Source organism: Eucalyptus grandis, chromosome 9 (genome assembly GCF_016545825.1).
Source record: "Eucalyptus grandis isolate ANBG69807.140 chromosome 9, ASM1654582v1, whole genome shotgun sequence".
Lineage (NCBI taxonomy): Eukaryota > Viridiplantae > Streptophyta > Magnoliopsida > Myrtales > Myrtaceae > Eucalyptus > Eucalyptus grandis.
In genome coordinates, this window is record NC_052620.1 from 24,045,448 (window position 1) to 24,180,350 (window position 134,903).

General features: G+C 38.3%; 8 protein-coding genes across 14 annotated transcripts; 5 read left to right on the forward strand and 3 right to left on the reverse strand.

Moving 5' to 3' along the window:
• The first annotated feature begins 20,612 nt into the window (after positions 1-20,612).
• Positions 20,613-25,437, forward strand: LOC104418642 (serine carboxypeptidase-like 13). The gene is made up of 14 exons (XM_010030036.3): positions 20,613-20,933; positions 21,031-21,176; positions 22,125-22,201; positions 22,300-22,422; positions 22,541-22,643; positions 22,742-22,779; positions 22,900-23,001; positions 23,554-23,640; positions 23,754-23,909; positions 24,006-24,077; positions 24,161-24,288; positions 24,662-24,775; positions 24,863-24,917; positions 25,015-25,437. Exons 1-14 carry the CDS (start codon positions 20,797-20,799, stop codon positions 25,096-25,098), a joined length of 1,422 nt encoding a protein of 473 aa, XP_010028338.2. The 5' UTR covers positions 20,613-20,796; the 3' UTR covers positions 25,099-25,437.
• A 4,155-nt stretch (positions 25,438-29,592) lies between these two features.
• On the forward strand, positions 29,593-52,954 carry LOC104418644 (serine carboxypeptidase-like 18). 5 transcript variants are annotated; one of them, XM_018862682.2, is made up of 14 exons: positions 29,593-29,795; positions 29,934-30,079; positions 33,508-33,584; positions 33,685-33,807; positions 34,692-34,794; positions 34,962-34,999; positions 35,569-35,670; positions 35,854-35,940; positions 50,706-50,858; positions 51,001-51,072; positions 51,149-51,267; positions 51,387-51,500; positions 52,438-52,495; positions 52,635-52,954. In XM_018862682.2, exons 1-14 carry the CDS (start codon positions 29,677-29,679, stop codon positions 52,716-52,718), a joined length of 1,395 nt encoding a protein of 464 aa, XP_018718227.2. In that variant the 5' UTR covers positions 29,593-29,676; the 3' UTR covers positions 52,719-52,954. The 5 variants fall into 5 exon arrangements, with proteins under 5 accessions (XP_018718227.2, XP_010028343.1, XP_010028341.1 ...); XM_010030039.3 differs by lacking the exons at positions 50,706-50,858; positions 51,001-51,072; positions 51,149-51,267; ... (1 more) ...; positions 52,438-52,495; positions 52,635-52,954 and adding exons at positions 36,036-36,188; positions 36,332-36,403; positions 36,481-36,599; ... (1 more) ...; positions 38,085-38,142; positions 38,262-38,509 and having other exon boundaries at positions 29,594-29,795; XM_010030037.3 differs by lacking the exons at positions 29,593-29,795; positions 29,934-30,079; positions 33,508-33,584; ... (3 more) ...; positions 35,569-35,670; positions 35,854-35,940 and adding exons at positions 47,489-47,730; positions 47,886-48,031; positions 49,388-49,464; ... (3 more) ...; positions 50,287-50,388; positions 50,508-50,594.
• A 1,201-nt stretch (positions 52,955-54,155) lies between these two features.
• Positions 54,156-56,701, forward strand: LOC104420477 (glycine-rich protein 1-like). The gene is made up of 2 exons (XM_010032317.2): positions 54,156-54,159; positions 55,914-56,701. The coding sequence occupies exons 1-2, from the start codon at positions 54,156-54,158 to the stop codon at positions 56,699-56,701; spliced, it is 792 nt and encodes a 263-aa protein (XP_010030619.2).
• A 14,212-nt stretch (positions 56,702-70,913) lies between these two features.
• LOC104418645 (serine carboxypeptidase-like 8) lies at positions 70,914-81,275 on the forward strand. The gene is made up of 15 exons (XM_039302457.1): positions 70,914-71,099; positions 71,205-71,350; positions 74,617-74,693; positions 74,775-74,884; positions 77,821-77,954; positions 78,519-78,876; positions 79,444-79,480; positions 79,610-79,712; positions 79,842-79,879; positions 80,059-80,160; positions 80,308-80,394; positions 80,486-80,638; positions 80,787-80,858; positions 80,936-81,054; positions 81,158-81,275. Exons 1-15 carry the CDS (start codon positions 70,981-70,983, stop codon positions 81,273-81,275), a joined length of 1,773 nt encoding a protein of 590 aa, XP_039158391.1. The 5' UTR covers positions 70,914-70,980.
• Positions 76,171-79,315, reverse strand: LOC104457206 (glutathione S-transferase TCHQD). 3 transcript variants are annotated; one of them, XM_018875925.2, is made up of 2 exons: positions 78,469-78,890; positions 76,171-77,085 (listed from the first exon to the last, which is right to left on the reverse strand). In XM_018875925.2, exons 1-2 carry the CDS (start codon positions 78,799-78,801, stop codon positions 77,053-77,055), a joined length of 366 nt encoding a protein of 121 aa, XP_018731470.2. In that variant the 5' UTR covers positions 78,802-78,890; the 3' UTR covers positions 76,171-77,052. The 3 variants fall into 3 exon arrangements, with proteins under 3 accessions (XP_018731470.2, XP_039157873.1, XP_018731480.2); XM_039301939.1 differs by having other exon boundaries at positions 78,469-78,867; XM_018875935.2 differs by lacking the exon at positions 76,171-77,085 and adding an exon at positions 77,195-78,369 and having other exon boundaries at positions 78,469-79,315.
• Positions 81,276-84,729: 3,454 nt separating the features above from the next.
• LOC104418647 (serine carboxypeptidase-like 18) lies at positions 84,730-89,171 on the reverse strand. The gene is made up of 14 exons (XM_010030044.3): positions 88,991-89,171; positions 88,691-88,836; positions 88,121-88,197; positions 87,918-88,040; positions 87,700-87,802; positions 87,560-87,597; positions 87,337-87,438; positions 87,123-87,209; positions 86,866-87,018; positions 86,640-86,711; positions 86,444-86,562; positions 86,199-86,312; positions 85,018-85,075; positions 84,730-84,892 (listed from the first exon to the last, which is right to left on the reverse strand). Exons 1-14 carry the CDS (start codon positions 89,107-89,109, stop codon positions 84,809-84,811), a joined length of 1,395 nt encoding a protein of 464 aa, XP_010028346.2. The 5' UTR covers positions 89,110-89,171; the 3' UTR covers positions 84,730-84,808.
• Positions 89,172-102,468: 13,297 nt separating this feature from the next.
• Positions 102,469-107,141, reverse strand: LOC104429758 (serine carboxypeptidase-like 18). Its single transcript, XM_039301323.1, has 14 exons — positions 106,733-107,141; positions 106,464-106,609; positions 105,942-106,018; positions 105,739-105,861; positions 105,521-105,623; positions 105,381-105,418; positions 105,158-105,259; positions 104,959-105,045; positions 104,701-104,853; positions 104,474-104,545; positions 104,278-104,396; positions 104,032-104,145; positions 102,866-102,923; positions 102,469-102,740 (listed from the first exon to the last, which is right to left on the reverse strand). Exons 1-14 carry the CDS (start codon positions 106,849-106,851, stop codon positions 102,657-102,659), a joined length of 1,395 nt encoding a protein of 464 aa, XP_039157257.1. The 5' UTR covers positions 106,852-107,141; the 3' UTR covers positions 102,469-102,656.
• Positions 107,142-123,161: 16,020 nt separating this feature from the next.
• Positions 123,162-124,095, forward strand: LOC120288330 (serine carboxypeptidase-like 1). Its single transcript, XM_039302256.1, has 2 exons — positions 123,162-123,447; positions 123,537-124,095. The coding sequence occupies exons 1-2, from the start codon at positions 123,323-123,325 to the stop codon at positions 123,793-123,795; spliced, it is 384 nt and encodes a 127-aa protein (XP_039158190.1). The 5' UTR covers positions 123,162-123,322; the 3' UTR covers positions 123,796-124,095.
• The last annotated feature ends 10,808 nt before the right edge of the window (positions 124,096-134,903 follow it).

The window sequence follows — 134,903 nt, forward strand, 5'->3', positions numbered from 1 at the left end:
AGGTTGTTTTCGAATTATTCTTTGCTCGCACTCTTTCCTTCCATCCAATTCCACTCATCTTCCTCTAGAAAAACAACATCTCTGCTACTTTGTCACCTTCTTTGTCATAGGGTGAAAAATTCTGTAAGCTTTTGATTGGAGACTGTACCCAATGAAGATTCCAAGCTCTGCTTTTTTATCCAGCTTGTCCCTCTTGACCTCAGGAACATGAGTGTAACACAAACACCCAAAAACCTTCAAATTTTTCACATAAGGTTTAACACCATACTAGACTTCAAAAGGTGTTGACCTCTCTAAGGCCTTTGTGGGCAATCTGTTCAACAAGAACACTGCAGTATTAGCTGCTTCAGCCCAGAACTTCTTAGGCAACATCTTCTCCTGCATCATACATTTGGCCATCTCCATAATACTTCTGTTTTTCCTCTCATTGACCCCATTCTGTTGAGGTGAATAGGGAGCAGTGAACTGCTGCACAATTCTTGCTTGCTCACAATTCAACTTAAACTTGTGAGCAGTATACTCGAGAACAATTATCAGACCGAGCATTTTAATTTTCTTCCCACTCGATTCTCAACTAAGGCTTTAAACTTCACAAACACATCACCAACTTCAGACTTGGTTCGCAGAAAATAAATCCAACTCATCCTAGTCATATCATTAGTGAATGTAATGAAATACCTGCTACCATTGAGAGAAGACTCAGACATAGGTCCACATAGATCTGTGTGGACTAATTGCAGCTTCTCACATGCTCTCCAGCCTCCTCATTTGAAAGGAAATCTGGCTTGCTTGCCAAGAAGACAAGTTTTGCACCTTTGTGGAAATTCCTCCTCCAAACTTGGCAAGTCATCTCGCAAGCTATTTCTCGCATAAACGACATGCTCTTCCGTGAACATGCCCAAGTCTTTTATGCCATAACTCTGCATTTTCTTCTTTGCACTTTAAATCCATTTGTTGCATCTCGTGTGGCTTGAACATGAAACTCTTGTCCCTCATTGGGATTCTTAGCACTTCTTTGCTATCTGGATTATTATTAAGACATTCCTTCCCTTCGAACTTCACTTTATAGCCCTTCTCAACTAATTGACCAACACTTAACAGATTATGGTCAATATTTGGCACAAAAAGAACATCACCGATCAGCTTCACCTCGATTTCCTTCAATAGCCACTTTGTACCCTTCCCTTGCACTTCGATATCTTGTCAATTGCCAATTCGACTGACTGGACTCGACCTGTCTAGAATCCTAAATGACTTTGAATTGCCAGTCATATGATTGGTACAGCCACTATCCACCAGCCATGCATCATTCCCAACAGAAGATTGAAAAAGAAGCTACAAACAAGTGCTCTTCCTCGTTTCATTCACTTTGCTACCCGGGCTTCTCCGCTTGCTGGTAATTTTCTCTTTGCAGATGGCTTCCATGTGACCCAACTTGTGACATCTTCTGCACCTAACATCAGGCTTTCTCCAACATCTAAAAAACCGATGATTAGTTCCACCACAGTATTGACAAGGCTTTTTGTTCTTCTTCCATTTGCTAGACCCACCAGAATTTCCTTCTTTTGCTACAAACTTGGAGTCACCAGCATTTTCTCTAGACTTAATCCACTTCTTCCCTTTGTCTCCATCATTTGATTTCACTCTAGCTTGCAGCGCACCCTCTACAAACTCTTCTCTTCTCATCAGTCTTCTATGCTCCCGTGCCTGCAAAGCATTTAACAATTCTGCAAGCTTTATATCAGGTAAGTCTCTTGTATTTTCTAGAGACGCTATGGTGGCTTCGAACTTCTCCGGAAGAGACACTAGGATCTTATGAACAAGCCTTTCATCCTTCAAGTCAGTCCCTAAAACTCTGATTTTATCAGCTATCCCCACTAGCCTATTAGAGTATTCCTTCACTGACTCAGACTCTTTCATCTGCTGTCTCTCAAATTCTCTCAAGAGATTCAGCACCTTCATACCTCTTATCTTCTCATATCCTTCATATTCTTCCTTCAAGAAGTCCCATATGGCCTTTGTAGAGTCACACTTCATAATTCTGGTAAAGATGGTAGGCGAGACAGCAGCATACAGGCAAGATTTTGCCTTGGCTTTTCTTGTGGTTCTTTCTTTATGAAGTTTGATTTGATTCATGGTCAGATTATCTGGAAGTGGAGCAACTTCATAATCATCCTCCACAGCTTCCCACAGATCATGACCCTCCAAAAATGCTGTCATCTTAACAGCCCATGCTTGATAATTCTCTCCAGTAAATACTGAAGAAGCCATCGCAGAGAAACCACTCGACCCTGTCTCCATCACCCTTTAACTTCTTTACACTTCGATACTTGCTTCACTTCACAATCCCTCAAGATCATACACGCTTTGATACCACTGTTGTTACTGATCAAAACAGAAAACTAGAAACAGAAAACCAGAAGCTATAGTTTTTGAATGAGGAAGAGAAGCACAGAGAAAACAGAGCACAAACTTGCGTACGTCGGTTTTCTAAAGAAACTGTCAAGTACAGCCACTAAACACAAAACAAAAACTGCTCACGTACGTGAAACACATAACTGCACACAAACATGCTATTAACTTCCTAGAAAATAACAAAAACACTAAATGCATAACTAAATGAACTTGGCTGTTTTTTAATAAAATAAAAAACAGAGTAAAACAGAGGAAAATATTACAGAAAACAGCAGCTGAACAATTCCAACAAAGCCCTTCGTCGTGAGTAAACAGGCTTCCTTGCAGGTTAGCAATCCAGTTGCCCCGATGGTTGCAAATAAAAGCGATATAAACTAGACAGTTGGCTGAAATGTGAAAAGATTGTTAGCATCAGAAATTTCTCACCGTGTAATCTCACTGCATGCATACTAAATGAACATTGAGCGCCTTCTGCAGCCACCCCAGCACTGCTTTACGAAATTTTCACTGCAGTTTTTACAGCTCCATGGGTTTGGTTCAACACTGTCAATGGAAGAGTTTAAAACCCTTGTTTTGAGCTAAAATTTTCTCCTCTCTTGCTTTCGTGCACTGACAAGCTCTTAGGTGGCCAAAACCGAAGGCCTTTAACCAGACAAACGCTTCAAGCAGCGAATACAAGTCGATTCCAACAGATAGCTCCACGAATATTTCCACTGTGTATAATATCCAGGGACATCCGGTTGCAAAATGCACGATGCCAAAGCAATAGTCATATACAGTGTTTGATTTGCCGAGCAATTGGTGGTTTTATTGCTTGGACACTAATAACTAAATGATTTGGCGCACTATGATCGGATTAAAGCTACTGTTGGATACAATATTGGTGTTGGAAGTTCTTAATTATGATGCCTTAGTGCTCCTCAACAGAACCAAGAGAGGCATGCTCCTTGGTCTGTAAATTGGGTCATTGGCATATTTTCTGCATTTTGTCCGAACTGACATGAAAACCACAAACCAAGAAGGCCACAAATTGCTCGCAATTTATAACCATCCAGATCCGTGACTGTACCAAGTATTCAGTCTAATGTCAAAAGGCGGATTCTCTTCTTTTCTTTGTTCGTAGATTCTCTTCTTTTCTTTGTTTGTGAACTCCAAAAGCAAATTAAATACTTAACCTTGAAGTTCATTGTTCAGAAATCAATTTTGCATCCCCAATTCATTTACTTGGAAAAACGAACTATAATTCAGTTCGTTGTACATAATAGCATCATTACTGCTATGTTAGTACGATGAATGATATATTGATTTCCTTGGGTTCAAATGTTTGTCTCACATGTAACACCGCAAAACCATTTTCTAATCTTCATTGTTCTCATTTAGTGGACTTACATAGCGTAAAATTCATTTATTGATTTCATTGATATTAATGATTTGGACAAGTTAACGCATGTGAATTCATAGTATAAATATCCATAAAAAGCAAAAAAGAAAAAAAGAAAAACTCAAATGTTATCCTGACAGGATATATTAAAGATGTCAATATTAGGATTTTCATTTTTTTATTTGTTAAAGTTATTTAATGTGATAAGTACATCAAAGGTATAGATTCTTTTTTTTCTTTTTTTTTAAATCCTCATGCGCCATTCATGACGCGTTTCATATTTTACCTGTATACTATAATGACGATGCATCGAGAACTGGAGATTCGGAAAGCTGTCATTGAGTAATGCTAAATATATGATCATGGGGAAGTTCCAGCATTCTGATAACCCAAAAAGTCAAAGAGTCTTCAAGCTGAATGATACCTGTTAAAGCATATAAGCCAAAGTCGAAAACAAGTGCTGGAGATCAAGAGCCGAGCTTGAATGGAAACAAGGAAGATGAAGTAAAGAAGTTCAAATTAAAGTCAAAGATAGATACTGATGTACGGGAGTTAAGTTCTGGTGCAAACAGGGGAAGTAAGACAAGGCAGACTGCTGGCTTGGGAAGTGCAGTAACAAATGCTGGTGCTAATGATTCGATCAAGGATGGAAACGATAAACTCAACTCTACTTGCGAGGATAAAGAAAAGAAGAACAAAGAAAGCATGAGTTACATCAACAACACGTGCTCATTGAATAATAGATATTCAGTTTTAAGTCAAAACTGAATATTTTCCGTTTCTGTTATTTTCCCTCCTTCTGTTTTCATTTATGTTAAAACAGTTGTACAAGTTTTGTTTCTCGCATATAAATACGGAATGTACAAAGAACGAATACATGAAGCACTTTATAAAAAGTTTACTCTCTCGCTCTCTCTCTCTTTTTCTGAAGAGCAAGAGAACCTAATACATAAGCTCAAGATCATTTCCTTTTTCTGTTGAGTCTTCATCTTTGTCAAGCTTGTTTCTTCATCTTCTCTGTTTCTCCTTCCTGTTCGTGTATTCTTCACATGGTATCAGAACTGTATATCCTGGAGAAATCACCTCGATGCTGCATCAGTATGATTGAATCTACAGCAACTTGAAGTCGGGATTCAAAGCTTCATAGATCGTGAGTAAATGATTCTGATTCTCATCCGGATCTACATCATAAATAGGTGTACTACAACGATACTCCTAAACTAGCAAAACTCTGAGTTTATAAACAGAACTGTTTGAAGATCTGGAAACAGAGAATGGCAGCAAGAAGCTTGAAATATCCATTCCCTATTCATGTCAATATCTCGAATTTCGTTACCATCAAGCTAAGCGAGGAAAATTTCCTTCTATGGCAAGATCGGTTTCATAGATTCTTAAGGAGTCAAGACTTGTTTGGGTTTGTTAATGGAGAAGTTCTATCACCCGCTAAAACACTGCAGTCGAAGAAGGAAATCAAACAATTGAGATCCCTAATCCGATTATAATGATTGGATCAAGACAGATCAGTTAGTGTCCTCCTGGATTAGTGGTGCTGTCTCCGAAAACATACTCAGTCTAATAATTGGCCTAAATACAGCATATGAACTATGGCAGACCTTGCTCAATCGGTTTACTCAAAAATCTGTGGCAAAGGAGTTTGAGTTAAGGGAAAATTACAAGCACTGTCGAAACGTGATAGATCTTTATCAACATATCTCGGAGAGTTTAAGTCTCGTATGTGATCGAGTTGAATGCAATAGGGAAACCAAAGTGGATGAGCTAACAAAACTGTTCGGTATTTTGGAAGGTCTAGGGTGCAGTATGAAAGCTTTAAAACAACAATCTATTGTTTAAAGCCACAACCTAAATATGATGAAGTAATTTCACATTTGGAAAGATTTGAAACAAGGCTACAAAACTACTCCTCGAGTCGAGTCAATCCAAATTTAGCATACTATGGCCAAAGGAAGAATGAAGCTATACACAAAGAGGAGGTTAACAGAGATTTTGTACAGCAAAATAGTAGTCTTGGAAGTACAAGAGGATATAGTCGAGGAGGAAGAAGTTTTGGAAGAGGAAGGTCATTCAATAACAGATATAGAAACTATGGTTATCCGGAAGAAGTATGAATTACGAAACAATACTTCGAACTATGAACAAGGGTCAACGGTTTAACCAGCTTAATACCTCCTCTACTTTGGGGTGCGGTCGGGGTTTTAGACCATATAATGGCTCAGCTCAAAGGTATACGAGATACCAAGACCTATCCTTCCTCAAACTTCACTCTCCATAAAAATGCTCGAGATGGAGAAACCAAAAGAAAACACTCGGCGGAGTGTCAAATCTGCGAAGACCAGGTCATGATGCACTTCACCTTTGGTATCGTTTCGATAATTCATACCAAGCGAGAGGAAGTTCCAACAGCCTTAGCAGCCCTACACATCGAAGATTCAAGTGGAAATGAGTGGTATCCAGACACGGGTGGAACAGCTCATATTACAGCCAACTCGGTATTCTTCATAATCCTTCTAGATACCATGGAACGATACGGTGATGATTGGAAACGGATCATGCTTGCCTATCATTTATCGGTGATACATTGTTGCATACTAAAGTGGATTCATTACCTCGAATGATGTGTTAATTGTTCGATATAAAGAAGAATCTTCTATCTGTATCGAAACTAACGGATGATTATCCATGTTCCTTCGTTTTTGATAAAACTGGTGTATACATTAAGGACAATTACACCAACACAACTCAGCTGCTTGGAAGGAAGGTTAAAGGATTGTACCGAGTTGATTCTCACACCACATAAGCATTTCTAACTCAGAGACACAGAGCTCTAGGAGAAGATCTATGGCATCAACGTTTAGCTCACACCAATCTGAAAACACTGCAGTACCTGCAAAATCAACAACACATTTACTGTAACACTCGAATACAGAATATATGTCGAAGTTGTCAAATTGCAAAACATACTGCTCTACCATTTCCATTGTCTGAATCTGTAACATCTACACCTTTAGAAAAGGTGCACTGCGATATCTGGGGACCTTCACCAGTCATTTCATTTCAAAACTTCAAGTATTATGTCATTCTTGTAGATGATTTTTCTCGGTTCAGCTGGATTTACCCGATGAGAGCAAAAGCAAACTTCTATGACATCTTTATTCTGTTTCAGAAACAGGTCGAAAATCAACTTGACTGCAAAATCAAGACCTTCCAATGTGATGGTGGAGGTGAATTTGTTAGTCACAAGTTTCAGACACATTTACATAGCCATGGCATTAAACAACAAGTGTCTGTCCTCATACACCGAACGAATGGTGTTTCGAAAGAAAGCATCGCCATGTTGTTGAGTTAGGTCTAGCTATGCTCTATCATGCTGAAGTTCCTTTAAAATATTGGGTTGATGCTTTCCTAACAGCCATTTATATCATCAATATGCTTCCTACACCAAAGCTACGAGATGCAATCACCATATAGTAGACTCTATCGAAAGAACCGAGCTATGATCATCTCGAGTCTTCGGGCTGTGCTTGTTTTCCTTGTCTCGGACCCTATGCTCAACACAAGCTAGATCCACGGTCTCTTACCTGTATATTCATTGGGTATAGCGAACGTCACAAAGGATACGAGATGTCTTGTTCCTACTACGGTCGAATATACATCGGTAGGCATGTTATCTTTGATGAAAGGTTCTTTCCTTTCACTAAGACCCGTGTGACGAGAGAACACATCCTATACAACACTATATCGACTATGGACGAGAAGAGGTAAAGTTTATGGATCCAAGAGGCCGAAATGATATCTCTTCATCAACACAAGATTCTATACAACAACTGCATAATAATGGCATCAATCATTCTACTTCATCCTATTTGCCTCCTGAAGAACAGGACAACCTTACTTCCCTTACAACAACACAGGCTGAAGTTCCTACTCATCAGGATCATTGCTGTTCACAAGATCAGGAAATATCTAGCACTATAACTCATCCTGCAGCTGTTCACTTCGGTGGAAACAATAGCAACCATGCTCCTACTACTTCTACTTCACACGGTACACCTACATCTCACCATATGCAGACTCGGTCAAAATCTGGAATTATCAAAACTAATCCTAAATATGCTTGTCTTGCTGAATACAAAGTCCCTGCTGAACCTAGATCAGTTAAGTCAGCTTTAGCTAATCAAGGATGGTACACAGCTATGAAAGAAGAGATGGATGCTTTACATCAGAATCATACCTGGATTTTAATTCCTCGAACAACTGAGATGAATGTGATAGGCTGCAAATGGGTGTTTAAAACCAAATTGGCATCGATGGAAGTCTTGATAGGTTAAAAGCTCGTCTTGTAGCTAAAGGGTTTCACCACGAAGAAGGTGTAGATTTTACTGAAACTTTCAGCCCAGTTGTCAAACATGCTACAATTCGGTTAGTTCTATCTGTAGCCATGATGAATCAATGGCCTATTCATCAACTTGATGTCAAGAACGCATTCCTACATGGCACATTGATCAAACAGATTTACATGGAGCAGCCCCCTGGTTTCATACGAGTCACAAACACCTAATCATGTGTGCCTTCTCAAGAAATCTCTTTATGGTCTTCGACAAGCTCCTCGTGCATGGTTTGATAAGTTTAGTACCTTCTTACTTGAAAATGGTTTTGTCTCGCAGCTCCACCGATCCCTCTCTGTTTATTCTTCGTAATGGACAAGACACTGTACTTCTCTTACTGTATGTGGATGATATTGTCTTAACTGGGAGCTCACCCTCATTACTTTCGAGTTTAATTCATTCTCTAAGCCTTCAGTTTCACATGAAAGATCTAGGATATCTTCACTACTTCCTTGGCATTGAAGCTAAACGTAACTCTACTGATCTGTTTCTCTGTCAAACCAAATATGCAATCGATCTTCTTACTCGAGCTCAAATGATTGATTGTAAACCAATCTCTACTCCACTATCTCAGAGACCATATATCCTGCAATCTGATTCCATTCCCTTATCTAATCCTCTTGAATATCGAAGTCTTGTTGGTGGTCTTCAATATCTAACATTGACTCGTCCTGATATTGCCTATGCTACAAACATGTTATGCCAGAAAATGCAGCAACCAACTATTGCAGACTTTAATAACCTAAAGAGGGTTCTGCGGTATGTTAAAGGAACTATCAGCTGTGGTATTTTCTCCACTCTCGAAGTTCCAAACAACTCTATGGTTTTCAGATGCAGATGGGCTGGTTGCACGAGACTAGAAGATCCACAACGGCTTCGTACATTTCTCGGCTCTAATCTCATTTCTTGGACAGCAAAGAAACAGCCTACTGTAAGTCGATCTTCTACTGAAGCAGAATATCGTGCCCTTGCCTCGCACTGCGAGCTGACATGGGTCAGCTTTGTTCTTCGTGATATTGGTCTGTCACTTTCTTCACCAACTCGTTTATTCTGTGATAATCAGTCTGCTATTGCTCTTACTGCTAATCCCATTTTACATGCCCGCACCAAACACATCGAAGTTGACTTTCATTTTGTACGAGAGAAGGTTGCTTCTGGCTCTCTCAATGTGTGTTATATTCCAAGCGCTCACCAGCTTGCTGATATTTTCACAAAACCTATCTCACGGTTCGCTCATTTTGACATTCGTACCAAATTGGGAATTGGTACTTTACCCCTTCCCAATTTGCGGGGGGATGTTAAAGCATATAAGCCAAAGTCGAAAACAAGTGCTGGAGATCAAGAGCCGAGCTTGAATGGAAACAAGGAAGATGAAGTAAAGAAGTTCAAATTAAAGTCAAAGATAGATGCGATGTACGGGAGTTAAGTTCTGGTGCAAACGGGGAAGTAAGACAAGGCAGACTGCTGGCTTGGGAAGTGCAGTAACAAATGCTGGTGCTAATGATTCGATCAAGGATGGAAACGATAAACTCAACTCTACTTGCGAGGATAAAGAAAAGAAGAACAAAGAAAGCATGAGTTACATCAACAACACGTGCTCATTGAATAATAGATATTCAGTTTTAAGTCAAAACTGAATATTTTCCGTTCTGTTATTTTCCCTCCTTCTGTTTTCATTTCTGTTAAAACAGTTGTACAAGTTTTGTTTCTCGCATATAAATACGGAATGTACAAAGAACGAATACATGAAGCACTTTATAAAAAGTTTACTCTCTCGCTCTCTCTCTTTTTCTGAAGAGCAAGAGAACCTAATACAGAAGCTCAAGATCATTTCCTTTTTCTGTTGAGTCTTCATCTTTGTCAAGCTTGTTTCTTCATCTTCTCTGTTTCTCCTTCCTGTTCGTGTATTCTTCACAATACCAAACATGGCAAAAAACTTTCTTCAGTCAAAATCATTTCTCCTAGGAAATCATTATCGTGGGTGTTCTTGCATTTGCTTTTGATCCTGCTGTCCTCGGCAAGTTCGGTCCTTTCTGGTTCCACTGTGAAGTATCTTCCTGAGTATGATGGAGAGCTCCCTTTCAAGCTCGAAACTGGGTAAATTCTTGGAATCTTTATGCTTCCTTCCTTAGTGTTTCTTGCTCACTTCCTGAATATAGGACTTGTGCAGGCTCATTGCATTTCTTGATGTTCTAGTTGATTTGTATGACGTGTAAGGTTTTATGTCGTTATGATCATCAGGTACATAACGTTTGATAGTTCAGAAATTTTCTATTACTTCATTTTTGCGAGGATCCTATTTTCTTGTGGCTCACTGAGAAGCCCTGGTTGTTCTTCCCTGATTGGACTCATCTATGAGATAGGTATGTCAAGAATGCATTATTTGTCGCATGATGCAAGAAATTATACGAGAGGAGTGAAAAAATGAACACCTCTGCATTGAGCTTTCAGAGTCCTCTGTTTTACAGGAAATGAGTAACGTATGGAGCTAGTTTCCTTTGATGTTGGGTTATTTGTACACTTCCTACTCACTGGAAATACCCTAGATTAGATTATTTGCTAATGCAGGTCCATTGGAGTTTGATGTTGACAATTATTTGGGAGGATTCCCGCAATTATGACCATATGAGTACGCATGCACAAAGGTCTCATCATTTGCTGAACTTTTCATTTGTTCTTTGCTTTCCATCTTCGTGAACAATGTGAAATATCTAGTATTCTTGATCTTCAGACAGCTAGCATCATATTTTTAGATCGAACAGTTGGCTCTGGTTTTTCTTATGCGACGACTGCTGAAGGTTGGTATTGTTCAGACTCTAAGTTCAGTGGAGCAAGAGGAGCAAGCATATAGGTTTCTCAGAAAGGTTCGTAATCAAGTGCTTTAGATTTGCTTCTTTTGGGCCAAATACTGCTTTAATTGTATACTTGCTTGACAAAACCATCGTTTCGGATATACGAAGTGGATGATAGAGCACCCGCAGTATCTCTCCATTCAACTACTTATCGGCGTTGATTCTTACTCTTCTAACATGATTTCTCCGCTTGTCACCAAACATGTAGTGGATGGTACCGAAATGCTTCACCTGAAATGAATTTTCCTCACTCAAAATTCAGTCTTTAATCTAGTTGGCTTTTGTCTATGAAATTTTAGGTAACAAAAATGGGCTCAAGCCACGCCTGAATCTCAAGTTATATCATCTCGCCACGTTAAGACACCTGGAGTGCCATAACTTGGCACGGAATGACACTTAAGTGTCATAACTTTAAAATAGTACACTTAAGTGCCAATATCGGAGTAAAATGGGACACTTAAGTGCCACTCCGGCGAAAATCCAGCCAAATGGCTGACGTGGCAATTTTCCGGCGAGTTTGGTCCAAAACGGCGTCGTTTTGCACGGCGACGTGGCGAAGAAAACACAAAACGACGCCGTTTCGTGTCTACGTGTAAATAATAATATATAAATTAATTAAATTAGATTTAAAATATTCAAAAAAATTTAAAAAAATTAAGAAAAATTAAAAAAATTAAGAAATTTTTAAAAAATTAAGAAAAATTAAGAAAAATTTAAAAATAATAAAAAATTAAGAAAATTCTAAAAATTAAGAAACTAAAAATTAAAAATTTTAAAAAAAAGGGGGAGGTCGAACGGGCGGCTCCCTCACCGCCTCCCGCCGTCGCCGGGAAGGGCGACGACGAGAGGGGAGGGTCGGCGGGGTCGCCGGCCCCGGCCAATCGACGGCGAGGGCTCGCCGGCCCTCGCCGGTCGACCGGCCTTGCCGGCCCCGGCCGGGCCCGGCGACCCGGCTAACCCTCCCCACTCCGTCACCGGCCCTTCCCGACGGCGGCGAGGAGGCGGCGAGGGCCCGTGAGCCCTCGCCGGATGCGGGCGAGGGCCGCGACCCTCGCCCTAGATCTAGGCGCGGGCCGCGACCCTCGCCCGCATCCGGCGAGGGGTCATGGGCCCTCGCCGCCTCCCCGCCGCCGCCGGAAGAGCCGGCGACGGAGTAGGGAGGGTCGGCCGAGGTCGCCGGGCCCTAGCCGGCGGCGAGGGCCCGCGAGCCCTCACCCAAATCTAGGGCGAGGGTCGCGGCCCTCGCCGCGATCCGGCGAGGGCTCGTAGCCCTCGCCGTCGGTTGGCCGGGGCGCGACCCGGCCGACCCTCCCCCTCCGTCGCCGGCCCTTCCCGGCGACGGCGGAGGCAAGCGGCGACGGGAGCCGCCCGTTCGACCTCCCCCTTTTTTTTTTTAATTTTTTAAATTTTAAATTTTTCTTAATTTTAATTTTTTAAAAAATTTTCTTAATTTTTAAATTTTTTAAATTTTTTTAAATTTTTCTTAATTTTTTAAATTTTTCTTAATTTTTTAAAATTTTAAAATTTTTCTTATTTTTTAAATTTTTTTGAATATTTTAAATTTAATTTAATTAATTTTTATATTATTATTTACATGTAGACACGAAACGGCGTCGTTTTGCATTTTCTCCGCCACGTCGGCGTGCAAAATGACGCCGTTTTGTACCAAGCTCACCGGAAAGTCGCCACGTAAGCCATTTGGCCGGATTTTCGCCGGAGTGGCATTTAAGTGTCCCATTTAACTTCAAAACTGGCACTCAAGTGTACCATTTTAAAGTTATGGCATTTAAAGTGTCCCTCGGTGCCAAGTTATAGCACTTGCGCTGTACTTCTGCCGATAATATGCCTTCATTATGTTAGTGGGTTTATACGTTTTAAGCTGTTAATTGATGGAGATTCTCAGGGGTATTTAGTTGGCAGTCCAAGAACAGATTCATTGATTGATGAAAACTCAAAGTTTACATTTGCTCACAGGCTGTCACTTTTCTCTGATGAACTCTATGAGGTGATGTAATCATCTCTTTCGAGTTACCTTTCTTTTTCTCCAATAGTTACATGATCTTAACTGGATGTTTTCCCTTTTCAGATTTATACCTTCATTCTGCGTCACCCTCATCCATGATGAAGTTCATTCTTTCTTCTATCTAAGTTATGATGGTTTTATACATTTCGGGCTGCGAAAACAAGTTGCAATGAAGCTACGTTTGGACTGCTCTTGGAGCAATTAAAAGCGTAAGTAGAATGGAGAACCAACATATGGAGACTTTCTAAAGGTTTTATCCGGGGCATAAGTTAAAGTAATATTCTCAAATTGCAGTGCATTGAAGATCTCTCCACCAAAAATATTTTGGAGCCAAACTGTAACTATGTCTCTCCTAAAACAAACCAGGAAGTCAGTTGACAATCTGCACGAGAGAACCCGACAGACTTCATTCTTTCACCCCACAGGATTCCTGAATATAGGTGCCAGGTAAACTTGCCATTACATAAATCAGTAATTCAGCATATTAATGGAAATTGCTTTTTCTTTCTGCTTATGAGTCCTCTATGATCTTGATTCGCTTCCTTTTCACAGAGTTTTGTCTATGCTTTGTCCAACCTGTGGTCAAATGACCTTACAGTCCAGAAAGCTTTACATGTCCGAGAGGTAATGTAATATAATCAGGTCAGTGATTACTGATTGATACTTCAGAAATTAAAGATAGACAATAGTGAACATAGGGGACAGTAATGACTTGGATGAGGTGCAACTATAGTTTAGCATACACAAAAGACATTCTGAGCGTTGTTGAAGTTCACGTATGCCTCAGCAAGCTGGGTTTAGAAGTCTTGGTGGAGAGGTAATCAAATTTCAGCCTCTTTGAATCTTAATTATATTTAGTCTGATAGAGGAAAATCATATGAAACTTGCTGGTCATTGATTTTCTGACTGTCAAGTCACCCAATTCGAGTTAACATTATGCCACTAGAACTCCAGTATCGAGTGATATGAAGCAAAAATTATTTGTTACGATGTCTTCAATGAATTTTGTTCTTGACACGAAGGCATCCCCAGCTTCTTACTGATCTTATTATTATTCTTTTTTCCTCTCATGGAGTGGTGATCGCAACCTAGTTGTTCCATTTGTGGGTACAGTTGAATGGATGAAATCTCTGAATTTGACAGTTGTACAATTGGGGACCGTGGTTTGTGGATGGTCAAGTTGCAGGGTAAGCTATCACTTCAGATGAAGTTGATTTGCTCACTTTTCACATATTTGGCACCAAAATTCCTAAATCATCGAACTACAGATACACAAAGTACTCACAGCACGGATATCGATTAACTTTTGCAACAGTGAAGGTATACAACTTTTCTTTGTTTTTTATATTTTTACGTTTTGCTCTCTTAACCCTGTGCTTACTTCCCTCACAAAACGTATGGAAGTAATTCAAGCGACGTGGTTTTGTGTCCTTTTTAGGGTGCTGGATACACAGCTCCTGAATATTACTGAAGAGAATGCTACGAAATGTTTATGAGATGGGTTCATTATTACCCTATCTAGTTGTCACTTGAGATTTTCAGTGGCATGTTCAAGTGCTCTTGACCATGTATCTTATACTTATAGCACGTATATTGTGTCGTTTGTCACTGCTATATCCAATAAACTTGGAAGTTACAATGTAAATGTATTCATCCCATAATATGGTGCATGAAATGTGTATTTTTATTCATCAAAAGTCTTATTCTAAGCATACTCTGCTGGCGGCAAGCTTGTTATAAACAAAAGAAATACAAACTAAAAGGTCATTTCAGAAAGCTAAATGACTGTTAAATGTTGGAAACTTCTAATTGCTAAGTCTTCCGATACATATTGGATTTGAACCTAGCAGTAGCGCCTTGTGCAGCCACTGCTCTGTCTCTCAAAGTTATTACTTAGCTTCGACAGCTCCTTGGCTGGGTTTAACACTGTCCTGGGAACGGTTCTGTACTCCTTCGTGAAACCAAAATGGCTCTTTCTCTGCTTTTGTTGCATAAACACGCACTTTCGTTGCGAAAACCACAGACAAGACAAAAATCTCAAGCAGTGATGATGAGTTTTCCAACAGATAGCTTCGCAAACATTTCTACAAGTACCATATTTCATAACACAGGTTGCAATTGGTCTACTGCTTTCTAGTAAAAGGTCTTGCTAACAACAGGAAACCTTTAGTAACAAGTCTGTTAACATGTTGTTTTATGGCAGAAAACGGGTGAAATTTTTCACTTCCACAAGGACTATGTAACTCACCACAAGTATTAATATGACTGGACTAAATTTTCTTAGATTTCATACTAGATGCATCATCATCAAGATAACGGTGTAAACACTATAGATGAAGTACAGTAGTCGCCTAATATGCTGAGCAGCACATGGTACGGTATAACATTCCAAACTGTTAGTTTGCGGAAGCGTGAGTTAGTTTTCAGTTTTTTCTCCTTTGAGTCGTCATCAAATTGATCAACATGAGAGGTGTTCTCGATCCAAGTTGTGCTTTCCTTTAGCCAGAATCAAACCAAGCCTTTGGAAAAGATCCTTGTTAAATCAATTTGCAGGGAACAGTTGCAAAATTTTCCAGGTCGCAGTATTGCCGTAGCATACATTTTAGATGTTGAGGATGTTATTGACTATCACCAGAATCTCACCACTAAGGGCATGCAACTTTTGGTTTTCAGGTGATTGTTTAGAGAATTGAAGTTGATGCTTGAATATACGAAACATGTTAGGCAAATTTGGAATTAAAACACCAAAAAGAAGACAAAAAAGATCATTCAATGTCATATGACAAGACTTAACATCTGTTTGTTTTGACAGTGGTGATCCCGCAGGGTTGCTCAGCACAACAGGGTCGAACAAAGGATAAAATCTCTCAGTTCGACAATCGACACAGACTGGAGGCCATGGTTTGTGGACAGCCAAGTAGCCGGGTAAGCTCATCCGTAACTTCGTTTTTTTGTTATAATGTCAAAATCTGGCTATTTATGTACTCAAATCTTGCGAAATGAGCTGCTGATGATTTTGGACATTGGCAATTTCTGATCTCCTAATGATGGGTACAGAAGGAAGTACACAAATAGCGGGTATTGGTCGACTTATGCAACTCTCAAAGTAAGATGTTAAAACTTCATAAATCAACTTGCTCGTTTCGATTGGTTTGGCCCTCATCCTGTTGATTTTGTTACTTTCTCTGAATTTCCGTTGATTCAGGGATCTGGTCGGTGGTCACTCGCCACCAGAACACGAGCGCAAGGAATGCTATGAAATGTTTCATCGATGGATTCATGACTATCCTTGATAGATCAAAATGTTCATAAGTGGATGTCTGAATGAATCTTTGTTTCTTGATGGGGAGAGAAGTTGCATCTGCAAATCATGTTTTCCATCACCATGTATTCTGAAGTGAAATCATGTTTGGATGTCAATCAAGCGTGCAGATGGTCATCTGACTTGCCCTCACCATTTAAGCATATTTCGGCTAATCATCTCTATAAAAATAAGAATAGAATCTCATTTAGAGTTGTACCGGGTCGATACTCCTACTAGTTTACAAGAAATGCATAGATAAATTAATATCGGCATTAAATATTATTATGAAAACATTTATTTTTGATATAAAAGGAATATGAATTCGATATAACTCCATTTAATGTTATACTTTTACGGTTATAGAAACCATAAAATAAATATACTGAAATAGAACTATAATTAGATTATAAAGACCAAAAAGGTGAAAAGATAATAAAAAGATAGGATATCTGTTGTTAATTTAGGAAATGGAGTGAAATGAAAAGATAATATAAATACTAGGCAATAATGTAGCTATGAAAACTTCTGAATTTTACCAAATGATAGATTCAACTTTGTCATGGAAAGTTGAGGAACTAGACTGGATAAATTAGAAGTTTATAAACTAGGCTAAACATTTAATAATGTTTAAGGATCATATTGAACAAATTAAAAGTTTATATATGATATTGTATATTATGCCAAAATTTTAGGGATTAGTCATGTTATTTTCCTCTTTACCATCGGATAGCTACTAGTTACGTGGCTTAGTTTATGCCATGCGTTACCTCCATCAACCCTTTAAAAAAAGGCCACGCTTGATCCGTGGGTGCTTCGTGATCCTCACCAAGACTCAAGAACAAGGTTTAATTCCATCGATCGTTTGCCTTTTTCCCCCTTCGCGCGATTGGTTAGAGACCTGATATTCGTGCCAAACCTTCTTGGGGGGCCAGTCTTGATGTTCATTTCCAGAAGGACAGGAGCGCAATCCTCGTAGGTTTGTGTTTGATTTGCCGGTGGAAATATGGTTATCTTATCGAAAGACAAGCCTCCGCATCACATCGAAAGTCCAAAGCACCTACTATTCTCCCGCAGCCCCCCCCATTTTTGCACGTTTCTATCCTCAACCGCGCTCGTGTCATTTTCCATTCCCGCCTCACATTCCGGACCAAACCACCCCTCCAAAATTCCCAAGTTACCCAAAAGAAAAAGAAAAGCAGTGACCTTGAAACGCGCCAGCATATCTCAACTGGATAACCCTCCTCTCTCTCCGAGTCTCAGACATTTAAATATAAAATCTACCAGCGAAGATTTGACTCTCTTTCGGTCGAATTTGCTGCTTCTCTTGTCGTTTCCGGGGGTGGAGAGCATTCTGGGAGAACTATTCTGAATATACCGGACCAATAGGAGAGGTGGATCAGTTGAGTCATGCGCAAAAGCCAATTCGGACGCCATTTGACCGTTTATCATTTACTACATGGGTTACACAAATTCACATGGTGTAACTAATAAATTATATCATCATCGTATTGTATTTCCTTAGTGGTTCTTTCCCTATTCTCGACTTTCCATATTAAACAAGTTTTATTTACGAACGAACACACGAGATTAAAATCTCTAAATGTATCCACATCAAACACCCTCGATGTTGTTACTTTCGTTCTGATTCCAATTGTGCATATCGATCAAACCAATTCCAATTTTCAGCAATAACAGACTAGAAAGAATTTCGACCCTACTGGTTTGCCAATATAAGTTGCAAAGGGAGGTTGTAATAGGAATAACTCCTAAACAAGTGGACCCAACATCCATCAACTTTTTAAGTGACGAGGTGCTGGGGAGCTCTTTATCTTCTCGTCCGGCCGTCCGTGGCCGTTCCGGTCGCCATGCTGAACGGGCTGCTGTAAAGGGTAGCTAAACCTTCGCTTCAAAGTTTTGAAAGTAAGGAGGAGGATCCATGGCCGCGATCCCCTTGGTTGGTGCAACCGTGCCGGTCTGCACTCATTTTTTAATCACGCTTTCCTTAGTTTCCCATTCGTCACGTGGTCCTTCGCCCACATGATTGACTCTTGTTTTACATGTAAGAAGTCAGCTGTATGGAATAGTACATTCCTCTGGCGAACACGATGAAAATCTGCGAACAATTTGTGCATTTAATAATAATTTCTCGAATGCATACATAAAGATGTCCTCTCACGCTTTGCAAGGAAGCAAGATGAAAGCCTGAGAGTAAGTGTTCGAGTAGTGATGAGTAGGACCGACCAAAAAAAAAAAAAAAAAAAAAGATGTCATCCCACTTGGAAGGTTAAGGGGAAAAAAAGGAAAAGAACCATAAAAAAAATTTCCAACTATATTCACTGTGACAAATTTACCATAAAAGATATAAGAAATCCCAAACTATTATCCTAAACTTTTTATTGTGACATTAAGAACTCTCATACTTGTATTTTTGTGACACATTTATTGTACATCAAGGTTCAGTCAAAAGATTTTTCAAACAAAATGGCATTATTTTTGTTTTACTTAAATCACGTAGGCACTATTATGTTAATATGGTTTGCCTTTCTCTGTCAATGAAAGCAGATTTTCAACAATGCTCATTGATGTAGTCAAATTGTATCACGTAGATATAAGTTTGGGATAAAAGTTAGGATAAATGTGGCACGATGCACATAGTTTGTGGTTTTTGGAGGACTTCTCCTCAAAAAAATAGAAAATGATTAGAAAAATTGCAAATATCTCCCACATCAGTACCATTTCAATAGACGTCCATCTCATCAATTTCTGAACAAAATTAATAGGAATGTAAATTGTGAAAATATTTAAGACTAAATTGACACGATTGAAAGGTTTCAGAATTAAATTGCCAATGTTCACATCATCAATTTTCGACCAAAATTGATTGGAAATACTAAATTGGCAAATTGAGAATATGTTTAGAATTAAATAGGTACAGTTTTTTTTTTTTTTTTTTGTCGGTCCCTACTCTATTCCTACTCTACACCCACTCTCAGACTTTTGCCCTACCTATTGCAGGGCGTGGGAGTCGAAACCCACTCCTGAAACTTACGCGTCTCCACCCCATCTCTCCCTGAGAATGTAGGAATTTGAACTCCTCACATCCCCCTTCCATGTTAGAAGGGTGGCCACTGGGGCGAATCCCGGTGCTTAATAAGTATAGTTGAAAAGTTTAGAATTGAGTCGACCACCTTGTAATAGATTTAAGACTTTCTGGACAATTTCAGATACTAACTTGGTTATTATTTCTCAAACCGAAACACCTTGCCATCAAATTAATCGTACGGGAAGTTAATAATACCTTATATTATCTTGCTGCAACATCTAAACACGTCTTATGATTTACTCCCGTCAGTGTCTGTCGGTGGTTTACGCACGTTTAGATTTGATCGTCTTTATGATAAACTCAATTGCATGAGTTGAACATTAGGAGGGTACCCGCTTCTCATTTGGCTTAGCATCCGAAAATCAGAGATTAATAAATTATAACTACCGCAAGTAGTCTTAAGATTAAAATATATCCGTGGGCCGCCGTCTACTGTACAGCACCGAACCCACGAAAGAGACTGGTAGGAATGCCACGTGCAAATCCTTGCGGAGAACCGCTCGTTTCCTTTCTGGGCATTAAAACCCAACGAGTTTGACCACACCACCAAGAAAAAAACAAAGAAAAGCCGACAAGATTGGGCACGAGTTGTACTTGCCAATTTTTGGGCACTCCGGTAAATCAAGAATCAATGGCGGTGCTTCAATTCGCAATGCCGTACCATGTTTAAACATCCTAAAGACCGTGAAAGAAAAGTCACTCAACTTGAAGTCCGATCGTACAAGAAAAATTCAGGAACTTGATCGATCAAATCATTCTGTTTTCTTAATAGGTGCTCTTATTTCTTAAAGAGAAAGAAAGAACGGCGATAAAAACAACTTAATCTGAAATCTAGAGTTTGCTAGGAGTAATGACCCTTCCGCACCAAGATCGCCCGCACCTGCCTGGCTACGGTTACTGTAACGTAGAAGGTTTGTTGAACCGGGTAGTCACAGACTCGAAGAATACCGTAAACCAAGTCATACACTTTGAACGAGCAGGCAAGGAAGAGTGTCCTAGATTGCCACAGCGGCAGTTGAAGGTGAGCTTGACCAGATCAAAGGTTGCACCTAACTTTCATTCTAACTTTCCCCCCAAATCCGCCAATCCACGTGCTACATTTTAAGTTCTTTGCTCCATACATGGACACTTAAAAGCCCATATTCAAACTCACCCATACGTTGTACCGATCGGAGTCACCAGTGAGTCCCCCCCGAGCTCACTGGATCATATACCGACTCTGGTCATTCCCTTTCAGTTTCTTTGAGGGGGAAGGCACCACGTGAGGAAAGAAAACAGAGCATTTGGAAGTGGGGAAAGACCAAAGCGAAAGCCGATGGGGTTCCATTCAAGAAGCCAGAAATGGATGAGCGTGTTGCTGGTGTTGCTTCTTGCTGGAGCTGCAACGTCTCAGAACATAATAGAGACTCTTCCTGGGTTTCCCGGGAAACTCCCCTTCACGCTAGAAACTGGGTCGGTTCTTGCATTTATGGTTTAATGGGTTTTTACCGAACTTTTTCCTCCGTTTTTGGGGAAAATTCAGAGTGCGAGATTTTGATGGAAAATGCAGGTACATAGGGGTGAATGAAATAGATGATGTGCAGTTGTTCTACTACTTCATTGAGTCACAGAGAGACCCTGCCAATGATCCTCTTGTTTTCTGGATGACTGGTGGCCCTGGCTGCTCTGGCTTCTCTGCCCTCGCCTTCGAAATCGGTCAGTGTTCCTTGGTGTTCCCTTTTTCCTTTCCCTTATGTTTCCTGAGAGTTGCAAAGTACTGGTATGGTTGGACCCTTAGCATTTGAAAGACAGGTGAAAAATACATTAGTTTCTTTTTGCGATTGTGGGGACAGAATTTGAGTTGAGGATGCGATGTGTTTAGCTAGATCAAGATAAGGATCTGTCATGGACCTGCATAAATGTGATTGTGATGTGCTGTTGTAAATGGAGGAGGAGGTGTTAGGGAGGGTGAAAAAGTTCCCACTATGCCAAATAGTACTACTTGAGACAATGTGAACATGCTCATCTTAACTCTTTGCAATTGAAGTATTGCTGAATCTGCATTTCTTTCATGGATCCAAGGTTGTGGTTATGGTTTGTGTACCCTGATTAAAGAAAGAGCAGAAAGATGCGTATTTAGTTCCTTTAAGTGACAGTGACTTGTTAGTATTAGAATTGGGGTTGTGTGGAATTCAAGTACTTGCTAAAAGCAATGTTCGAGCAATAGGAGAACCCACATGCCAAGCCTCATGTGGACCGTATAAATTGGTTCTTCTACATGTGCAGTGTACTTGATCTTACATCTCGAAACTAAAGGTAAGGCAAAACGAAAATTATTGTGCTAATGGAAAACCTGATTACTTGGTTCGGGATTATAATAAGGATCTTACCTCAAGCAAAATTTTGTTCTTGCTCCGGCAATAAATCCTCCTCCTCGCATGTTATGTTAGCCAACGGATAAAAGATTATCTGTTCAAGCGGGACTCTGAGAGGAGAGAGCATACTCCCAATAAATGCGCTGATTCTTCTTGTTCTGAGGCCTCTCGTATTAGGAATGAGCCCCGAAAAGTACAGATTGCTGGAAAATAAGAAAAACGAGCGAAATGGAGAGAATCATGCCGAGAAAATCGCTTCAACCATTTTGAATTTGGGACTTCTGTGCAGGCCCTTTGACTTTCGATTATGGAACTTACAATGGCACCTTGCCCTCTCTTCTAATCAACAAATACTCATGGACCCAGGTGCGAAAATTTCCTCTCCTTTCCTCGTGAAAGTTCTCAGTAAATTCTGGGATTGCCCTGACTCTTATTTCATCTTGTAAATCGTAAATTGACTTTAGGCTGCCAACATAATATTCATTGACGCGCCCGTGGGAGCTGGATTCTCATATGCGACAACCGAAGAGGGTAAATACACCTCTGACATAGAATCGGCGTACCAGTATTACACTTTCCTGAGGAAGGTACTAAAAGATGTCGGCTGACACTATCTGCTAGTGCTCAAGATTGAGCTACTTTTGCTTAAATTTAACCTCTGATCATATCATTGACGATAAAACTTGAGGTTGCTTTATGTTTCAGTGGCTCCTTTCTCACCCACAATTCCTTGGAAATGAACTCTACGTTGGCGGTGACTCATACTCAGGCATAACTCTTCCTATTGTGGTGAAAAATATACTGGAAGGTAGCTTCTTTTCACACAGTTCATGTCGCCTCAACTTTTTATGCTGATCTTACCGACTTTCACCGTGGAAATTTTAAGCTGATTTTGTGGGATTGCAGGCATAGAGGCAGGAGTAAGGCCTAAGATGGAACTCCAAGTATGTTTCCTTCTTGGCTTAGCCTTGACCAAATTTATTTAGCTTGTCGAGTTAGTTGGACATATCTACACAAAGTGTGAAACCTAACAAGCTATTTTTCTTGATTCAACTTCTGAATAGGGGTATTTGCTCGGGAACCCAGTGACCGATGACTTCATTGATATGAATTCAAGGATTCCTTATGTTCATCGTGTGAACCTTATATCAGATGAATATTATGAGGTAAAATTTTCCCTATGCTCTTTTGTATGCTTCTCCTTTTCTCATGTTGGAAAGTGATTTCACAGAATAATTGCATGAATGCATTGTTGATTGGAAAGACATGAAAAGCGAAGCATGTCTTCCTCGTGAGATTGATCGAGAAATATCTCTTGTTCTTATTATAAGATTGTGATTGGATCCGCAGATGTTTGGTTGCTTAAAACGGGACAATTTTTGCTTAAGGGTTGTCTTTCTGCGCACGAAAAGCGCAGCATGTCTTCCTAGTGCAATGTACTTAGATGCAGTTCTGCTTAAAACAGGACAGTTTTTGCTTAAGGGTTGTCTTTCTGCTTTATGATTTTCTGGAATAATGTTGAGCTCAAGATAACCAGAAGGAAATCATATCCAAAAGAAACTCAAATCTTATAGTCTGGCATAAAAAATTTTAAGAGATGCTTCACATTATATCATCAGTAACCTTTTCTAGTTTATGTCACTTCATTTTTTACCTCATGTATCAAAATTTCCCCATTTACCATATACATTGAACTTATCAATTCTGATTTCTCTCAGGATGCTAAAGAATATTGTGGAGGCAATTACATCGACGTGGATGCAAACAATACTGCCTGCGTAGCAACACTACAATTGATCAAAGAGGTCCAGCTCATCCCAAGCGAACATACTAGCCACATTGGCTTTTCCTTTCTGTGCCTTAATGCCATTGTGCCGGGATGCCAGTACTGATCCAATCGATTGTGTCATTTATGCAGTGCCTTTTACAAATCAATCTTTGCCAAATCTTGGAACCGCAATGCGCCTTCTCATCTAAGAGGCGGAGGGAGCTGGAATGGGATTTGAGAGTTCAAGAAGCAGAAACTATAGATAATATCCTCTCCAACAGCAGACTTCCCGAATTGCCGTGCAGAGTAGACAGACTTCTCCTCTTCCTCCTCTTCCTTGTCCCCATCCTTTTTCCCTATTCTCAATCCGATTTTGTTGAGCTTGTTTGACGGTTTATGCAGGGGTTTACATATGTGATGGCCTACAAGTGGTTAAATGATGAAAGAGTGCAAGAGGCTTTGTATGTCAGACCGGTATGTCAATGAATTGCAAACAAGAGTAATTTACAGTGACTTCCTGGATAGATTCATTAACATTATGGAGTACTTCCAATCAGGAAAGTGTCCCTACAGATGGATGGAAAAGATGCCCGAAAAACTTCTCGACCTACACCGAGGAAGTCACCAGTTCCATTGCCTATCACAAAAATCTCTCTGAGACCGGTCTCCGTGCTCTCATATATAGGTAACCTGAATTTTCACATCAAACGGGACAGTTAGCTCACTGCCCAACACACTTTGATGCGAGAAATGAAAATGTCAACCCTGTGATTATAGTGAATAAATGAAGCTTTAGACATAATTCTGTTGCCTGAATTGTTTTGCTCACTTAAATCCACTCCTTGGTTGTTCATGGGTTACCAGAGACAAATGATTCAGAAAACTCCCTGCACTTTTCTTGATCTGAATTCCATTAATTTCCAGTAAACCTGAAGAAGTAACCCGTATCCAGTAAAGGTGTCCTGAATAAAAAAAGCCATAATTAACAAATTGGTTGCACCTTTGATAGATAGGGCTCACAATCAAACTCCATGCTCAGTGTATGTTGTACCTCGCAGCGGTGACCATGACGTCTCAGTTCCATGGATTGGAACCCTGAGCTGGATAAAATCATTGGGAGTGGCCGTCTTCGACGAATGGAGGGCGTGGTATGTCGATGGACAAATTGCAGGGTAAGTTGCCATAATGTGAACTGCGGTTGAAGTTGAACCGAGCCAAATGCCCATCGTAATTTTATGCAATCCTCGAATGTTTTCCAGGTACCAAGTGAAGTTCATGAACGATCACTTCCGCCTGACCTACGTGACCGTGAAGGTGAGAGAAGCAAATTGAGTTTCGTTTCGCTCTTTCATAGTTCATGAGACATGGAAAGAAACGAAACTGAAATTACTTCATGGTTTTCGTGAAACAGGGCGCTGGTCACACAGCTCCAGAGTACAAGCACAAGGAAACACTTGCCATGTTCGACCGGTTTTTGGCTCGTTACCCTATCTAGTCGGTTCCACCGTCTCGAGGATGTTTTCAGCGAATAAAGAGTATTCAAGTCAGGAGATTTATGTCTAATTATACCTTCTTGTAGTTCATCTTATGTAATCAATTCATTTTGGGAGAGCTTTGTGAACATATGTAATTCAAGCTTACTTCTGTCTTGAAGTTAGTTGCATCCGTGATTACATATAGCAAACTCGAATCTTGAAAGCTCATGAGGAAGTTTTTCTTCTCTCGCTAGAGCAGTAAAAGTCCTTCTAGCCTTGTCCAGCTGATCCAATGACTTCCGTTGATGCAATTTTGCTTCTCCAAAGAGCCAATGAAGTTGATAAAGATTGAGGTCGTCAATTTGATCAGTGGCTTGTCGATTTGAAATAAAATTTGGAAGGTAAGACATCCATTGATTTCCTGCCAATCATCTTTCATAGCGCGACTCGTGATTTTGTCCACCTATAATTATGTATGCCCATAGTGTACATACTATATTCATGGGGTGTTAACCGAATTTTTCTGCAAAATTGTGAGAATGAAATTAGCAATTGATTTCCTTAATCAATAATTTAGACAACGATCTTTCTAGAAATGAGAGCCCACCCTCTCAATCATTTATCCATCTCTCTTAGACGAGGAGTTGACTGTTCTTCACTCCTCCCATGGCTTGATCACAGCAGTGACGAGGTCGGATCGATCGTCCTGGCGTCGCAGCCTCTAGGGTCATGGCTGTCGGTCGTGATTGCAGCCTTGATAGGGCAACCCAGGTCGCTGTTGTGGCACTGTTTAGTTATTATTCCGTTGGCTTAACATTTAAGCATTTTATAGTAATATTAAAAAATCTTATAATTTTAATTCTATCATATACTGCAACTGAGGCCTTTCCTGGATTTAATCACTTACAATGATCTATTTTTTTCACCTCGTGAGTACTTAAAAATCATTAACATTTTTCGAAAGCTTTTATATCATGTCGGACACTTTGACATGTGTCCAACACTTGGTCAATAAATGTTGGAAAATTCGACATTTGGTTAGCTCTCCCAACACTCTCCAATACGCGGGTTCAGAATTGCAACATGCAAGTTTAAAATTCCAACACGTGATTTCGACATGGACATGGTCGATTTTAAAAAATTTCAATCAATAAGGGGTCAAAATGTAAACATAAAAAATAATAAAACTAATAAATAGGAAGAAGAAAAACCCAGTTTTCTCTTTTCTTCTAGTTCTCACTTCTCGTGATACACAATTCACCTCCTAAGTTTTTCTTTTCTTTTCTCTTCCAACATGCTCTAACACATGAGTTCAAAATGTGAATTGCTTGTTTTTTTTTCCAAGTTTTGTGGATTATTGGAATTGAGTTGAATTTATCAAATTGAAATAATAAATGATATTAACAAGCGGTGGATTAATGCATTTAGTGTAAATTCATTTTAGACTTTATTATTATTATTATTATTATTATTATTATTATTATTATTATTATTATTATTATTATTATTATTATTATTATTATTATTATTATTATTATTATTTGAATTAATTTGATAAAAATAATCATAAAAATAATAATTTATCAACGACAAGAAGGGCCATTTTGCAAAGAATTATAAAAATATACATTTAATCTACAATATGTTCTAACATATTTGAATTATTTTTTTTTAAAAAACATGTCAACGTGTCACGTTTGTAGTGTCGTGTATCACATGTCAATATCGGTATTACTTAGGTGAGTACTAAGTTTGTAGTCGAACATATTGTTCATATTAGACTTTATGTAGTGAAATTATTTGTCAAGCTTATTCATATCTGATTCGGCTTACTTGTGCCTTCCAAATTCTTTATTCTATCCATTATTCATTTACTGTTTGATTATTGATTTTTTTAATATTAATTTGACATTCACATGACCATCTCTTTCATATTAGTGGCATAGGATAAAAATGGATATAGACTATGTACAAAACATTTTCAAAATCGAGAGAAAATATATTGGAAGGGTGTTAGATTAATCTTGTCTAACCAAGCTCTTGAATTCATCAAATCTTTGATTCGCAAAAGTAAAATTACTTCCATATTTTATTTGGGTGTTTAGTCAACCCATAATCAATTAGTGGCGACTCCAAAAAATAAGATAAACATTATGATTGAATTGAATATCAAGTTGTGATTGAAAAAGTTTGGGAAGGTTGTGACACTAAATGTGAGTGATGCAAAAATTGTTAAGAATAACTGATAATACCTCTAATTTGATCAAGCTCCAACAGGATAAGTAATGAAGCAGACAATAAAGATGCTGAATAATAGAGCGCTTTCCCGAGAGAGAATCAATCCCAGCTGTTGAGAACTCGAGAGCGACTCACCAACGAAGGCTGATAAACCAATGATTTATTCTCGGACTTATCTTACGAATCAAGAATGGGCGTGAATCACGTTGAATGAAATGAAGAAGATAGACAAGGAATGTGGGCAGAAGCAGACAAATAAATAGCTAGGTGGTGGGTTATTTCATACAATCGTGTGGAATAAAGAAAGTGAACGACTAATGAGTAGCGATAGAGTTCAAGGGAGCTATGGGTCCTCTTTTCTTGTCCATTTGTTGCTCAGCTGTGTTCATTCCTCATTTTAAATGCAAGATTTTTGGTTGGACTTGATCTGTGATGGACCCAGTGAATCGCGATCGGCAATTATATGGATTAAGTGGATTTCCTGTGGGCTTCACATCATCTAATACAATTGAAGTGGTACCGATGGAAAAGGTCCATGCGATGCTAGCAACAGAAGAGAATGCTAGCAATAGAATTCAACTAGTCCATGGGTCTATTCATATTTTAATACGTTAGGTATTTAATACGAACTTTTTCCCATGATGGGGCACATTATTTCAGCCAACTGTACCCACTTTGTCCAAAAATTCCTAAACATATTGTATTTTTGTTAATTCAATCATAAAAATTTTAATTTTGTCAATTAAGCTCCAAAGATTTTCATGTTTTTTCAATTGAGTCCATTTGATCAATTTTGGTCGAAAATTACTAACATTGGCATGGGTCGCCTACATGGCACGACTAGAACTAATGTAGAAAATTTTTAATAATTTAATATTTTTTAGAATTTTTATTTATTCTTTAAGTTATTTTTCTTTATTTTTCCTTTTCTTCTCTACTCTTTGTGTGCGTGTGTATTTTTTTTTTACTATGGCTAGTGAGGGTAATCAAACCCTCGCTGACAATTGGTGAGGGTCACCGATCATTACAACCAACGAGAGCTTCACAGCCCTTGCCTAGACAATTGTAGCCGCAAGCAAGGCCACCTTTTCTAGACCTAGGCGAGGCTGCTTAGCTTGTGGTTGCGATGGCCTCTCTAGCTAAATTTTTTAAAAAAGAAAAAAGAAAAAAAGAAGAAGGGAAAAACGAAAAAATTATAAAAAGATTATTAAAAGTTATTAATGTCAATACCGATTGTGCCACAGAAGATGATTATCGTTCACGTCAATATTGATTGTGCCACATAAGCTGACCGGCATTCACATTAATGATTTCTAGTCAATATTAATTGGATGGACTCACTTGACAAAATGTACAAATATTTAAGATTTAATTCGTAAAGTTAAAAGGTTTAAAACTAAATTGATAAAAATTCAATATATTTAGAAATTTTAAAAAAATTTCCCATCTTTTCGCAATATTTAATAAGGCAATGATAGAGTAGGTTATTGATATCCTCGGTGCAAATATGAATCTTTACCTACCAAAGACTAGCAATTGTGGCTACAAGTTGTGTGTTTATATATATAATAAACTTCAAATTTGAAAGATTTAGCGCTATACTGATTACTAGATATTTGAATGATTACATAATTGAGAAATTATTGATAAAAGTACAGATTGACAATAGAATTATATATAATATATGTGGAAAGATCCAAACATTTCAACATTTGAAATCCTTTTTAAAAGGTTATATTTGGATAGAAAATATCCAAATTCTAATTATTAATTATGTGAGAGATGATATAGAGTCCTTAACTTATGCATTTTCCCGTAGATTCAATATTTGTAAAATAAGTAATCGAGGATATTTTGGGAATATAAACAATGTGCAAAAGTGAGTTATGATCGCGGAGTTTTATAATATATTAAGCGCTTCAATGGAATGGCACCAAATATATAAAGGTTAGCTTAGGAAATGCTTCTGCAGAGTAAATGAACAAAGTGTAAGTGTATATTTCCCAAATGGCGGATAAAATGTCAAATTGGAATCCATTGCATCACCATATGAATCGATTGTGTAAATCAACATAAAAAGATTCGTTTGAGTGTAGGCCTACATATCTGAATTCTTAGTTCCAATTCATCGCATTATTTTGTAAATCAATTTCATAGGCGATTAGTAATGTTTACAAGTCCTTAACATTTTATTGCTGAAATAGGTCAAAGTGCGCATGTTTTTGACTAGTGGTTGGACGGTTTAAGAAACCGTGAAGCCTACTTAACCCCTAAGAGATCCTCACAGAGGAAAGATTATCTTTACGCAAGTTTTGATATTCTCTTTTCTTTTCCATCTTTCTTGGTTGGCCTAGCCAAGAATGTTGCATCTCCTACTTCTGTTGCTGCTGTTGTTCTCCAACGTTGGACGATCACGATCGGCCGTCGTCAAGAGCCTCCCGGGTTTCTCCGGAGATCTTCCCTTCAAACTCGAAACTGGGTCAGCTCGTATTCTATGATTATGAGCAACTACAGTTTAGCAAATGACTTGATTCGCTATCTCTTTTCCTTATGCTCATATGACTGTCTTTGATATTTTTCTTTATTTTTCCAATGGTGATGCCACAAAATGGCTCAGATATGTAGGGGTAGGAGAGTTGCAGGAAGTGCAGCTATTTTACTACTTCATCGAGTCTGAGAGGAGCCCCAAGGATGACCCTTTGTTGCTTTGGCTCACCGGTGGTCCCGGTTGCTCTGCTCTGTCCGGCCTCCTCTTTGAAATAGGTATGTTCTTTCTCTTTAATTCCTTTACTAATCCGATCAGTCCTCATGATCATCTTGCTTCTTTTTCTTCATCCCCTGCGTTATGATTGTTGTTTGGTGACGCGGTGCTTTCGGTAGTCTTTTCTTTTTCCACTCTCTTTTGGAAGATTATTAGACCGTGTTATATTATATTACATAAAAAGGAGCAAGGTAATTAGTCATTGAGCTCCACCGAGTTCCACTCTCTTTTTCTTCATCCCTTGCGTTATGATTGTTGTTTGGTGACGCGGTGCTTTCGGTAGTCTTTTCTTTTTCCACTCTCTTTTGGAAGATTATTAGACCGTGCTATATTATATTACATAAAAAGGAGCAAGGTAATTAGTCATTGAGCTCCACCGAGTTCCGATATGCAAACAAACCCCGGACACATACTGCCGACAACGTTTTGATAAGATCTTAACGACCTCGTTGCAACTTCTCATGATGCGGTGTATACATAAATGTATATCTATCCATTTAAAGGAAGAGAACACAGATATTTTATCGAGAAAATCTCCAAAGCATAGGATCCGCCTACGAAAAGAAAGCTTCCTTGCAATCTCTTTTTAACTGAATAGTCAATCTCTATGAAAAGAAAGCAAAGTCTAATCAACCGGGGTACTAGGATTGGCAATCAGTTGATTAGACTTTGCCGTAAGGCAACTGGCGTAGCATAAGGGATTCCACTCTCGCCCACTCGCTCCAAGCGCAGAAGACTACCATATTTGTCTACCCAACGATAGTCAAGACCGGAGTCTTGATGTGATGTTTACATTCACTATTACGAGCTCCCTAATTTCCTCATAAATCTTTTTCTCACAGGGGTTCTCCTGCCTATTTTTTCCCCTTAAGCCTTTTAAGGATCTACTCAGGTCTGTGCATCGAATAGTAGTCAAACATTAAATAGTAAAGAGTCTTATCGTCTCATCTCTACTCTCTATAAGATTTTTTTAATGTGGGCTACATTAATTGATATTATAATTTACCGTTTTACGAGATTGATCTAACGCGAGATAGAAAGTTTTCTCATTAGTCTAATATGTGGATAACTAGCGTAAGCCGAGTTGAGCCCAACCCATATTGAGAGAGCCTAGTTGGAAACCTTATAGATAATGTTCAAATCTCCTCTATTGTCCTTTGTATCACTAATTTAATGAGACGGCCCCCTCGCCCTGTAACGCTAGGTAAACATTATTGTGAGGATAATTGTAAGAGTTAGGATTAGAGGAGAGACTTCAACACTATTTATAGAATTTACAGACATGCCTTTTTATTACGGGTCGGACTCAATTTGACCCACACTAACCAACCCTGTATTACTCTAATTAAGAAACTTTTTATCTCACCTTAAACTAACCCTGTAAAACGGTAAATTAATATAGCCCACATTCGGAAAACTCTTATATTTGATGCACAATGCAAGCGGTACGAATAGCAACATTAAGAATCTAAAGTTTTGTCTTCAAATTTACCATCCTCGGAACATAATCCCTAATTTCATAATAATTATCATACTTCATATTAAAAAGTGTTTGCATTCTCCTCTTTGTTCTTTTTGTTAGGATAGGAAAAGTAGTTTACGCATGACTGAGTCCCACATGCGTGTATCCATTGTTTAATTAGACAATGAAGTTCAAGCGATGAGGATCCCTTTTATACAAATTTTAAAATCTTAAACCTGCAACGAAATTCCTTATACACCATGGTAGAACAACTAAGCGTACAACTCCTTTTTATCGATCATTCGAGGCATGGATACTATATTAAAATAAAAATTAAAAAATATATAAATATAAAAAAAAAATTCTAAATTTTTTTAAAAAGTATTAAAATTGTCTACGTCTAGCATCGTCCGTGTCACGTAAGACAGCTAATGTCCACGTTAGTAATATCCCCTCAAAATTGATCGAATGAATTCAATCGATAAAATATAAAAAAATAGTTATGACTCAATTGACACAGTTAAAATATTTAAGATTGAATTAACAAAAGTGTAATAAATGTACAAGTTTTTAAACAATTTTTCCTTAAAATTGTGCCGGCAATAGGTTGCATCAAAAGAATAGTTGCGCTCAAAAAAGGACAAGGATTCTCACTCATAAAAGTGTTTTAATTCGATCCACCGCTTACAAAGGGGGCCCATCCCTTTGATTAGAAGGTGAAATTTGGTTTGAGAAGTATTTAAAAATGTGGGTAGGACGACTTTTTGGTGATTTTGGGAGGATATTGCCAACCATAATTCTCGTAGGGGGTTTAGCAAAACACAAAAATCATTAGTTGAGAACGTTAGATTGACGTTATTTTCTCGCTTCCCATTTTGTTGCCTCGGCAGAAGACTAACACAATCAAGCTGATCAAAATCCAATCTTATCTCGACGAAAACTATTATTCTTTCGATTATTTGGCTCGTTGTGAGTGACTGTTTCCTTAAGTGGTTATTAGGTGTAAGTGTTCCAGTAACCACTTTTGTATATTAAATTTAATTTGATTCGTCAAATACGATAGGATGGTCCATATTCATGGTCTGTACTTCAAATCTTTATTAGTGTTGCACCTAGTACCCACATCGATAAATAGTTTGCCTTAACACAGGTGTGTTTAATGAATCTTGTCATTATAAGGCATTGAACGTACACATCCAACGCTGAATGAGATAAGCTTTACATGACATCTGGGCTCATATTTATTATTGAACAAAGTGAACTTGACGATGGACCCATACAATCGAATAATATATATATGTTGGCTATAATTTTTCCAACATCATCGCTTGTAGGCTTTGTCGTTTGTGCAATCATGGAAAAACGTCAATCTCCAGCGAGAAAGCCACCCCACCCAACGGGAAATTTGTCATTTTAATTATGCGCCTGCATATCTACCTACGCTAGATCTGAACTTTCGTACTTTCAAGAGTTTTTATTTAAAATAGACTCCTCTAACTTTAAGAAAATTATTTTTAGATTAAAATTCGCAACAAGTGATAATGTTGCTATATATATATATATAAAATATTTATTTACCGCAATATCAATAGTCTATATTTGACTAAAAAAATGAATAATAACTAATTAAAAATTGTTGTGAAGTCTACTTTCTTAAAATTTTATAACTCATGATATGTTATTATTCTCATAATGACCTAACAACCGTTATATTAACAAAGTACATATATAATATTGTGCTGTTGTAATCTTGAGGTGCTTATGTTATCGTGCTATATTTTCATTGAGATGTTACTTGTCCGATCACATTGCCATGCTTGAGTTATATTGGGAAACAACTTTCTTGAGATTTCAGTTTGGAAAAGAGTGCCTATGGGATTTCCTATATGCGAAAACTCCCATGTCAACTAGATATCCAAAGCCAAACCAATCAAATGATTTTGACCAGCCATCATCTTGATATTACAGGTCCATTACAGTTTGATTATTCGGATTCAAGTGAAAATAGACCAGTATTAAAGTTAAATCCATATTCATGGACAAAGGTGAATTACTTTTATTTTCAACTCTGGTTAATATTGTTTAAATATTGTTTAAATATTGTTTAACATATCAATATTAAAGTTGTTACATTTCTTATGATAGATAGCCAACATTATATTTTTGGATGCACCTGTGGGTACTGGATTTTCTTACGCAACGGCATGGAGAGCATATAATAGCAGTGACACGTCCTCAGCAACACAAACATATGAGTTCTTAAGAAAGGTAATCATTTTTTATCTAATACCAACACTAGGGAAGATTAAAAAATAATAATAATAAATCAATTCCACTTATATCAATTTAGTCATAAACATATCGGTTACGCAATTAAGTCATAATTTTTTTGATAATTTATCAATTTAATCATTCCAACTAATTTTAATATGAAATTGCTATTATGAATTCCAGCCTTCCTACATAGCATAACCGACGCTAACATTGACAATTTTTATAATTTCTTAAAATATTTTTTTTATTTTCTTTTCTTTCAATTTTCTTTCCCTTTTCGTTTTCCTTCTTCATCCACCGATCATGAGGTCTTGGCGATAGCTAGCAACCAATCATAGGTGAAATTTGACCTCGCTGACTTGAGGTGCCATTCTCAAGTGAGGCTCGAGCTTGCCAAGATTAAGAGAGGTGGAGCCTCACCAACTTTAGGTGAGCTTAAGCTCGATCTGGCAAGCTTGAGCCTTGCTCAAGGTTGACAAGGGTTAGCGAGGCTCAAGCTTGGCCCTCTCTTGTGGTTGGTCACTAGCCTCTGCTGATACTCGGCGACGGGTAGAGTAAGAAGGAAAAATAAAAGAAAGAAAAGAAAAATAAAAACATATATTTAAAAATTAATTTTTAAAAGATTATAAAAATTGGTAACATCATGTAGTATGACTAGTATCTACATCAGGAATTTATCAAAATGTTTATGATTCAGTTAGCATAATAAAAAAAAAATTATAGTTGCACCGATACAAATATAATAGGATTAAAAAAAAATTCGACAATTTTCTCTCAATACATTGCATCACATCAAAATAATCGGATGCCCCCAGGCAATTATCCTAGCTAATTCCCTGGACCAGTACAGTTCTTTAACTTTTTTGTTTTTTATGCAGTGGCTTATGAGTCATCCCAGATTCCTCACAAATCCACTTTACATCACTGGTGATTCTTATTCCGGTGTTGTTGTTCCCATCATCGTTAAAGAAGTATACGATGGTACGTAATTGATGTTCGCCCACATGTTATGTAGAGAAAATGTAACCCCATAAACAGTTTTCTTTTTGGATCAACTACTTGATTTTTGTCTCAGTCTTGCTCTCAATATCTTGATAAGCTATTTTATCTTTTTAAAAAGAAAAACACTCTGTTTGCTTTCCTTATAGGAAACGAAGCTGGACGTGAGCCGCCAATGAATCTCAAAGTATGTAATAATCTTTCTTCTGTGCAATATAATCATTTTTATGACATTTAATAACGTTAAACTTGATATAAAAGACATTGCAAATGCCAAATTTCGTACAACGCTTCCTTAAGTGTCATAACTTCTTTTTTTTCCGATTGGTTAAGTGTCGTAACTTTTTAATCAATCATTGAAGTACCAAAAAAAATTTAATATGTTCGCCCAGGTATTAGAAATCTGACATAACATAACACATGTGGCGAACATTTTTATGAAGTTATGTCACTCAAGTGATCTATTAAAAAGTTGTATGGCAGTAAATGATAAAAAAAAATTATGGCACTCAAGTGAATGTTTTATGAAAATTATGACACTTATAGTGTCTTTTTCCCCATTATGCTTCGCTCTCTCTTCTCATATTTCACACTACGGTTAAAACCCACATGAATGCTACTATTCCCTCAATATTTTTTTTTTTTTTTTTTTTTTGGTAATAGGTAGGATTACTATTCCCTCAATATTTCTTCATGTCTGTCAATAATAAAGCCAAATATGTTAATTGAAGCTTTATTGTTCTGGTATATGAATAGGGTTATGTGCTAGGCAATCCGGTGACTTGTGAAGTAAAGGACATTAGTCAAAGAATTCCATTCGGTCACAAGACGGCTCTCATATCAGATGAGCTATATGAGGTGAATTTACAATGTACTTAACTATGATATCATCAAAGATAAATAAAATAATGTGAATCACATGTGAATCGACATGTCCGTGACATGGAATTGCACTTTTATAGATATTCTTTCTTCTATAATGTCATCTACTGAAACTAATATTAAAACAAGTGAATTTATTTCTGCGTTCATGTTTTCAAGTCAACAAAAAAGGATTGCAATGGAGATTATGTGAATGTAGATCCTACCAACGGAGCATGTCTAACTGACCTAGAAATGGTATCCAAAGTAAGTGCTGTTGTCACACCACTCTCATGTTTTCTTATGCAAGATGTATGTATGCAATAAATCACACAGATTTGTTTCCTTGTGAAATTTTCTAGCGCCTTGAGAAGATATATTTGGCTCAAATATTGGAACCCATATGTAATTTCATGTCTCCTAACCACACGAGGCTAAAATGGAGTAGAAGTATACTCGAAGAGAATATCATCAACGTTGTTTCAATGCCTCTACAATCCAGGCCATGGTGTCGGGTACATCCTAAATACACTCCATGAATACAATACCTAAAATAACAGCATCTATCTATCTATATGTGTGAGATAATATAAGATGGAGCATGTGGATTTTGATGGATAGCTATGCGCTATTTCACTCAAGACTTTTCTGTCGACAGAACTATAACTACTTGTACTCCTACATTTGGGCCAATGATAGGAATGTCCAAGAAGCCCTTCACATACGAGAGGTATAAAGAAACGTTGTCTTTCACAAGCATCTCTAACATTTATATAGTTATACTGATTATCGAATAATGACATTCAGGGCACGAAGCCAGAGTGGGATAGATGCAATGAGAGTTTGTCTTACACAAAGGACGTTCTCAATAGTGTTGTCTATCATAGATACCTCTCTAAGACATCCCTCCGTGCCCTAATTTACAGGTACTTTTGTCAGTTGAGTGGATAAGTTTCTATCCCAGTTCAATTTCTTTTGCAGATTGTTTGCATCAATCAAAGACATTGTCTATTGTTGACAAAATGTACTCTTGTTGTAGTGGTGATCATGACATGGCTATTCCGTACGTGGGTACACTAGATTGGATAAGATCACTTAATTTGACTTTACTTGGTATGTGGTCGCCTTGGTTTGTCGGTGGTCAAGTAGCCGGGTAATAATTTTATCCTATTCCATTAAGATGACTTATTACTTTCTTTTTTTATCGAATTCATTTTACTTGTTCATCATCTTCATGAATGTGTAGCTTTCTTCTTCACTCTACCATGAATTGTTTTATACCATTGTGAACAGTGCACATCTCAATCTAAGTATATGCCATAATATTTGTTCTTCAAATTTCATCACTTGTTTGTGTTCAGAACCATACTTAAGTTGGAAAATTTAATCACTTGTTAGAATTGTAAAAACAAATTAACTCACTCTTCTGACTGTCTCCCACTGTGGTAAAGTACCTCATATTGAATACACATTACTAATGCAAAACAATAATTATAATTTGCTAACTGGGTTTATTGGTAGTACTTTGCTTTATACACCAGTAGGAATAGAAGTCATTTTCTTCAGTGGTACATCGAGAAAATTATGATCAGCTTGTCATCTACCTATGCTGCTCGAGATCATGATTTTGGTTAACCATGACAGTCAAATTTGGATTAACCCGCAACGGACGTGAGAATTGGCACGCCCCTGTTCATGATTTTAAGGGAACAATGCTAAAGCACTTATTTCTTACTCTTATGGAATTTTTTTTTTTTTTTGGGTGTAAAACCGATTTCATCGCTACCCTGTCAACCATGGAAAGTCCAAAGTACCAGAACGTCCTCACATATTACCCTAGTCGTGTCGACTTGTTGCTCAAAAAGCCCCGTATGGCTAATTTGGTCTCTATTTGAGTTAGAAAAAATGGCTCTCTTACAAATTATCTCAGTTAGTATTAGAGTCCTCATTTTCAGCTTTGTTATCTTATTTTAAGTTAAAATAGCATTTTTAGGCTCTTTCGAGCCATTTTTGAATTTGTAAGGCTGCATTTTTTCTTTCACATCAAATTTCTTTTTATCTAATTTGCCTTTTCCATGCACAGCGCGCATTGTGTTTGCTGGGGGAGTTGTTAAGGGTGCGCATAATAAAATTTTCACTTTTTCTATTTCTCTGTTTCTTTGTTCCCCGAAACAAGTTTAGAATAAAAATTCGTTTGGTAACGCAATTTGATTTTTCTATTTCTGGAACAAATTTATATTCCAAAAATAAATTTAAAGAAGAAATCATAAGTTAAAATTTTTAACTTCTCAATTTTTGAAATAAAAATTGAGAAATTAATTTTTGACTAGAAATTAATTTTTATTCTAGAAATTTTGTTATACGCACCGTAAATGTCATACATAATAACTTCTTCTAAATTACATGGACAGATACTCTACATTATATGTGGTAGGTATGAAGTATGACTTGACATATACAACAATCAAGGTAGGATCAACTCCCCTTTATTATGTTTTTTTTCCTTTTTACCCTTTCACACTCATATTGGTTTCGAAGAATGATTATCTCAAATAAAGATGGTCGTTTTTCTTTTTGCCGTGACGCAGGGTGGGGGGCACACAGCTCCAGAGTATAAACCCAAAGAATGTTTTGCAATGGTGGATAGATGGTTCTCTTATTATCCTCTCTAGCTAATTTCCATTGGTCTTTCATTAGTGCTCGAACCAATCCAAGGTTCTCACATAATAATGATCTGATTGTGTATTCTTAAACTATCCTTCTTCCGTGAGGGCTTTGGCTCTACATAAGGACGATAAATATCATTGTACTTGAAAAGCTATTTGAATTTCCAAGATTCCATCTGAAATAAGTATTTTAGTAAAATAATTTCATTTAAGGAGTTTCAATTCATCCATTGTCGATGGAAGAAACTTATCGGCATGTTAGTTTGGGATGTTAAGCAAATTTTAAAATGATATCTAAAAGTAAAGAAATCGTGAGGAAAATTAATAATAGATTTACGTATCAACATATTCATCTTCCCAAAGTTTCAGGCATTTTGGGTTAATAAAGTTAACGTAAGTGTATTGCAAGATTTTGATTAATTAAAAGCAAAAAGTAAAAGTCAATCTAGTCCGATAATTTAAACATAACATGTTTGTATATTGTTGACACCTAAATTTTTACATAAAAAATGAATTAATTTTTACCCCAAAAAATAAAATTAAAATTGCATAACATATATTTTAGAATCATTTATTCTATTTTATTTCATTTTTGCATTGGACCGACGATAAGCATTGATACAACGTGAGATTTTTCATATATTTATGTGAGATTTTTCACATATTCAAATAATATACACCAAATGACATATTTTTGGGCAGAAATGAAATTTTCGGATGGAATATTTGGAAAATATACAAAAGAAAATATTGCGCGGGGTGTATATATTTCAATAATATATTTAGGGGGATTATGCACAAGTAAAATTGAAAACAAAATATGCCACAAAAATCTAAATTTCTCCCCCATAAAAGATGTTGTGCGCATACGAAGATCGGGGGAAGGGGATTCAGAGCAAAAACGCGGAGGCCTTTTTTTTCGGTTTTGGAAGTCAAAATAAATGCAACAAAAGTATAGTTTGGTTCTTAGCTTAATATATTCTTACTTTACAAAAAAAAAAAAAAAAATGCAACAAAACGTAAAAGAATTTTCGTGCTTTGTTTTTTTTTTTTTTTTTGAGCAAAAAGAATTTTCGTGCTTTAGGGAGAGGAAAAGTCAGCAGAAGTTTTGAAGGCCCCTGCTGAAAAAGCAACAGTGCAGCAGAGAGAGAGATAGGGTCACGTGAAGGGACGTGCAGCAGCAAGAGAGAGAAGGAAAAAAAAGGGAAAATATGAAGCACTGTTCATCTTCTTCGTGAGGACCTTGCCGCCGCTGCTGCCCACCGCGCCCGCACCGCCTCGCACCGGCCACCGTGCCTCCGCCACCGCAGCTCCGCTCCTGCAGCCAGCCCCATCGCCTGCAGCTGCCTGAAACCCTCCATCACCCGCGACCTGCAGCACCGGACGCCAGACCCCCCGACGCTCAGCCTCCGCCGCGCCTCAGTCGACCTCCGACGCCGCGATCGAGCGCTGCTCCCGTCTGCAGCTCCACAGCCGCGCCGCCGTCGCTCCGCTGCAGCCACCAGCCTCACCATCGCCGCTCGCTCGTCGCTGCAACTGGTCGAGCCTTCCTCGCCAGCCCAGCGCCCGACAGTTCCGACCCGACGCCCCTGCTCCGCCTTCGCCCCAGCCGGACCGCTGCCCCTTCCGACCCGACGCCCCTGCAGCGCCTCCGTCCGCGACCGCCCGGTGTCCGACGCCCCCCCCCCTCCGAGCGACGCTTCCACAGCAGCTCTGTGCTCGCTGCTACGGCGCCTCCACTCGCGACGCCCCTCGCCGTGCGTCCGCCGGTCCTCTCACCGGAGCTCCGGCGACCCACCATCACGGCTGCATTGACCCATCTAGGCTGCGTATGGTAAACTTCGAGCCCAACAATTTATATTCTTCTCTTCCCGTAACAAAAAAAAAAAAAAAAGAATAAAAACCTATTTGATAATGAGTTAGTTTTTATTCTTTGGAACAAAAAAGTAAAGATCAATGGCAGTCAACAAGAGAAGAATAAAAAAAAAAAATTCACTTATTTCTTAAACTTGTTCTCCCGACAGTTCCAATCCGACGCCCCGTAGCGCCTCCGTCCGTGACCGCCCCCCCCGCCCCGCCCCCCCTTCCCCGAGCGACGCTTCCACGTAGCTCTATGCTCGCTACTATGGCGCCTCCACTCGCGACACCCCTCGCAATGCGTCCGCCGGTCCTCTCGCCGGAGCTCCACGACCCACCATCACGGCTGCATTAACCCATCTAGCTGCCATTTGCTAACCCTCGCTTAAAGCCCAAAATCCCAATTAGGTAGTTTATTTTAATATTTTATTTTATTTTATTTTAAGTTTCACTATTATTATTCAAATTGGAACATTGGAATTTGATCTTCGTTTTATGAATATTGTAGGCATTATCCAAGGGGTTTTGTCTAGAATTATTATAATTATTAATTTAATTCGTAAGAATTTAGATAATTTTTTTTAATTATATTGATTTTTGGGGCATTTTGATAGTATTTTAATTAGTAAATCATTATAATTATTAATTTGGTCTATAAAACTGCAGATCAAATTTTTAATTATATTAAACTTTCTTATATGTTGTGATGTTTAGGATTAAAATAATTGTTAATTTAATCCGTGAAACAACATATTATTATTTTCAAATTATTTTATCATTTATTTGATAAATATCTTGATTAGTTTAAATATATTGTTTATCTAATAACCGTTGTCTTCAAAAACACTAAAACAATAAAAAAAAAAAAATCAAAAATCAAATCTTGCATCGGAATTGTTGGTTTAGTAAATTAGGATTGTATTTTTAGGATTGTACCCTTAGATAATTTTTTATATAGATAGATTCTTAAATAATGTTTGCACATTTTGATAATCTCATTTTTCTTAAAAAATAGTTTTCTAAGATAGGATAGGGTTTAAGTTAAATTAACTCCTAAAACATATTAGAAAATTATTTCTTTTTCGATAGTTTAATTAGTTTTTTATAACGAATTTTAATTAAAAAATATAAAAAATATTAGGTGCATGTCAATTAGTTTGCATGTTAGGTTCATTTAATTAGAAATAACTTGTTAGCAAAATTAGGTCATGTAGTTAAAATGCATGTTTTAATTTTGAGATAAAAGAAAACCAAAAAAAGTGTTTGCTTTATGCATTTAATTATTTTGATGCAATTTGTTTGATTCATTGAATGTTTAATAATGATTGAGCACCCATGTTATTAGCATATTGCATTATAGTAATTTAGGTTAAATTTAATCCAAATTGCCTGCAAATACATTTTTGAAAAAAAAAATGATATTGAAAGGGGATTAGAGAAGTTTAATGTAACCAAGTTCTCGTACCCAAAGTTTCTGATTCATAAAAGTAAAATAATTCTCCCGTTGTCTAATCGACCTACCATAAACTGATTAGTGATGATTCCTAAATAAAATCCATTTGTATGTTAAGAATTTGAACATAAGTTGCGAATTGATATAGGCTTGGGAGAACCCGAACTAAGTTTAAGACTTAGTAGTCTGTAGCCTAAACTTTATGTGGTGCACCCAAAATTTAGATTGCGACACATGTCTTAAGATTAGATTGCATTTATTTGATAAATATATATATATATATATATATATATTTTCCTTTTCAACATTATATACATGTGTAAATTATTATTATATTTACCATTGTTGTAACACAATCTCGTTGCCATTCCACAAGAGGAGGGGGAAAGGTCGGGTTTAGGGATATTTGATCATGAAAGTTCCCTCATGGTTCTCAACCACAAGAATGTCATCACTTTGCTCCCCGGACAAATCTCTTGTAAGTTCACTTAGTCGTGATCATGAGTTCTCCCAAACTCGTATCCTATGTGAGTGACCTTACCTCAACATCGCAGTAATTCCAAATTGATGATTTTAAGGTTGAAAAGAATCCTGATGTAACCACCCGCCATGGTGGCACCGATGGTAGATCCTAGAGCATTCCTCCGTGGAGGCCTGGGTTCGAAGCCCCTGCAACGCAAGTTGGAGGGAGGCATTTGGGTCATTTGTGCGCCTTGCCCGGTGCGTGGGGTGGTGGTTTCCCCACGTTGCCCCCAGGGTTTACTCTCCGGCTGCCGGCCGTGCGGAGGTTCCCTGGGTCACCAAAAAAAGAAAAAAAAGAATCCTGATGTAAATGTGAGTTTAATGGTATTTTTAACAACTATGATAGCCCTCTCGAAATGTACATCCATCAAAGATGACATCACTTCATCTTTATCGACTCCATCATCTCGAGTATGCTAAATCACAATCGTGAACCTTTTCTTAAGATTCATACCCCTCTCGACAAATTCATTTATACGGTCTAGTTATTTAAGACAACTTAAAATGAGACGGGAGTCGCCACTTGTCTCATTTTTTGAGATTGGCAAGAAAACCCAATCAAGGGTCGGGGTATTCTTTCAATTTCTACACAACCAAATATTTAGATTTTGGGACTTAGGTTACACTAACATTTCTATTAGTGTCATTTCAGTATGTAACAGTATATTGCGTTTACATAAGGTGTTCATGCATTTATCTTTACTTTTTTAGGATCGTTTAACCTAAATTAGGTGATCATGCGTAATTAGTCATTTAGAGCGCGAATGATAATCATTTTGGCTAGAAATTGATTTCTGGAAGAGAAATAGATTTTTCTATTTCTATTTCTAGATAAGTTTCTAAGCAAGAATACCCGTTTGATAACGACATAAAATTTATATTCTAAAAATAGAAATTCATTCGGACAACGGCCAACAAGCGGTGAACAGTGTCCGCGGACAGCGGGGGCGGCGAACAACGACCAACGGATGGTGGCAATGACCATAGGTGGACGGTGGTCAGTGGCAATGAATAAATGACCGGTTCGTAGTAAGGACGAACAATAAAAATAATTTTTATTTATCATTTCTATTCTAGAAATAGAAAAGTAGAAATTTTTACTTTTGATTTCTATTCTAAATCTATTTCTAGAACAAAAATCTATCTTAGAAATAGAAAAATGAAATAATTTTATCAAACGGATTTTTATTCTAAAAACAAGTCTGGAATAGGAAAATTATTTCTAGAATATAAATTTTGGTTTGTTATGCACCCCCTCACGTGCCATTCTATTTTTAAGAGAAATGAAAATAAAGCAATCAATTAAATTGAAATTGTGAGACAACAAGTAAACAATAAAGGAAAGTAGTAAATCGATCAAGCAATCTTAGAAAAAGATGAAAAGAGAAAATGAAATGGAAATACAAGAAAGAAGATGACTCATAACTCATCAGGCTTTTATACAAATAAGAGGAAAACCCGAGACATATGTCGGGGATGAATGGTATAAAATAATGATCGGAATGGACAATAACCTCCTTTGCTTTTGTGTCTTCTCCATCTTCGAGATTCAAGCGAACTAGGAAGTTCTCTTTCTTGTCCACATGTTGCTCACCTTGCCCTACACTAGATTTTAGTGGAAAATTTTTGCTTGAATATAATTTATGATTAAGCTATTAAATGAATGCGTGATTTATTATTTAAAATTTTTTAACACTCCTCATCACGATTAGTCTGATCATTTTGTATGGGATCTGAAAAAATTCAAATCCAGAACCTCCAAATATGATATCTAGTGAGATTTTATAGGATAATTGCTAAATGTTTTAAAAGTTTAAATTGTTAGATAAATGTGTGGTTTATAATTTTAAATATTATAACAAACTAAGTAGATCACAACCAATGATTGGATAGGCTATATCCCATACGAGCTTCACGACGTCCAATTCAATGATTGTGATCTATGAAGCATTGACACGTTCTAGAAGTTTCCATGTCGTGTCGAATACCCTGACACGTGTCTGACACACTTTCGACATGCGATCAACACGTGTCGGATTTCCAACACGTTGTCAACTCTTCTGGACACGTTTGGACATGCATGTTCGGAATTGCAAGAGGCGTGGGTTTCCAGGGCGAGTCTACAAGTGCGAAGGTTGTTGAATAAGGCGATAGAGTGGAGGCGAGGCCACGAGCGACGGCAATGCTGCGACTGGAAGGGAGGGCCAGAGAAAGAGCGACCCAGAGGGCCGCGACTACAATGCCGCCATGAAGGGCTGGAGGTGAGGCTGCGGCTGAAGTTGTGAAGGAGGGAAGACTGGAGGCGAGCGATTGCAAGAGAAAGCAAAGATCACGAAGAAGAGGTCGTGGGCAGAGGAGGAGGCGTAGTCTGCTGGGGTTTTTAAGTTTGGTTCTCTTTTAGTTTTAGGCTTTTAACAAGAAAATTAGAAAAAAAAAATTAAAAGTGGGGATTTTGATGGGACTTGGCGTGATTGGGGTCGGTGTGATTGGGGTAGGTGGAGGAGTGTGATTTCAATTTTCACGGAAGGAACCGAAAAATTGTGAGGGGAAAGGAAAATGGGATGAAGAGGACTTTTTTGGGTCAGAAAATAAAAGCATTGAAATAATTTTTTTTTGGGAGGGGTGGGTTGGTCAAAGAAATAATAAATGAGATTAAAAAGTGATTTCGAAAAATAAAAAAAATATTGAATGTTAAATAATAATAAATTTTAATCATTATAGAATATTATAAATTTATTTAAATAAGTTCATTCTAATATTTTATTAATTATTAGTTTTATCAATAATTTTTGTTAAAGTTATTCTTACCTTTTACCAAAAAAATAATTTCTGTTAAAGTTAACTTTTTATTTATTTGTTTATTTATAAATTGAATTAAATTAATTAAAATATATATATTTAATATATGCATGTTCTGACGTGTTAGAATTTTTATTTTAAAAAATGCGGGCGGCGCGTCCGTGTCCCTACTATCTAAATTGTGATTAGAAACATGATGGACAGTGTCCATGCAACGGTAGCAAGATAAGATAACGATGTCTTGGCTCTCGTGCTTCCTTCGATTTTCTTCTCCAACATATACCCGCACAATCATTGTTGCACTGTCTCATCCACGGTCCTTTTCTATTGTTCTGTTTTTTTTTCTCCTCTGTTATTCTCTCATTTAATTCTTTTTAGCATCGTCATCAACTTCCGAAAAACGACCTGATGTTATGCATTGGCCACGTTTCTCATGTCGAGTAAATTATGGTCATTTTGAAAGCCATTCAAGTTCCACAAATGTGGGCAGCAGAAACAAGGTGGTCTCGCCGATTGGCCCATATCGACAGATAATTTGGACATTTTCCCATGATATTGTTTGGGTACAATGGCACTAATAGTTACTGAATTCTTAATTTATTCAATATAATAAATATATTTTAATTTAATATGTAATGTCATTCTTAAACTTTTAATTTGTTCAATACAATCCCTAAACTTATAGTATATATTCAAGGTAGCCCATGAATTATATAAAAATATTCAATATTATCCTTCCATTAATTTAAATTTTGTATTTTCATATAATCTATGAATTAAATTGAATACGTAACAAAAGTTTAAAACCTAAAAAATAACATTATACATTGAGCTAAAGTTCAGGGACTATATTAACCAAATTTAAAATTCATGGATCACATCACACAATGAGCTAAAATTCATAGACCATTTGTCTCGTTTATCCTAACTTTTTTATTTATTTATTTTGACTTGTGAATTGACAGTAGTCTAAAGGAAAATTCTAATAATAAGGCCTTGGCATGATCTTTCATCAAGTTTTGAGACTAACGCTTCATCCATAAAAGCTTGTATGGTGTGCAAGTCCTCACTCCTTCCTTCCAAATATATCCGGAATAATATATATATGGGTGTGTGTGTTTTTGGGCCCATCTACAGTCGTGACTAATTCATTGGGAAGATGTATTGTGTCTCACCTTAGCTAATGTAAAGCAATTAAAATGGATTAATTAAGCAAAGTATAGCCAATGTGCATACCAGTTACGTGGATGCAAAAAAATCGACTTTACTGCTAAATGTTTTGAATGATTAAATAATAGGGGAATTAATGATAAAAATAAAAGTTGATAACGGAAATAGATGAATATAACTGAAAAAATTCATATATTTCGAGATTTGACATTTTTGAAAAGATTATTGTCAAAAGTAAGGCCTCGTTTGGTTCAACATTTGCAATGGGTTTTGGGACTTTAAAATCACTTGACCAAGTGCAAATGCGCTTGGTTCGTGTTTGTGCTCAATATTGGGGAAATATAATTGCATCTCCAAAGAGGTCTAAGGGCTTTTAGCCCAAAGTAGGTCTAGAGATGCTTTGGGAAATTGCATTCTTGGAATGCAAGTTGCATGTGCCAGCGACCACCGCCTGGGGGTTGCCCAACCCCGGCAACCGTCGCTCGACCTCAGGTGACCCCTAGGTTGCACAACCTAGCCAACTATTGGCCTAAATTGGATGACCCAGGTGGCTGCCTAGGTTTGGGCAACCCAAGTGTCGCTACCTAAGGTTGCACAAACTCAAGTGGCGACACTTGGGTCAAACCTAGGCGTCAGCCGCCTAGGGTTGCCCGACCCAAGTGGCCATCGCCTTAGGTCGTGCGACCTCAGGCAGCCTCACTTGAGGTGGGCAACCTTTAGTGAGGCCATCCAACGGCCAGATCTGGCCACCGGTGGCTGAATTTCAGAAAAAAGTTTTGCAAAATTTTTATTTTATTTTTTAATTTAGCAATTTTATCAAACGGTATTTAAGCCGAACCAAACATATTCCCATTTAGCTCAAAGGTATTTGCAATTTCCCAAATATATTCTCCCAAAGCTGAACCAAACAGGGCCCAAGTTTAGCATGGCAAACCTTGGTATTATATCGAGTGCTTTAATGGAATGGTGCCAAATATATGAAATTAGCTGGCAAAATTCTTCTACAAAATAATTCGACACACTGCAAGTGTATATTTCTCAAGTGATGAAACGCCAAATTAGAATTTGTAGTAACACTTTACGAATCAGTTTTGTAAACCAATTATTTTATATTCAGCATATACGCTTTATTTGAATATATGGCGTACATATTTGAGTACCTTGCTCCAATCCATCGCATTATCTTCTAAATCAATTTAATAGACGAGTATTGACAAAAAAAAAAGTTGATAGACGAGTAGTAGTGCGTCACATCCTAAGCATGTTATTGTTCAAACAAGTCTAAACGCTCACGCTTTTTTTCTTCTTTCTTGGGAACGAAAGGCCATGGTGGAGGATTACTCTTTTGACCGGTGGATGGACAGTTTATAAATCCGTGAAAGCCTAGTTAAGCCCTAAAAATCCACTCAGAGCAAGGAGGAATCGTACGCAAATTTGCCTCTTTTCCTTTCCATCTTTAGACGAGCAAAGGATGTTGCATCTCGTACTTCCATGTCTGCTGTTGATCTCCAACTTCGTACAATCACAATCAGCCATCATCGAGAGCCTACCGGGTTTCCCCGAAGATCTTCCCTTCAAACTCGAAACTGGGTAAGCTCATGTTATGTGTTCATGAGTAATTACATTGTAGCAAGCGACTTGATTCGCTGTCACTTTTTTTCATCTTCAATAGTTACATATCTGAGTGCCTTCCTCTTAATTTTTTTTTTTTTTTTCTGAATGGTGGTGAAACAAAAACGGTGTAGATATGTAGGGGTAGGAGAGTTGGAGGAAGTGCAGCTATTTTACTACTTCATCGAGTCCGAGAGGAGCCCCAAGGACGACCCTTTGTTGCTTTGGCTTACCGGTGGTCCCGGTTGCTCCGCTTTGTCCGGCCTTCTCTACGAAATAGGTCCGCTCTCTCTTGTTTACTTTACTAATCGCGGTTGTCATCAAAGTCATCTTCATCTTTTCTTTATTTCTGCGTTAGTACTAAGCTCTCGGTAGCGTTCTTTTTCCTCTCTTTTGGAAGATTATTTGCTTATGCTGTATTATATCATATAAAAATGGTTGAGGTGGTCACTCATTGAGCTCCCGCCGGATTCAAATCTACCAAGGAAGTTCTGAGCTCGTAGCTACTTTTCAGGATATGACGTATACATGTATGTCGATCTATCTTTTCGAAGGAAAAGAACACAAGATACTTATCCGATACCTAGCAAGAGAAAATCCCCAAAAGAAATTATCTATCTTTTTCCGGTGTTGTTGTCAAACCTGACGTTCAATGATAGACATTGCCTTCATAAATTTTTATGATCTCAAACCTGCTCAAAGGCCTATAATTAAACTCCTTTGAGACTATATAGTAGAACATTACGCAATTGACTCCGTTTGTTTTACGAAAAGTGAATAACTTAGAAAAAAGATTTCCAAAAATGATCGCTCATATCATTTGAAATAATCAATCAATGAAAAATGTTTCTATTGTCGACAAAAAGTCCAAACATTTTTTGACGATGAAAAAATTGTTCATTCATTATTTTTGTAAATGATATAAATGAAGGTTTTGGAAAAATATTTTCCAAATCATTTATTTTTTCCAAAATAAACGGAGTCTAAGCACAAGAGTCCTTTATAGATAATATTTAGACACTAATCCAATAATTACATTGACTATCACTAGTTGCGCCAAAAGAATATTTACGGTCCGAAAAAGGACAAGGATTGTCACTTGCAAAATGGTCCTATCTCAATCCAGCATATACAAAATGGTTTTATGCCAACCAAAATTGACATTTATGTCATATTTGTGTGCGTGCGCGCTAAGTCTGTCCCCTTAGCACGGCGGTGGGAAGATTTCTGTAATTTGTGGAGGCTATTTGGCGACCAAACCGCATAATTTTCGTTGGGGTTAGGTGAACACATGATGAGATAAGAATGTTGGATGCGTGTTATATTGTCGCTTCTCAATGTCGCCTTGGCGGAAGACAACAATCAAGCTAACTCAAATCCCATATTTTTATTGACGAAAACTACTATTCTTTCCACTGTTCAGCCAATTCGAATTAACTAAACATGAACAGCTGGATTTCGCACGACCTGCCGTTCTCAGTCCACTCATATGACAATTTCGCGATGCAAATAGGCTTCATCTTACGTGGTGAATTTGGAATTCAACGTGATTGCATATAACAATATGTCAGTCGAAAGTAAAATCACACATGATTTTGATCATCCTTGATCTTGATGTTTGTATGTTTTTACACAGGTCCGTTACAATTTGATTATTCAAATTCCAGCGGAAATAGACCAGTATTGAAGTTGAATCCCTACTCCTGGACAAAGGTAATATACCTTTATATTCGGCTAGGGTTAATATGTTCGACTAATAAAGATCAAAATTTGTCGCTTTTTTTTTCTCACGACAGATAGCCAATATTATATTTTTGGATGCACCTGTGGGTACTGGATTTTCATATGCAACGACTTGGACAGCATACGACAATAGTGACACATCCTCAGCAGCACAAACATATGAGTTTTTAAGAAAGGTAATCCATTTGTATTAATACCAACATTATGTCACCTCAAAATAATCAGATGCCCCCAAGGCAATTATCATAGCTAATTACCTGGAATAATAGAGTTCCTTAGTTCTTTCGTTTTTTTTTTTTTTTGATTATTTTATTGATGCAGTGGCTTATGGCTCACCCCAAATTCCTCACAAATCCGCTTTACATCACTGGTGATTCTTATTCTGGTGTTATTGTCCCCATTATCGTTAAGGAAGTATACGATGGTGCGTAATTGAAGTTTACATGTGTATTATGTGTCAATATGGCTCTCAAGAAGCTTTTTTCTTTCCATTAAAAAAAAAACACACACACACATACAGAGTAAAAGATCCGTTTGCTATTCCGTATAGGAAATGAAGCTGGACGTGAGCCGCCAATGAATCTCAAAGTATGTAATAATGTCGTAGATTCTTTTTATATAATAATCTTTTATGACATTAAATTACGTTAAGGCTTCGTGTGCTTTCCTCATTTCCCACAAGCGTTAGGACCCATATTTATGTTACTATTTCCTCACCATTTCCACTTCATTTCTGTTAGTACCAAGCCGTACATGTCGAGTAAAGCATCTTTATTCTCGTTATATGAACAGGGCTATGTACTAGGCAATCCGGTGACTTGTGAAGTAAAGGACATCAGTCAAAGAATTCCGTACGGTCACAAGACGGCTCTCATATCAGATGAACTTTACGAGGTAAATTTACAACTAATAAGATCTCTATATCATAAAAGGATATAATATATTAGTAGTAATAATTACTTATGAATTGACATTTTTTGTAATTAATTTTTTTTTGTATTCATGTTTTCAAGGCAACGACAACGGATTGCAATGGAGATTATGTGAATGTCGATCCCACCAACGGAGCTTGTCTAACTGATCTTGAAATGGTGTCACTAGTAAGTGTCATTGTTATAACATCAACCTATCTCATGTTTTTTTTTTTTTTTCACATAGTACGTATATATGCAATAAATCACCGAGATATGTTTCCTTGTGAAATTTTCTAGTGCCTTGAGAAGATATATTTGGCTCAAATATTGGAACCCATGTGTAGTTTCTTATCTCCTAACCACACGAAGCTAAAATGGAGCAGAAGTATACTCGAAGAGAATATCATCAACGTCGTTTCAATGCCTCTACAATCCAGGCCATGGTGTCGGGTACATCCTAAATTAACACGCTCCATGAATACAGTACCTAAAATTACAGCATCTATCCATATGTGTGAGATAATATAAGATGGAGCAGGTGAATTTTGATGGATAGCTATGTGCTGTTTCACTTAGACTTTTCCGTTGACAGAACTATAACTACCTATACTCCTACATTTGGGCTAATGATAGGAATGTCCAAGAAGCCCTTCACATTCGAGAGGTATAAGAAACATTCTCTTTCGCAAGCATCACTGACATTTATGCAGTTATACTGATTACCAAATAATGACATTCAGGGCACGAAGCCAGAGTGGGATAGATGCAATGAGAGTTTGTCTTACACCAAGGATGTTCTTAATAGTGTGGTCTATCATAGATACCTCTCTAAGACATCCCTCCGTGCCCTAATTTATAGGTACTGGATTAGTTAAATGTATAAGTTTCTCATCCAGGTTCAAACTTTTTACAATTGACTTGCTTTTCACATAAATAAGAGACTTTTTCTATCGTTGATGAAAAGTATTCTTGTTGCAGTGGTGATCATGACTTGGCTATCCCATACATTGGTACACTAGATTGGATAAGATCACTCAATTTGACTTTACTTGGTCCGTGGGCACCTTGGTTTGTCAATGGTCAAGTGGCCGGGTAATAATTTCATCGTAATCCATTAAGATCACTATAATTTATTTTTCATCATATTCAATTTACTTAATCATCTTTTGTCATTAATGTTTAGCTTCGTACTTTGCTCGATGAGGAACATTATTATATTGTGAACAACACGCCTCTCGATCTAATTATGTACAAAAAAATTGCTTAATTAAGTTCTATCGCTTGTCTGTGTTCAAAACCATACTTAAGCTGAAAAACTTTGTATCAAATCCTAAATAGACTATTAAACATAAATTAACTCACTCTTACAGTCTCCCACCCACTGTGATAAAGTATCATATCTCGATTACACAATACTAATGGAAAATGAATAATTTGTCCACTGAATTTATTAGTAATTTTTTTGCTTATACACTAGTAGAAATAGAATACATTTTCTTTAACGATGCCCCGAGACAATCATGATCAGCCTCTGATCTATTTATGCTGCTCAAGATAATAAGTCAGGTTAACAATAACAGTCAAATTTGGATCGGGCCGCAACTCAATCATTCTCACGCAAATCTCTCTTTTATCCCCCCTCCGGATTCTCCTCTTGCTCTTCTTCCAGACCGAATAAGCGCGATGGGCTTATTTCTTACTGTTATTGGTTTTTGGCCAAAACTGTCGTTATCACTAAATTTATCTGTCACCATAGAAAGTCCGAAACACTAGAAAGTTCTAACAAAACGAACTTATCGCAAATGATCTCATTTAGTTCTAGAGTCCACATTTTCAGCCTTGCTATTTTATTTTGAGTCAAAACTCATTTAAGCTCTTTTGAGCCATTTTCCAAACATTTTGCATTTCTTCTTTAATGTCAAATTTCTTGCATCTCATTTCTCTTTTGCATGCGCATAAGTGGATTGCCTATGCTCGAGGAGCCATCAAATGTTATATGTACTAACTTCTTCTTAACCTATTTGGATAGATACTCCATATTATATTCGGAGAATAATAAATACGATTTGACATATACAACAATCAAGGTAAGACCAACTCTCCTTCATTATGCTTTCTGTTTTACCTTTATACATTCATATTTGTTTCGAAAAATGATTATCTCAACTTACTGCAGCCATTTTCTTTTTTCTTTTTCTTTTTTTTCTCCATTTTGCTGGGGTGCAGGGAGGGGGGCACACAGCTCCGGAGTATAAACCCAAGGAATGTTTTTCAATGGTGGATAGATGGTTCTCTTATTACCCTCTTTAGGCTCATTTCAATTGGCCTCTGGGTTGATGAAGCAACCCAAATTTGTCACCCAATAATAATGTGGTCGTGTCCTGTCACGTCATCCTTTTTTGTGTGAGGAGTTTTGGCTCTTGAGGTCAATAAATATCCTTGCAGTTGAAAAGCTATTTCCATCTGAAAAGGTGTTTTAGTAAAAGAATTACATTCACGGGTTGTAATGCATCCATTATCGATGGAAGAAACTTATTGGCTCGTTATATTTGGGATATTAAGCAAGGTTTAAAAAAAAAAATACTATCTAATAGTTAAGAAATTGTGACAAAATTCATATATGTATACTTATTAACATTTGCGTGACTACAGTGATTATGTAAAAAGTAAAAAGTAAAAGTCAATCTAGATATGTCCAAACATAACTCGTGTGCCTTTCTTAATAATGCATTGCATTTATTTGACAAATAGTTAGATTTCACCTACATTAATTTCTTATATTACTGTCGATAGAACAAAAAGAACGAAAAATGCTTCAAAGATTACTTGAGTGGTCAAATGTTTGGTCTAGATATATATGTCAAATCCTATACCTACTCAAAGTAACATTGGGTAATGTCCATCCCTGTGTGGTTTGAATTCTACTTATTGCACGTCGATGAGTCGATTACATGTATCAAACGAAGGTAGGGGAGAAATTTTTCATTGATATGAGGACACCAAAGAGTGTTTCAAAAGCGAAGAAGCCAATGGAATCGAGAGGATTTTTGGCTTCTTCCTCTAGCTTATGCTTTCTTCTCAGGTGTATGCCATGTGTTTAGAGTTCTTAGTGATTTGAGGACACTGTAGAGAGAATTTGCAATTGATTGGGTGACATCACTTTCAATTGCGCTTCGTCACAACTTCATTCCACATCATTCACTCTCTGGGGCACTTTGTTGTCCCAGTTCTTGCATAGACAAAGAAGAGAAAAATGGTGGATACTCTCACTGGGGAAAACCTGAATTGATAGGACCCGACCAGCATTTTTTGTTTCGATTTGGTTCGGGTTGAAACAAGTGTGATTCCAAATGGTTCAATTCGATTTGGGTACCATGGAAGTCCAACCAAACTGTTGACACCTTAGAAAGAGAGAACGAATGCTCTTTTCTTTAAATGGGCTGGATCATTGGCTTTAGTGCACGAATTTCCTTGAAATGAGCCCAACTTAGCCAGTTTATGGTTGAAACAAGTGCAATTCCAAATGGTTTGGTTCGATTCGGGCACCATGGAAACCCAAATCGAACCGAACCATTGACGCTCCACGAGATAAGAGAGTGAACGCCTGGGCTTCTCTCTTTTTAAAATGGGCCTGATCCTTGGCTTCAGTGGGCGACTTTCCTTGAAATGAGCCCAACTTAGCCTGGTTTAAGTATAGACTGAAATTTTAAGGTTCCTGGACCGTTAGCTGATCCGGGCCGCGTGAGAATGGGTACATTAAAGGGTCTAGATAGGCCATTTTACTCAAGAATCCGAATTGGTCTCGCATTTTATTTTATCATGTATTTGTTTATTTATTTCCTTTTTTCCTCATTCCTTTTTTTTATCATTTATTTTTACTTTTACAATAAATGAAAGTTTGATTTGTCACCAAAAATTCCATGTGTCAACAGGTCCTATGATAAAAGGCAAGGTTCGGCTATAAAGCCCAACAACAGCATCACTGTTCCTTCAAAAAAAAAAAAAAACCAACATGTGTATATTATATCCCATGTCAAAGTCCCAAATTTTTCAATAAATATATAAATAAATAAACCGAGTCCTAACTCTAAATTTCATTTGCCAAAGCCTGAACAAAATGATGAACCTCAAATTCAGCCGACCCACATCACATCTCATCACATTTCCAGCTCATCGGACATTCCTTTTGTCATGACCTCCTCGAAGCAGGTTGGACCACCTGAGGGTTCGATTAATAGACTCGAGCTCTCCCAAGCCCATATTAATTCGCTTTTATCTAGAAATCGCCATTAATCTGTTTACGATAGGTCAATTAGACACCTAAGTAAAATAACGGAAAAATCATTTTACTCATACGAACCAGAGACTTTGGATACGGTGTCTTGGTTACACTAGATTTCTCTAATACCCTTTCGTTACCATTCTTTTTATTTTCAAAAATGTCTTTGCAAGTAGTCTAGATTGGTTTTAGCTTAAATTACTATTACATGGGTACTCAATCATTATTAAACACTTAATGAATCAAAAAAATTGCATTAAAAGAATTAAATGCACAAAGCAAACAATTTTTTTTTTTTTGGGTTTTCTTTTATCTCAAAATTGAAACATGCACTTTAACTACCTTAATTTTATTAACAAGCTATTTCTAATTAAATGAACTTAACATGCAAATTAATTGACATGCACCTAATATTTTTGTAATTTTTATTAAAATTCGTAATAAAAGAAAAAAACTATTAAACTATCTAAAAATGAATAATTTTCTAATATGTTTTAGAGGTTAATTTGACTTAAACCCTATCCTATCTTAGAAAACTATTTTTTAAAAGAAAAATGAGATTATCAAAATGTGCAAACATTATTTAAAAATCTATCTATATATATATATATAATTAATCCTAATCTATTCCAAAATTATCTAAAAGTGCAATCCTAAAAAAATGCAATCTTAATTTACTAAACCAACACTCCGATGCAAGATTTGATTTTTGATTTTTTTGATTTTTTTGATTTTTTTGATTTTTTTGATTTTTTTTTAGTGTTTTTCAAAACAAGCAATTATCAAATAAATATTATATTTAAACTAATCAAGATAGTCATCAAATGATGATTAAAATAATCGAAAAAATAAACCATTATCCGGTTAAATTAACGATTACTTTAATCCTAAACATCACAATATATAAGAAAATTCAAAATAATTAAAAATTTGATATGAAAGCTACGGATCAAATTAATAATTATAATGATTTAATAAGTTAAAATACTATCAAAATGCTCCAAAAATCAATATAATTTAAAGAAAAAATGATCCAATATCTAATGGATCAAATTAATAATTATATTTTGAGCAAAACCCTACGGATAATGCTTAAAATATTCATAAAATGAATATTGACATCCCATGTTCCAATTTAAATAATAGTAACTAAACCTGATAAAAAAAAAAAGATAAAAATAAAATAAAAAGTAAGCTACCTTTACTGTTTTTTTTTTTTAAAAAAGAAAATCGGTGCGCGGGTTTTGCGACCGACGATTTGCGCCGGGGTCGGGACGGTGACGCGAGCCTTGGGCAGCTGGAGCAACGATGGCAGCGACGCTCGGAGCTCCGGCGAAGGTTGGCCGGCGGCGACGGTGCTGCTGGTGGCCGCAGCGAGGCGGCGGAGGTGTTGCTGGTGGAGCGGCGGTGCGTCGGCGACGGGCTTCTGCAGTGGGCGGTCAAGGCGGAGCGGCGAGGGCGTCGGGCGCTGCTGCAGGCGCGGCAGCGGGCGAGCGTCGGCGGAGGCGTCGCTGAGGGCGGCCGGACGGAGGTGAAGCGCCGGGCGAAGAGAGGCGCAGCAGCAGCGGCGAGCGGGCAGAGGTGGCGCGGGCTGCTGGTGCAGTGGCAGGTGGCGTCGGCGACGGGCGGAGAGCAGCTCGGTTACAGCGGGCGAAGCTCGGAGGCAGCAGCGGAGGCAGAGGCGCGTTCGGAGCGGGGCTCAGGCGGCGGGAGACGCGCGGTCGTCGGCGCTCGGGGTTGCAGCGGTGGTGGTGCGGGCAGAGCGGGGCGGAGCGAGCGGACCCGCAGGCGTTGGGAGGACCAGCAGGAGTCGGGCGCTGGCAGACCGGCAGGCGTGGGGACGAGGGCGGACGCGGGGACGAGCAGTGACAGGTGCTCGCGGCGTCGGCGAGGAGGCGTGGGCGTCGCTCAAGGGGCGGAGGCGTTGCGACGGCGGGTCGTCGTGGGTCAGCAGGCGGGCACGGAGCGGTGGTGGCCGGGAGCGGCGGTGCTCGCGAAGACGTACAGCGACTGAGGCGCGGCGGAGGCTCGGCACCGGCGAGGAAAGCGCGAACGACAGGGACCTGTCTTGTTTTTCTTTTTCTTTTCGCAAAATTCGGTCCCTTTTATAGTGGTTCCAAACACCCTATTCTATTGCAATTTTCAGGCTTCCTTTTCCCGCTTCTTTAATTCACGGTCTGTAAATTGAAGCGTGATCTTACAAACGCTTGATTTTTCTTCGAATATTTCGATTCCTTCCCTTTTATCAAACTCTTTGTTTTTTTTTATTCACCTGGTTTCTTTGACCGAGAATTTACTTCTACATTTACTATGACTTGAATATTCGCTGGAGCAAGAGTGGCTAATCAAAATTTCCACATTCTATTCATAATCAAATAAGATCGATCCTCCCCTTATTTTCCTTTTATTTGCTATGATGCAATTTTTATTTAATTTATTTAATTTCTTTTTTTTTTAGAGCTTAGAAATTAATCCCTAATTTTTAGGCAATAACTAAGTTGTCAAAATTTAGGTGTCAACACCTTTTTTGGTGACTTGTTGGTAATTTAATGAGAGAAAACTTGTTGACTCACACTTAAATTGATTTTCTCTAAAAAGAGTGAGTAAATGTAAGGAACTGCTAATCGAGAAAAAAAATTGATAACTCAATTAACTAGTACATAAATTATTTTAAAGGCAATCAAATATTGGTTAGCAACTCAAATGGAAGTTAGTTACCAAAATTAGTCGTTACAGTAAGACAAAATTAGTAAATCACTCTAATTTGCATTGGTAATATCACATAAGGGTTAGTAAATTTGAATCGTAGGTGAGTTATCCAAATACATTGGTAAGTTAGTACAGAAAATTATAATGTGTAATCTACCAAAAAAAAAAAAAGTTGGTAATATGATAAAACTGTTGTTAAATAAGTTACCAGAGAAAAAAGTGATTGATAATTTTTTTACCAACACTTTTTTGAAATTTACCAACGTGGAAAAAAAGAATCATATTTATTGACACGGAACAATAGAATTCGACCCATATGGAGATAAGAGAAACTTGCGGCCATTGTATTGGATAGGGCATATAGTTTGACAACACTTAACGGTTTTTTTTTTTTTTTTTTTTTTTTTTGGGTCATGATTTACAGTTTCAATTACAGCCTCAAGAAATATGACTTTTTTGTTTTTAGTTATCTAGTTAGGGTAAAACAAAGGACCGTCATAACTCATCGAGAGAAGTAATCAGGTGATCTAACTATGAGTGATGCGGTCCCTCGAAGTTATTTAAAAATTGTTGAAAGTAGCCGATAATAACTCTAATTTGATTAGGCGCAAGATAAGAATTAATTAAGCGGACAAGAAAGATGCTAACTAATAGAGCACTTATTCGGGAGGAAATTATATACCATTGAGAAAATAACACTAATGACTCATGAATTTTGGCCCAATGTGTATTCTATTCGTAGACTTTTAAGTAATTCAAATTGATCCATGAACTTTTGATAAATATTTAAAGGAATTAAATTAAATATTTACAAAAAATTCAATGATCATTTTAAATGAATTAAAATTTAATGATTAATTAATCCTTATCACATTTCTTGAGAAGCAGAGAGCGACTCTTCAGCATGGGTAGATTTGGTCAAAGAGATGTCACATGCACATATTTATAGGCCTCTACCCAAGCTAAAATATTGGGTGCACTAGTGATGATAACTCAACAATAAAATAAATCATTCGCTGATTAACACGTGTCCTTTGAGCTCACATTTTAAAATTTTCACAAATCTCTCTCACTTGAGTTCCTCCCTCTTTCTTCCTTGTTCTCTCTACTCCATCTCTTCCCTTCACAAATAGAGGCCGAGATCTCGGTGTTTATGGTAGGGGTGTGCAAAATACCCGGGAACCGCCCGGAACCGGACTGGAACTGCCCGGAACCGGCGGTTCTCGAGGGAACCGGACCCCGGTTCCAATTTTTGGGAACCGGTGGGAACCAGTCCGGTTCCTAGTTCTGTGGGCGGATCCACCCGCCTGCCCACCCAAACCAGACCGGCACTTTTTAATATTAAAAAAAAAAAACTAAAAGAAAGAAACCCTAAGTTCGCGTCTCGTCTCTTCCTCTGTGGTTTCATCATCTTCGATCTCTCTCTCTCTCTCTCTCTCTCTCTCTCTCTCTCTTCTCTTCGTCTTCGATTTCTCCCTTTGCGTCGATGCCGCCGCCGCCGCTCCTCCTCCACCGCTGTCCACCCCCTCGAGCTGGTCGCCACCCGCCATAGCCGCTGCTCCTCCACCTCTGCTGTTTGCCCCCTCGTTGTTGTCCATTGGTGAGCGATCTCCAACTTGTTCGAGGTTCGGTCTGAGCAGATTTTTCTCCTGATTCGTGGGTGATTAGTTTAAGCAAAAAGGAAATGAGTGCCTCTTGCACTCGTCTACGCCCTCAACCACTGGTTTTTGCCTCCGGCCACACGCCACTGCTGCTTTGTCTCTGGTAGCCCGGTGTCCGCCCCCTCGCTCAGTCTCTTCCTCTTCGATTCCTCCCCAAGCGTCGACGCCGCCGCCGCTGCTCGTCCTCCGCAGCTGTTCGCCCCCTCACGCCGGTTGCCACTCGCCACAGCCGCTGCTCCTCTGCCTTTGTTGTCCACCCCCAGTCTCTTTGTCTTCGATTCCTCCCCGAGCGTCACCACTGCCGCCGTTGCTCCTCCACTGCCGCTGCTCCTCCGCCACCTCTGCTCCTCTCTTTGGCTTGGATTCTTGTTATTGCAGATTAAATGAAGAAATGAAGGGCATGGAAAATCTAGCGACACAATTGTATCCTTGACTAGAGGGAAAAAGTCTTTATTGTTGCTGCAGTGTTTGTCCTGAACACATTTTTGTCCTGTGAACTTAGAAATTTATCGAAAAACATCATTTTACTTCTTACAAACGAGCGACGCCCATTCGTTGGAAAGTAAAAGCCACATAGTTTCGTTTTTTTTTCTCCCCAGTTGAATTAAAGGTTTGTGCTATTATTTGTGTTTTCATTGACATTACTTCAGAAAAATTCTGAGGAGGAATGTTGATGCTTTAGATTCTGCTGTCAACAAGCTTGTCCGGCTTCCATGACATCGGATAAGTTGTCGATGCACTTCTGTTTCCCTACTTAAAGATCTCTTCTTATGAGAGTCCTAGTCTTGCCAACATGATACTTGAAGTGTTGAGTGAGAGGAAAGATGATCACTTCACTTGTAAGATTCACTTTTGCCATTCTTTTGCATCTCTTGCCGTTAGTTGTATATTATCCTCCTGACTTTGGATCGGTCTGGTTATAATGTCCATCAGACAATGTAAGTTTGATATTCTCATTTACGCTTTGGAAAACCTGTTGCTAAATCATTCATCGAAGATGTTTAACTAGGGAGCTGAAACTTTTTGGCTTGCTTTGATGATGCTTGCTATGCAATTGAGAATTGAGATCAATTATGTCATCTCTTTTGATGTTGGGTTTTCCTTAGCTTAAAATTTTCATCTCGTTGTTAGTGAGACCGGATCCATAGATCCACCTAGGAACCGGACCGGTGGTCCGGTTCTCGGGTGGATCCTGGTTCCAATTTTTCGGAACCGGTCCTTAGCGGGTGGTTCCCAATTTTAGTCCGGGAACCGCCCGCTCGGACCATGCACACCCCTAGTTTATGGAGAAAATATTCAGTGATTAGCAATTACAACGTCATCGGCTAACCTGGCGTATATGCTCCACTGAAAAAGCGACATCTATCCGGTGATCTGGAATATGTAGGAATTGAAAAATTAAAACCGAATGGGCTCGAACGCTCTTTTCTCTCTCCTCTGGCGAGCCACTGACACAAGAAATAATAAATGCATTGTCCCCGCTCAAAACTTTCTCTCTCATCTTTTCAATTTTTCAAGCTATGACTTCATTACCAGCTCTCTCTCTCTCTCTCTCTCTCTCTCTCTCTCTCTCTCTCCCTCCTGTTTTCAGAGAAAATGTTTGCTGGTTTCTCACCGATCAACAAGAAGACGACATTTTTCTTCGTCCATCTTCTCCAGAAAATCGAACGTTGTAGCGATTTCTGTTAACGCAGATCAAGCAACAAGTGTAACCTCGGATGATCAGCACCCGGAGAGTGGGAGATTATTCGCAGTCTTCAAAAAGAATTTGGTTGGAAGCTTTAGGTTGCTGACTTGAGCTGTCAAAGCCGGCATTCTTGGGATCGCAGACGCAACATGCGAAGGAGAAGCAAGCCTCTTCGGGCTCCCCTTAACGTCGGAGAGCGTCACCCGCCAAGTGAGACCCTCGGACATGGAAGGCTCGGAGGTGAGTTTCCTGGAGAAGTTGGTGCTGTACACGGCCAGCGCAGTGCTCGGTTGCATCGTCATATTCGCCGGGCTCCGTCACCTTGACTCGAACCAGGGGCCTCTAAGAAAGCCCTCGAGCACAAGAAGGAAATCGCCAAGTGGTTTGGTCACGGAATTCATGCTCCTAGACTGTAGAGGCAACCACTCGCGCAGGGCGTTCGAGGTGGCGCGAGAAGGCGATGGAGGGATCATTGTGGGGTACAATGCCCTTCACGAGTGCACGTTGTGGAGTGGATTGAGAGCTCACTTTTTGCTGATAGGGGAGGGTCTTATGGTGATTAGGATTGCAAAAGGTGCTAAAGCCGGCAGTGGCGGTGGCGGCAAGTGCTGCATAGTAGACGACTGCATCGTGAATAGCATGTTTTTAAGATCATCTCGCTGCTGAGGAGACAAATTGAAGCTTGAGGACATGATGCGTTTGCTTTTTTGGATTTGCCAGAGAAACAGAGGACCAAGAATTTTTGCTGGATCTAGATTTGGCCATCCAAACAAACTCCTAAAAAATTTTGCAAATGTAAACAGAGATTCACTAAATTGTGTAATGAAAATCTACATTTGTTGTTATTTCTTTTCTATACACAAGCTATGTTTTCTGTAGAGTTTTGCCTCTCTTTGGCCCTCAAAGCGTGAGAAGGGAAAGAAACTATTGAGAAAGATGACATGTTTGCACATTCGAGACCAGGAACTTAAAACATTCAATTTCGCTAAAGCAAATAGCAGTTCACCAAACACATTGTTGAAAGAAGTTTCGGGTTCATAGTATTAAGTCAGAAACAGCCGATTCATCCGTCGCTTAACAACATAATCATTTACAACACAGGCTCTTTAAATTAAGCAAAAGAAAGCGAGCTAGGTCGCCTTGGCCTTGGAGAAGTTCCCCTCAAGGTCCTCATCGACGAATTCCTCGAAATAACATGCTTCCACTCCGTGCCAGATTGCTAGAGTGATCACATGCTTCCCCGATAGGATCTGGAGCACCAGAACACCAGAGGCATTACATGTCACTCTTCTCACTGAAGTAGTCGGTGCTTGTGTACTCCGAGGCGAGGGAGCCCATGGCAGCGCTAGCCTTGAGCATGGTGAGGACCACATAGTTTGCGAGGAGGTTGTGTAGACCCGAGTCCGAAAGTTGTGGGTTATTCTACTGATCGATGAGAACTTTCTCGACCGATATTGATTGGTGGACTAGCCTGGGTTTGTCTCCTTTATATTCATGTATGTAGCTAATACCTGTTAAGAAACGGTGCTTGGCGATTTCCTTCTTGTGCTCGAGGGCCATCTTGGAGGCCCCTGGTTCTGGTCGAGGTGAATATGACGACGCAGCTGAGCGCCGCGCTGGCCGCGTACAGCACCAGCTTCTCCAGGAGACTCGCCTCCGAGCCTTCCATGTCCAAGGGTCTCGCTCAGCGGGTGACGCTCTCTGACGTTGAGGGGAGCCCAAAGAGGCCTGCTTCTCCTCCGCATGCTACGACCGCGATCCTAGGAATGCCGGCTTTGACAGCTCAAGTCAGCAACCTAAAGCTTCCAACCAAATTCTTTTTGAAGACTGCGAATAATCTCCCACTCTCCGGGCGCTAATCATCCGAGGTCACACCTGTTGCTTGTGCTGCGTTAACAGAAATCGCTAAAACGTTCGATTTTCTGGAGAAGATGGATGAAGAAAAATGGCATCTTCTTGTTGATTGGTGAGAAACCAACAAACATTTTCTCTTAAAAGAGGAGGGAGAGAGAGAGAGAGAGAGCTGGTGACGAAGCCACAGCTTGAAAAATTGAAAAGATGAGAGAGAGAGAAAGAGAAATGGGGGAAGATAAAGTGCCAGTGAATACAACCCTTGAAAAATTGAAAAGATGAGAAAGAAGGTTTTGAGCGGGGACAATGCATTTATTATTTCTTGTGTCAGTGGCTTGCCAGAGGAGAGAGAAAAGAGCGTCCGAGCCCCTTCGGTTTTAATTTTTCAATTCCTACATATTCCAGGTCACCAGACAGATGTTGCTTTTTCAGTGGAGCATATACGCCTGGTCAGCCGATGACGTGGTAGTTGCTAACCACTGAATACCTTCTCGTGTTTATGGAAGTTGAACTTGCCTTAACAAAGATCTTAGCCTCGGTCGACCAGCTAACAATGAAGTAGTTGACGGAGACTGAGATCTTGGCGCAGGGGAGGAAGGTGACAATGTGCCCGAGGTCGAGCATCTCATCGTGAAGCTAGTCAAGCGTGGTGTCGATGAGGCCCAACTTGTCGGTGAGGATGGTCTGGCGATGGCCATGCCGACGTCGCTGACCTCGACGATAGCAATCTTGGTGTGGCGCTTGGAGGGTGATGGCAGAGCTTGTGATTTTGCCATTCCAAATCCACCGTGATTTCACCATGGGCTCCATTATTGATCAGGAGGGGCCGACCACCGCTGACAGATAGTCACCCAAGACTCTTTCCAAGGGCAAATTGTGAGTCAAGAAGGAGAGAGACCAAAGCACCATTGTTGCGTTGAGAGGGAGGGAGGGAGACCGTGAAGAGAGAGAGGAGAGAGACTTTGCCAACTTCTGACAGGTGGGGCATTGGAAGTGGGCGTATCAATCATGTAATAGGAAGCCAATCAATATTCATTGATATTGATACATCAATGCAAGCATTACGAGCGTGGTATAGCTAGAATTGATGAGTACTTCACAAGGAGCATGAGCAAGCCAATGCCCTATATCAAGACCCAAGGTGAGTCTGACACTCTCACCGTTTGTCTATATGTTGACGATCTCTTATATATATATATGGAATAATGAGAAGATGGTGCAAGAGTTCAAAGAAGAAATAATGAAGACATCTGAGATGATGAAATTGGGCTTGATGCACTACTTCTTGGGCATCAAGATTGACCAAAATGAAGGAGTATTTATCTTGCAAAAGAAATATACTGAGAACCTCTTGAAGAAATTCAAGATGAACTATTGTGAAATAGTTGCAACACTGCTTGTGACGGACGAGAAGCTACTAAAGGAAGATGGAGTAGAAAAAGTTGACGGCTCCCTCTTCAAAAATCTGATTGGCAATCTATTATATGTCACTGCTACACAACCGAACATCATATATGCAACTATCTACTATCATGATTCATGAAGAGTCCAAGTCAAATTCACTAAGGAGCTGTCAAGAGAATTTTAAGATACTCATTGGGAACTATAGATTATGGCATGCTAAGCTCATTGGCTACACCAACAGTGACAAATGGGACAATAGGTTACGGAATATTTTTGTGGACATTCAACAAACAAGACTAGGCTCCGTTCGTTTAACGGAAAATAATTTTTGGGAAAATGTGTTCCGAATTTTCCAGTGTTTGTTTCATGGAAAATGAATTTCTTAGGGAAAATATTTTCCATGTGTAGCACCCTCGAAACGGCCCCCGATCTGTTAGGGTCGCCACATATCATGTCCTTTATCTTTACCTTAAAATCTATTACTCTGATACCATAAAAATTTGATAAGTCCATAAATCCTGGGGGGTTATATCAATTTTTTTTTATCGGTGCCTGCGCAGTTCATATAGTGGAAGCATATTCAATATCTTCCTATTCCATAATTGAAAACGATGCACACCAACTAAAACATTTTTATAAGATAAAGCCGAACATTTTTATTCACATAAGCTTGATAGACATCATCGGTCGGTACACCAAAATTTGCCGTGGTTTTTCTATACCCGACTACACACTCAAAAGATAACCGACTCCCTCTTTCCTTTCTTTCCAAACAATCATGTACAAAAGCTTCATCTATTACCTGTCACACGCGATCACACCCAGCCTGGTCCATCGGCTGGCAGCGGCGGCAACATTCCTAGCATGATCCCATCACAATGAATGTGCACCGACAAAAACTCCTAAACTACGGGGCCATCAGGTAAATTGGCGTCATACATGACTATAACCCATACTCGGATGACCAATCCTCGAATCTCAACATGAGTGTGCTCTGAACACATGCACTTAACGTCAACTGGGACATCGTAAAAAGTATAGCGAGTGACAGGTAGCAGAGGCATCTTTTAATCTGAAATGTTAGTCCCCAAACAGGGTGAGTACAACCACTCAGCAGTAAAAGATTCATTAAGCTATATCATGTAGTACCATCAATATCCAGATTCATGCAAGATAAACAAAAGCAGGCAGTCAAAGTATAAGCATGCATCAAAATCATGAAATTCTTCAATGCAATGGCAATTACAATTTCAAAGGATCAAAATATAACATGTCCATTTACACAAGTCCCAATCATAAGGCCAAATTGTAATGACATATGTCCCATTCCATACCATACAATTTAGTCTCATAACCAGACCACACTCACACTTAATATAATCATCAGATTTAATCATTCAAACAATTATATCCCCCTAGAGGACCAATATTTGCGTCCTCCTGGGATTTCGCATCCACCCTGGCATCACGAAAGCCTCCAGCATTCAGCCACCTAGGGCCACCAGGCATCCGAAGCGTATCATACTCTAGGCATCTCGTACCCCACCTGGCATCACGAGGAATACCTCCGAGGCTCACCATGAGAATGGTTACCCCGACCCTCCGGATTTACGTACTGACTAGCAAACAATCGAGCATCCCGAAGCTCCCAAGGAAAAACCTCCGGCATTCAGCCACTTAGAGCCACCGGGCATCGACTCATTCGATCCTTTGGGCATTCCGACTCCTAGGGCATCATTGACTCGAGGGTCCAACGGCAACAATTAACATCTTAATTTCAAAAAAATACTTTCAAATGCAATGACAAGATGTCCGAAGAATCCTTCATCAGATCTCAATATTACATAATATGCCAATGCCAGTATCATCATGTCACTAGCAATTTAAGATGCATTCACCTTTGAGACAAATTGAGCAAATTTAGAACAACAATAGCTCAAACATCACAATGCGCAGTTTTTGTAATAAATTCGGAATAACCCCTAAATGAACTCAGAAAATTATGAAATTTTGGTATGTTATAGATGAGACATAAAGGAAGAAACTTCATGAATGACACTAGGTCAGATTCGTTGTGTAAAGAGAGTACTAGTTTTCTGTTTCTTTCGAAATTCTGCAGTAACTTTCAGGTTTGGTACCTACAGAAGGAAATTCATTTCACCACCTATATCTTGTCCGTTTGTTTTCAAATTTTGATATGTTATTACTAAGCATGTGCCCTGAAACTTTCATTTAGAGTTCAAATTCCAATTCTATGTATAAAATTACAGAAAATTTGTGGAATCATCAAAGGTCAAGTTATTCTTACAAAACAGAGTACTGGTTTCAATAGATTCACTCCTATCTTCATGTTTTCACATTCATATGGCTAGATTTAGACGTCTAACTCAATCTGATGGGTGTTCTATTATGTAAAATGGTTCATTTTCTTATCTTCACCATTATAAATCAGAGCGATACAATTAAAAGGACTTTCTATCTAACTTTCTCTAAAACAGAATCGGTACATATGGTTTTCTTCATTCCTAATTCAATCAAGTCATTTGTTTCTCTACCAATTTATCTTACAACACTTCAAGTCTCTTCCACAGCATCTAAGAACACTTTCAGCAAGTTCTTATTAACAGAGAAACCCTCCCATAGCTCGGCTCAAAGCATATATTCATCCCTAAGCTCACTCATCTCAACATATACCACATTTTTCACTCGGCAACCATTTCCTCACCTTGCTCGATCAAAACACAGCCATCTTTCACTAAATTTTTGAGACAAGCAAGACTCAAAAACAACAAGCAATGATTTCTAACTTCAATCTAGTTCCCGTCGAGCTCAATCCAACACAGCACAGCAACAATACATTTAGTTCTCCACAGAATAGCAACTCCCAATTCTGCATTTTCTCACATCTACCAGCATTTCACAGATAAGTGCAGCATGCAAAGACATAGGTTAATGAACTTCCACTTGCCTCTAGCTCACTCTCTCGGCCTCCCTCTCCCTTGCTCAAACCGAAAGCTTTTGCTTTCTTTGCTTAATTATTTTGCTAATTTTTGCATGAAGATGACAGATGGCTTCAAGGAAGGGACACGTGGAGAGTGTCTGAGGTAGCAATGGACAAGTGGAGAGTGGCGTGTCTCCCTTGTCCGGTTCTCTCCTCCCCCCCCTTTCAGTCGACGGCTTTGGAGGCTCCTTGGGCCTGCTTGCGTCCAAAAAATTTTGGGGCCAAAAGTCCAAACTCAAAGGCCCATAGTCTTTAAAATATAAGCCCATAATTATGAAGCACTTTGTTTTCTATAATCAATTTATATTCCCATAATTTAATTGCTTCAAGAACAAATGTATAGCCGAAATTCTTGCGTGCAGTCCAACTCCTCAAAATTTTATTCTTAAATTTCAGCATGCATGTTCCTCATGCATGACCAAATTCCATTCCTTTGGTTCTTAGAAAAATAATAATATCAGTCGATCAAATTCCAAAGATTTTCTCTTGTTGCACGGTTGATCGGTCCAATAGATAAAAGAAAACACGGCCGTTGCATATTTGAGGGTAGTTGGAATTTTCGGATGCCACACCATGAAAGGAAAAAAGTCTTCTAAATTAGGAGAAAATGTTTTCCATTTTTGAAAAGTGGAAAACATTTTCCTCACTTGATCTCTCTTATCTCACACCTCTACAAATCCTCACTTGTTCCTCCTCTTTCTTCTTATTCTTTTTTTTTTTTTTTTTTTGGTTTCCCATCTTCTTCTTTCTTGGCTAGTCGTTGGCCGTCGCTAGGTGAACCTTGAGCTCGTCGATCTCAAGCTCGCGCTCATCAATTTGGCGAGCCTTAAGCTCAATGCTTGCGTTTGCCAATTTGGTGAGCAGCAAACCAACATTTGGTTTGATTTTATACTCTCAGATTTTGTCATATTTTGCAAAGTGAAAATCTGTTTTACGTGATATTAATTTATTATACAAAATATTCTTCCTTAAATATTCAAAGATTTTATTCTCTCTAATTTTATTGTGCTTTGACTAAGTGAGAATTTCCTTTTCAAGGTATTATTGTGCATAATATTTGGGATTCTACTTCTATCACTCAACGGCTACCAAATCTTCTAGATACATATCTGTCTAATTGGTAGATTAGAGGACGATCTTCTAAGATACTGTCAAACGGCTAGTTTGGAAGTGGAGGAGTATTTAAGGAGATCAATGACCGATGAGCAAGTAAGAGACGAAGCATATAATTTATAATTCCAAAGTCTAAGCGACCTTCGATCATACACTTGTCTCTTGTGAGCTTAAACGTTTGTGATCGTGAGAGAAATACCAAAAGAGTGACTTAGTGAGATCGTATGATCTACCACTAAGTGTTTACACTCAAAGTTGTAATCTTTTGTTGATTGCATAGTGGAATCCAACAGAAGACTGTAAGCGTGGGAGAGTGGACGTAGGCTTAATCTAAGTCAAACCACTATAATTTATGTGTTATTATTCTCTTCCCCGAACTCCTTTATTTTGTTCGTAATTTTATTTAACTACTAAAGTCTGAACTCACTCAAAGTCTATTTTTCTTTAGACTCAGTTTTAAAAGTCTGTTGTTCTTCATACTCATATTCAAAAACAAAATATATTACTACATTTCATGAATAAATTTCTTCACACCTATTCACTCCCATCTAGGTGTTCATACTAGCACTTTCAGTGGTCATTCAGAAAATTATGCAAGTACCATAACAATGAGTAGTAGAGACAGCAGGGATTTCCGATTGGCCCGTTCCGACTAATAATTTGAGCATTTTCCCTTTTTTAATTTTTAATTTTTAAGTTTTAGGACGGGCCATTAAATCTTAATACATGCAATGGCGATCGTTGACTGACTGGTAGTAGTTTGACTTATAGGTGATAAAGTCTAAAAAAAATAAAATAGAACATGGTGATAAGAAAGCCTTTGGCGTGATCTCTCATCAAATTTTGAGAAGAACCAATGGTTCATCCATAAAATCTACTGTCAATGAGGGAACCTTATGTTCAAACACTTAAAAGCGTGAATGATAATTATTTTTATTAGAAATTAACTTTTGAAATAGAAATAAAAAAATCTATTCTATTCCTCAATGAATTTCTAAGTAAAAATATGCATTTGATAATAACACAAAATTTATGTTTTGAAATAAAAATTTATTTGATAACAATATAAAATTTCTTTCTCTTGGGCGGTGAGTAATCGGCGGGGGTGGCACCCGTGCGATGGATGGTGACTAGCAGTGGCGGACAACGACTAGCGGCGAATGATGGCGATCGATAGTGGACGGCGACTAGCCATGAATTGCAACAAGTAGCAGACGGCGACGGATTGCGGCAACAACGGGTGAAGGGTCAACTAGTAGCAATAATGAGCAATATGAAGAATTTTTATTTCTCATTTTTATTTCTAAAATAAAAAAGTATAAAATTTTCACTTTTCATTTATGTTCCAACCTTATTTTTAGACTAAAAATTTGTTTTAGAAATAAATAAAAAAATAGTATTGCCAAATAGATTTTTGTTCTAGAAACAAATCGAGAAGAGAAAAAAAGTTCTACAACAAAAATATAATAGTTATTATGCACGCCCTTAGACTAACTACCCACTTTGGTCCTAATCAACTTAGCTAATGTAGCCGTCGAAAAGTACTGATTAAATAAAGTAGCTTTATGCAATGGAGAACGTCCATACCATGGCAGTAGATAGAGTAGTTATTGACATTACTGATACAAGTAGTACTGTTTACCCAAAAATGATAATAAAGCTAGCAAAAGCGCACGCACGGTAGATGTACCTATAATATTCACATCTAAAAAATTAAACAAAACTTTATTGCTACATGTGAAATTACTGATATAAACTAATATATTTGAAGTATGTTATGATATTATGACAAGATCCAAATATCTCAAGACGTGAAATCTTATTGAGGATGTTATTATTATTTTTTTTTTGGGTAAAGTTATTGAGGATGTTACTGTTAAATGAAGAACATTCAAATTCTAATATTGAAATATGTGAAAGACTATATGGGCTTATTAACGTACGCATTTGTTCATGAATTCAATATTTGTAAAACAAGTAATTAAGGACATTTTGAAAAGAAAATGCATGATGTCCCTTACCAGTTGGATGTCCTTTTTGCTTCGTATAATTGGACGCACGATGTGCATAAGTAATGAAGAGAAACTTTTCACACTAAATAATTGGACAATTTGCACGTGTATCATAAAATGTTAAATTAGAATTTATCACATCACTTTATGAATCGATATTATCCCCTGCTGGATCGGGCAAGGACTCACCTCGCGAGCTCGCCCTCGCCAAGCAACGATGAGGCGAGCCCTCTCTAGATCCAACAGAGGCTTACCTTGCTAGTGGTTGGGTGAGTTTGCCTAGCCGTCTCAATCCGGCGACCGGCGAGGGATGGCCGATCGCCGGAGTCAAAGGAAGAAGGAGAAAGAGAGATAAAAAAGATTAAAAAAATTAATAAAATATTTCGAAAAAATAAAATATCATTAAAAGACTATCACCGACACTGACGAGCCAATTTTTGCCAAAAGGATTAAATTGGCACAATTGTAAAAGGTTTGAGACTCAATTGACTAAAAAAATAAGTTTATGACTGAACTGGCATAATTGCAAAATATTTAAGACTTTTTTAATAATTTTTCCTACATATTTGAGTACCTAATTTTAATCCATCACACTATTTTGTATTTCAATCGATAGGCGAGTAGTTGTGCTTCCACATCCATAAAAAGGCTAAAATATTACTGCTCAAATGAGTCTAAATGCACGTGTTAAAAAGACCATGGTGACAATTACTCTACTGACCAGGGGATGGACGGTTTATAAAGCGGCGAAGCCTTATATAGACCCTTGATATCCAGACGGAGGAAGGAGGAATCTTACAGAAATTTGCCTGTTCTCTTTTCTCTTCCAATTTTTCTTGATAGGACGAGCCAAGGATGTTTCATCTCCTACTTCCATTGCTGCTGTTGATCTCCAACGTCAGACGATCACAATCAGCCATCATCGAGAGCCTACCAGGCTTCCCCGGAGACCTTCCCTTCAAACTCGAAACAGGGTCAGCTTGCGTTATATGTTTATGAGCAACCACAATGTAGCAAATGACTTGATTCGCTGTTTCTTTCCTTCATATTTGAATGGTGGTGAAACAAAACTGGTGCAGATACGTCGGGGTAGGAGAGTTGGAGGAAGTGCAGCTATTTTACTACTTCATCGAGTCGGAGAGGAGCCCCAACGATGACCCTTTGTTGCTTTGGCTCACCGGCGGTCCGGGTTGCTCCGCTCTATCCGGCCTCCTCTTCGAAATAGGTGCATTCTCTCTTTTCAATTCCTTCATTCATCATTTTTCTTCTTCCTAGCGATATTATTATTATTATTTGGTGACGTGGAGCTTTTGGTAGCCTTCTTCTTTTTTCTCTTATTTTTGGAAGGGTATTAGATTATGCTATTTAATACTTGATAAAAATAATTAAGATGGTCACTCATTTAGCTCCCGCCAACCTCCAATCCGTAAAAGATCATGACACAAGCACTATTCTGTTTTCTATGGCTTTGTTTTCTTTAGGATGAGTCACTGTAATGCTCGTGTTGATTGAACCAAATCGCCAACGAAGTTTTGATAAGACCTTAATGAGCTCGTAGTAACTTTTCATGGTATGACAAATGCTTAAATGTGTGTGTGTATATCTATTCAATAGAAAAAACACAAGATGTCCTATCTAATATCCACCTCAAGAAAATCCCCAACATAGTCAAATGTTAAATAGTAGGGGTCTCATTGTCTTATCTCTATCTCTATCTTAATATTTTAGCCAGGATTCTTTACCAAAACCCCGATATAAAAAGTATATATATGCAACTGAATTGAACGATCATGTGTGGTGATGGGCATTTCTTTTATAAGCATTTATATTCTCAAACCTGCTCAAAAGCCTGCAATTAAATTCCTTATGGACTATAATAGAATATTATGCAACTAAGATACAAGTCCTTCTTTATTGATAACATTATGCATCATTCCATTGATTATTTTAGTAGCAATAGTTGCTCCAAAAGAATAGTTGCGCTGCAAAAAATTGACTAGCATTATCACTTACAGAAGGGTCCTCTTTCCAATCCAGCACTTACAAAAAAAGGTCCTATCTCCCTTTCAAAATAAAAAGAATAGTTGAAATCTGGTGTGACAAGTATATAGGATGCTGGTAGAAAGATTTTTGTAATTTGAGGAGGATATTGGCGACCATACCGTAGAACTTACGTTGGCAATTGAGAAAGTTGGATGTTCTTTTGTCACTTTCTCATGTTCCGTGGGCAAAAGACAAGCCAAAATCCCATCTTTTTTGGACGAACTCTCCTATCCTTTCCATTTTCTGCCTATTCATGGGGTCCAAATTATGCCACTCACCACAATTTCTCGTACTCTTATCCCAACTCTAGTTTTTACTCATGTTGTACCCAGGGGTGTCGATAGATTGAGTCGGGTTTTCATGATACCTGGCCCAAAAACACTAAGGCTGCGTTTGGCAGTCGGGATAAAATTCGGGATAGGATATAATTTATCCAATCCTACGTTTGCGTCTTCACTCGGGATAGGATAAAGTCGGATATAAGGGGATATAGACGGGATAAAATTATCCCATGGGGGAGGTGGGATAAAGGTGGATAGGATTTAATGTCCATAATAGGAAAGTTATTTTTCTTGAATAACAAATTTATTAAATTAACAAAATTGAAATTATATTTCAATATAAATAATATTTGAATTCTAATTTAAGAAAATAAAAATAAAAATAAAATTTTAATTAATCTTATTTTAATTTATATATTCAATTTTAATTCTATTTTATAATAAACATTCAATCTATAAATTAAATATTTATATTTGTTATATATTTTAGGTATTTTTGTATTTTAAATATGTTAGTACAAAGTTTACTATTTGATAAATTTTTATTAAAGAATGATGAAAGGGAAAAAAAGAAATAATAATGAAAATAATATAAAAACAGAGGAAAAATAAAATAAATAATAAATAATCAATAAATTAAGGAATAGTGTTACGAGATATTTTCACCATCTTCACTTACGAACATATAGGTTCATTTATAATGATATGCCGTTTATATAAAAAAAAAAATGTACATGATGTGAACATATCCAACTTTAATACTACGATTCACCAAACACTGGACGGGATATAAAAAAATCCCAGGATTTCATATCTTATCATATCCAATCCTATCCCGATTAGAAATCCGGAAGACCAAATGTAGCCTAAAAGGTGCGATTGACCCTACCTAACTCGATACTTGTATTTTGTATAACTCAAAAAAATTATTCCAGTCCAGTCAGGCAAACATCAATTAGCTAGGCTAAGATATATGGTGTTGTCCTCGTTACGCACGCATGGGAGAGAAGAGGAGAGAGAGGGAGATTAGGCTATGCTCTAGGGGTGTCAAAATACCCATCTGGGCCTAACCTGATCCAACCCAACCTGGCCCAACTCGATCCAACCTGACCCCAACCCTAATAATACCAACATCTAAAAATCCCTACTTGAAGAAGATTGAGACCCAACCCCCAAAATACTCTAATTTTAAGGTTGGATTGGGTTTTTTTGACACCGTAGCTATACCTATATAAGTTGATAAATACTTAAACTTAATTCGAGTGGACTCCTAGGGCATCATACACTCCTTCAATGAATTCCTTTGTAATGGGGTATGTCTCATAATAAAGTATCACGTGAATTTGAATTTTGTGAGCTCAACTCACATCAATTGAGGCACTGGCACTGATTAATGATATGAACCCTCTTAGAACGCATATGATATAGTGGTTTGTGTGAGTCGAGATTCATATGTATCATGAAAGTGGGCCACATATGAGACTCATATAATCTAGCGATCCATGATAGCTGGGCCCACATGCTATGGGTGCAAATGACAATTTCTCTGGACTCATTATGGTTGCATTTCCACTTTTTCCTTCTCTAAAGTGAACTATCATGAATTTGGAGAATAAATCTTCAACGGCATCACACATAGGCTATGTCTTACGTGCATTCATCATACAAAGTCAATCTCCATCAAGAAAATAGCCTTGCCCTGAGAGTTGAATAAAAATTTGTCATTTTAATTATACGCTTGTATATATATACACCTACACTAGATGTGAACTTTCATACTTTCAATGGTTTTCATTTGAAATTGACTGCTCATCTAAGCTTTTTTCTTCAAATGGGAGTCTCTAACTCTGAGAAAGTTACTTTTTCAATTTAGACCTAAAGTCACCACAAGTGATACTATTTTGATGTATTTATGCTAGTGCCGCCTTATCTTGCGGCTCTTATGTGATGTTGCTATCTAGGCAACGTGATTTTAGTTGCTCTCTAACGTTGTGACATTTAAGGTAAATTGGAAAGCAATTTTCTAGATATTTCAATTTGGGGCATGCCAGATCTATTATGGATGCAAACTCCCTATCATTTGAAAATCAACATACCGGTCAAAAACAAAACCCTTTTGAATGGTGTGGCCTACCCATGATATTGATGTTTGTATGTTTTCGCACAGGTCCTTTGCAATTTGATTATTCAAATTCCAGCGGAATCAGACCATTGTTCGAGTTAAATCCCTATTCCTGGACAAAGGTGAATTACCTATATTTTTAACGAGGGTTAATAGTATTAAATTTATCAAGATTAAAAGTTGTCAATATTTTCTTATAACAGATTGCCAACATAATATTTTTAGATGCACCCGTGGGTACGGGATTTTCTTATGCAATGACATGGGCAGCATACAATATTAATGACACTTCCTCAGCAGCACAGACATATGGGTGCGCGTATGGAAACACTTCTATTTCTTTTTTGTTCGGGAACAGAAATAAAAAAAAGTGTTTGTTCCGGGGAACAATTTACAACAAAAGAACGCGTTTGGTAAGTGTAAAAAAAACTGTTCTTGGAATAAAAAAAGAACAGAAACATGTTTGGTAATCGCAGTCAATTTCTGTTCCTAGAATAGAAAAAGAACAGAAACACGTTTGGTAAACGACAAAAAAATTCTGTTTTATTTTTTATTTTTAAAATTTTTTTAATAAAGTTTAAAATTGATATTGAATTCTAATTCTTATGAAATGCTCATTAATTTTATTTTGTTCATGGTTAGTGAAGACAAACATTTTTAGCATGATCATATAGCATATTTCGTAGAAAATGTTTTGTATCAAATTTTTTCAACATGCTCATATGTGCGCCCTTAAACGAAAATTTCATACATCTCAACATAAACTAGTTACTTTTTTTTATTTTTCTAGGCAACGCAGCCAATCGAATAATTGTTCTTTTTTGCTTTTACTCAAGTAAAAATATTCACTGCCAACTAGTTTTCTGAAATTTCATTTGTTTAGTTGGCTAAAAATGATTATGGTCAAAGATACATGTATACTCAAAGTTAAAAAATAAATTTTCTAACTTGAAAATGGACATTTTCTTGGAAAATTATTTCGAAAAAAATTATTTTCTTTAATCATGAAATTGTTCTTGAAACATACGCCGCCTTGAGTTGCTTCGAGAGATGCGCAATGTGGCTGTTGCGACAGCAATTAGCAACAATATGGAATTATTCACTTGTGCAATTCATTGTAATCTGGAAAGTAATGCCAGAACAAGGGTCAGGCGTTCAGGTTAGGGAAAGAATGGCAGATCCCTCCAATGAAATGTCGTTCACTGGCCATGTGCGAAGACCTTGCTTCCCAAAATTATGCCGGGGCAGCTGATGCGGACTGCTATCTGAAAAGCTTTCAGGAAGTAGAGCCACTTTATAGAGACGCCAGAGGAAGTGCTCTGTCTCTCCAATCCTTGCCTGTCTGTCGGTCCAAGCTATTCACAAGATGTGTGGCCTGGTCCTCATCCGGGACTCAGATATGGAATCGTTGCGGTTCGCCAAGGGAGTGCTTCAATCAACTCTCTTTTGCTCATAACTCTTGACATCTAATTACAGCAGCATTACTCTGCCTTATGATATACTAACTTGCACCAACTTTTACTAAAGATCAGGAATCTTAAAGATCTAGAATACGGATGAACTGTGCTCTAAGACTGCAAACTCAATGAAGTTCACTGCTTGCAATCAAAATAATCGAACCTTTACAATTTTTTATTTTCATAACATGCTTGTTTTCTACATAATTATTTCAACCTTAAAGGGAATACAGAACAGAAAGCAGTCCAGTACATGAAAAATTCAACTGCCTGCTCTTTCAACACTAAGAGAGGAAACACTACAGAACCTATTTACAGCAATTCAAAAGGTAAATTTTGCCTAAAGACTTTTCACAGCCAAAACTTTCCCCACCCTCCTTTTACAGTTTTGAGATATTCCTACAGCGTCAAGAAGTTAATACTTCTTCAGCGTGTTCCTCAGCCGAATGAAGCACCAAGTTTTAGCCAGGGTCCTGTACTTCCTCCAGCCGCCAAAGTATCTTCCTATCACTTTTTTGTAGGAAGGCCTTTGCTGAACCAAACTCCAGTATTTGGCCATGTTTGGCCTGCTGTTTATATACTCGTCTTCCAAATTCAAGAGTGCCAAACGAGCTAGCACCGGAATGAACATTACGTCTGCCATGCTGAACTCTTCCCCTGCAATATAAGCCGTCTTGCTCAACCTGTCTGCCATGCTGAACTCTTCCCCTGCAATATAAGTCTTGCTCAAACTGTCCTCAATTTCATCGAGAAGTCTGATTAGATGTTCCTTGCTCCGCCTTACAACCTCTGGGTCTCTCAGCTTCTCTTCGGTGTGATATGCCTCTTTTAGCTTGCGGTGGTAGGAACTTGCCAGGTCAGGTGACTCGGCCATCCGAGCAATCAAGACTCTCCTAAAAACTTGGACACTGCTTGCCGATACTTCTCAGGGACGTGGGATAATGTGAAAAACTTTGGATTCCACTCCTGTATTTTATGCATCCATTGAATGACCTCATCACTGCTGAAGGCGATGCTATCATTATTAACAGAGACAACTGCAATTCTCTCTATATACCTGTAAATTTCTAAAGCATTATAAACTTCCACAAAAGAAGAGAATGAAGACAGACAGACAGAATAAATCTGCAAAGAATATGGTACATAAAGAATATGGTACATAATAGAGCAGTTAGCATGATTCAAAAGTACAACTTTTCTACCAATATTAACACACGTCACTCGTTTGAGATTGCAAGTTTGACAACCATCACCCCTCTCAGATAAGACTAAGGTTTTGTTAATCTAAAAGGTCCACTCTATACTGTGATGAAACATAGTCAAAATCAAAAGAGAAACTAGAGGCTTCAAAAAACTTCTTGGCATCCCCAACGAATTAATACACAAGCATTGAAGAACATTTATTGACATACCCATTTTGAGTAAAAGAAGAATCTCTAGCATATCTTAGTCTGTGGCCATCAGCAATTACCTCCCCAAGGAAACAAACCAGACAGCAGTTCAGACAAACGTCAACAGTGAAACCCATTCAACAATCCTCCTTTCAGCACCCAATCTCCAATATAGTCACTTAGTCAGGTTAGGCCTCACACGATGTACGGTTCCACAAAAACCCAAAAAAAAGCGCTGAACTGAGACGCCATCTTATGTAAAAGCTCCAAAACCAAAAGGTTCATTTTCCAGCAGGAAAGCATTTAAATTTTGCAGACAGTAAGATTAGAATAAAGGAAGTATTCCCGATTCAGTTAACAAATACACACAACGAACTCACACCAACTCTTGTCGTGCTTAGAACAGTATTGACGGTTCAAGAAAGGGGCAAAACGGGTCCCGCCACTTCTAATTTGGCCATCAATACAGCAAGGAATTCCAACGAAGAACTTCACGAGGCGATCAAGAACGGTCTAGACCACACGGTCGAAAGAGGTTCGACTGACCGGATGACATGCAGAACCAGAACCGCCACACCCCCCACTCCAACACTCCAACCCCAACTCAAGACCCGCTGAAGTCAACGCGCGCAAGCACGATCAAGTTCACAACAAGAGCCCGCAGCGCGGCGACCAAATTGACCAGGGAATCAAACTAAAACGGAAACAGCACGCAGCAACGACGAGAGAACCAAACGAAGAAGGACGGCCAAGTGTCGAGCGCGATCGAGACAGATGGGGTGGTCGGACGGAACCTTACCCAGAAAGCGTCGACACTTCTAGAGATAACTTCGACTTTTGCTTCCCACAACAGACAACAGAAAACTACAAGAACCAAGACGAATACTAGTAAACTCCAGGAGTTGTTATAAGGACAACACTTTTAAGCCTTCGTTACCGTTCAAAGTCACCTGTTACAGCACAACCCACCTAAATTTTTCAATGGACAATCTTCTGCAGGCACGCGAGGTTTTGCTACACGAACCAAGATGAAGAATTCCATCACTTACCGAGAGGGTATCCACCCAGAGCTGAGAGACGAACCCCAAGCCAAGAGCAGATTCGATGCTGATCACTTGCTTCGCCACCATGCTCGATCGCCTCATCACCTGTCGCCCACCCCTCGCCCTCAATTTACTCTCCGATTCCTCTTCGCTCCTCAACGCGACGCCGGCATCGCCGCCGTCGCCGCTTAGGAGCACCTCCTCCTCTTCCACACCGGACCGCGCCGGCTTTTCGGCGCCCAAGTTTCCGCCTTCCGCCGCATCACTCCCGCCGCTCCCACTTCCCTCCCTCGATCCCGCGCCGCCGCCTCGGTCCGTCTCCGAGCTGCACCGCCGCATCACTGGAGCTGCTGCTCGAGCGAAGGGGGAGCTCGAGCAGCTGCAGATCGAGCTGCAGCTCGAGCTCGCTCTCGAGCGAGCGTTGCTCCCCTTCGGCGCGGCAGATCTGGGCGAGCAACGCTCGCTCGAGGCTCGAGCGAGCCGTCCCAGATCTGTCGCGCCGAAGGGGGAGCAACGCTGACCGGAGAAGGAGCGCCGAAGGGGAGCAACGCTGACCGGAGGAGGAGCGCCGAAGGGGAGCAACGCTTACCGGAGAAGGAGGAGCACCGGAAACGTACCTGGAGTCGCCGGAGTGAGGAGTCGCCGGAGAGTCAGCCGAGTGGGAGCCGCCGGAGAGATGGGAGAGACGCCGGAAAAGGAAGAACGAAGCTTCAGCCGACGAGAGGAGCGACGAGCACGCACGAAGGAGAAGAGTTCGTCGCCTTTGTTCCGATTTTGTTCTTTTGTTTCTTTGGTTTTTGTTCTTTTGTTCCGTCGAAGAAGTGTTTCTTTTCAAAAGAAACAACTTTTTTTTTTCTTATTTCTGTTCTTATTTCGTTCCAGAAAAAAAATAAAAAGGAACAAAAACACAACCAAACGCGTTTACGTTTTTTTTGTTTTAAGACACTTTCCGTACAGAAGTGTGCCGGAAACGTTTCTAAGAAACGTTTCCATGCACGCCCATGAGTTCTTAAGAAAGGTAGCCACTTGAGTTAATACCAACAATATGTTATCCCATCATAAGAAGGTGCCTTTAAGGCAATTATCACAGCTAATTATTTGGATCAATACAGTTCCTTCATTTTATTGTATTTTATTTTTGAGGTAGTGGCTATTGGCTCATCCCAAGTTCCTCACAAATCAGCTTTACATCACCGGTGATTCTTATTCCGGTGTTGTCGTCCCCATCATTGTTAAAGAAATATACGATGGTACGCAATTGAACTTTACCTTCATAAAGAGTTTTATTTTCGAATTAATTACTTGATATTTGTCTCCCTCACACTCTGAAGAAGTTATATTATCTTCATAAAAAAGACTCTGCTTGCATTTTTGTATAGGAAATGAAGCCGGACGCGAGCCGCCAATGAATCTCAAAGTGTGTAATACTCTTGTTGAGTTTGGTTTATAAATTAATCTTCTACGACATTTAAAATGTTAGGCTCTATGTGCTCTTCTCATAGTTCACACTAATGTTAAAAGTCATATGTATGCTACTATTTCCTCAACATTTCAACTTTGTATCTGCTAGCATCATCATTGTGGTTATATGAATAGGGTTACGTGCTAGGCAATCCGGTGACTTGTGAAGTAAAGGACATTAGTCAAAGGATTCCATATGGTTACAAGACGGCTCTCATATCAGATGAACTTTACGAGGTGAATTTACAACATGTCTTAACTCTGATAAGATCTCCATATTATCAAAATAATAATAATAATAATAATAATAATAATATACTAGTAATTATAATTACTCATGAAATGAAGTTTTCATGATTTTACCTTTGCATTCATGTTTTCAAGTCAACAAAAACGGATTGCAATGGAGATTACATGAATGTAGATCCTACAAACGGAGCATGTCTAAGAGATCTCGAAATGGTGTCGATAGTAAGTGCTATCGTTATAACATCAACCTCTTTCATATTTTATTCTGCAAGATGTATGTCGCTGAGATATGTTTCCTTGTGAAATTTTCTAGTGCCTTGAGAAGATAAATCTCCATCAAATATTGGAACCCAAGTGTAGTGCGTTATCTCCTAACCACACGAGGCTAAAATGGAGTAGAAGTATACTCAAAGAGAATATCATCGATGTCATTTCGATGCCTCAACAATCCAAGCCATGGTGTCGGGTACATCCTAAATTTACACCCTCAAAATCTATGAATTCATTACCTAAAATTATAGCATCTGTCTATACATCTAAGACAATATATGATGAACACGTGAATTTTAATAAATAACTTATGCGCCGTTTCACATAAATTTCTCTATCGACAGTCTTATAACTATTTGTACTCCTACATTTGGGCCAACGATAGGAATGTCCAAGAAGCCCTTCACATACGAGAGGTATGAAGAAACATTCTCTTTCACAAGCATCACTAACATTAATATAGTTATACTGATTACCGAATAATGACATTTAGGGCATGAAGCCAGAATGGAATAGATGCAACGAGAGTATATCTTACACAAAGGACATTCTTAATAGTGTAGTCTATCATAGATACCTCTCCAAGACATCCCTTCGTGCCCTAATTTACAGGTATTGCGTCAGCTAAATGGATAAGTTTCTTTTGCACTTCATTTGCATTTTCACATAAATCAAAGGCATTTTCTATTGCTGACGAAAAGTACTCTTATTGCAGTGGTGATCATGACATGGGTATTCCGTACGTGGGTACACTAGATTGGATAAGATCACTTAATTTAACTTTACTTGGTCCGTGGGGGCCTTGGTATGTCGATGGTCAAGTGGCCGGGTAATATTTTCATCATAATCCGCTAAGATCACTATAATATTTTTCATCAAATTCAATTTACTTAATCATCTTCTTGTCAAAATTGTTTAGCTTCGTACTTCGCTTGGTGACCAACGTTATTATTACATTGTGAACAGTATGCGTCTCAATCTAACTACGTACCAAAAATGTTTGCTTGTCAAGTTCCATCGCTTGTCTAGGTTCAAAACCATACTTGAGCTAAAAAAAACTTCGTACCATATCCTAAATAGACTTTTAAACATAAATTAACTCACTGAGAGTCTCCCACTATGGTAAAGTACTCATATCTCCATTACACATACTTACTAATGGAAAATAGATAATGAAAAATTGTCTACTGAATTTATTATTAATATTTTTCCTTGTACAGTAGTAGAAATAGAATATATTTTCTTCAACGATACACTGAGACAATCATGATCAACCTGTGATTTTTCTATGCTGCTCAAGATATTAAGTTAGGTTAACAATAACAGTCAAATTTGGATTGGGCCGCAACTCAACCATTCTTGCGCAAATTTCTCATACAACTAGCTCTAGACTCTACGCACTCTGCACACCACAAATTTCGCCGGAGGCCGGTGACCGGCCGGAAAAAGAAAAATAAAAAGAAAGGAAAAAATAAAAAATGTTTAAAAAATTAAAAGAAACAAAAAATAATAAAATTTAACCAAACGTGTTTTGTTCATTTTTTATTCCTGACCAAACGTTACCAAACGCGTTCTTTGTTCAAAAAATTGTTAACGTAAAACACTTTTTTTGTTTGCATTCTTAGAACAAAAAGCAAATAAATCCATGCGCACTCCTAAGGGTGTAATGGAGAGTCTCCCTCCATTATATATATATATATATATATATTATCCTTTTACATTCACATACGCCTCAAAAAATGATTATTTGAAATTGCAATGATACTTTTTCTTTTTATTTCTCCCATTTTTCCGTGGTGATGGGAGGGGGGCACACAGCTCCGGAGTATAAACCCAAGGAATGTCTGGCAATGGTGGATAGATGGTTCTCTTATTAGTCTCTCTAGGCTCATTTCCATTGGCCTTTGTGTTGATGCTCGAACCATGTCCAATTTTATCACCCAATAATAATGTGGTCGTGTCCTGTCAAATCATCCTTCTTTGTGTGAGAAGCTTTGGCTCTGGTGATTGAGCCACCTTGATAAAATGAGGACGATAAATGTTCTTGCAATTGAAAAGCTATTTCCATCTAAAAAAGTATTTTTGTACAAGAACAACATGCACGGTTATCAAAAGAAAATAAACTAATTGTGACAGCCGGGCAAGCGGTGTGTGGGGAGGAGGGATGGCAATACGTCCGCGCCTCGGTCCCTGGACATGCACAAGGAGGGGGCGCGTCTCCTATCCCACATTGCTTAGGGGGGAGTCCTGAGCTAGTTTATAAGGCTTGGGTTTTTTAACTTGTGTAAGGCGTTTTAAAGCCATGAGGGCTGAAGGCCTAAAGCGGACAATTGGGTCCTTACACTGATTGACTGTTAGTTTGGGATTAAGTAAAAGTACTACTTTTTTGTTCTAACGTCAAAATTGAAAATACCATCTAAAATCTGAAGAAATTGCGAAAAATATATATATATATATATATATATATATATATATATATGTGTGTGTGTGTGTGTGTGTGTGTGTGTGTGTGTGTTTGTGTGTGTGTGTGTGTGTGTGAAATTGCATATCAAAATTAGCATATTTGAAAAATTTCATCTATCTTGGGTTAAAATAAGTTGAAGTGAGTGCATAGGAAGATTTTGATTAAGCAAAAAGTAAAAAATTAAATAATAATAATAATAATAAAATAATAAATAATAATAATAATAATAATAATAATAAATAAATAAATAAATAAATAAAAGGGGAGCATAAATAGTTGGACTTTTCCTTTTTCAACACTCTATACATGCGTAAAAAATTTATTATATTACCGGGGATAGAATAAAAGAACAACAGAAGTCTCAAATATTGGGTAAGTGGTCAAACATTTCGTCTTGTTATAGACAGGAGATCCTATACCTACTCAAACTAAACTTGGGGCAACATACGATGTAGGTTGAGTTCTATTTGATGCAAAGAAATTCTAGATTTATTATGGGATTCTTTGACTTAATGTCCTTTTGCTCACTTGTCACCAAATTACCGAGTATATAACTCGATTTGTGAAGAGAAAAAATATTGAATTAGTACATATTAAATTTTAAAATTTATTGTAAGAATACAATTGAATATTAAAACTTTCGTATAATCTAGTACTAAAATTTGTGAAATTAATGCAATCAAGCTCCTCATTAACTTCGTCTTTTTTAACTAATGGAAGATACTACTTAGCTTTTTTCATTACTTTTTTAAGACACATGGCGTAAACGTAGCGCGCACTAAGTGCCACATAAAAAAAATCATAATTTTTATTGAAAAGAAGATAAAGATTAAAAAAGAAGAAAACAAGAGTTGAAGTAATGGAAAAGTTAGAAGAAAAAAAAAAAGAGCCATGGGCTGTTTGCCTTCATCGAGCCACTCCTCAGACATAGCGGGCCAGGCTGCCGATGGCGACTTGGCAGAGTGGCTGCAAGGTTGGACAAGTGCGTGGGCTGGCTCAACTCGCAGCTGTGCCGGAGCGTGCTGTTCAGAGCTTCGGGAGCATCCGCGCATTCGCCCCCATTCGTCGAAGTTTGCTCGGAGCGGAGGTGAGAAAGAGCTCTGGATCTTAAGCTTTGCTTTTGCTTCCCCAGGCCAAAAGCGAGCAAAATATAGCCCCAAGGAAGGCAGCGCATGAAAGGAGTTCAGTGAATTGGAAATTAAACAGGGACGGACGACGAAGCCAAAGCCGTCGAAGGTGCGAGAACGAGAGTTTTGGAGCTTGTAGATTGGAACTTTGACGGGAACGGCGAAATTGAACAGAGAGCGGACAAAGGAGGCTCGCCTTGCTCTTTTGAATATAATTATAAAAAGGAAAAGGGTAGATCATACTTTTCCATCAGCTAATTTGGACAAAGCTGATTGAAGGACTTGATTGTGCTAATTTGACAAATTTTAGGATATAATTACACTTTATAAAAGTTATAAAACTCGATTTCATTTTCACGATAAGTTTTAATACTCCTAACATATTTACCTCGAAAAAATGTTTAGCACCTAACTTAATTTATAACGTTGTCACGATCAAATGTTTCCGTTATTGTGTACTGTTTTACCGGGAGTTTTCACTGTTGGTTGAGGGAGTTGTCAAGAGAAACAATAAGCATGCTCGGAATATTTAGTGAAAAAATCGCTGAGGATTTCCCGTCCTTGCACACCGAATGATTTTCCTTGGATTTTTTTTTTCCTACTAGAGTAAACGTGACTAATGTCGACACGTTTATTAAATACACAAAACACATCGAGATTGAATCGGTATACGCTAAATTTCTCTGACAAGAAAGATAAATTCGGAATCGCATTTTTATTAAGTGACTAATCTGGATTTGGTTTAAGTACCAAGCCAAAGGCCAATGGAAATGAGCTAGAGAGGGTAATAAGAAAACCATCTGTCCACCATTGCAAGACATTGTTTGGGTTTGTACTCCGGAGCTGTGTGTCCCCCTCCCTGCACCATCCAAAAAGGGGAGGGAAAACAAGAAAACAATTATTACGATTTTAGATAATCATTTTTGAGATGTATATGAGCGGAAAAAAGGACAAAAGAAGAAATGGAAGGGAGTTCGGTCTTACCTTAATCGTCGTGAACGTCAGATCATACTTGCTATTTTTCGAATACAGTATAGAGTATCTATCCACACAAATAAAAAAAAAATTAATATAACATTTGTCGACTCTTCAAGCACTTGTGATGCGGGTAAATGCATGCAAAAGGGAAATTAGATACAAAATATTCGATGTGAAAGAAGATATACGAAGATGTTCACAGAATAAATTTTAAAAATGGTGCAAAAGAGCCTAAAATACTTTGTAACTTAAAGTAAAATAAGAAAACTCAAAATGAGGACTCTACTACTGAAAGAGATAACGTATGTTAAGGTCATTTTTTCCTTACTCATGTTGACCAATTAGCCATTTGAGGCTGTTGAGCAACGAAATGGGCATGACTTCTTTATTTTGTTAAAATGTTTTAGTACATTGCACTTTCTATGGCTGACGACTAGACTCCAGCTCTTGGACAAAGGCCATTGACGTGGATCGTTTGAGGCCATGAACCACCGGTTCCTAAACCAAAGGACCGGTCCGATCTGGTCCGGAAGAGCAAGAGGGAGAATCTGGAAAGGGGGAGAAAAGACAAGTCCGGACCCATCAATTCGGATTCCGACAGCCACGTCTCGGACTGTTCGGCGAAGAGAGGTGGAACGTGGACTAGCAGATATACCCACTTTCTTGAAAATGTCAAATTTCCAAAAATTGGAGGACCCCAGGGTATCAAAGTAAATACAAATAGCCGAAAATCAATCATTAGAGGAAAGAGACGTGAAAAACATAAGTCATTGTTTTGTCAATTTCACTTCTCTAAAGCACAAAATTAATAATAAACCCAATGAACAATTTATCATTATGTTTTGTCCATTAGTAATGTGTAACCAGCACTTCACTGCAATGGAAGACGGTCAAAGTGAGTTTATTTAAGTTTAGAATTCTAATTGTGATTTGTTGCAAACTTTTTCAGCTTGAAAAATGATTCTCGACTCAGCCAAGAGATGGGAGCAAAGTTCATCGACAATATCATTTTTAGTATCTAGTTCGATCGAGAGGCACGTTGTTCACAATGGTATAAATATGTTTGTCATGGAGTGAAGTACAAAAGATAAACATTTATGAGAAGATGATGATCAACTAAACAGAAGTTCAATAAGAAAAAAAAAAAATTGTATAGTGATCTTAATAGATTAGGATGAAATTATTACCCGGCTATTTGACCTTCGACGAACCAAGGCGACCACGAACCTTCTAAAGTTAAATTGAGTGATCTTATCCAATCTAATGTAGCCACGTACGGGATAGCCAAGTCATGATCACCACTACAACAAGAGTAAATTTTGTAAATACAAGCAAGAACCGCGGATTTATGTAAAAGGCAATTACACAGTAAAAGGAAAAAAGAAGAAATTCAACCAAGATGAGAAACTTATTCACTTGGCCATCGTAGTACCTGTAAACAAGGGCACGGAGGGTTTTCTCAGAGAGGTATTCATGATAAACTACAGCATTAAGAACGTCCTTTGTGTAAGATAGAGTGTGGTTGCATCTATTCCACTCTTGCTTTGTTCCCTGGATGTCATTATCAAGTAAAAATTGTAAATATATAGATGTCGGCGATGCCCGTGAAGAGAATGGTTCTTCATTACCGTTCGTATGCCAAGGGCTTCTTGGACTTTCTCATCATTGGCCCAAATGTAAGAGTATATGTAGTTAGCGGGCTGTTGAGGGAGAAATTTAAGTAAGTGAAACAGCGCATTCGCTCATTATCAAAATCAAGATGCTCAATCTTATACTGTCTTACGCATATGGATAGATGACACACTTTTAGATACTGTATTTACAGAATTTGGTAGGAGTTAATTTAGGATGTACCCGACACCATGGCCTGGATTGATGAGGCATCGAAACGATGTTGACAGTATCCTCTTCGAGTATGCTTCTGCTCCACTTTAGCCTCGTGTGGTTAGGAGATATGAGATTACATGATGGTTCCAGTACTTGAGCCAAAAATATCTTCTCGAGGCACTAGAAGATATCACGAGGAAACACATCTCGGTCATTTGTCGCATACTTATATATTTGCGGCAAATAATATGAGAGAGGTGGATGGTTATAACAATAACACTTACTAGCGACACCATTTCAATGTCAGTTAGACAAGCTCCGTTGGTGGGATCTACATTCTGGAAATCTCCATTGCAATCTGTTTTCGTGGTCTTGAAAACACGAATTCAAAAGTAAAATTACGAAAACGTCGATTCATATCTAATTCTCATTACTAATGTATTATATCCTTCAATGACATAGGGATATTATCAGAGTTAACTAATGCAATAAGTTTACCTCGTAAAGTTCATCCGATACGAGAGCCATCTTGTTAGCGTATGGAATTCTAAAACTCATGTCCTTCTCATCGCAAGTCACCGGATTGCCTAGCGTATAACCCTGCTCATATAACCGGAACAATAATGTTTGACTTAACATATATGGCTTAGTATCAATAGATATGAAGTGGAAATTTTGAGCATTACAAGACATGAGAAGAGCACACAAGAGTATTACGTACCACGAGATTCATTTGCGGTTGGTGTCCAGCTTCAATTCCTATACAGAAAAGGAAACGGAATTTTTGTATTTAATGAAGAGAAAATGGATTCTTGAGTGCCAAAATGACACAGAATGTGTGGGTAAACTTCAATTACGCACCATCCTGTATATTTTTAACAATGATGGGGATAACGACACCGGAATAAGAATCTCCAGTGATGTAAAGCGGATTGGCGAGGAAGCTGGGGTGAGACACAAGCCACTGCATCAGAAAAGGGAAAAATATGACAAAAGCCAAGGAAGTGAATTGGTCCATGTAATTAGGTACAATGATTAATTTGAGGTGACATGATGTTGGTATCAATACAGATGGTTACCTTTCTTAAGAACTCGTACGTTTGTGCTGCTGAGGAAGTGTCGCTAACGTTGTATGCTGTGTCTGTTGTTGCATATGAAAATCCCGTGCCCACAGGTGCATCCAAAAATATTACATTGGCCACCTGTGATACAAAAATGTGACCACTTCTAGTCTTGATAAGTTTTACGATAATAATGCTAGCCGAAAATAAAGGTAATTCACCTTTGTCCAGGAGTAAGGATTATACTTCAGTATTGGTTTAGATCCACTAGAACTTGAAAAATCAAACTGCATCGGACCTATACGAAAACATGTGGACGTCAAGATCGTGGGAGATTGAAACCATTTAATAGATTTTGCTTTCGACCAGCGTATGGATTTTTAGTTGATATGGAATGACCATTGTGTATATATATCATGTCATGAAAAGTTGCTACTACCTCATTTAGATCTAAATCAAAAGTTCGTTAACAGTTTGGTCTAACTAAAACGTGTATCACGGCACTCATGGAAAAGGTAAAGGAGCCACATAAAAACAAAGAAGTGGTGGGGAGCTCAGTGATTGGCCACCCTAATCATTTCTACATATTATAATGCAGCTTAATCTAGCAGTGTTTGTAGAGAGAGAGAGAGAGAGAGAGAGAGAGAGAGAGAGGAAAACGAACGCTGCCGAAAGCTCCGGGTCGCCCAAAAAATAGTAATGTGAGGAAGAAGAAAAACACAGAAGACGACCACGACGACCACGACCACGACAGTGGTGATGAATTGAGAAGTTAATGAGAGAGACTGGACCTATTTCGTAGATGAGGCTGGACAAAGAGGAGCAACCGGGACCACCGGTGAGCCAAACCAACAAAGGGTCCCTCTTGGGGCTCCTCTCGGACTCGATGAAGTAGTAGAATAGCTGCACTTCCTCCAGCTCTCCTACCCCTACGTATCTGCATCATTTTTGTTTGCACCGCCATCCATACCAACATTAAGAAGACGACATTGATAATCATACATTACTCTCGAACACAAAGTAAAAAAAAAATAGCGAATCGAGTCATTTGCTACTTTGTAGTTGCTCATAAACATATAATGTGAGCTAACCCGGTTTCAAGTTTGAAAGGAAGCTCCCCGGGGAAACCTGGGAGACTCTCGACGATGGCTGATCGCGATGGTCCAACATTGGAGATCAAGAGCAGCAATGGAAGTAGGAGGTGCAACATTCTTGGCTCGGACAACCAAGAAAAGTGGTGAGGAAAAGAGAACTAGGCAGATTTCTGTAAGGTCCCTATTTCCTCTGCGTGGATTTCGCGGGGTTATATATAAGGCTTTTCCCGGCTTTCTAAACAGTCCATCCACTCGTCAAAAATGCACGCACACTTGGGACCTTTTTGAGCAACAGCGTGTACGGGATTCGGCAGCATACCTACTCCTCCGACCGAATTGATTGAAGGCTTTTGTAAGAGAGGAACTGAATCGGACTCGATCCCTTGCGAAGGAGCAAATTCTACCGGGGGTAGGTTTAGTCAACGATACGTGGATCACGTGCGTCTGTTGACCCAATATCCATTCGTAGGTCTACATCTTGTGTCGATGTGCGGAGATATAAAAACGATGGGACGATGATCGAGAGAAGGGCAGGTTTCACGTTGACTCCTAGATGTCTCTGTTAGAATCGTAATAACGAAAGGAGAGAAAGAAGCATACTTTAATGAAATGTTTCAAAAGTCCCGCTCCATCCCTTTAATTTATCCCACGTGACCGAAAATCGATCATGGAAAGCGTTGAAAATCGGTGGGCCAAACAAGAGAGAATTAAAAAACTATTTTTCACCCATTTTGTCTTGTCCATTATTGACTTGAGAAATATTGTGCAAAATGTGTGTGTGTGTGTCTATATATATATATATATATAAATGAAGGTAGCCGTTCAAATATGAAGTGCTAGTCTCTTTTTAGATAGATTTAGAAAGATTAATTCAGAACTTGATCCTTCTGCTAACGAAGGAAAATTCAAGGTGACCTCTTCCTTTGAAATATCAAGTTCTCCTACAAGGAAATTAAAAAGGCTGAGGATGTGTCTAAGGAAAATTCAAGAAAGGATCTTAGTTTAAGGTGTTCTGAAGAGAAAATGTTTTACTCCATTGAAAGCAAGAAATCAAAAGTACTGCGTATATGAAGTTTTGTTACTCCCGGCCCCGTCTCGTGCGTGGGTTGCGAGTCCTCGAGGAAGCTGTTTGACAGCTTTGCTCGCGGGTGAAGGTCTGGTCAGCGCTTCAGATGGAAAGCCTAGCAGTTCTTGAAGGCCTTAGGTTGCCTTGCATGAGCACATGAGAGCTAAACCCTGAGTCGGACAACTTAACTTCAGTCAAAACTCTTCTAGGTGCAGATCAAGTTTTGTGGGATGGACAAGTACTTAGCGAGGAGTGGTCAGCTCTACTTATCAAGTCCTCAAATCTTCACTTGACCCATTGCTTGAGGGATCATAATAAAGTAAAGGATTGGATCATAAAAGTCTTAACTCCATAAAGCACTCCGTCTGCCAAAGTGACTGTACAAGAAAAAAAAAAAAAAATCCCTTGTGGATCTGTACAAGATCCCTCCATCTCTTGCCAAAGTGACTTCAAGATCCCAATATCATCTCACCCAAACTAGATAAACGTGGTCTTTCCGGATTCCTTTGTCAGTATATTTCCACATACACTATTAGGAATATTTCCTTCTCGACCTCTTTAATGTGCGTGTCTTTTTTTTTCCTAATGACAATCCCTTAAAGTTGACTTTCGCATGCCTGTTTCGTGTGTACGTAGGCAACATTGCTCAAGCAGTGAATAAAAGGGGAAAATACCCAAAAAAATCCTAAGCCGTTTATATCGATAATCCAAAAAAATTTCAAGGAAATTGTCTAAAAAGTCCTAAACTTATTGCACTTTTATCAATTTAGTCTTAAACATTTTAATTATACCAATTAAATTCTAAAGATTTTCATGACTTGCCAATTGAGTCCATCCGACCCATTTTGATAGGAAATCACTAATATAGACATTGGTCATCCTAAATATAGTCAGCATTAAGATAGATAATTTTAAATTTTTTAAATTATTTTTTGAACTTTTTATTTTTTTATTTCTTTTTATTTTTATTCTTTTTTATTTTCTTTTCTTGTTTATTTTCTCCCCCTTCTTCCTCCAGTGAGTCGTCGAGCCTTGGTGATTGATAATGACCAACCAAAGGCAAAGGCCGAAGAAGTTAACCTCGTCAAGGATAAGCACTAGGGGTGATCGAGTCCAAGATGAGCAGATTTCAAACATAAACCTCATACCTAATCCTATTATAACCGATTCCCATTTTTTGGATCTTGCACCCGACTCTATTTTTTCGGTCCAGTCGACCCTATTTCCACTGGAACTTATTTTGCAACTATTCGATATCTTATGCGGCTTCAAATTTTATACTAAACACAAGAAAACGACAGAATTCTCTTAATTTGTATTGAAACATACACGAACTTCTTGACAAAAAAGAAATAATCCATAGTTCTAAATATTAGTATTAATTTAGTCTATTCGATCAATTTAGGCTAGAAATTACTAATGTTGATGCTAATTACCATGTGTGGTATGGTCAGCACTGACGTGGACAACTTTATAATTTTTTAATAATATTTTCGAATTCTTTTATTAATTTAAAAATTTTCCTTTTTCCTTTCTTTCTTTTTTATTTTTTTCCTTTTCCGAAATATTTGATATGTGGCTAAAGGAAATCTTAAGGAAAATTATAAAAAAAAATCATAAATTTATTATATTGATACTAATTCAATCCTAAACCTATCGATTGGATTAAATTAATGATAAACCTTTTTACATCAATACCAATTGAGTATATTCAACTAATTTAGGCTGAAAATTGCTTATATGGATGCCCTTATGTGATATAATTGGCATTGACATGGGTAATTTTATTAATATTTTAATAATTTTTTAAATTTCTATTATTTTAAAAAATTTCCCTTTTTTTCCTTTTTTTCCTTTCCATTTTTTTTCCTCTTCTTCTCCATTGGCTTGTTGCCAATACTCGACATGGCCAACGATTGGCCATAGGCAACAACCACAACTCTCTAGCAAACCACAAGAAATGGTCACCCTCGTTGAATTTGGCGAGGGCTACCCTTGCGGCCTTTGGTGAGGAGTGCCCTCACCAAATATGATGAGGGCGACCTTGCCTATGGCCAATTGTCAATCATGCTGATTATTGGCCACAGTCCAATGGACAAGATAAGAAAAAATATGGATCTTTTTTTTTAGGTAGTAGTTGAAGAATGCATGGTTCAAAGGGCCACCTCTAATTAGAGTCAAGAGATGGGCAATTGAAAGATTATGGGATTTGGCTAGTTTGAGAATGACTGTATCTAACTTTCCAAGAAGTGCCGGTACTACACATGAAAGTAGGTTGGGAATGGGAGTTTGAATTCGAGCACGGGAGAAATTGATTTAAAACGATGCGGTCTATTTCTTGAATTGGAGAGCGGAAGAGCTAACACGAGTTTGTCGCTACGTTGAAACGTTTTTGTTAGGGTTAGGACAATTCTAGAACTAACTACCTTAGCAAGCATGTCCAAAAAGATAAAACTGAAACTTGGACATTCTCACGGGATTTGCAGGGTACTTACGACCGGTCTTATGTGTAGAGATCAACACCACGATGGAATAGATTGGACTTTAGACATCATTATGTGCAAACGAGGTCGTGTTTGAGCGTCTGCTCATGTTTTCACCTATGTTTTATTGAGGTATAATTTTTAACGAGATGCCTACAGAAGTTGAATAATGTCAATGTGCCAAATCTGTGATCTGTCACTACTTGATGATCAGGAGTAGATTTAGGAATGGGCGCCGAATCAAAGCCGAACTTTCAGTTTGGGTACGAATTGCATGACGTACTGGACAAGATTTACATAGAAACAAGATGAACGGGGTATCATGTTATCAGATTGGCATAAATGGTCAATTTTTTCAGCGAAAGTTTCCTTTGATTTGAAAGATTTGTCTGTTCTAGTCCGCTTCATCTCTTTTCGGGTCTCATAAACGGTGACTTAGAGATTACAGGGTAAATGCACGAATCGCCCATTAAGAATAAGTGATTCATCAAGTAGAGACAAATGACAATCATTTTCATTTGCGATGCAAAGAAATGATAACGTCGAGAGTTGGTACAGCTACGCACAGATCCTGGCATATGCGAATGGTTTGAAAGATTGGTAGCGACTTGACTAGTGAATTTTAGGTCAATGACAGGCCATGCATTGACAGGAAGCCTGACCATTTGACAGGGATGCTCAATGCTTATTCATAACTGGCCCTAGAATTATCTCCACAATCTCGAGGATAAGTCATAATACGTGGAGACAGAGAGAGAGATTTATAGTTCTAATCCACGCCATTTTGCCGATGTATGGAATAATCATGTCACGATCTCCGCTGTAACATCGTAGACGATAACTAATTCGGCTTACATCACATTATTTCAATATCTTATCACATAAATTGCAATATCACGTTTCCCTAATTCCTGGTAGCTATAGATAAGGGCTCAGAGTTTGTTGTCGGTGAGATTTCAATGATAATCGGTGGATTTCATGACATCATGAGCGCAAGATGAGCTCTCATTGCACCTCATCCACTCTGCTTTAGTCCACAGGCCGTGCGAAATGAGCAAGATGACCAAGAAACGTTCGGATCGGCAACGAATATTAATTCCGACAATCAACGATGCAATACCTCTTGTATATGGAGAGCCTTTCGAACAGTCTTGTCGTTAGCCCATACGTAGCAATAGAGGCAGTCATAGTTCTGCACGGCGAAAATTGCTTCACTTGAAGCAGTCGTCAATGCATATAAATGAATGCAATCTAGAAGAGGGCCAATATATTTACTCGGCACTACGGTCCGGGAGATTCGAGTAATGAGAAGGGGTTGATCTCTGAGTCGCTATCCCCGAGAATTCGTCGATCCCATTTCAGGAAATTCGGTCCTGTAGTCAATGTACTGCACTTTGGTCCCAAAACATGGGCATTTCTTGGAACTGACCTGTCGATCCTTTTACTTGCGGGAAACATGATCTACTAATATCACCTACGATGGAGCTTGAACAAGTGCAGGGTAGCCATTCATCTAGGAGCGCAATGCGCTTAAGAGTTCACAGCATTATTACTAGAATTCACCTCAGCAGGCTAGCTTTTTCTAACCTCAGCCTTTACGCGAATTCGAAATTAGCACCTAACGATCACAAACCGGATAAACCGAACAGAAAATTAGCCCCACTATATTACCGACCCGTCACGTCCACACGATAGTAATGCCAATCCGCACGACACGCAACACAAAAAAGGCCGTTGCAGAACCTAACAAACCACGCCCTTCTGCGGAGCCGATCGCACGACCAGCCAAATCAAGCCCCGAGAAAAACGGGGGCTGGGAGGGTGTGGGATAGCGCGCCGAGGCTGCAGTGGACCACGGACCGGTCGATGAAGAGGAAGATCCCGTACGTCACGGAAGCCCAAGTCAGGTTCTTTGCATTCCAAAACTGACGGACCCTGTCTATCCGGCCTCCTCTTCCAAATAGGTGCATTCTCTCTTTTCAATTCCTCAATCATCATTTTCCTTCTTCCTAGCGATATTATTATTATTATTTGGTGACACACAGCTTTTGGCAGCCTGCTTCTTTTTATTCTCTTTTTTTGGAAGGTTATTAGGTTATGCTATATAATACTAAATAAAAATAATTAAGATGGTCACTCATTGAGCTTCCTCCAAACTCCAATCTGCGAAAGATCATGACACAAGCACTATTCTATTTTCTATAGCTCTTTTTTCTTTGGGATGAGTCACTGTAATGCTCGTGTTGATTAAACCAAATCGCTAACAAAGTTTTGACAAGACCTCAATGAGCTCGTAGTAGCTTTTCATGGAACGACATAAGCTTAAATGTGTGCGTCTCTCTCAACTCAACAGAAAAAAAAAAAAAAAAAAAAAAAAAAAAAAAAACAAAATGTCCCATCTAATATCCACTTCAAGAAAATCCCCAGCATAGTCAAATGTTAAATAGTAGGAATCTCATTGTCTTATCTCTATCTCTATCTCTATCTCTATCTTATTATTTTAGCCAGGATTCTTTACCAAAACCCTAATATGGAAAGAAAATATATTTATATGCGACTAATTGAACAATCATGTTTAGTGATGGGCATTCCTTTTATAAGCATTTATAATCTCAAACCTACTCAGAAGCCTGCAATTAAATTCCTTATGGACTATAGTAGAACATTATGCAACTAAGCATACAAGTCCTTTATTGAAAACATTATGCATCATTCCATTGATTATATTGTAGTAGCAATAGTTGCTCCAAAAGAATAGTTACACTCTGAAAAATTGACGAGCATTATCGCTTTACGAAAAGGCCCTCTTTCCAATCCAGCACTAACAAAAAAAGGTCCTCTCTCCCTTTCAAAAAAAAAGAAGAAGAAATAGTTGAAATCTGGTGTGACAAGTATATAAGATGCTGGGAGGAAGATTTTTGTAATTTGAGGAGGATATTGGCGACCATACCGTAGAACTTACGTTGGCAGTTGAGAAAGTTAGTTGGATGTTCTTTTGTCGCCTTCTCATGCTCGCCTTGGCAAAAGACAAACCAAAATCCCATCTTTTCTGGACAAACTCTCCTATCCTTTCCATTTTCTGCCGATTCGAGGGGTCCAAATTATGTCACTCACAATAATTTCTCGTATTCTTACTCTAGCTCTAGTTTTTACTCACGTTCTACCTAAGAGTGTCAATGGGCCAACTCGGGTTGTCATGATACCAAGCCCGAAACACTACAAAGTGCGCTTGACCCTACCCAATCCAATACTTGAATATTGTATAACTCAAGAGAATTGGTTGGATCTAGTTAAGCAAGCATCATATAGATGGGCTCAGATCTACGATTTCGCCCTAATTGCGCACGCGTGCAGAGCTAAGGGGAGAGAGAGGGTGATTAGGTTGTGCTCTAGGGGTGTCAAAAAACCTATGCCAGCCTGACCCCACCCCACCCCACCCCACCCAACCTAACCTAACCCCAACCCTAACAATAATAACATCTAAAAATCCCTACCCAAAGAAGATTGAGACCCAACCCCCAAAATACCATTATTTTAAGGTTGGGTCGGGTTTTTTTGACACCCTAGCTATACCTATATATGTCGATAAATACTTTAACTTAACTCAGGTGGGCTCCTCAGGCATTGCACGCTTCTTCAATGAATTCCTTTGTATGGGGTATATCTCATAATAAAATATCACGCAAATTTGAATTATGTGAGTCCAATTTACATCTATTGAGGCACTGATGAATGATATGAGCTCTCTTGAGACTAATATGATATAGTGGTTTGTATGAGTTGAGATTAATATATATTGTATAAAGAAGTGGGTCACACATAAGACCCATATAACCTAGCAACCCATGATAGTTGGGCCCACATGCTATGGGTGCAAATGACAATTTCTCTGGATTCATTGTGGTTGCATTTCCACTTTTTTTCCTTCCCTAACGTAAACTATCATAAATTTGGAGAACAAATCTTCAACATCATCACACATAGGCTCTGTCTCACGTGCATTCATCATGCAAATTCAATCTCCATCAAGAAAAGAGCCTTGCCCTGACAGTTGAGTGAAAAATTATCATTTTAATTATACGCTTGTATATATATACACCTATACTAGATGTCAACTTTCATACTTTCAACGGCTTTCATTTGAAATTGACTGCTCATCTAAGCTTTTTCTTTAAACTATGGTCTCTAACTCTAAGAAAGCTACTTTTTCAATTTAGACCTAATGTCGCCACAAGTGATACCACTTTGCTATATTTATGCTAGTGCCGTCTTATATTGCAGCGCTTATGTGATGTTGCTATCTAGGCAACGTGATTTTAGCTGCTCTCTGACGTTGAGACATTAAAGTTAAATTGGAAAGCAATTTTCTAGATAATTTGGTTTGGGGCATCCCAGATTTATTATGGATGAAAATTCCCTATCGCTTGAAAATCAACATACCAGTCAAAAGCAACACCCTTTTGAATGGCGTGGCCTACCCATGATCTTGATGTTTGTATGTTTTCGCACAGGTCCTTTGCAATTTGATTATTTAAATTCCAGCGGAATCTTACCAGTGTTCGAGTTAAATCCCCATTCCTGGACAAAGGTGAATCACCTATATTTTCAACGAGGGTTAATAGTATTAAATTCATCAGGACAAAAATTGTCATTTTTTTCTTATAATAGATAGCCAACATAATAATTTTTAGATGCACCTGTGAGTACGGGATTTTCATATGCAATGACATGGGCAGCATACAATATCAATCACCCTCCCTCGGGAGCACAAACATATGAGTTCTTAAGAAAGGTAGCCATTTGAGTCAATACCACCAATATGTTATCTCATCATAAGCAGATGCCCTTAAGGCAATTATCACAGCTAATTATCTGGATCGGTAAAGTTCCTTTTTTTTTTATCGTATTTTATTTTTGATGTAATGGCTATTGGCTCATCCCAAGTTCCTCACAAATTAGATTTACATCACCGGTGATTCTTATTCCGGTGTTGTCGCCTCCTTCATTGTTAAAGAAATATATGATGGTACATAATTGAATTTTACCTTCATAAACAGTTTTATTTTCAAATTATTTTCTTGATATTTGTCTCCCTCTCTCTCTCCCAAGAAGTCATATTCTCTCCATAAAAACTCTGCTTGCATTTCTGTATAGGAAATGAAGCTGGACGCGAGCCACCAATGAATTTCAAAGTGTGTAATACTCTTCTCGGGTTTGGTTTATAAATTAATCTTCTTAGACATCTAAAATGTTAGACTTCGTGTGCTCTTCTCATAGTTCACACTACGGTGAAAACTCATATGTATGCTACTATTTCCTCAAAATTTCAACTTTGTATCTGCTAATACTACGTATATGTTAAAAGCATCATCATTGTGGTTATATCAACAGGGTTACACGCTAGGCAATCCAGTGACTTGTGAAGTAAAGGGCATTAGTCAAAGGATTCCAATTTTTACAGGACGGCTCTCATACCATATGAACTTTATTAGGTGAATTTACAACATATCTTAACTCTGATAAGATCTCCATATTATCAAAGAATATAATATACTAGTAATGATAATTACACATGAATCGAAGTTTTTGTGATTTTACCTTTGCATTCATGTTTTCAAGTCAACGAAAAGGGATTGCAATGGAGATTACATGAATGTGGATCCTATCAACAAAGATTGTCAAGGGGACCTTGAAATGTTGTCAATAGTAAGTACTATCGTTATAACATCAACCTCTTTTGTATTGTATTTTGCAAGATGTATGTGTACGATAAATCACCGAGATATATTTCGTTGTAAAATTTCCTAGTGCCTTGACAAGATAAATTTGGCTCAAACATTGGAACGCCGGTGTAGTGCCTTATCTCCTAACTGCACAAGGCTAAAATGGAGTAGAAGTATATTCGAAGAGAATATCATCAACGTCATTTCGGTGCCTCAACAATCCAAGCCATGATGTAAAGTATATCCTAAATTTACATCCTCGAAATCTGTGAATTCATTACCTAAAAGTATAGCATTTGTCTATATGTCAAAGATAATATACGATGAACATATGAATTTTAATAAATAGCTTATGCGTTGTTTTACTTACTTAAATTTCTCCGTCGACAGATTTATAACTACTTGTACTCCTACATTTAGGCCAATGACAGGAATGTCCAAGAAGCCCTTCACATACGAGAGGTATGAAGAAACATTCTCTTTCAAAAGCATCACTGACATTAATGTAGTAACACTGATTACCGAATAACAACATTCAGGGCACAAAGCCAGAGTGGATGCAATGATAGTGTAGTCTATCATAGATACCTCTCTAAGACATCCCTTCGTGCCCCAATTTACAGGTATTGCGTCAACTAAATGGATAATTTTCTTCTGCAATTTATTTGCATTTTTACATAAATTAGAGACAATTTCTATAGTTGGTAAAAAGTACTTGTGGTGATCATGACATGGTTATTCCATACGTGGGCACACTGGATTGGATAAGATCACTTAATTTGACTTTATTTGGTCCGTGGGCACCTTGATTTGTCAATGGTCAAGTGGCCGAGTAATAATTTCATCATAATCTGTTAAGATCACTATACTATTTATTTCATCAAATTCAATTTACTTAATTTCTTGTCATGAAAGTTTAGCTTCGTACTTCGCTCGATGAAGAATTTTATTATTACATTGTGAACAGCGCATGTCTCTATCTAACTATGTACTAAAAAATTTTGCTTATTAAATTATATCACTTGTCTGTGTTCAAAACCATACTTAAGCTGAAAAACTGTGTATAAAACCTAAATAGACTTCTAAACATAAATTAACTCACTCTAGGAGTCTCCCGCTATGGTAAAGTACTCATCTCTCCATTACACACTACTAATGAAAAATGAACAATGATAAATTATCGACTGAATTTATTATTAATATTTTCCTTATACACTAGTAGAAATGGAATATATTTCTTTAATGATACACTGAGACAATCATGACCAGCCTGTGATCTATCTAAGCTACTCAAGATATTAAGTCAGGTTAACGATACCAGTCAAATTTGGATTGGGCCGCAACTCAACCATTCTCACGCAAATTTCTCCTTTTTATCCCCCTTCAGGATTCTCCACTTGCTCTTCTTCCGGAACGAGTTGAGCCTTTGATGTAGAACCGGCCTTCCCCAGTTCATGGTTTAAAAGTAACCAAGCCCGATGGGCTTATTTCTTACTGTTATTGATTTTGGGCCAAAATTGATGTTATCACTTAATTTACCAGTCACCACAGAAAGTCCAAAACACTAAAAAGTTCTAACAGAATAAAGAAGTCAAATTGATGTTATCACTTAATTTACCAGTCACCACAGAAAGTCCAAAACACTAAAAAGTTCTAACAGAATAAAGAAATCACGTCCATCTTGTTGCTCAAAAGGCTCCAGCCGCTAATTTGGTCAATTTTTAGAAAAAATGAACTTAACGCAAATGATCTCATTTAGTATTAGAGTCCACATTTTCAGCCTTGCTATTTTATTTTGAGTCAAAACTCATTTAAGCTCTTTTGAGCCATTTTTCAAACATATTGCATTTCCCCGCCACATTCAATTTCTTGCGTCTATTTCCCGTTTGCATGCACATGCGTGCATTGTGTGTGCTCAGGGATTTGTAAAATGTTGTGTATGCTAACTTCTTCTTAATTTATTTGGACAGATACTCTATACTATATTCGGAGAATAAAAAACACATTTGACATTTATAACGATAAGGTAGGACCAAATCCCTTCCATTTTATCTTACTTTTTATCCATTTACAATCATGTATGTCTCAAAAAAAATGATTATTTGAAATTGCAATGATCCCTTTTCTTGTTTATTTGTCTCATTAAGCCGTGGTGCAGGGAGGGGGGCACACAGCTTCGGAGTATAAACTCAAGGAACGTCTTGCAATGGTTGATAGATGGTTCTCTTATTACCCTCTCTAGGCTCGTTTCGGTTGGCGTTTTGGGCTGATACTCGAAGCAAATCCAGTTTTGTCACCAATAATCATGTGGCCGTCTCCAGTCGGACCATCCTTCTTTGTGGGAGGAGCTTTGGCCGTGGTGGGGCAGTCATCATGATAAAAATGAGGGCAATAAATATTCTTGCAGTTGAAAATGCATTTCCATCTGAAAAAGTATTTTAGTAAAAGAATTACATATCCGGAGTCATATTTCATCCGTTATCGATCGAAAAAAAGCTTATTGCCTTATTGATTTGGGATTAAGCAAAAGTAGCACTTTTTGGTTCTACCGTCGAAATTGAAAATACTGTCTAAAATTTGAAGAAATTTTGAAAATATATATATATATATATATAATATATATATATGTGTGTGTGTGTGTGTGAAACTATGTATCAAAATTAGCATATTTTGAAAGTTTCATGCATTTCGGATTAAAGAAAAGTTAAAGTGATTGCATAGGGAGATTTCAATTAAGCCAAAAGTTAAAAAGCAAACAAGGAGAATTATTCAATTAGTCTTAAACTAATTTTGCAGATGTCAATCGATCCTAAACTTTTCAATTTTGTCAGTTCAATTATAAACTTTAACGTGAGATTTTGATGTAGTCCTTCTAGTCAACAATTTCTGACAAAAATTAATTAGAATGACTAAATTAAAATTTCAGGCAAAGGTTTATGACTAAACTAGCGAAATTGAAAAATTTTATAAATGAATTGGCATGCATATAATAGACTTAAAACTGATTGGATAATTTCTCCGGAGTAAAAGTCAATGCATACATTCCTGACTAAAAAATTTGAACATAACTTGTGGGCATTTCTTAATTGAGATTTCATTTATTCGATAAATTGTTGGATTTTTCCTTTTCAAAACTCTATGCATGCGTAAACAACTTATTATATAACCACGGATAGAATAAAAGAACAACAGAAGTCTCAAATATTGGGTAAGTGGTCCAATGTTTCGTCCAGTTATAGACAGGAAATCCTATACCTACTCAAACTAAACTTGAGGCAACATACTATATAGGTTGAGTTCTATTTGATGCAAAGAAATTCTAGAATAATTATAGGACTCTTTAACTTAATGTCCTTTCGCTCACATGTCACTAAATTACTGAGTATATAACCCAATTGTCGTAGAGAAAAATAAATTAGAATAAGTGCATAATAATATTTAAAATTTATCGTGAAAATGTAATTGAGTCCTAAGACTTCTAAAAAGTATAATCAAATTCTAAACTTATGAAATTGATGCAATCAAATTCCTTGTTAACTCCGTCTAATTTGACTAACGAAAAACACTGCTTAGCTTTTTCATTACTTTCTTAAGACACGTGGCACAAATGTAGAGTGCACTAAGTGCCACAAAAAAAAAAAAAATCTAATTTTTATTGAAAAGAAGATAAAGAGTTCAGTGAATTGGAAATTGAACAGGGGACCGACGACGAAGCCAAAGCCGTCGAAGGTGCGAGAACGAGAGTTTTGGAGCTTGTAGATTGGAAATTTGATGGGAGCGGCGAAATTGAACAGAGAGCGGACGAAGAAGGCTCGCCCCGCTCTTTTGAATATAATTATAAAAAGAAAAAGGGCAGATCAATTTTTTCCATTAGCTAATGTGGACAAAGCTAATTGAGGACTTGATTGCATAAATTTGATAACTTTTAGGATTTGATTGTATTTTGCAAGAGTTTTAAAACTCGATTATATATTCAAGACAAGTTTTAGGACTCCTAATGTATTTATCTTGAAAAAATTTTAGCACCTAACTTAATTTATAAAGTTGCCGCGATCAAATGTTTTCCTTATAGTATATTCTTCTTCCCAGAGTTTTGACTGTTGGTTGAGGGAGTCTTCAATAGAAATAATAACCATGCTCGGAATATTTATTGAAAAAGTCATTGAGGATTTCCATCCTTGTAAACCGATTGAATTTCCTCGGATTTATTTTTTTCTACTAGAGTAAACGTGACTAATGTCAACACATTAATAAATACACAAAATATATTGAGATTGAATTGGCGTACACTAAATTTCTCTGACAGGAAAGATACATCCACAATCACATTATCATTGAGTGACTAATATGGATTTATTTCGAGTACCAAACCAAAGGCCAGTGGAAATGAGCTAGAGAGGGTAGTAAGAGAACCATCTGTCCGCCATTGCAAGACATTGTTTGGGTTTATACTCCGGAGCTGTGTGTCCCGCTCCCTGCACCATCCGAAAAGGGGAGGAACAAGAAGAAAACTATTATTACGATTTTAGATAATAATGTTTGAGATGTCTATGATTGGAAAAAAGGAAAAAAGAAAAAACAAAGGGGAGTTTGGTCTTACCTTAATCGTTGTGAACGTCAGATCATACTTGCTATTTTTCGAATACAATATAGAATATCTGTCCACACAAATTTGAAAGAAGTTAACAGATATAACATTTTTCAACTCCTCAAGCACACACAATGTGGGTACATGCATGCAAAAGGGAAATTAGATACCAGATACTCAATGTGAAGGAAGATATGCAAAAATGTTCACGGAATAAATTCAAAAAAATGGTGCAAAAGAACCTAAAATACTTTGTAACTTAAAATAAAATAAGAAAATTCAAAATGAGGACTCTAGTAATAAATGAGATGATATATGTAAGGTCATTTTTTTTCTAACTCATATTGACCAATTAGCTATCCGAGGCTTTTGAGCAACAAAATGGGCATGACTTCTTTATTACGTTAGACTGCTCTAGTACATCGCGCTTTCTATGGTTGATGACTAAATTAACTGATAAATCCAGCTTTTGGACAAAGCCCGTTGACATGGGTCCATTGAAGCAATGAACCGGGGAATAGACCGGTTCTCAAACCAAAGGACCGGTCCAGTCCGGAAGAAGAGCAAGAGGGAGAATCCGGAAAGGGGGGGAAAGACAAGTCCGGATCCATTGTTTCGGATTCTAACAGCCACGCCTCCAAGTGTTCGGCGAAGAGCGGTGAAACGTGGGCAGCAAACCAGCAGATATACCCACCCTCTCGAAAATGTCATATTTCCAAAAATTGGGGAACCCCAGGGTGTCAAAGTCAACATATCTGTCAGTTTCAATTCTCTAAAGCAAAAGATAAGTTAAAACCTCAATGAAACAATTGGTCATTGTGTTTTGTCCATCAGCAATGTGTAACCAATAAATGAAGTATTTTACCACAGTGGGAGACGATTAGATTGAGTTTTTCTAAGTTTGACAGTTTAATTGCGATTTGGTACAAACTTTTTCAGCTTGAGTATGGTCCTCAACACAGACGAGAGATGGCATTCAATGAGCAAAATTCATCGACAAAATCATTTTTGGTATATAGCTAGATCGAGATGCACCTTGTTCACAATGGTATAAATATGTTAGTCATCAAGTGAGGTACAAAAGCTAAAGACTCATGAGAAGATGATGATCAACTAAACAAAATTCTATAAGAAAAGAATTGTATAGTGATCTTAACAGATTAGGATGAAATTATTACCCGGCTATTTGACCTTTGACGAACCAAGGCGACCACGAACCTTTTAGAGTTAAGTTGAGTGATCTTATCCAATCCAATGTAGCCACGTACGGGATAGCCAAGTCATGATCACCACTACAACAAGAGTAAATTTTGTAAATACAAGCAAGAACCACGGATTTATGTAAAAAGCAAATACACAGTAAAAGGAAAAAAGAAGAAATTCAACCAAGATGAGAAACTTATTCACATTAGCCATCGTAATACCTGTAAACAAGGGCACGGAGGGTTTTCTCAGAAAGGTATTCATGATAAACTACAGCATCAAGAACGTCCTTTGTGTAAGATAGAGTCAAGTTGCATCTATTCCACTCTTGCTTCGTGCCCTGGATGTCATTATCAAGTGAAAATTGTAAATATATGGACGTCGGCGATGCCCGCGAAGAGAATAATTCTTCATTACCTCTCGTACGCCAAGGGCTTCTCGGACTTTCTCATCATTGGCCCAAATGTAAGAGTATATATAGTTATAGGACTGTTGAGGGAGAAATTTAAGTAAGTGAAATAGCGCATTAGCTCATTATCAAAATCCAGATGTTCAATCTCAGTACTGTCTTACACATATAGATAGATGATACGCTTTTAGATACTGTATTCACGGAATATAGTGGGAGTTAGTTTATGATGTACCCGACACCATGGCCTGGACTGTTGAGGCATCGAAACGACGTCGACGATATCCTCTTTGAGTATGCTTCTGCTCCACTTTAGCATCGTGTGGTTAGGAGATATGACATTGCATGATGGTTCCAGTATTTGAAACAAATATATCTTCTCAAGGCACTAGAAGATATCACGAGGAAACACGTCTCAATCACTCGTCGGATGCGTGTATATATTGCGGCAAATAATATGAGAGAGGTGGATGTTTATAACAATAACACTTACTAGCGACACCATTTCAAGGTCAGTTAGACAGGCTCCGTTTGTGGGATCTACATTCTGGAAATCTCCATTGCAATCTGATTTCGTCGTCTTGGAAACACGAATTCAAAAGTAAAATTATGAAAATGTCGATTCATATGTAATCTTCATTCCTTTGATGACATAGAGATCTTATCAGATTTAAGTTATGCTGTAAGTTTACCTCGTAAAGTTCATCTGATACGAGAGCCATCTTGTTAGCATATGGAATTCTAAAACTCGCGTCCTTCTTATCACAAGTCACCGGATTGCCTAGCGTATAACCCTGCTCATATAACCAGAACAATAATGCTTTCCTTAACATATATGGCTTAGTATCAATAGATATGAAGTGGAAATTTTGAGTATTACAAGACATGAGAAGAGCACACAAGAGTCTTACATACCACGAGATTCATTTGCGGCTGCCGTCCAGCTTCAATTCCTATACAGAAAAGCAAATAGAGTTTCTGTATTTAACGAAGAGAAAATGAATTCTTGAGAGCCAGAGTGACACAGAATATGTGGGTAAACTTCAATTACACACCATCCTGTATATTTTTAACAATGATGGGGATAACGACGCCGGAATAAGAATCACCAGTGACGTAAAGCGGATTCGCGAGGAAGCTGGGGTGAGACACAAGCCACTGCATCATAAAAGAGAAGTATATGACGAAAGTCAAGGAATTGTATCGGTCCATGTAATTAGGTACAACGGTTATTTTGAGGTGACATGATGTCGGTATCAATTCAGATAGTTACCTTTCTTAAGAACTCATACGTTTGTGCTGCGGAGGAAGTGTCACTAATGTTGTACGCGGTCGGTGTCGTTGCATATGAAAATCCCGTGCCCACAGGTGCATCCAAAAATATTATATTGGCTACCTGTCGTACGAAAATATGACCACTTCTAGTCTTGATAAGTTGAACGATAATAATGCTAAACGGAGAAAAAGGTAATTCACCTTTGTCCAGGAGTAAGGATTATACTTCAATATCGGTTTAGTTCCGCTGGAACTTGAAAAATCAAACTGCATCGGACCTGTGCGAAAAGTTGCAGACGTCAAGATCGTGGGTGATTAAAACCATTTAATACATTTTGCTTTTGACCGGCATATGGATATTTAGTTGATATGGAATGACGATTGTGTATATATCATATCATGAAAAGTGGCGGCTACCTCATTTAGATCTTATCAGAACTTCGTTGGCAGTTTGGTCTAAATAAAACGTGTATCACGGCACTCATGGAAAAGGAAAAGGAGCCACGAAAAAACAAAGTAGTGGTGGGAGCTCAATGATTGACCACCTTAATCATTTCTACATATAATTGTGCAGCTTGATCTAGCAGTGTTTGTAAAGAGAGGGAAAAGAAGGCTACCAAAAGCCGATAAAAAGTAACACGAGGAAGACAAAAAACAGAAGAAGATGACGATGACGACGACGACAGTGGCGACGAGTTAAGGAGTTAATGAGAGAGAATGGACCTATTTCGTAGATGAGGCCGGACAAAGCGGAGCAACCGGGGCCGCCGGTGAGCCAAACCAACAAAGGGTCCTCCCTGGGGCTCCTCTCGGACTTGATGAAGTAGTAGAATAGCTGCACTTCCTCCAGCTCTCCTACCCCTACGTATCTGCACCATTTTTGTTTGCACCACCAAAAAAACGTACATTACTCTCGAACGTAAAGAAAAGAAATGGCGAATTGAGTCTTTCGCTACTTTGTAGTTGCTCATAAACACATGATGCGAGCTGACCCGGTCTCAAGTTTGAAGGGAAGCTCTCCAGGGAAGCCCGGGAGGCTCTCGACGATGGCTGATTGTGATGGTCCGACATTGGAGATCAAGAGCAGCAACGGAAGTAGGAGGTGCAACATTCTTGGCTCGACTAATCAAGACAAATGGTGAGGAAAAGAGAACTAGGCAGATTTCTATAAGGTCCCCATTTCTTCCGCGTGGATTTCTTGTAGTTCTATAAGGCTTTTCCCGGCTTTCTAAACGGTCCATCCGCTCGTCAACACTTAGGACCTTTCTGAGCAACAGCGTGTAGGGGACTCGGACGCATACCTATTCCTTCGATCGAATTGATTCAAGGCTTTTGTAAGAGAGAGACTGAATCGGATTTGAACTCTTGCGAAGGAGCGAATTCTACCGGGGCTAGGTTCAGTCAACGATACGTGGATCACGTGCGTCTGTTGACCCAATATCCATTCAATTGAATTAATTCAAGGCTTTTGTAAGAGAGGGACTGAATCGGATTTGAACTCTTGTGAAGGAGCGAATTCTACCGGGGGTAGGTTTAGTCAATGATACGTTAATCACGTGTGTCTGTTGACTTAATATCCATTCAATCGAATTGATTCAAGGCTTTTCTAACAATGAGATTATCCCATCGAACCTTCAATTGTCAGACTTAGGGCCTGTTTGGCAACGTGCCAAACAGTGCCCGATTCGATTTTTGTTCCTAGAATCAGTTTGAGACGAGAATCGCGTTTGGTAAAATTTTTGTTCCCTAAGGGACAGTTGGGAAGAGAATTGAGAATAAAAAAAAATATGATTCTTCGTCCGAGAATCAAAACATTGAAACTCTCATTCTTCCATTCCGTCATCCCACGATTGTCATCCGCCACCGTCCGCCGCCGCCCACCGCCACCCGCCGCCGCCATCCGCCGGTCACCTGTCCGATGAGCTCGCCGGAGGCTCGCCAGGCCAGAGCGAGGTCCGGTGAGCTCGCCGAAGGCAAGCCCAGCCACCGGCAGTTGGGCGAGGCTCGGCCTCACCAGATCGGACGAGGTCGAGCCTCGCCCAGCTGCCAGCGAGGCTCGCCTAGCCCCACCAGTGGCCAGGTTGGCCTTGCCGAGGCTGGGCGAGGCCGGCCTAGCCACCAGTGAGGCTCAGCCTCGCCAGAGCCTCGGTGGGGGGCTGGGCGAGGCTCGGCGACGAGGGCGACCTCGGCGAGGGCCGGCGACGCCAGTGGTGAGCATCGCCGGCCCTCGGCGACCGGCCACATGAAGAAAAAGAAGAATAAGAAAAAAGGAGAAAAAAAGTAAAAAAAAAAAAAATTATTTAAAAATCAAAAAAATTAATTTAAAAATCAAAAGAAATTAATTAACATAATCACATGGTATCAAACACAATTCTATTTCAGAATAAAAAAAATTGGACATTTACCAAACGCGTTTTTATTCGAGAATCGGTCCCTAACATAATAAAAAATAATCATTTTTAGTCGAATCGGTTTCTCGGAAAATAGAATCGTTACTAAACGCGTCCTTACTGGCGACATCTCATAAGTTACAGGAATATTTGTAGCTGATCTAACTGTAGGGAATAAAACTTCCAAAGCTTCTTTTTGCGTGGTCGACATTGATGATCGTACAATTTATTATTGATAATGGATTGGATTCTTCATCAGATGTGACATTCTGGAACGGTGACAGGATAGAATATGTTAAAACAATTATTAAGCCGCGATTGGCCTGGTACGCACTGATCGAGTAGAGACAAATGACAATCATTTTCATTTGCGATGCAAAGAATGACACCGTCGGTAGTGGATACTCCTCTGCACACTTCCCAGCACATGCGAGTGGTTTGAAAGATTGGTAGCGACTTGACTTGTGAATTTTAGGTCAAGTACAGGCCATGCATTGATAGGAGGCCCGACAATTTGACGGGGATGCTCATTGCTTGTCCATGTCATAGACGTGCTCCATGCTTATTCATAACTGGCCCCAGAATTATCTCGACAATCTCGTGGGTAAGTCGTAATACGTGGAGAGAGCGAGAGAGATTTACAGTTTTAATCCATGTCATTTTGCCAATATATGGAATAATCATGTCGTGATCTCCGCTATAACATCACAGACGATAACTTTAAGGAAATTTAAGAGAAGATCCTCGTTTAAGGTGTACTAAGGAGAAAAGGTTTTACTCCAATGAAAGCAAGAAATCAAAAGTATTGTGTACACGGCATTTTGTTATTCCGAGCGCCATCTCGTGCGTGTGTCGCGAATCCTTTGGGAAGCTGTTTGACGGCTTAGATCGCTTGGTGAAGGTCCGGTTAGTGCTTCAGATGGAAATCCTGGCGGTTCTTGAAGGCCTTAGATTTTGCCTTGGACAAGCGAGCGAGAGTCTAAGCCTTGAGTCGGACAGCTTAACTTCAGTCACAACTCTTCTAGGTGCAGATCGAGTTTCGTGGGATGAACAAGTACATAGCGAGGAGTATTAAAATCTTGCTTGTCAAGTTCTCAAATCTCCACTTGACCCATTGCTCGAAAGATTAAAATAAAGTAACAGATTGAATTGTAATAGTTTAACATCGTAAAGCCCTCCCCTGCGCAGTGTTTCAAGCCCCCCAATCCCTTTTGGATCTATTGTGTTTTGAATCTCACTTAATGTACTCATCTGATTTGTCTTCATCTAATGAAACGAGTTTTACCGACAAGATCCATCCATCTCTTACTCTTACCAAAGTGACTCCGAGAGCCCAATATCATCTCACTCAAAACAGATATTCTTTCCGAATTCCTTTATCAGTGTATATAAATATGCTGCTCATTTCCACATGCACAGTTGGGAACATTTCCTTCTCAACCTCTTTGATGAGTGTCCTTTTTTCCTAATTACAATTCCTTAAAGCTGACTTTTTATGCCAATTTCATGTGTACATAGGCAACATTGCTGAAACAGTGAATAGTAGGGAAAAGTATCAAAAAAAAAAATCCTAAATTTATTACATTAATACTTATCCAATTTTAATTCTTTTAATTATATCAATTTATTTCTGAACCTTTTTGGGGAAATTGTTCAAGAAATTTTAAATCTATCGCACTATTAATTGAGAAATGAAGACATGCAAGTAAAGAGAACTTTTTATTACTTTAGACACGCAAGTTAAATATAAAGTACCTTTTTGGCCAGTACATATGAACAAATATAGGCCAAAAGTGTCCCCGAGAGTAGATAAAATGGCCACAAAAGTGGTTGAGCAACAAAAGTGATTGAGCAGCAAGTAAGAAATCTTACATTACTTTGTACAAATCTTTTTCTTAGCTACATTTCGGAAAATATGATGAACGCATTTATCTAACTGCCTGCATTATTGCAAGAGCCTTATGCTTTATGGCATAACTGCTCAATTGACATATGACTCAACGAAAGTGCGAAGCTAATGAGCTCATCGCTGTCAGTTCATCGACGTGTTAGATAGTTCGCCAAGTTGGAATCAATCGAAAAAATTATAGTGATGTAACTCAAAGATGAGATCTTGTAGAAAAGCACACGAATCCCGAGTTAGAATGGCCAATGATCTTTAGGCACTCAAATTATTGGTACCCAATAATGCTCCTGAGAAAAAGTAATGTCCCAATGAAATCAACGGTGGGCCCAACTACTCATATAAAATATCATTGTATAAACGAACGACTAGGAGTGAAAATAGTTGGAGCTAAAAAATTGTCCAAAAAGTAAAAATATTAAATGAATGCCAATTCAATCGCTAATATAGACACTAGTCATTTTAGATGGCACAGTCAATATTGATGTGGACTAATAATATTTTAATATTTTTTTAAAATTTTAAATTTTTGTTTTTCTTTTCTTTTATTAATTTATTTCTTTTTCCTTCCTTTCATTTTGGCCGGCAAGATCACAAAGGCCCCTAGTGGTCTTTGCGCCCTGGCCCACAGCCATGACAGCCTTCACTGCCCTACCAACTACCTAGAGTCGTGAAGGCCTATAGATTATGGCATTTGGTATTAGCCATGGACAATGGCTAAGCTCATTTGCTACACCAATAGTAACTAAGCAAGATCAACTGACAATGGAAAGAACACTGCTGGTTATACATTCATTGTGGGTTCTATGATATTCTCGTGGGCATCCAAAAATGGGACCTAGTGACACAATCTATTAGAGAAGCTAAATATATCGCAGCTGATATGACCACTATTCAAGCTTTAACGCTTTGAAGAATATGAGAAGATATTGAAGAAACACAGATAGAACCAACTTCAATCTTTTGTGACAACAAGTTAGTGATTGTTGTCTCAAAAAATTTAATCCTTCATGGAAGAACTAAACATATTGTGAAGTGTAAGATAATGAAGAGATTGAGCTGAAGTATCGCAAGACTAAAAATCAAATTGCGGACATAATAACCAAAGCACCATCACAAGCAAAGTTTGAGACGCTACGGCGTATGCTTGAAGTTGATAACGAATTAAATCGGGGAGGAGTGTTAAAAAAAGAAAAAGGGATCTATTTCTGGCATCTTCTACGATAGCCGACAATACCCTAGTTTTGTCTCTTGCGTGGAAGTAGCTAAGACAAATGGCTGTAAACACTTGAATAGTAGATATAATTTGTGAAGATAAAAGTGTCCACATTGAAGCTATAAAGAGCACATATTACTACTATGTTGGCTTAGTCAAGCCCCTATACATGGTGAATAAGTATACTAGAAGTGTCAAAAATTATGTACAGCCCTCATTTTAATACTAAAAGTTTTTGCCGGCTCACTTAAATGCTAAATCGGAGGAAAAACGAACATTTTAATGCCAACGGTGAGAAATTCCAATCAAATTGATTACGTGTTTTTTATCATTAAAATTATAATATTACTTGGAAAAAATTTTGAAAATCCAATCCACATGGCATTTCCACATGGCATGCTTGGCACCAAAGTGATTGTTTTTTAATAATGAATGACACCAAAGTGATGAACGCATTTATCTAACCGTCTGCATTATTGCAAGAGCCTTTCATAACTGCTCAATTGACATATGACTCAAACGAAAGTTCGAAGCTAATGAGCTCATCACTGTCAGTTCATCAACGTGTTAGATAGTTCACCAAGTTGGAATCAATCGAAAAAATTTTAGCGATGTAACTCAAAGATGCGATCTTGTAGAAAAGCGCACGAATCCCGAGTTAGAATGGCCAATGATCTTTAGGCACTCGAATTATTGGTACCCAATAATGCTTTTGAGAAAAAGTAATGTCCCAATGAAATCAACAGTGGGCCCAACTATTCATATAAAAAAATCATTGTATAAACGCACGACTAGGAGTAAGAATAGTTGGAGCTAGAAAATTGTCCAAAAAGAAAAAATATTAAATGAATGACAATTCAATCACTAATATAGACACTAGTAATTTCAGATGGCACGATCAATATTGACATGGACAAATAATATTTTAATATTTTTTAAAATTTTAAATTTTTGATTTTCTTTTCTTTTATTAATTTTTTTTCTTTTTCCTTCCTTTCATTTTGGCCAGCAATATCACAAAGGCCCCTAGTGTGCTTTGCGCCCTCGCCCGCAGCCATGATGGCCCTTCACTACCCTACCAACCGCCTAGAGCCGTGAAGGCCTACAGATTATGGCATTTGGTATTAGCCATGGACAATGGCTAAGCTCATTTGCTACACCAATAGTAACTAGGCAAGATCAACTGACAACGGAAAGAGGACTGCTGGTTATACATTCATTATGGGTTCTATGATATTCTCGTGGGCATCCAAAAAGGGGACTCAGTGACACAATCTACTACGGAAGTTGAATACATCGCGGTTGATATGACCACTATTCAAGCATTAACGTTTTGAAGAATATGAGAAGATATTGAAGAAACACAGACATAACCAACTTCAATATTTTGTGACAAGAAGTTAGCGATTGCTGTCAAAAAAAAATTCAATCCTTCATGGAAGAACTAAACATATTGTGAAGTGTAAGATAATGAAGAGATTGAGCTAAAGTATTGCAAGACTGAAAATCAAATTGTGGACATAATTACCAAAGCACCATCACAAGCAAAGTTTGAGACGCTACAGCGTATGCTTGAAGTTGATAACGAATTAAATCGGGGAGGAGTGTTAAAAAAAAAAAAAGGATCTATTTCCGGCATCTTCTACGATAGCCAACAATACCCTAGTTTTGTCTCTTGCGTGGAAGTAGCTAAGACGAATGGCTGTAAACACTTGAATGGTAGATATAATTTGTGAAGATAAAAGTGTCCACATTGAAGCTATAAAGAGCACATATTACTGCTACATTGGCTGAGTCAAGCCCTTATCGATAGGGAATAAGTACACTAGAAGTGCCAAAAATTAGGTACAGTGCTCACTTTAATACTAAAAGTTTTTGCCGGCTCACTTAAACGCTAAATCGGAGAAAAAATGATCATTTTAATGCCAACGGTGAGAAATTCCAATCAAATTGATTATGTGTTATTTTTAATTAAAATTATAATATGACTTGGAAAAATTTTTGAAAATCTAATCCACGTGGCATTTCCACATGGCGTGCTTGGCACCGAAGTGATTGTTTTTCCAAAGTGGGTAGAAGGTCGCTTCAAGTGCCATAAATTGGCACAAAAGGACACTTAAGTGCCAAAAATTACGAAAGTGTCACTTAAGTGTCACATTCGAAAAGAAATGGATCACTTAAGTGCCATTCCGATCAAAATCTGACCAAAATGCTGATGTATGCAATTTCCAATGAGGTAAGTGCAAACGATACCGTTTTGCACGACGACATGACAAAATAATGCAAAAACGATGTTGTTTTGGCTTGACGTGGTAATAAATTAATTAAATTTAATTTAAAACTAAATTTCCTTAAAATATTTAAAAATACAAATACAAATATTTAAAAAATTCAAAAAAATTAAATTTAAAATTTTAAAAAAAAAAAAAAAAAGTGGGGGGTGGAAACGGCTTATTTATTTTTAAATATTTTAAATAAATTTAAATTTAAATTTAGATTTAATTATTTTTATATTATTATTTTTTCCACGTCAACACCAAAATGATGCCGTTTTGCCTTTACCTCGCCGGAAAATTGTCACGTCAGCGTTTTGGCCGGATTTTGGCCAGATTAGCACTCAAGTGATCCATTTTGCTCTGATTTTGACACTTAAGTATTACTTTCGTAACTTTTTGCATTTAAGTGTCCCTTTGTGCTAACTTATGGCATTCCAAGGGTCCGCATGTCCACCAAAGTGATGACGCATTTATCTAACCGCCGGCATTATTGCATGAGCCTTACGCTTTACATCATAACTGCTCAATTGACATATGACTCAAAGAAAGTTCAAAGCTAATGAGCTCATCACTGTCAATTCATGGACGTGTTAGATAGTTCGCCAAGTTGAAATCGATCAAAAAAATTTTAGTGATGTAACTCAAAGATGCGATCTTGTAGAAAAGCGCACGAATCCCGAGTTAGAATGGCCAATGATCTTTAGGCACTCGAATTATTGGTACCCAATAATGCTCCTGAGAAAAAGTAATGTCCCAATGAAATCAACGGTGGGCCCAACTACTCATATAAAAAGATCATTGTATAAACGCATGACTAGGAGTGAGAATAGTTGGAGCTGGAAAATTGTCCAAAAAGTGAAAATGTTAAATGAATGCCAATTCAATCGCTAATATAGACACTAGTCATTTTAAATGGCACGATCAATATTGACGTGGACAAATAATATTTTAATATTTTTTTAATTTTAAAATTTTGATTTTCTTTTCTTTTATTAATTTTTTTTTCCTTCCTTTCATTTTGGCCGGCAAGATCACAAAGGCCCTTAGTGGGCTTTGCGCCCTCGCCTGCAGCCATGACGGCCCTTCACTACCTAGAGCTGTGAAGGCCTACAGATCATGGCATTTGGTATTAGCCATGGACAATGGCTAAGCTCATTTGCTACACCAATAGTAACTAGGCAAGATCAACTTACAACGAAAAGAACATTGTTGGTTATACATTCATTGTGGGTTTTATGATATTCTTGTGGGCATCCAAAAACAGGACTTAGTGACACAATCTACTACAGAAGCTGAATTCATCGCGGCTGATATGACCACTATTCAAGCATTAACGCTTTGAAGAATATGAGAAGATATTGAAGAAACATAGACAGAACCAACTTCAATATTTTGTGACAACAAGTTAGGGATTGCTGTCTCAAAAAATTCAATCCTTCATGGAAGAACTAAACATATTGTGAAGTGTAAGATAATGAAGAGATTGAGCTGAAGTATTGCAAGACTGAAAATCAAATTGCGCACATAATTACCAAAGCACCATCACAAGCAAAGTTTGAGACGCTACGGCGTATGCTTGAAGTTGATAACGAATTAAATCGGGGAGGAGTGTTAAAAAAAGAAAAAGGGATCTATCTCTGGCATCTTCTGTGAAAGCCGACAATATCCTAGTTTTGTCTCTTGCGTGGAAGTAGCTAAGATGAATGGCTGTAAACACTTGAATAGTAAATATAATTTGCGAAGATAAAAGTGTCCACATTGAAGCTATAAAGAGCACATATTACTACTGTGTTGGCTTAGTCAAGCCCCTATACATGGTAAATAAGTACACTAGAAGTGCCAAAAATTAGGTACATCGCTCACTTTAATACTAAAAGTTTTCGCCGGCTCACTTAAATGCTAAATCGGAGGAAAAACGAACATTTTAATGCCAACGGTGAGAAATTCCAATCAAATTGATTACGTGTTATTTATAATTAAAATTATAATATAACTTGGAAATTTTTTTGAAAATCCAATCCACGTGGCATTTTCACATGGCATGCTTGACAACGAAGTGATTGTTTTTTAATAATGACCGACACCGAAGTGATCACTTTAAATAGAATTTGACACTCAAATGATCACCTTTAATAAAATTTGGCACTTAAATTATCACTATTTACAACTTTTGGACAATATCATTTAAGGGTTATATGTTGACTAAGCACACCAGCGAGCCACATAGGACTGAAAATTAATAAAATATAGTAACGTCGGATTTTCAGCAATTTGGACTAGAGTTGACATTTAAATTATCTTGTTTTAAAAAGTAGCACTCAAGTTATCCGAAAAAAAAAAAAAAAAAAAACTTTTTGCGCTAAAGTGAGCATTGTACACAACTTTTGACACTTCTAGCCCCTATAAATAGGCCTGAGGAGCCCCCACGGTGGACTAATGAGCAAACGTCTTTTCTTTTCCTTTTTACTTCAAGTGAGCCATTATTTTGTAGAAAATTTCATGATAAAAAAATTATTTTTTAAAAGAATGAGTAGTTTCTTTTATTTAGTGACATTTAATGGAAACATTTTTGTGGTGTCTCGATCTCATTCGAAAAATGATTTAAATCTCATAACTTTATCCTAGGAAAAAAATCGAATTTTTAAATTATTTGTATCTTTATTTTTTTTACTTTTATCTTTTTCTTCTTCCTTCACCAGTGCCGAGCCTCGATAGCGGCCAAAGGTGAGCTCAAGCTCATTGAGATTGGGCTCACCGGCCTTGGCTAAGCCTAAGCTCCCCTTGATCTAGTGAGCCCTAAACCCGCTGGCCTCAAGTGAGCCCAAGCTCACCAGGATCAATCGAGCCGCAAGCTTGTCTAGATTTGGAGAGCCCCAAGCTCACTTCGCATCATGGTTGGCCGTCGGGCTACCAGACATCACCGAGGCATGTGGTCAATGGAGGAAGAAAGAGAAAGGAAAAGAAAGAAAAGAGGAAAGAAGAAAGAAGAAAAACTATTTATTAATTTGAATTTTTAAAAATATTTTTTCATAAGAACAAACATTTTGTTAATCAAGGACCTAAGCCCAAATTTCAAAAATCCATGCATGGTCTTTGTGGACTCGGGCCTAGGGTTGAGATTAGAGCTCAAGCATTGGGGATTCCAGCACGGCCTTTATGAATCCAAGTTTGGATGTCAAACCATTGAGTACAGGTTTGGGCTTTGCCTTGATGCACCAGGGGCCCAAGTCCAAGCACTAGAATCACGGGCTTAGTTGCCAGGAGACTTGGCCTTTGGATGCCAGACCTTGGAACAAACATTGGGGTTTCCATGCCCAAGTGTAGACTTCCAAATCTAAGCACCAATACCTAGTCATATTTTAGAAAACATTCTCCAATTCTTTTAAAAAGAAATCATTTTCCTAAATCTAGGTTTGGTAAAAAAAAATATTCTTCGTTTATTCATTTTCCTAAGCAAATTTAATACTGCGAAATATGGAAATTGTTTTCTGCCAAACAAATGTACCCTACGTGAGGGGAAGTGTTTTCCCAAATTTAATTTTCTGAACTTTCATCCGTTAATTCACTGAAAATGATTAGTCAACTGAAAACATTTTCCAATCAAGGAAAATAATTATATATCAAATTAAAAAAGTGAATTCTTAAATCTAATTAGTTGAAAACATTTTTTTGGAATTTCTCCTCTTAAATTTTTTAATATTTTATTTTTCTTTTATTTAAATTAAAATTTTTTTCTTTTTTCATTTTTTTTTCATTTTTCTCTTTCTTTTTCTTTTTTCTTTCCTTCTTTCTTCTCACCAATCACTAGGCTTTGGTGATCGGTTACATGCGGGGCACACTCATCACAATGAACTTGAGCTAACCCGAGGTCGAGCTCACAAGATCTTAGCAAGCTTGAGCCTCACTAGTCACCCGAGGCAGCCAAGTTAGCCCTCACCGAGCCTCGACAACAATGCCAATGGCCTGTGGCAGTCGTCGCCAAGGCCCAATGACCAATGGAGGAGTAAGAATGAAAGAGGAAAAGAAGAAGGAAATAATAGAAAAATAAAAATATTAAAAAAAAAATAATTTGCCTAATTGAAATTATTTTCTAAATGAAATCCAAATAGCAGAAAAAATTTTGGTCATATATCACTAAATAAAGAAAAATTAACCATCTTCTTGAAAAATGATTTCTTGAAAAGTATTTTTTATTTTCGTGAAATATTCCCTACAAATCGCATTCTAAATATCTTGAGTAACATCGTGCAAAAAAAAAAAGTAATATAAATGAAGGTAGCCGTTCATATATAAAGTGCTAGTTTCTTTTAGATAGATTTAGAGATATGAACTCAAAGCTTGATCCTTCTGCTAATGAAGGAAAATTCAAAGTGCCCTCTTCCATTGAAATATCAAGTTCTCCTCCAAGGACATAAAAAAGGCTTAGGATGTGTTTAAGGAAATTCAAAAGAATATCTTAATTTAAGGTATTCTAAAGAGAAAATATTTTACTCCAGTGAAAGCAAGAAATCAAAAGTATTGTGTACACGACATTTTGTTCCTCCAGGCGCCGTCTTGTGCTTGTGTCCTCCGAGAAGCTATTTGACAGCTTTGCTTGCTTGATGAAGGTCCAATCAGCGCCCCAGATGAAAAGCCTAGCAGTTCTTAAAGGCATTAGATTTTTGACGTAAAGAAAGCTATACTGGAAAAGAATTCCAAAAGATAATTGTTGGGAATGACTGATCCCCGAAAAACCGGATTCGACACTAAATCGAACCCCTAAATCAATGCGGAAGACGAAGCCCGGGAAAACACGTATCACCGATCGTAAAGCACACCACGGAGTCGAGTGTACCTTGTTAGCCACAGATTAGACACCGATCTGAAGAAGAGGAAGAAATTCTGATCGATGATGTCAATTGAAGGGAAGACGGTGCCGTTTGCCTTCTTGTTCTTTTTGTCTTTTGGAGAGAGAGAACGCGCGGGGAGAAAAGCGTACGTACGTCTGTTTTTCCAACCGATGTCTTCTCTCTCTCTCTCTCTCCCTCCCTTTTATACCTTCCCCCATTCACGGGCTCTATTCCCGTGGGCCGGGCCTTTGGGCCCAAGATGGCGGACGGGCCTTAAGCCCATCTCATAAATCCATCAATAATTATTATTTTTAATAAAAAAAGTGTAAATTGCAATATCTTAGGCGTCTTTTATAAAGAGGTCGCCATCTAGAAAATAACCAAATACTTAATTCTAATAACAAAATAAAGGAAAAGATATTGATAAAAGGGAAAGTTATCAAAACACAACTAGAAAATTTAAAATCTAATAACAAATTAAGGGAAACGTGTGAATCAAATATTGTAACTCATTTGTAATCTCAAATATCACGTAATCCTCTTTGATTTGTGGGACCGCCCGCATTCTTATGATGCTCCAATGTTTTCATAAAGGCATTTGCATGTTGTTCTACGTCAATTTTGCCTTGCACGAGCAAATGAGAGGCTAAGCCTTGACTTCGATAACTTAACTTTAGTCAAAACTCTTCTAGATGCGGATCAAGTTTCGTTGGATGAACAAGTACTTAGCGAGGAGTGTTCAGCTCTTGCTTATCAAGTTCTCAAATCTTCACTTGACCCGTAGCTCGAGAGATCAAAACAAAGTAACAAATTGGATCGTAAAAGTCTGACACCGTGAAGCCCTTCCTCTCCAGAAGGTTTCAACCCCTCCCCCTTCCCCCAGGAGTGTTCAGCCCTTGCTTATTAAGTTCTCAAATCTTCAATTGACCCATTGCTCGAGAGATCAACATCAAATAAGAGATTGGATCATAAAAGTCTAACACCATGAAGCCCTCCCTCTCCGCGGGGTTTCAAGCCCCCACACCCCGAATCCCTATTGGATCTATTTTGTTTTGAAGCTCACTCAATGTACTCATCTGATTGGCCTCCATGTAATAAAACGAGTTTTACCGACCAGATCCCGCTAGGGGTGTCAGGAACCGAACCGAAAATTCGGTTCTCCTTAAAAACCAAAATTTTTTTATTGGTTCCGTTTTTATCGGTTAACCGAATTGAACCCAACCACAAACCAATAAAAATCAAACCATTAAAAATTCGGTTCTTTTTCTGAGCCCAAATCAGCGAAAGTTGCAGGAGATGTCGTCTCTTGCTCCTCCGAACGTGGGGGAAGGAGACTAGTTGCAGAGAGCCAGTCCATTTCGGTAGAGACTCGTTTGCTCTGTTTTTCGATCGCGAAACAGAGCAATGCGAGAGAGGGAGAATGTGATGCTAGGGACCAGAGCTGATGAGAGCAAGTAGAGCAAGTAGAGCAAGTAGATCTCTGTGATCTGGCAATTGAATTATCTAAAAAAAGAAGAGAGTTGGAGAGAGAATATTTGCTTTGCAATGCAATATTGCTTCTGGGTCAAGCAAAGCAGAAGGGAAAACGAAGGAAGACAGAGCTGGAAATGTCAGTGAACAGCTCGCTCAAAGGTCACTCCTCTACATCCGCCGAGTTCCAAAAAGTTTCTTCACCACCAATCAACGCCAGAATCCACTGATCACCATCTCTGACTACCAGCTTTCATCGTCGCATCCCTTAACTGAACACCGCGAAATCGGCCATAACAAGATGGGGGAAAACAGAGCATTAGTTTTTAGAGTTACAGAGGGTTCATTGAAAGATCTTTCTCATCGATTGCTCTCATTCTCATGTTTTCTTAGTCGATTCAATCACCGTAGCCCCCGTCGTCTTGATGCATTGCAGAGAGACCCACCAAAAAAAAACGACATGGAAAAGAAGGGCCTGATCACAAATCCAATAGCTGAGCAAAATAAGACAAGTACTTATCGATGAAGATGGACGGACGAACTCTATCAAAGAAAAATGGAAGCTTTTTGGCTGCCGCTGCCCTCAAACGAAGATGAAAAAAAAAAAAAAAAACGAAAACCAAAAACTAAAAATCAAAAACCGAAAAACTGAACCGAACCAAACTGAACCGAAATTTGGATTCGGGTCTCATTCGGTTCAGTTCGGTTCAATTTTTCAAAAAAACCGAACCGTTAACACCCCTAGATTCCATCATCTCTTACACTTGCCAAAGCTACTCCCAAATACCAATATCATCTCACCCAAAATAGATAAACATGGTCTTTCTGAATCCCTTTGTTATTATATATGCTGCTCATTTCTACATGCACAGTGGGGCACATTTCCTTCTCGACCTCTCTGATGTGTGTCCTTTTTTTCCTAATTACAATGTCTTGAGTCTTACATTTGCATGCCAATTTCATGTCATAGGCAACATTGCTTGCTAGTGAATAGTATGGAAAAATATCCAACAAAATCATAAATCAATTCAGTCTTAAACTTTTTAATTTGATTAATTTAGTTCTCAATCTTTTCGCATTTTATTAATTAGATCCATCATGCCAATTTTAGCGAGAAATCATTAACGTGAACGTTAGCCATCTTCTGTGATGCTAGCCATCTTCTGTGACGCAGACAATGCTAACATTGACATTTTTAAATAAAATATTTTTTAATTTTGTTTTTTCTTTTCTTTTCTTTTCTTTTCTTTTAATCGTTGTTTTTTCTTCTTCTTCTTCTTCTTCTTTTTTCCTCTCATTTTGGCAAGCAAAGGTCGTAGCCCTCGCTCGAGGCCTTCATGACCCTACTAGGGTGAGGGCTACAACCCTTGCCAAACAAAATGAAAGGGAAAAAAATAAATAAAAAATAATTAAAATTTTAATCTTAAGAAAAAATAGTTCGCGTCAATATTAGTCGTGCCATATAGAATAATTGACAGTCACATGGATTCCATTGGCAACATGTATTAAGGTTTATGATTCAATTACCCTAATTGAAATGTTTAGAATTGAATTAGTACCAATGCAAGAAATTTAGGACTTCTTTGTTACTTTCCCCAAGAATGGTATGATAGGTCTTTCCATTCAACTTCAACCACGAAGTCTCTAGTGGAGGTTTCTCCTTTCTTTTGCTAGATTATTGTAACACATTGACACCTCGTGGAATAATTACCAAAAAACCTTTTGAATTGATTGTACGAATACCAATTCAATCTTAAACTTTTTGATTTGGTCAATTAAATCTTAAACATTTTATAGTCATTCTAATCAATTTTGATTGAAAAACATTAACGTAAATATCAACAATTCTACATGGCATGGATAGGGTTGAAGTGGACAATTTTATGTATTTAAAAATAATTATAATTTTTTATGATTTTTTTTTGAATTTGTTCTTTTTTTCTTTTTCTTTCTCTCTTCGAGGCTGGCCTCAATATATCCAAACCAAGCCTGAACCTATTTCATGATTTATGGATGGTTTGGACCGAACCTTCACCACCACCTTCACACCCTTATTCATAAGCCAACCCCCTGAGTTTCCTCTCTAACTCGACGAGCCTAATCCATAGAGCTATCCATCTTCAAAGACAACAATTTAAGGTGAACAATTACTCAAAATGAATCTCGGATCAAGTCAGGTATGGGTCGGATAGCTAGAACTGTAAAGCATAGAATTGAGTCGAAACGGGTTAAATTAGTCAATTTGGATTGGACCATTTGGATCTGATCCAAATTTAATATGATTCACTCAATTGACGAGCTTGCATGTGAACCCCATTGATAATACTCTTCTTTACCTAAATATAATATCGTGTAATAAAATCATGGCTCCAAATCTCTTTAATCATACCCCATCTCATAACATCCCCACCTCATCAGACATCATTTCTCTCTTTCTTCTTCTTCTCCTTCCTTCTTTTCTCTTTCTTTTCTAGTTCTGGAGAAAACTACTCGTGCAGCCTACACAGCTGATCGGCCATTTGCTACTACTCCCTTCTTAGGTCGGCTGGGTTCAAGTTGGGCCGAGGAGAAGAGCTGGACTTAGATACGAGTCTGACCTCACATCTAGGGGCGAGCCCCGATTACTATTTATTGTCTATTATTCTTTATCATGATGTCTTTCCTTAATTTTTTTTTTTTTTTGTCAGTCCTATTCTATTCCTAAAATATACTCACTCTCAGACTTTTGCCCTGCCTCTTGTAGGGCCTAAGAAGGTGGGGATTTGAACCCCTCACCTCCCCCTTCCATGTTGGAATGGTGACCACTGGAGCGAATCCCAGTGGTTTGTCTTTCCTTAATGACTCAGTTGTTTTCTTGTGTTTGGGGAACATCTGGGTGGTCGAAACCCCTTATAAATGCTTCACATGTATCCTGACAGCAGCTTTCATAGCTAAACATCGCCCTTAACTTAATCGATACCGGGTGTACGTTTTCTCCCTCAAACACCAACGTTGACCCATTAAAAACACAAAAGATTTTGAGATTGAATTAACGTAGGCTAAATTCCCCAAAAGAAGTACTTAGAAGAGTTGCATTCATAATTTCGACAGTGTCGCTCATTCATTATGCTTAGATTAAGAACTGCGTTCTTGTTTTTTTTTTTTTTTTTTTTTTTGGGTGCTTGGTTACGTAATAGGCATGCGGGATTTCTTAGGTTGTTAACCTTGCGAACCTGCCCACGCGATTCATGCGATGAGATACGAATGAACTAAAAGCGAAGAGCAACTATATTTTCACCTAAACCCGTTAACTTTTATCAGACATATCCCACGTCAATCACTCCATAATGCTGTCGGCATCGGCTCGAAACTTGTCGAGTGAGCAAAACTAACCAGAAAGACGAGGACAAACAACTCTACATATACACGCAAGCACTTCAGCAACTAACTTGATGAGTGAACTCCTAAATTGCTAATCCTCTGCTGTTTACTCCAAGCTGGTTCTCCAACAATTTCCCTATGGCGTCCATTTTATCACGCCTCTTGTTGTCGCTGCTCGTTTTCTTCGTCACGGTCCAATCTCAGTCGATCATCAAAAGTCTACCTGGGTTTCCCGGCGATCTCCCCTTCAAGCTCGAAACCGGGTGAGTAATATGCCCATCCAACAGATAAGTCTTGCACTGCCGGTGAATGATATGGTTATTGAGCTATTAGTATATGACTATTAATGAAGGTACATTGGAGTCAGAGAATTTGACGACGTGCAGCTATTTTACTACTTCATCGAGTCGGAAAGGAGTCCAAAGGACGACCCTCTGATGCTTTGGCTCACAGGAGGCCCCGGTTGTTCTAGCCTCTTCGGCCTCATCTACGAAATCGGTATGCTGAGTCCTCCATGCATGTCTGATGATCTCTGGTCTAGCTTAAACTCTTCTTGTGTTGTGGAAAAAGGGAAAGTAGCAGTGATGGTGGTGAAGTTCAGTTCGATGTGAAGTCGCAAGTTGAAAATTCGGTAGACACGAGGTTGAATGTTAGCTTTCCTTTAGTAAGGTACAGAGTGGATAAAAATGTGACAGCTCATCCGCTCTTCCCGATTTTTCTCTGGGGAGCGAATCCTTTTTGTAAGCTTAAATGTAGCAGTACCTTCAAGATAAGATAAGCATGTGGGATCAGGATCACCCTGCGCCGTCAGGCTCTCCTCCCAGGAGGAGAGGGTGCTTGCTGTGGGCCCTATTGTGTAATATTGTCTACTTTAGATACTGAGTTCTCACGTCTTTAAAACGCGTCATACAGATTAGAGAGATCTAAGCCTTATAAATTAGCCCCAGGACTACCCCCTAAGCGATGTGGGACAAAAGACGCACGCCCGCGCTTGGGCCGTCACATGTGATCATATATGATCAGAAGTTCATAAGAAAACAAAAAGATTAAACCCAAAATACTTGGATTTTAGACTGAATTTCTTGTTGTACATTGAATTAGATAAACCATATTCTGATGGACATGGAGGCATTGAGTCCTCACGTTCTAGGACTAGCAAAACAGGAAAATCAATCACAATGCGGAAAGATGAAATTATGTGTAATGTTTCATGTTTTTCTATAGCTTACTATATCCCTCTATATTATGGAAAATGAATGTGCGACAGCACTTCCTCCTAGGACAGTGAGGGTGCAGCCACAACCACACGTTTTTTCTACGGAACTGGACAAACTTCCTGGCAATTTTTTTTTTTTTTTTTTACTGAAGAGAAGTAACAGTGCAATTAGGCTAGCAATGATCATGATTTAATTCCAAATAGTAATCCCAATATATAATAACATATTTTTGGAAAGAATGAATAAGTTTTTTTATCGAAAGAAAGAATAAATAAGTTAATTGTACAAGTAAAGATGGATTCAAGAGAGGCTAACAAGGGCTGTTATCTCCTAATCATTTGTTATCTAATGCAACTTTTAGTGATTGAATATTGCAACCTATGAAATTTCATATAATAGTTTCACATCCCATCCCTCTTTTCCTAGTCGGATGTTCTAAATTTTTCCTATCTCGCCCATCCTAAAATTTACAAATTTTTACTTCACCTACTATGGACACTTATAAGAAGCATGTACTCTAGAGAAACCTACAAAATTCTCAAAGAACAATTAAAGTTGAAAAATATTTGAAGTTGACATTCAATTACTCTATAGCACAACTATTTAACTGAAGCCGTTTGAACTGCCCGGGCATTTTCTTATTTTGGCCGTAAACCAATTATAAAAGAGCAAGAAACTACTTTTTTTAGCTTTGTCTTTCGGAATGCAAGGTCCTACATTGTTGCCAAATCAGTTGTTGTTTGGTAAGACTCCCAGAACACCCATTTACGTTCTTTTGTTCCCCAAAACAGAAATAGAACATAAATGTGTTTGGTGATTTTTTTTTGTTCTCTAGACAAATTATTCCCAAGAATAAATTTCAAATAGAAATAAGAAAAAAAAAATATTTCTTGTTCTCGAGAACAACTCAAGAAACAAGAAATAAGCTTTTTATTCTTTTCTTTTCTTCATTTTCTTTTATTTCTTTCTCTTATTCTCTTCTTCCTCTAGCCGGTCACTAGCCTCGACGATGGCTAGCGGCCTCACTGGAGCCTTGCTAGCCCCCAGCGAAGTCGCCCCGAGCTCGCCAACCCCCGACGAGGCCCTTTCCCCCCAAGCCTCACTGTGGCTAGGCGAGGCTCACCTGGCCATTGCGAGATCGACGGTGCCTAGCTCCTTCGAGGCCGGCGACCTCGCCAACCCTCATCTAGCCAGTCGCCAACCGACCATGGCCAAGACTGGCGACCGACTAGAGGAAGGAGAAGAAAAAGCAAAAAGAAAAGAAAAATGTAATAAAATTATTAATAAATTAAAAGAAATTTTAAGTCCCAAAAATATTTGAGTCGTACCAAATGGATTTATGTTCTAGGAATATAAATTTTGTATAATTATTAAACGTCTTAAAATGCTTAGAAACTGTTTCCAGGAACAAAAATAGAAAAAAGTATTTTTGAAAAAAAAAATTATTCTCATAAACAAAAACGTTACCATACGCACCAAATTAGTGCTTGATGGATTATCCAAGTCAGCTCCTTTTCTTTTCAAGTAGCCAATTTCCTTGTTGCAAAGTAGGTATTCAGTGAAGCACCGTCGTTAGCTGGAGCGAGGGTGTCCGTTAGCTTAGCAATGCTCCACCATTACCATGAAGAATGTCTTTTGTTCTTAGGTCCCTTAAATTTCAACTACAAGAACTCGAGTGGGAACAGGCCAACCTTCCTGCTGAATCCATACTCATGGACCAAGGTACGAGACGTTGGGGCTGTTTGGTTTAGCATTCCCAAGGGGCTTTCAGCCCCGAAAGCCCCTGGGAAAAATTTAAACCGTTTGGTTCAGCATTTGGAGCCATACTGGGGGAATGCTCACGGAATCTTTGAAAGCCCAAAGCAAGTGGGGAGCTGCTTTGGGCATTCAGCATTCCGAAAATGCTGAGGGGGGTTTAATGAATTTTTTTTCTTCCAATATTGCCCTCACTGATAATTGGGTTTTCTTGTTTTACCCTCAAATGCTGAGGTGGAGACGCAAGCAGGGACCGACAGTGGGCGCGGCGGGCTACGTGTGGCGAGGGAGGCTCAGCTAGCGCCGGTCACGACGGGAGCAGGGAACGCCGAGTGCTGGGTCGCGAGCAGATCTCAAGCGCAGGCGTCGAGGAGCGGACGGAGCGGCGAGACCGGCGGCGAACGGAACAGCGAAGTGGAGGAGGACGTCGGGCTTCGCGGAGCGGAACGGAGGGTGAGCAGCGAGCTTGGGGAGATGATGAATAGTGAGGTCAAATCACCTCTGCTTTTTACTTTTCTCCTCTTTCTCTCTCTCTCTCTCTCTCTCACGTTCTACTTTTTCTTTTTTCTGCAGTTTTTCCCTTTTTCTGCTCTTTTCCCTTTCTGCAGGAGATGATGAATAGTGAGGGTCAAACCTCTCTTGACCTTTTTTCTGTTTTTTTTTTCAAAGAAGCCCCTCTACAGGTCCTCGTACACGGTTGCTTTTATAGGGGGTAAGAGATAAGCCTTCGATTTCCCCTTCAAATCTACATCCGTGATACATTTTCACCAACCGATCACTATTGATAAAAATTCAAGATTACAATAAATATTTTCTCGAAATCCAAATCTCGCAAAAGATAAGTCGCAATATTTTTTCACACATGTGCCCTATCCAAAAGATTCATATCCCGGAATAATTTCAAAATTTTTATTTTTCACGAGATAATTAAAACACATGGGCTTGGGCCAACCAAAGCTTGCTTCTTGGGCTTAGTCCAACTAATTTGAACCCATTCGCACCGATCCAATAAATAAAATGCCAATAACAAAATAAATGCAAATATAAATCTATATGCTATAAAGTTTAACTCCTAATTTCCTATGCAATAAATAAATAAACTAAATCGTCAAAATTTAGGTGTCAACAGCTGCCCCTCTTTGAAGGTGGGCTCGAAGAGGTTGCCTTCAAAGATAATTTGAGACCTAAATTTTGGTTATGTGTATGCAATGGATGATTTTTTTTTTTGTCGGAAAATGAATTCCATTTTTTAATGCAATTTATATGATGCATGGAAATGCTAATGCAGATGATAAAGGACTTACGGGAATGACTTACCTTCAAGGAGGGTACAGTGATTCAAGGTAGTTGATATTACATGTCCAGGACTCGTACCATTCTACGGTCGCCCAGAATAGTAACATGGCTTTGCAAAGAGACTGCTTCCTAGGACCCGTACCATTTTACGGTCGCCTAGTATGACAGTGTTTGGTTGTGTCTAGGACCCGTACCATTCTACGGTCGCCTAAACGGGGATTTAGGTTTTGTCTAGGACCCGTACCATTCTACGGTCGCCTAAACGGGGATTTACCTTCCAAGACCCGTACCATTCTACGGTCGCCTGAATAAGGAAATAGGTTTTGTCTAGGACCCGTACCATTCTACGATCGCCTTGACGGAAAATTGATTTTTCAGGACCCGTACCATTCTACGGTCGCCTGAATGGGGAAATTGCTTTTCCAGGACCCGTACCATTCTACGGTCGCCTGTTAGAGCAATAAATGTTGTCTAGGACCCGTACCATTCTACGGTCACCTAGATTGAGGTTTTGCTTGGCTAGGACCCGAACCATTCTTCGGTCGCCCAGCCTTGCGAACAGAGATCAACTGACCAGGACCCGAACCATTCTTCGGTCGCCTTAATCAGATTGAATCTGGGGAGAAATCTTTGGGGGACAACTCAATTGAGTGTCGGTATGCTTAAAAGGGAATACCTGCACAATGACAAGTATTTAAGGTATGGATAGAGATATACTTACCTGGTATCATCTCTCATTCGGGGGAAATGTCTTCGCAAAACATGGTCATAAGAGAAGCAATATGCATTTGTGATCCCAAACATGCATTAATTTAAGGGAGGTTCATGCGCTGTGATTTATATCAAGCCTGCATCACCTAACTTCCATTGGGAAGGATTTCACAAAAAATGTTCCAATCTGAACACATGAGTATCATGGATGTGCCAAATGGGGGACCTCTTGGTCTGAAAGGACTTTTCACTCATCCTCATTAAAATGAGTTGTTTTATCCTGACCTTTAATGCAGGATTTTGACAATCACTCTATCTCACCATCGTCATGCCAAATAAGGGTTCGAGTAATCTCGCAAGTGGTACGAACTTACCAATCTGAGAGGTTTTTAACATGGACCGTAATGCTAGCTTGGTCAACGGCTTAGCAAATGAGACTCTTTGAGTCGAGGTTATTAATAAAAATGAATGATATTTCACAATCATCTTGGGGTTTACAAGCCAAGAAACATGAGAAATGAAGCAGAAATTATCTTACTCGCACTTCTTCAAGCGATGCTTCCAAACATATGAACTTTTACGTTAATTCAAGTGCCCTAATCTGAAGAGACTTTATAAGGGACGTAACGTAGGTTGGGTTCATGGGTTGAGAAAGGATCATTTGGCTCAAAAAGTGTTTATGGGGTCAAAGTTGGTGATCATCTTGACATTTCCAACAATTTTCCTCCTCATCGTCGAAGATTTCCTTCACATCACAACTCCACTGATTGCAACATCTCAACATTTGAGTTTTTTTTTTTTTTTTGGGTACCACCTTGTTGGGGATACGACTCACTTCATCAAGTGTTTGATTTTTTCTTTGGGCATTGGCCTTGCTTTTACCAGGCACACTGCTTTTTCATGCCCCATTTTTTGCACTCTTTTTTTTTTTTTTTTGGACAAAGTCTCCATTTTTATCAGCATTGTAAATCATGCTACTTGAGTGGTTTGATTTTTCTTTCCTTGCCCCAGTGTGGGGGATGATCACCAACTGGGTTTAATGTGAAATGAATTATTTGGCTCAATGGGGCTATGCAATGGATAAAGTGTATAGGATAGAGAAAGAACTGCTCTTCGTCGTCCTAAGGCACTTTAAATTATCGTACAAGTCACACTGTAAAAGCAATACTCGAAGATTGATGCAAGTGTGAGTAAGAAAATTCCTATCATTCATTTTAAATCTTGTCCCAAGTATGAGACGATTCTTGACAGGGATGATTTAAAAAGCTCTTCATGTGTGTGGGCTCAAAAGGATGAACAATGGATATACCTGTAGTGCTTCAGGTAGCAGAAGAAACTGCCTCTCATCATCTTGGTTGACGTACCCTTTGCGAGATCACCCTTTTCCTCATAGGCATGGAATTTTTCCACACAACTCACTAGGGATTAGTGTATGAAACAGTGTATGGAATAAGGCTTGCCTTTCATCATTCCAAGGTATCCCATTTGACACATTCAATTTATCTCACATAATTCATCAAGGAAGAAAAATGCAAGATTTGCAATAAATTTGAACAATTGAATTTGCAACTCATTGAAGCAATTTATTTATCATAGAAATGCTTGCAGCTTAAAACATGACATGGCAAATTCTATCATAAATAATACTTCTTGAAAACATCAGAATTAATTGGAGTAGAAAACTCATGACTACCCATTTATGCTAGGACGGCACCTCCTGAAAGTACCTTCCTTACCACATATAGGCTGTAATTTGGAGCAAACTTGCCCCTAGGATCTTCCACCGGAGAATGATGGTTCCCAAATATTTTTCATTGCAAGTGCGCTTTAAACCTGTTGATCACAAGTCAAGTTTATGATCATGGAAACTTGATACGCTATTCTCGATGTCCCTTGTCATAACAAGTTATAGAATTATGCACCGAGACAAAAAGCAAATGAGTCAGCAAACAAATAAGTTTAATCTGCTACAAGCTTTGGAAAAATACTTTTTTTTTTTTTACAATGAAATGCTTTTTGTTTTCGAAGAGGTTTTTTTGGAGGAAACATGAGAAAGTCCAGCCCTCGGGATTTCCCTGTGGATGATATTTTTCTTTGTCATGGTTGGATATCGTCATTGGACTGGTTTGGTATACTCCATCATGTCCTCAAAATTGGAAATAAATTTGTAATTTCATTGAATAGAATCAAATGAATTACATTATTAGAATGGAAATTGTGATTCCTAAACCCCTAAAAAGAGAAAAAAAATCGAAAACGATTTCTAAAAAGCGGAAACCAATCCTAAAAAGTGATAAAAATTCCTAGAAAGAGATAAAAATTCTCACGCAAGGGAATGTGCAACAGTAACAAGTTACTCTTGCAGGCTAACGTCCATGTCTTCCAAAGGTCCTTCGTCATTGGCTCCTATGAAGAGGTCATCGAACAGACCTGTGATTCCTTCCAGGGCGTCATCGAGTTCTCTCGTCTTTGGAGGCGTCGATCGTCCATGTCATCCCATCCACTTGGAACTATGTTGAGGGAGTCAAAGTAAAAGCTGGGAGGAGCTGAATACTTCACCAGGTAATCAAACTTGCCACTAGGCTGCCCTAGAGTGTCCATTACTTCCACTTCATCCTGCTTTGTCTTAGGGACATTGTCAAGTTTGGCAATGACTAGTGGGTTATCTTCCAGTTCAAACATGTCATTATTGCTCATCTGGGTCTTGTATTCCTGTTTCGGAACTACTACCTCAGGGAAAGCAGGTGCATGAGTCAAATCCGCTCGGAGGGATTGGATTTGGGTTGTCATGAGTTGCATAGAGGTGAGCAACTGTTGGAGTTGGTATTCCATGGCAGAGATACGATCATGCATTTCAGTTTGTTCGGCCATTCTAGCTCTTAATCGCGTGATGATGGGCGAACGTGATGGATACGTTATAACCTAAATATAAGAAATGAACAAAAATAAGCATTCTCATATGAAAATACGTCGATCCATGGCAATATTCTAGAACTTTATTCATCAATGGAGCTTTTGACAAACCTATCGAAATAGAAATTCAAAACGTCCTAAACAAATGAACTAGGAAAGTAAATGACTCAAACTTCCTAATCTAAAACTAAAAATAGCAAGATTGATTCAAGCATTTCATTTGGCTTGATCAATATACACTCGGGACACCATTCGGCGCAATCGTTTATTCTCCTCTTGAGCTTTTTCAGCAACTCTTTTGAGGCGTTTATTCTCAGCTTGATTGGTGATCTTCAACAGTGCCTCCGGTATCTTTGGAAGCAGCTCTTCAGGAATCTTGTGCCGTTTGATATACTTAATCGAGGCATAGTACTTCATTTCCCTGCCTTTCAATTCCTCCTCGGGCCATTTGAGTTTTTGTGGACGGCACATGTCCCACATCGATTTGATGGTGAGAATGGAATCTTCATGGCCTCGGCTTCCATCAACGAAGCTAACTTGGAGCGGATCCGCTTGTAACGCCGGGGGAAGCTCTTGTACGACTTGATACTGACGAGTCACTCTAGTCGGATAGTACTCCAATGCTCCAGTGAATTCCAATAGAGGGATTGGGCCAACTCTTCCACACGAGAGTCTCGCTACCCGAACTTGGAACCATTTAGCATGCCATAGGAAACCCTTGGGAGTTGGTTTTTTTCATGAAAGCTAGCCACCTAGAATAATGATAATCTGGTGCATGTTTTTGATGGTTCTCAAATCTCATAATGGGGTGATTAGAATTACTAACATCATGTATAGTCATTGAACCACCAAATCCTTTTATATGAGAAAGGAACTAGATTTGTAAAAGTTCAGGAGAGGAATGGAGAGTCTTATCACCACCTCTTTTGAAATGAGTGAGAGAAAGAAAAGTTTCAGTTAAAACAGTGTTTACAAAAAATTTTCCTTCCAACACTTGCCTAATAAATTGAGCAATCAAAGGGTTAATAGCATTCTTGCAATAAGGAAATACTATAAACCCAAAGAAAGCTAAGAGGAAAATCCTACGCATTTGAAATGAGGTGCCTTTTTCAAAACATTCTTTCAGAAAAGATAAAGGACATGCATTACGATGGGCCTTTAAAACCTTTCTTATGTCATCTTCTTTAATTCTCAGAAAATCAGATAAGGCCATAACATGATCTATTCCGATAGGCGGACTAATCAATTCAACTTTTATGGCGATGCTATATTCTTCCAAGGTGGGAGTGAGTTCATGCTTACCACCGAAGATGAAGGTAGAAGTCTCGGGGCACCAACAGTGGGTGAGTGCTTGGACAAGGCCGCCATGGATGTTGATACGCAGCAGTGGAAGCAATCGACCAATATGTGACTCTACGAATTGACAGCTATTCTGATCTAACTTGTCCCACCAAGTGCTAAGCTCTTCCTTTGGAGGGAGAATGATCCGAATGTCCGGTGTCCCCATTGTATATTAATCAAAGCTCGGGACAATCCTAATGCCATGGACCGACAAAATAATGTGACAAAGTAAGTAAATTGCAAAGGCAAAAATTAGAGAACTTACTTTACCAATGATTGACAATCACATAGACATGCGCATGGTAAGTGGCTCAATTTCTACTCTATAAGGCTTATCAAGGTGGAGCCACAAGAATGATCAGACTAGCCACGGGCTTGTGGACTATGTCGGGTCCTCATGACTCTGGCTTGGTCAAAGAGCCGACCTGGGTCGCAGGCATGCAGACCGAGGTGGGTACTCTTGACACCATGAAAGAAACTTCGGGATTGAGATGGGCGACTCATACCGCGAGCATGCGGTCGGAGTGGTATCCATCTCAACACCATCCTAAATGATCCTATGCGGCCCAAGTTCGGCGGCAGGTTGTGTGTGCAATAGTGTAGTGCTAAATGCAGGGCATGCACAATAATTTAAATCAAACAACACTTCAATAGTTTGAATTTAAAACATTCATCCCCAACGCCAACTTGCAAGGCAAGGGTTAGCAAAGACTACTCCCCTTATATCTCCCAATCTGCAAAAACATTTAACACCTTAAATGTTAGGGACGTACCTGGGATCCTCGCTGCCAAACAAAAACATTTTTTCAAAAAGAAAATTGGCCTAAGTCCACTAAGAGTTTTAACTCAAGTCCCCAGTGGAGTCGCCAAGCTGTCGCGACCAATTTTAATTTTTTTCGCGGGGTGTGAACCACCTAGGGTTTTGGCTAATGGATTGTTAAGCCTAGACTTAACTCGGGCTCTCCCAAGCCCATACCAATTCGCGACTTAGGTTTAAGTTTATAACATGCAATTGATTTTCAATTAGGAGTCGCCACTAATCTATTTTTGGTGGGTCGATTAGAAACCCAAGTAAAGTAATAGGAGATTTACTTTACTCCTACGAACCAGAGATTATGGGTACGGGGACTTTGTTACACTAGATTTCTCTAATGCCCTTTCGGTACCTTTATCTTTTATTTTGAAAAAAAATTGTTTGGCAAGCAACTTGAATTGATTTTAATTCCTTAATATGTGAGGTGACCATGCAGGTGCGCAAACCACCAATTTAACACTCAAGAAAGCAAATGAATAAATTGCAGGACTTACCTCAAAGCAACGAAAGCATCTGCAATGTTAATTTAGAATTCACATCAACAGTCCTAAACATGATTTCTAATTAACACGCAAGTTTTTTGCTTTGTTTTCACTTAATTAATGAAAATCATGCAATATGCAATGCATGCCACTAATTTAACATGAAATGATATGACATGGCAACATGACTTAGCTATATGACCTAAGCAATATGACATAACTAAGCATGTAATCTATCCTAAGCATGAGATGATTTATTCTAAATAATTTTTTTTTTGTATTTTCTATGAGATTCGAAATTAAAGAAATGCAACATTTAAATATGCAATCTAAATTAATAATGAGCTAATTCTAATGACGGGCAATTTCTAATTAAATGCACCTAACAAAAATCACTAAATGACATGCATTGTATGAAACTAATTCTATATGACGTGCACATGATTTTTATTTTCCTAATAAGCATGCAATCTATTTAGGAGAAATTATCTAAACCTATAATATGCAATCTTAGCATGCAATGACGTGCAAAGAATGCTCTAATTCTACATGACATATGCATATGACATTTTTTTATTAAAAAAAATGCAATCTATCCTAGAAATTGCAACTAATTTATCCTAAGACAAATTTTATGAAATTTCAAATGATCTAGCTAGATTAAGATTCTATCTAATTTAAACTAGGATTAAGTCATATTAAATCCTAATTTAAACTAAAACATTATCTAAATCTAAAATGCCATTTATCTAAAAAAGATGATCTAAATTTAAAATGAAGCATGCAATTCTAATCTAATATGCACAATGATTTTTTTTATGGTTTTCTTTAATCTCGAAATTAAAATTAATACCTAATTAACATGCAATTCAAAAAAAACTAACAACCTAAATGAATGTACTTTTTTTGGATTTTTTATTTAAAAAATTCATAATAAGATTGCAATCCTAATATGCAAGATAACAAAAACAAACCTAGTCCTTACGGATTTTTTTCTTTTTGATTTTCTTATTTAAAAATTCGAAATCAGATTGCGATTTTAAGCCTAAGACTAAGAATATTCTAAAAATACTTAATCCTAATTTGAAAATTTTTTTTTGATTTTTTTCTCTTATGAAAATAAAATTGATCCAAACACACGATATCAAATCAAGCAAGATAATATTGATACCTAAAAATTGGCGAACCGT

Coding starts and splice junctions, on each gene's coding strand:
- LOC120288330 (XM_039302256.1), top strand. CDS start 123,323: ATGGCGTCCATTTTATCACGCCTCTTGTTGTCGCTGCTCGTTTTCTTC. Junction 123,448..123,536: donor CCCTTCAAGCTCGAAACCGG/GTGAGTAATATG, acceptor CTATTAATGAAG/GTACATTGGAGTCAGAGAAT.
- LOC104418644 (XM_018862682.2), top strand. CDS start 29,677: ATGTTGCATCTCCTACTTCTGTTGCTGCTGTTGTTCTCCAACGTTGGA. Junction 29,796..29,933: donor CCCTTCAAACTCGAAACTGG/GTCAGCTCGTAT, acceptor AAAATGGCTCAG/ATATGTAGGGGTAGGAGAGT. Junction 50,859..51,000: donor AATCCAGGCCATGGTGTCGG/GTACATCCTAAA, acceptor TTCCGTTGACAG/AACTATAACTACCTATACTC.
- LOC104418642 (XM_010030036.3), top strand. CDS start 20,797: ATGGGGTTCCATTCAAGAAGCCAGAAATGGATGAGCGTGTTGCTGGTG. Junction 21,177..22,124: donor TGCCCTCGCCTTCGAAATCG/GTCAGTGTTCCT, acceptor ACTTCTGTGCAG/GCCCTTTGACTTTCGATTAT. Junction 24,289..24,661: donor CTCCGTGCTCTCATATATAG/GTAACCTGAATT, acceptor TGTACCTCGCAG/CGGTGACCATGACGTCTCAG.
- LOC104457206 (XM_039301939.1), bottom strand. CDS start 76,902: ATGGCCGAGTCACCTGACCTGGCAAGTTCCTACCACCGCAAGCTAAAA.
- LOC104429758 (XM_039301323.1), bottom strand. CDS start 106,851: ATGTTGCACCTCCTACTTCCGTTGCTGCTCTTGATCTCCAATGTCGGA. Junction 106,610..106,732: donor CCCTTCAAACTTGAGACCGG/GTCAGCTCGCAT, acceptor AAAATGGTGCAG/ATACGTAGGGGTAGGAGAGC. Junction 104,546..104,700: donor AGTCCAGGCCATGGTGTCGG/GTACATCATAAA, acceptor CTCCCTCAACAG/TCCTATAACTATATATACTC.
- LOC104418645 (XM_039302457.1), top strand. CDS start 70,981: ATGTTTCATCTCCTACTTCCATTGCTGCTGTTGATCTCCAACGTCAGA. Junction 71,351..74,616: donor CGGCCTCCTCTTCGAAATAG/GTGCATTCTCTC, acceptor GTTTTCGCACAG/GTCCTTTGCAATTTGATTAT. Junction 77,955..78,518: donor AGACCACACGGTCGAAAGAG/GTTCGACTGACC, acceptor AGCCAAGAGCAG/ATTCGATGCTGATCACTTGC.
- LOC104418647 (XM_010030044.3), bottom strand. CDS start 89,109: ATGTTGCACCTCCTACTTCCATTGCTGCTCTTGATCTCCAATGTTGGA. Junction 88,041..88,120: donor ATCCTTACTCCTGGACAAAG/GTGAATTACCTT, acceptor TTTGTATCACAG/GTGGCCAATGTAATATTTTT. Junction 87,210..87,336: donor TATCGGATGAACTTTACGAG/GTAAACTTATTG, acceptor CGTGTTTTCAAG/ACCACGAAAACAGATTGCAA.